Source organism: Telopea speciosissima, chromosome 11 (genome assembly GCF_018873765.1).
Source record: "Telopea speciosissima isolate NSW1024214 ecotype Mountain lineage chromosome 11, Tspe_v1, whole genome shotgun sequence".
NCBI lineage: Eukaryota > Viridiplantae > Streptophyta > Magnoliopsida > Proteales > Proteaceae > Telopea > Telopea speciosissima.
In genome coordinates, this window is record NC_057926.1 from 15,134,400 (window position 1) to 15,278,578 (window position 144,179).

Consider the following 144,179-nt stretch of genomic DNA (forward strand, 5'->3'; position numbering starts at 1 on the left):
TCTTGTTTTAATTATTGATTATTCATGGGATGCAAAAGAAACCCGAATCGATTTATTTTCGCTGCACATTCGGGTATGGGATGGATCCCTCTTTCCATGTGATGGATTAGAGATGAATTTTCTCTGTCTGCTTTGGGTTCCATAATTGCATGGGTCACAAAACAAAAGGGTAGGGCATTGGTTTGTCAGACCAAACCCTAATTGGGCTGCACTAGGATTCTCATAGGCGACCATGGGAAGTCCTAAAATTTAAATAGGGCACCCATGGGTGACCATGTGCTAACCCAGGGCGTGCAATACCCTAATTGGTTTATAATTTGTTTCCCTAGTGAATCATGACTTGATCCCATGGATCGTAGTTTGACCTACAATTTTAATATGGGATCTCCCGCTTGCATGTTCTTAGTTTCAAAAGGATCGAGACTCTCTACTTTGTGCGTGAACAAGTACTTGCCCTGCTTGAAGAAGGTAAGGTTGGTGCCAACCTGTAGCTATTGAAGTGTAAAAGACCTATCTTGGGTAGGGTCAAGAGTACTTCGTGTGCAGCAAAGAAGAGAGAGAGAGAGAGAGACAGAGAAAGAAGAAGAAGAGGAGGAGGAGGAAGAGGTCAGCAACTTACCTCCATTGTTGGACCTGCAAATCCAGTGCATCCTTCATCCTCCATTAGAGCACCATTAAAGCTTAAGGAAAAATCTTATTTTTCGAGCAAACTTGTGAGTGAAATTACGCAACTCCATATTGTTAATTTATTATAAAACTTTCTTTATTATCCTCTAGAACTTTTGTTTTAGATCATGTATAAAAACCTTTGGGATTGGTTTTTACAAAACTAAGCACAAATTGCATTTAAATCTTGAAAATTGTTGTCTAGGCTTGTTTTGCTGTATTTTTTTTATTTGGGTTTTTGCCCAAAGCTTCAATTGATGATTTATTCTTGTGAATTATATATGTGCATTCATGTTTCCCTTCAGTTCGATGACTTGTATAACGGTGCAGACATCTATTAATTTTGTGACTTGTTTAGAAGGTGCAGGCACCATTGTATTTTCGATGACCTATACAGAAAGTGCAGATATCATTTTTTTTTGTGTGATCTATATAGAAGGTGCAAGCACATTATTTTACTTTTAGTGACCTGTATAACGGTGCAGGCACGTTGCATGCCATTTTTTTTTTCTTTTGCAAGCTTAATGGAGGAAGTTACATTAAATGTTGATATTATTGGACAAATTTATGTTTTTCTTTTGTACATAAAACTTGAGTAGAATTTATATGTTTTTGCTCATTATTATTTAATCATATGAGATATTATATGTATGTCTTTATGTTAAGATTGTTGCATGATTTTCAACTGCTTGTATGAAGTTATTTCGTTTCCTCATTAAGCCTTCCTTAGATTACCCCTCGTTATATTTTAAGATGAATCACCTCTTGAGTACGAGTAGGTTTATGATGAGAATAATGAAGGCGTGATGTTTGACTACTGTGAAGATGTTTATTTCACTTGATTTGTTTTTAAATTCTATTGAGACAAATTCTGATTTATACACTTGATGTTTGATTTACTTTTGGTTTAAGGTTTAAAGGATGTAATTTTGATTTAATTTTGTTTAAGAGACAAAACAGTAGTTAGATAAGGTTTTAGATTAAAGGATATATGGTTTAAGTAAAAGACTTCTGCTATATTTATGTGAATGGTTATGTTTAGTTCCATTGTCGTTATATGTTGAGGATATGATGATTTATAATTTGGTTTACACTCTGATTCCTTTTTGCTAGGACTATTGAATCTTATGGACCGTTAACGACCTAAACTCCATTAACCTAAACTCTTGGGTGGATTTGGGGGCTGTTGCCACCGGAGTCCTGCTCGATGACGTGAAGATCTGCAAAAGGTAGAAGGGCACTGAAGAGACCCGGAGCGGACTCCAAGGGGGGACTCTCCAATGCCAAAGCCAGTCCGACAGAACAGTAAGTAAAGGAAGTACGAAAGAGTCAAAGTCAATAATGATGAGATGCCTTACCTGGGCCCCTTCGCCTACTATTTATAATGAGTGAGTCCTCCAAGGCGGTGTACATCCGTCGTTCACTGTCACTGGGAGTCTTTCGAGGTTGCGTCGGAGTGGGATTGTTTTTCCCCCTTTATAAGCAATCTCCAACAGATAGTGGTTATCCGTCGGTTGCGGAGCTTGGCTAGATAGGGGTCAGGGTCCTCCTATCTTGTATGGCAAGATAGTGATGTCATCGTCGTTATCTACTCCATTGCCGATAGTGCCGGTGTCCACGTGTCCTTGCATCATTGGTCGGGGTCCGGTTGCCCCTATCAAATGCCCCCTACTCCCTTGGTCGCAGAAGGCGAGTAAGAGAATATGGTTCAAGCAGGAATCTGGCGTTTTCCCCCCTTTTTTTTTTCTCTTCTTTTTTTTTCCTTTTTTTTTTTTGCTAGTTGATCCCCTGGCAAGGCAGACCTACTCGGCTTCCCCCTCATTAACTTTTCTCTTGGCCTGGCTAGATGCACTGGTTGGCCTCCCCTTTTTTTTTTTGGTAATGAGCAGCAGCAGGCTGGTTTTGCTCACTGGTCCGCCCGATTGGCACCTTGCCGGCCGCCGAGCCGGTTTGCCGTTAGGCTGCCATTGGCTGGGCTGACCTGTGGCGTGCATGGGCTAGCTTACGTACGTGCGGTACGGGCTGGGCTAGCCTGGTGTGTGCCCTAGGCTAGCCTTCCGTGTGCATTGGGTTGGCCTGGCGTGCTGCTAGGCTGGCCTACCCAATGCTGGGCTAGCTTGCTCGGCTAGCCCTACCCGGTTGCTTCTGGTCGTCCCTTGGGCTTACCCGTTACAGTTGCTCTACACGACTTTCTCTTTCTAACATTGAAGTTTGCTTTGAACATGGTCGGGCAGACCTGCTCGATCCACCCTGTTCGGCTGGGTTGACGAATGCCTGGCTGACTTGCTCGGCTTGCCCTGCCCAGTTGGCCTTGGCCTCGATCGTGGTTGGTCGGGTAGGCATTTGGGGAGCTCTATCTTGTCATTAAGCTTGACCCCGTCATTTAAGCCTAATCCTTCATTTTCCCTAATGATGGGGGTGACACATCATCCCTCCTTGGGAGACCCCCATGAATTAGCTTCCTCTTCCAGCTACCCCTCTTGTCTTGTCAAATCACCTTTTATTGAGAAGTGTGTCAGAGGTGACCTCTAGCTTCCATTACAAGCTTCCCTTTCCTTCCTCCCACTCACTCCTTATTTATAGAGGTGGGGAGTTCACCTTCATTTATCACTTTGGAGAAGTTCTGGGTGCTCTGCTCCTCTTTGCTCATCTCATTTATTTTCTTCCCATCCCATTTCTTTTCTGGTTGGCCAAGCTCTGCTCGACTTGCGTCTGCTTCGCCTCGTTTGGCCTGATAACAAGTAAATGACCTTTCTCTACTTATATTATGGCTTCTAGTAGCTAGTTCCCTCCGGCTTCTTATGACCCTGAGGAAGGTTTGACCGCCAGTTCTGACTCTGATGACTTGTAATTGGATTCATCCGATTATTCGGATTCGTTGTATACGCCATCCCCTGCTCCTCCTGTCACTGAGGAGTATGAGGGGGAAAACTATAATGAGTCATGTGCTACGGCCGCGGCTTTTGCGGACCCTCTACTTGATGTTACAGCTAGAGATATCCCCCCTTGCCTTGACGATACGGATCTGGTTGGGCTTAGGGACTAGTATGGCATTCCGGACTCTTTTATCATCAAGGCGGCAAGCAAAGGGGAGAGGGCCAGCTTCAGGAACCATCATGAGTTATGCCTCTATAGGGACCATTTGGAAGCTGGTCTTCGTTTGCCCTTCCATGGCTTTTCCTCCATGTTTTTTCATTTCTATGAATTAGGGCTCCCAATGTATGGCGCTTCGTGCTTGCTTTCCTCATATTCTTTACTCGACACGAGGGGGGCGAGCATGAACCTGTTCGTCCATTGTTTTACCTTGTATAGCCTTCCCAGGGGTGAAGGTTGGTACTATTTCCGTCAGTGGGAGGGAATAAAAATCCTCCACAAGCTTAAGTCATCCATCCATGGATGGAAAAGAAGGTTCTTCTTCGTGAGATCCGAGAATGGGTTTCCTTTCAGCACCCTGTGGGGCGCTACAACCTGTGCTGAGGTGAACGAGAGGAGGTACCTTGATCCTGAGGACGAATTTTCACTTGCCTTGGCCAAGGCTGGCGGCGCGCGGTGCATTCTTTCATCTCAGATTGAGGATGAGTCCGTTCTAGTCCGATATGGATTGAGCAGCGGTGAGCTCCTAGGTTACATAACTTTGCATGTCATGTCATTATGATGCTACCCTGATCCACTTTTTTTTTTTTTTTTTTTTTAAACTTTCGCAGTGGTGTTTGATAACGATTAGTATCTAGCTGCGTTGAAGGGTAAGAAAGGAAGGAAGCGGGCTCGTACTGCTGAGCTGACCACCGTGGAAGACCCCCTTCCTTCAGCTCATTGCACTCCTCGAGAGGTTGTCCTTTCCCTCTTCGCTCCTAGTTTGACCTCGGAGGGTGGTTCATCACTGCCTGGTGGTTCATCGCTGCCTCCGCAGGCAGAGGCTCCACATGCCATGCGTAGCGAGGTTCTTTTCAGCCCTGGTTGGGTGGTGAAGGATGACGACACCGCCTTGGGTGACCCTCGGGTTGCCAAAGAGATCATTTTGGGGAGCCGTCTCCCTTGGGACATTGAGACCTTGAAGAGCAACACCAAAGGGACTGCTGCCGCAAAGGCATACTCAACGATGGTTGGGTGCGTTATCTCCCTTCTTTTGCTCTTTTTTTTATTTTTTTTTTTCTTTTTCTGACCCTAATTTTTACCTTATTTTGTTTTGTCGTAGGCCATGCTGTACACTGCGGATATCACCACTCAGCTCGAGGAGATGACCATCCTTTATGACCGTGCGGCTGAGGAGAACCTAGCCCTTGCTCAAGAGCGGGACGAACAAAGAAGGAGGATTGGGTCCCTTGAGAAGGATTTGAGAAGGCGGTGTAAGGACTTTGAGCGGCATCTCAGGTAGCTATCCGCGAAAGTGTCGAGGATCAGGAGGTTGCGGTACATGAGGCTTGAGTTGCCGCCATTACAGAGTATAAGGGGTCCGAGGATTTTATCCAGGCGGTCGCCGATGAAGGGGCAGACGCCTTCCTGCAGGGAGGTACGTTGGTGCGAGATTGAACTCTCGCATCCCATCCGAACATCGACTATAGTGGTTGCCCGCTTTTTAGCGTGGTGGATCCTGAGCCAGGTGAAGACTAGCAAGCTGAGGATCACGCCATAGTTGACAACCCCGAGGATCGTGAGCTCCCTCTCACTCCTGGGCGTAGGATGTGACTTGCCTTGTTGTGTGGTAGCCTCGTTTTCTTCTTTTTGTAGGGCCTGTTGCCCAAAGCTTTCTTAGGTTGTTTTACTTTTGTAGGACTTGATGCTCAAAGAATCCTTTAAGGTATGACTTCATTGTTGTAGGGCCGAGTGCCCAGTATTGCTAACTATAAATGATAACTTGCTTTATTTTCCATTACGGATCTTCGCCTTTGAGCTATGGTATGCCTATTTCATTGCAACCGGGGTGACCTGTTCGGCCTACTCTGCCTATTCGAGGGCATGGCTGAGGTAGCCTGTTCGGCTTGTTCTGCCCGTTCAAGGGCATGGCCGAGGTAGCCTATTTGGCTTGTTTTGCCCGTTCGATGGCATGGCCATAGTAGCCTATTCGGCTTGTTCTGCCCATTTGAGGGCATGTCCGAGGTAGCCTACTCGACTTGTTCTGCTCATTCGAGGACATGGCCGAGGTAGCCTGTTTGGCTTATTCTGCCCGTTTGAGGGCATGGCACACATCTTTGTTGAGAAATTGACTTTACTTCTGACGAAACAAAGACAGGCATACAAGTGTATGGGCTACCCCACAGACTAAGTACTTGAAAGAAAAAACGAAACATACGAAATGAGCAAATGAAGGACGGATGCAAAACGAAACATACGAAACGAGCAAATGAAGGACGGATACAAAACGAAACATACGAAACAAGCAAATGAAGGACGGATGCCGCTATTGGTAGTATTTTCTGAGATTCTCTGAGTTCCAAGAGTGTGGTATCTCCTTGCCCCCCTAGAGTTTCCAAGTGGTAAGTGTCGGGCTTGACAACTTTGGTAACTCTATAGGGTCCTTCCCAGTTGGGCGCGAGTTCCCTGGATGCCTTGGGTCAGAGACCTCCGCCTTTCTGAGTACAAGGTCGCCAGGCTGAAAGACCCTCTCTTTGACGCGGGAGTTGTAATACTTGGCAACCCTCTGTTGGTAAGCTGCCGTCCTGAGTCAGGAGCTTTCTCGCACTTCTTCAATCACATCTAGGTTTGCCCGCAGGTCTTCGCTGTTTGTTTCCTCACTACTTCTGTGCCATATGTGAGCCTGAATGGCATTTCTCCTATGGCAGTTCGGCTGGTCATCCTGTAAGCCCATAGGATGCTAAGTAACTCTTATGCCCAAAGCCCCTTGGCATCATCCTACTTCTTGATCCCGTCGAGGATCATCCTATTTGTCACTTCCATTTGACCATTCGATTGCGGGTGTTCGATTGATGTATTTCGGTGCTCAATTCCATAGGTTTTGCAGAAGTTGTTAAATTTATCATTATCGAATTGCTTACCGTCGTCGGTCACCAAGGCCTGGGGTATGCCGAACCTGTATATCATCGACTCTCGAAAAAATTTCTCCATGTTCTCCCTGGTGATTATAGCCAGCGGTTTGGCCTCTACCCATTTTGTGAAATAGTCGATCGTGACCACTACGAACTTTCGCTACCGAGATGCTACGGGAAACGGACCGAGAATGTCCATTCCCTAGATAGCAAAGGACAGCGGGCTGCCGATCGACCTCAGTTGGGTTGCGGGCTGGTGTGACACTAGTGCATATATTTGGCACTTTGTGCACTTCTTCACGAACTCCATTGCGTGTTGCAGTAGGTGTGGCCAGTGGTAACCATGCCTTATGATTTTCTACGCTAAGGCTCTGCCCCTCAGATGTTGTCTGCAGATCCCTTCGTGTACCTCTCGCAAGGCGTATTCAGCTTTGGATGGCCTTAAGCATTTGAGGTAGGGCATTGTGTGGCCCCTCTTGTATAAGGTTCCGTCTCGCAATGTGTAATTAGTTGGTCGGACCCGTATCTTCTTCGCTTCTTCCCTATCTTCTGGTAAGGTACCCGCCTATAGATAGCTGATGATTGGATCCATCCAACATGGTTCTTCCGCGATCGGTAGGACTTTAGGGGCTTCGTCAATGCTCGATTGTGGCAGGACCTCGACATAAACCATCCGCCCCAGTTGTGCAAAGTCGGATGTTGCCAGTTGGGACAAGGAATCGATGCTTGTGTTCTCTCCTCGGCAAATTTGGCGGATTTGGATATCTTCAATATCAACGACTTTTTCTTTGACTATCCTTAAGTAGCTCTCCATTCGAGGTTCTTTGGTTTCATACTCCCCGCTGACCTGTCTCACCCCCAGTTGTGAGTCGCTAAACACCATTAACTTCTTGGCCACTAGTGACCTGGCCAATCTCATCCCCGCAAGCAATGCCTCGTATTCCGCTTCATTGTTAGCCGCCGGGAAGGCGAACCGTGGGGCGTACTCTACTTTAAACCCTTCTGGGCTAGTTGGTATCAGTTCTGCTCCGCCTCCAGAAGAATTAGAGGCCCCGTCGACGAAGAGGGTCCAAACTGCTATTTGGCTATTTGCTCCACCTCCTCTTTATCCTTCTCCGGCAAAGTGCTTTCGACCACGAAGTCTACCAATGCTTGGGCTTTGATGGCGGTCCTTGGCCTGTAGTGGATGTCAAATTCGCTCAGCTCGACCGTCTAGTTCACCAGCCTTTCGGAGAATTCTGGTTTTTGTTGAATTTTCTTGAGTGGTTGATCAGTTTGAACCAGGATGGTGTGCGCTTGGAAGTATGGGCAGAGTTTTCGGGTGGCCGCAATAAGTGCATACGTAACCTTCTCCACCTTTTGGTATCTCGTTTCTGCATCCAGCAATACTCAGCTGACATAGTACAACGGCCTCTGGGCTTTCTTCACTTCTCGGATGAGAATTGCACTCACTGCTACTGGGGAAAGTGCCAGGTACAATTGTAGCTCTTCTCCTGCTTCTGGCTTTGCTAGCATTGGCAGTGACGACAGGTATCTCTTAAGTTGTTGGAAGGCCTCTTCATATTCATCTGTCCACTCGAACCGCTTGGCATGCTTCAGGGTTTTGAAGAAGGGGAGGCACTTATCAGCCGACTTGGACATAAATCGGCCTAGTGCGGCTACGTGCCCTATTAACTCTTGCACTTCCTTGATTGTCCGGGGGAAGGTCATTCCCAGGATCGCCTCGATTTTGGCAGGGTTTGCTTCAATCCCCCGCTTGGACACCATGAACCCCAAGAACTTACTCGAGGTCACCCCAAAGGCGCATTTCGTGGGGTTTAGTTTCATGCAGTACTTCCGCAGGACCTGAAAGGCTTCCTCGAGGTCGAGTATGTGTTTCCCTCGTTCCATCCTCTTTACTAGCATGTCATCTACGTACACCTCCATGTTTCGCCCGATTTGATCCTTGAAGATCTTGTTCACCAGCCATTGATACGTCGTGCCCGCATTTTTTAATCCGAACGACATCACCCTGTAGCAGTACTGGTTGTCACCGGTGCGGAACGCTATTTTTGGGATATCTGCCTCGTGCATCTTGATATGATTGTATCCCGAATAGGCGTCCATAAATGACAGCAGTTCATGGCCCGCAATGGCATCTATCAGCAGGTCTATTCTTGGCAACGAGTAGGTGTCTTTTGGGCAAGCTTTATTGAGATTGGTGTGGTTAATACAAATCCTCCACTTCCTGTTTCCCTTGGGTACCATGACCATGTTGGCCAATCACTCGGGATAAGTGATTTCCTTGATCAACCCGACCTCCAGTAGCTTGTCGACCTCCTTGATTTTGAGTTGCCGCTCAAGGGCGAAGTTCCTTCCCTTCTACCAGGCTTTCTAGCCAGATCAACGCTCAATCGGTGCTCGATCACACTCCGGGGGATCCCGGGCATATCTGCTGAGGACCAAGCGAAGATGTCTGAATTTGCTTGGAGTAAATCTATCATCTCTTCTCGTTGGGTGCCTCGAAGGTGTGCCCCGATCCTGACCTGTCTGGAGTCATCTCCTTCTATAATATCAACGAGATCGAGGTCCTCGGCTACCTGGCTCTGCGTGCTCCCGTCCCTTAGGTCTTCGATGGGGAGTGCTTCTCCAGCCTTCCCTCTTCCTCGTAGCGCAGTTGCATAGCAGTTCCGAGACACCTACTAGTCTCCCTTGCATTCACCGACACCTTGGCTGGTGGGGAGCTTCATATTTAGGTGGGGGCGTTGACACCACTATTTTCAACGCGTTGAGCCCCACTCGCCCAAGAATAGCATTGTAAACAAAGGGCACGTCGACCACTAGGAAAGTGACCATTACTGTAGTTTGGTGGTCTCCAGTTCCCACTATGAGCGGCAGTTCAGTTGATCCCTCTACGTTCATGGTCGCTCCCGTGAAGTCCTGTAAGGGGTAATCCACCTTCTTCAGCCTATCCCTACTCAGCTTCATTCGGTCATAGGCCTCTGTGAATAGAATGTCGGCCAAGCTCCCATTGTCAATAAGAATCCTCTTCGCATCAAAGTTTGCTACCCGCATTGTCACCACCAGGGCATCATCATGCGGGGACTAGATTTCGACTAGGTCATCGTCAGAGAATGAGACGACTTGGGCCAGTTTTCGCCTTCTTGCTCGGTACTTCAGTCGTGTTGACCCTTCGAGCGTAGGCCTTTGCCTTCCTAGTCGACTTCGAACTTTCTTCCGCCCCCGGGCCTCCGCATATGGTAGATTTAACCCGTGCTGGGGCGTTTCGATTCCCCTGGTCGTTCTGCCTAGGGAGCTCAGCCAATGCAAGGCGCCCAGCCGATGCAGGGCGCCTTCGTTCTTCTCCGCGCCTCCTGCCCTGTTCTCTTTTTGCTCGGCGACCGCGCTGGTCGTTCCCGTGGTCCCTTCTGCGGTCGTCGGGCCGTTCATGGTTTCGACGATCATGAATGTAATGCCCTTTGTAGCCTCTATGGATTAGGCTCTCAATCTCCCATTTGAAGTATTTGCAGTCATCAATGTCGTGCCCGGTTCCGTTATGGAAGCGGCAGAACTTGCCACCGTTTTTCTTGTTTAGGTTGTTGCCTATCTTCGCCGGCCACTTGATGAACTTCTCGTTCTGGATCTGCATCAGGATTTCCAAACGGGATTGATTGAGCAAAGTATACCGTTCAAAGTGCTTTGGAGGGGTTCTGCTTCGGCGCCGCCTCCTCTTCCCGTCGTCTTTGCGGTTTCGCTTTTCATCTCGCTCAATTCTCTTTTTCTCGGTTCTACCATCTTGGGCATCCATCTTTGCGTCTAGGGCTTCCATTGCCATCATGTACTCTTCGCATCTGGCCTGGAGCTCCATCAGGTTGCTGGGAGAGTTGTTGCAGAGGTCCTTGTCGCGGATCCCGGCCAGTAGAGCCGGGAATTCTACCTTGGGATCAAGGTCCTCCACTTCTAGCTTGACTTGGTTGAACCGAGTTAAGTAGGATCTCAGAGTTTCGCCACTTTTCTGCTTCACCGTGGTGAGGCTGACTGGTGTCTTCTTATAGCTCCGACTGCTCATGAAGGCGGAGGCGAAGGCTGTGCTGAGCTGCCGAAACTTATGAATGGAGTTTGGTTCTAGGTGGGTGAACCATGTTCTGGCGGCTTTCCTCAATGTTGGGGGGAAGGCGCGGCACATGATCGCGTCGGAAGCCCCACAAAAGGTCATAATTGAGTTGAAGCCTTCCAGATGTTGAACTAGGTCGGTGTTGCCATCATAATATTCGAATGCCGGCATCTTGAACTCCTTGGGAAAAGGGACAACCATGATTTCATCCGAAAGTGTTGTCTTCTCAGAGAAGATAGGTTTCTCGAGCAATGGCTACCTCTCGGCCATCTTCTGGATCTGCTCTCGGAGGTCCTTCGATTGTTGTTCAGATTGTTCTCCGCGGTCCTCCTAGGGCTGATGCTTTGACTGGGCCTCATTCCGATCGACAGCTTTCTTCTTCTGTTTGTCGACTTGCTTATCGCGGTTGCCTTAATCTGCGCGGGTCGAGCCCGAGCTGCTATCTTTGTCACCCCTGCCCAGGCTATGAGTCCGCGATGGGATGACAATATTCCCATGAGTGGCGAGGGCCTTCGAGTTTTGCTCAAGGGCTTGAGCTAGCCTTACGAGCTACTATTGCAGGGCCAGGAACTGGCCTTGCATCACCGACGCCTGTGGATATGACGAGGGTACCTGCCTGCTCATCTGTCCCCACTGTTGGTTAGTCCTTCGAGTTCCGCCTCTGGGGGCTCTTCCACTACGATTGGCGATAGTCAACGCCTAGCGTTGGTGTTCTTGTTCGATGTTAGCTTGACTCGGATATTGTTCACGGCATCATTGTTTGATGCTGATTGATGAGTATTCCTGGTGTACACCATTGTAGACTTTGCTCTTTGTATTCCCACAGACGGCGCCAATCTGTTGCCGCTGAAATCCTGCTCGATGACATGGAGATCTGCAAACGGTAGAAGGGCACTGAAGAGACCTAGAGCGGACTCCAAATGGGGACTCTCCGATGCCAAAGTCAGTCTGACTGAATAGTCAGTCGAGGAAATACGAAAGCGTCAGAGTCAATAATGGTGAGATGCCTTACCTGGGTCCCTTCGCCTACTATTTTTAGTGGGGGAGTCCTCCAAGGTGATTGTACATCCGTTGTTCACTGTCACTAGGAGTCTTCTGAGGTTGCGTCAGAGTGGGATTGTTTTTCCCCCTTTGTGAGCAATCTCCAACAGATAGTGGTTATCCGTCGATTGCCTAGCTTGGCTGGATAGGGGTCAGGGTCCCCCTATCTTGTACGGCAAGATAGTGACATCATCGTCGTTATCTACTCCGTTGTTGATAGTGTTGATGTCCACGTGTCCTTGCGTCATTGGTCGGGGTTTGTCTACCCCTATCAGGGGCGTTACAATAATTATGATTTGATTAAACATCACTACCCTCATTTAACTTATCCTATCATAATTTGTGCAAGACAAACCAATAGATCATTAACCTCTTCAGAATGGGCTGCTGGCCTGCATTTTGAGAATTTTTTTGATTTCATAGAACTGGACAACATTTTGTCTAACATTTGTTTTAGGCCGAAACTAGACGTCCTTCAGAAGGTTTAACAGTAGCTACTAATTTCGACTAAACTAACTTTCAAATTTGGAGTGTCTAACAGAAATTATAGGACATGTTACAGGAGCAACTCAAACACCCGTGGCCTTCAACTTGATTTTATGTTCTCTCATATCTCTAATCTTATCTCAAATGTAACTTTTTTCAAATTCCTACTTTAATGAAGTTTTTATTTCATAAAAATAAAAAAAAATAAAAAAAAGGATAGAAATATCTTGGCGGCCTAGTTATGAGTTGATTCATATACCTATACCAGGGTTGTCAATTGATGTGGAAATAAAACCTGGTTGGCTTGTCTGGACTGATTCAAACCCATCCAGGCCGTCCGAGTCAAAAATGGGAATTCCAGTGGGCTAGAGGTGGCTTCAACCATTCTTTGATTCTAATGTGAATGACTGTCCAAAATTTTCAACCGCCTAAGACAGTATGAGCCTTTTTTAACATAGTTCCAGTAACTAAGTGGCAAGCTACATTCCATAAGAATTACATACAAATCTACAAAGGCAATATTAAAAGAAGCAAAACATACACATCTATGCTTGATCAATATCCTGAGTCTGAGAACTGTTTTCTTTCATGTTTCCACACAGAGACCTCTTTACCCTAGCTTCAATGTCAATCTTTCTGTGCCTTCCTCCCCAATGACCCTTCAAAAGGTAACAGATAAGCCAATTAGCAGCTGCAATGCACACAATGTGTTTCATCATGACCACAAATTAGCTCGGGACCGTACTCTAGAGGCAAGGGCCAAACCCATCATCACAGCCCACTGCATACCCTATTAGTCCAAAACAAATATAATGCCCAGATCTATGAACCAACTACAAGTTCTACTGAATATGAATTTTTACTAATATATATTGAATGTCTATTTAACTATATATTATTTTTCATTTATTACTACTATTGTTTTATGCATGACTGCATATATTTTGTGAATTTTTTAAGTTACCCATTTATATTTGTGCATCTAATTATTTTCTTGGTAAAAATATACCTTACATTTTTCCGTATGCTCCTTACATAGCAATCCATGATGTCTCCTAAAATATACATATCGACAAGGAATTCAATACTGATACTTTAATCCTTGTATGTTAAGGACTGCTTCTACTTTTCTAAAAATTTCAGCTTTGATATTAAAGCACAACTCAAAAGCTTATACACATGATGCTATCCCTAAAATCAATTGAAAATTGGGTTTTCCTGAATGTTCATAAGCTAAGAATTTACCACTGTTAGGGCCACATTACTACAGGGACTACCACTTTGTTTTCCAGTTTTGGATGCATCAAAAAAAATGTCGTCCTAAATGCTACAGTAAACTAAGTTATACTTGAATACTAGTTCAATGAATTACGCAGAAAGAGAGCTCATCGTCAAGTATAAAAAACATGACCTGACAAAAGTATTTGAACTTTTCTATTATTCATATTTTCACTTATACTAAAAGAATTCAGATACAACTTTCCAGCTCCGTAATATCCAAGCCATAAAACAAAACCATGAAGGGAAATGTAGGATGGTAATAAGAGAATTTTTCACAGCCAGAAATTAAATTTAAATGGACACAGTTGGGAGAGAATATTGCAAACAAAATTAATTAGATATCTCTACACACTAGTACTATGCAAAGGAATAAGACTTGAATCCCCTTATATCAACATATTTACAGGTCAAGGAAATAACCTATAGTCTTAGCTTGGAGCAGAATCTGCAAAAGAAAGAGGAAACTCTTCTTAAAGGCTTTCCCTGTATAAAGAAGAAAATAAAAATGTTAAGAGATAATGCCAATGAAGCAATCTCTGACTCCTTCCAAAACAGAAAGTAGCCCCAGAATTAATGAGAAAATTCTGAACCATAAACACCAACATTTTGAGAGTCTGAGACCCAAGCATTTGAACCACTTGAGTCATCACCGCCCTCTAGAATGGTCAGATCAACCCTTGAGCTCAATTTTGTATCAAACCCGTTGAAAAGTCAAAAGAATCGTTCAACACGGCTGATCAAACCAAGATCCACCTACCACCAGTTATTGCCTTTCATCAGACCATTTTTTTGCACCACAGCTAATTTTGTGTGATGTAATCACTTTGTCTAGTATATATCAAATCATTAGCATACTACAGATTTAAAGCTTAGAGTCATCTAAGCTTAAAGATGACCATGGCCCGACAGCCAACCCAGTGATCAGGCCAAGTTCCAGAATATTTATCCACCCCTGCATCTCATCATAACTTTTATTGAAGTTAGAGAAGAACCAGCTGGTCCATTTCTATAGTCAGTCATTGGTAAATAAAGCCAAAAGAGAGACAAAAGTTCTTGATCTTAATTTAATAAAAATAGGGACTAAAATATGTTGTTCCATTGTGAGTGGGCCTTCATGCAACGGTAAAGGTTGCTGCATTGTGACCAAGTGTCATGGGTTCAAGTCTGGAAACAGACTCTCTGCGAAAGCAGGGTTAAGGCGGCGTACATTATGAACCTCCCCAGATCCCGCAGTGGCAGAAGCCTCGTGCACTGGGTACACCCTTCAGGGACTGAAAAATGCGAAAACTGATGACATTTTCAAATCTCAAGAGAAAAAACATGTTTGCTAGATGGTTTTTCTATTCATGGAACCATACTTTGTCCTATATCACACAACACGAAGATAAGGTGTAATCACTACAAATCCACATGGACAGTTTCATTCTATTGAAATTTCAAACTGTATTACAAAAGTAAATACAGAGAATGAGATTTACATGGAAAAACCTTTTGGAAGAAAACTAGGTGTGTTGGAAAGATGAGCATTCTCATCAAGTTTTAACTCTTGCCAAGTCTCTTAGAAATGAATACTCCTAGAAGCAATTGACGCCCTGTCATTACAGTCAAAGGAAAAGAAAGCCAACTTGGCACATTAACTTGCAGAGAAAGATCATTGATTTGAGGCGTACAAAAAAATAGGTAGGAAAATAAAAAATTTTACCAAGCTTGACGACATCGAACGGCTTCTTCGCGAACTATCCTCTTCGGATCATCAAGAGCCTTTAAAATCGCTCGTAACACCTGAGAAAGACAAAATAATATATAACATGGTCTTTGTGAAGTGAAACAGACAAATAAAGAACAGTGATGTCATAGCCCGTGGTAAGTGCCGCCTGTTGTAAAAGAGAAAAGCAACCCTATATACCTTGATTTCAATAATCACATGTTTTAGAGCGGCAAAACCATTGTTATTATGTAATTACTTTTCTAAAATACAGTAATAGCTGTCTAAACTCGGTATAATGAAAAAAGAAAAAAAAAAAAAAAAAAAAAGAACAGTAAAAACTAACCTTTGTTCTCATAGGATAAATCCTCACATAGGGGAGCCCTGATAAAGCAACAAGACATTGAATTGCTGTCTCTCGAACAAGCTGAATCATGCCAAGAATGGTTTACTAAATTTAGGCTGAAATAGTCTGAAACCACAGTTTACCCTACAAACTTCCTCAAGAGTTCAGAGTAAGGATTATAAAAGTTCTATAGAGAACATCTGTGAAAGGAAAACAAGTACATCAAGAAGATAACATATCAAAATGGCAAAATAAGAAAGAAATCGTTGTTAATTTTCCATGTTACACAAGCACGGAAAAAAAAAATTCATTGGTTTGCTCTTAATGCTTCCTACCCCCATACTCGGGGTTTAATTGTTTTTTAAAATTAGCAGATTTAGGATACTTTAGTCCCATAGGTTAGTGAAAGAGATTTTGTTCTTGCAATAAATCAGACGACTACTCTTCTTCTTGTACTTAATCTAAGGGAAAAGGCTGAGCACACCACCCCCTGTGTCTATCTTTCTCTCCCCCTCCCCTTCCTTTGAAATGACCCCTCTGCCCTTCCTATATGATGCCCCATCCATGCCCCCATTGGTGCCGCACGCGGGCAGTGTGCCTATCCCTCTCATGTAATCTAAATAGTACCTTTACTGAAGGAAACTTAACCCTTCAATGTAGGAAACCAATCACGAACTAACAAACTTTTCATTCCACAACAAGCCAAGACTCGGCTAATTTCCCTCTCCAATCCCCCTATCCTACAAGTCTCACTCTCCCTCTCGTCACCTCCCCACTCAGCACTCGAGAATGCAGCTTGAGAAAAACCTCGAATTCCCCCTCCCCCAGAAAGAAAATAAGAGGAACCAATCCTATCCTCTAGTCTTCTTAATTCTCCTCCCACTTCCCATTTCCTTTTATCCTCTCTCCTCTTCTACATGAAAGTTGGTGAGAAGGGAAAAAGGGGGGGGGGGGGGGGGAGGCACCTTATTATTATTATTAGTCATCATCACGATGACCCTGCCAGAAAAGTCAATATTTTCTATATGTGAATTTTTACTTTTAACAACTCTAATTCTTTGTTCCTTCCTCTGCCATTTCATTCATTAATTTAATTCTGAGGTTGAAATAATTCCCTAACATAAATTTGTTAAGTATTTCTCTGAAAGTTGGTATTGTATTTAGCTTCCGTTTTTATTTCATTAATCTATTTGAAAATGAACAATATATTTGTTATTCATTTCTTCCATATTCTGTATTACATTTAATCCTCACAATTTTTGCATTACTATTTGTTTTTGAATCTAAATTCTTACTACTAAGATATAATTTTTTAGTACTATGAAGTTTAACTTCCATTTTTCCTAGGAAATTTCATTCTTAAATTAGCTTGGCAATTTTTTTTCATTGCCTCTGCAAAACAAAAGTTTATTTCACTGGTTCCAATTTCTTTTTTCACTTGAATTTATATCTTAATATAGCCTTTTATTTTTCTATTTCTAAATGTTCTACTCTCACTTTCCCCTTCGCTTTTCCAAAACTTCTCACCGAGTATTGCATGCATTTTTTTCTTATAAAACAAGAGTGATGAGTTCTTCCAAACCGTCGAGAGGGAGGGGAAGGAGTTCAGTAAAATAAGGATATTAATACCAAGATTCTTGGTGGATGTCAAAAATATGACAACAAGATTGAAACCATGAGAAGGTCAACAACAGATCAGGTCAGTTTACTGTTGCAAGTAAAGATGCTTTTCTCCATGGAAACTTCAGAATAGTTCCAGGCCGAAATATCAGTTCAGATAGAAACATCAAAATTAGGGCTGCAACAGGGTCGGGTTGGGCCGGGCTTTATAGAACCCTAGCCCAACCCTAAGTCCCCTTAGTTGGGCCCAGGCCCGACCCGACCCTGACTCAGGGTCAGAAAAATCCAACCCTGACCCGCCCTCGTGGTCGGGCCGGGCTGACCCCGATTGGCCCCGATCATGGGGAAGAGGAAAGAAATGCATGGGCTAGAATGGACCGGGAGAACATTATCAAATTTACATAAAATAACACTATAATAAAAAGTATTATATCACTTATTGTCGTCATATATAATATATTATATAAAAAATGTAGGTGACATTTAAAGTTTATAATGTATATATTATATCAATATATATTTTATAGTATAACTTAAATCAGGGTCGGGTCGGGCCAGGCCAAGCTTAGCCTAAAGCCTCAACCCTAACCCGACCCGGCCCTGACTCAGGGTCAGAAATTTCCAACCCTAACCCGCCCTCAGGGCCAAATATCTCAAACCTGTCGCTCGGCGGGTTTCAGGGCCAAACTTGCACCTAATCAAAATATTAAAACAAGGAAAGCAGAAACTAATAAAAACTTTTATTGAAAGCCAGTTACAAGGTAGTGTAAAAGAAGAAAGTGGAAGATGATGTACATATGAGAGAGAACATGGTACAAAATATCGGTAGAAATGACCTAAATTTCGTGAAAAACTTTTGGTTTCGAGAAAACTCGAAAAGAAACAGGGGTAAACTCTGTAGACATAACAGATTACATGCGAAATTTCGGCATTTCAGCAAAAGCTCGGTCTAGTTTCGAAATTCCAGAATCGTTTCGCGAAACAATACAAAGCAATGATAAAAATTCAAGATTTCGATCAAATGGGTCAAAATTTCAACCCATTTCGTGAGTTTCGACAATTTCAACAAGAGGGAAAAAATCATATATTTTTTTTTATCAAATCAGCTACATTTCTTGGTGAACTAAGGTGTTGGGGACTACTCCGACGAATATACGTCAATGATTTGCCAAAATTTTAACAAGATTTGTGTAAGATTCCAAATTGGAGATATACACTTTTACCTCGAAATTAATTTTTTATCCATTAGAATAATTTAGGGTTGGACCAATAAAATGAAATTTTCAAGCTCCGTTCAGAAAATACCCAATTGGCAATATATGTACGATTACCATAAATGATTCCTATTTATAGATCCCAAACTGCCAATTAATCAAGTAATATAATGACTGCACCGAATATTTGGAGGAAGACATGAAATGAATTGAAAAAGAAAAATGGAAATCGCAGCAAAAAGAAGTGGTATTGGGATCATTTGTCCTATTTGTAGTTACTGGACATGCCAGTTTGATGTATCCCATTAGATATCTTCGTACCCGAGAATCTACAAACTTGACTTCTGCCAGGTAGTCGAGGAAGAGCGTTTTGAGATCTCACCGTAGGTCAATTTCTTTGGTACTCTTCATGGCAAACACTACCGATCATAAAGGAATCGAACCTTTCTTTCCAAATACCTTCGATCGAAAAAGCACCAGGTGATCCAATCCAAATCACGATGTAAGTTTCTTGTTCCTGAATGGGCCTCTTAAAGTCTTTTAGGTTTACGCTCTACTCCGGGTAGGTCTACCCGAGTATTTGAAACGTCTTCCTAGTTATATCGCGAATCTTTTAGATGAACCTCTTAAAGAATTAGATGATAAATGTGTTGTTCCATGCTTAACTTTAGTTTCTTATTAGGGAAAATATCATCTCCCTCCCCTCTAAGTTCCAATAATATCAATCCAATCCCCAAGTTTTGAAAAATGATAATGCCCTCCCTTAATTTTTAATGATTCTATCATCCATACCCTAACCGTTAAAAAACACCATTAAGTGATGATGTGGCATGTACAAATTTTTAAAAACCCCAAAATACCCTTTCCTCTGTGCGTTCGCCAGCACCACCATCATGGCCACCACTTGCGGAAAAAAATTGGTGGAGCAGCTGATTCCAATTTATGAGCGAGCCAAGACATTCCCTACGACGACTTGGTAGGATCATACTCATCTCTCTCTCTCTCTTTCACAGGATTTGAAACCGTGATCTTCAAGTATGTAGAACTCGATGAAGCAGACCTCAACAAATTGCCTGACATAACCGAGTCCTGCAAGGGGCTCTCGTGGCCGTTTAAATCGCCGTTCTCGTCACCGAATGGACTGAAGATCACATCTGTGTAAGATGGAGGTTCTAAATATGAATTGTCTGAGACGTTAGGGTTTCGATGGTCTCTGGATCACGGCGAAGGCAATAACAATGGATCATCGCCGGGTGCGACTAAGACGGTGGGCGGCGATAAGGGGTGGTAAGTCTGACTTGCACATATCTGAATCATTACTTCTCTTTCTTCAACTTGACTCACCGAAACACTTGGTAATGATCTTCGAACAATCCCATTACTTTGATTAGTGTCGATGCGGGTTCGATCTCCTTGCTTGTGAATAGTTGATAGGATTTCTTGCTTCCTCTGTACCAGCTTCTCAACTTGATTTTGCAACTCAGGTATGTATTTTAGAACACGAGAAATCGTCGCCGGAATGCTTAGTTTCCTCTGTAATTTTACCCAATTGAAAAATATACCATTAGAACTTTGGGAACTAAAGCATAACCAAAGGGAATTAGATTAAGAAAAGTATTTTTTTTTTTAAAGTACCGTTTGATCAGCCCCTGGAAGTGTTGATCTAAGAGAAGCATAAAGAGTGTAATTTCTTCCGGCGATCACGTTCGCTGGCATTATGATTCAGTTTCTTGATTAAGGATGGATCATTGGTAAAGGCACTTGAAGGAAAAGACTCCATATAGGGTTGGGGTTGCAATGAAGGGAATAGTAAAGATGGTGGTGAATCTAAAGCTTCAGTTTCTCAAGAATTGCAATCCGTCCATGAATTCTGCTGGGCTTGGCTCATCTTTTTTTCTTCCGAAGGCCAGTAGCCATAGGTAGTTGGATACAAAGAAGAAGAAGAAGAAGAAGAGAGGGCCAACATTATTGTTTAATATGTTGCAAGGATAATTGATAGGATTGAAACTTTGGTTTCAGGTAATTAAAGAAGTTAGAAGATGCTCTGGAACTCCTCTGGAAGTAAGATGAGCCCATATGGAATCAGCTGCTCCACAAATTGGAATCAATTGGTAAGTCTCAACTTGGCTCGCTCACAAATTGGAAGCAGCTGCTCCACCGATATTTTTCCGGCAGTGGTGGCGATGATGGTGGTGCTGGCGGAGGAAGAAAAAGAAGAAGAAGAAGAAGAAACATATAGAGGAAAGGGTATTTTGGGGTTTTAAAAATTTTGTACATGCCACATCATCACTTAATGGTGCTTTTTAACGGTTAGGGTACGGTTGATAGAATCTTTTAAAAGTAGGGGAGGGCATTATCATTTTTCAAAACTTGGGGATTGGATTGATATTATGGAAACTTAGAGGGGAGGGGGATGATATTTTCCCTTATTATTATTATTATCATTAATAGTTAGAAGGCGGGGCCTTAAAAGGTTGCTCCATTGTGACCAAGTGGTCACGGGTTTGAGTCTAGAAACAGCCTCTCTGTGAAAGCAAGGGTAAGGTTGCGTACATTATGACCCTCCCAGACCCCGCAGTGGCGGGAACCTTGTATACTGGGTACGCCCTTATATATATATATATGAAAAAAATTCGAGTTAGGGAAAATTAGGAAATAGCTTTATCGTTGTTTTAGGAGTCTTACTGATATAAAAACGTTAATAATGTGTGCATTTTTTGTCGCAACAATGTAAGCAGGTTGCATAAAGGCTGTGCTCAGGGAGGAGATCCGAGGGGAGACATAACATGGAGGCATGGTATGCCCATTGGAAATGACAAAACAAAATAACAGTGCAATTACTGTGGAATGAAAATTGTTGAGATGCAGAAGGCCATGACTGCCTTCATGAAGGGAGGAATACAGAGGAGATTGCAAAATAATTAGGCCAAGGAAGAGTTTGAGGAGGCAGTGAAGGAGAGTCAGCCAACAATAGGGGATGACTCTGACAGTGATGAGGAATTGAGGATATGACTGATGATGTGGAGATAGAAACAAAGGCGAGACAGATGTGGCTTGCTAAGATAAAGAGTCGAGTTACACATTTGCAGAAGTAGGATAGAGCCAAATCGTTCAAGGGAGGAGTAGGTCCCTCTAGACCAGTTGATCAAAGGCTAGTGGTAGTGGTTCTACACAGGGTAGAGATGTGGGAAGGAAGAAGCAGAAGCAGACAAAAAATCCCTACCGCCGGCCACGGTGTCGGAGAACCCTCAATGGACGATGATGTCATTGACATCTTTGAGCAGGATCTTGCGATTTTCATGACTCAAGACACAAACAGAGAAAGTTCAAGCACGTGTCTAATACATAATATGTACCATGTCAGTATGTAACCTGCACCATGAAATAGAGAGCAACCCAGTGCCCAAGGCTCCCGCTACTGCAGGGTCTGGGAGGGGCAAATATACACAGCCTTACCCCCTGCTTTGCAGGAGAAGCTGTTTCCAAGTTTCGAACCCACAACGAACAGGTTGCAATAGTGCAACTTAACTGTTGCACCAAGGCTCGCCCACTAACATGCACCATGAAATGTTATTGAAAATTATGAAACATATCCAATATTATGTTTTTCATTTCGAATGCATATTTTAATTGTTTTAATTCACTTTGTGTGTTCTAGTACTTGTGTAGAATAGGTGATATTAGAGAGAGTATACAGCAGGATTGGTATACACTAGCAACCTAAGTTCAAAAGCCAAACTACCATTTTGGGTCTAACAGTCCAAATATGTTTAGAGATTCGTAATTAGGGTTTCCCTGAAGTTCCAGGCCGAAATATGGCCATTCAATCACTGAAATTTGAAATAGGGTCGAAACCGAAATTTTGAACCGACTGAGAGAGAGTAAAACAACAAAAGGAACACAGAGTAAGCCACAACAAATTAAATGATATCACTAAAAAAAATATAATACCATCATGTGGGAGTAGGAGGCCAGTCCAATGAGGCAATCTACGATTATATGAGCATTCTCTGAAACAGTATCTCGTTCTGCATGCATGAAAGTATTAGATAGTAATCACTGTATCTGAGAACTAAAATGCAGTTACTTGGCCAATTTAAAAATATTTATAAACATAAGTCATAAAAGAGAAAAATAATTCATGACTGCTAATGAAAATTATTTACTATACCATATGGTAGTCCTACTTAATGTAAGACCTGATTTAATTTAGAAAAAATTACAATCATAAAAAATTCTTTTGCTATTTTAGCTCCAACTTTTAATTAAAGAAAACATAATAACAAATAAAACACCTACAGCATTTTCGTCATACTATTATCGACTCCTATCAGATTACCAACATCACAGGCTTGACAGAAAGGAAACAAAATAAATTTTCCAATGCTACCATGATCAAGCCAACTAGGAACTTTTGATACTTAGACAATGATTAAAGGAAAATGACAGAAAACAAATAAAACTTTCACTTCCCTGAATCCAACAAGTCCGGTGACGAATCCTAACGAACTCAAAACTTTTCTATAATTAGAATAAAAAGCAAACTACATAAATAACCAACATATAAGTACCAATACAAGAAATTCACCATTATGCAGTGTGATGCAGAATTCCAGCACGAAGAGTGTACTGTTTTGGGTTCGGTGAATTATAGGTTAAACTGAACCTGCAGTTCAAGATTGGTTCAAGTTACACTTAATGATGATAGGGGGGGGGGGGTCGGGATGAAGAGATGGCAATGATCTATCCCCCCAAGAAAGAGAGAGGTTTTCCATCAGTGCTAGCCTTTTATTTTTAGGTTTCTATTGTAATGGCCCAATTCTATAACCCAAATGTGAGAGATTGAAGGCCTATACGAAATTAGGAGTTTATTTCTATTTTCTTAAGAGTTTCTAGAAAGTGGAATTCGTACCTATGAGATCCTACTTTGTTTCTGTTTCTAGATTTTCTATTTCATTAGTTACTATTTTAAAGAGTCCAAGTTGTAACAGGACCTCTCCCTTAGCTGCGTTTGGAGAAGTTCCCTTTTCTTTTTCCTGTTGTTAAGCCACCGCCTTAACAAAGTTATAAATACGACAAGGGGGTCTAAGCCTTCCACACGCTTTGACATACATTCCAGCTTATTCTTGCATAGTTCTGTGAGGTGCAGAACTGTTTGGTACTGTGGGATGCAGTGGTGGGCCTGGAAAGATTCCGGGTTTGGAACTAGGGGAGAATCCTGCTCTACGGTTCAAGTGGAAGTCTTGAACATATCCTTTCCTTCTTTCTTTCTCTACCATCAACTGTGGTTAGTTTTCTCTTCACCATTGCTGCAACTGGTGAGTTTTCCCTTTTCAAGTTCTGTTTATTCATTAAATCATAATTCTGTGGGTACATTCCTCACTGGTATTCCCTTCTATCAATTCAGATCATAGTTGTCAAGGTGCTGCCTAGGCGAACAGGCGGAGTTTTTGGGCTCTAGGCGGTTGTCGCCGTACTGGTATCGAACGCCTTGGCCCTTATTTATGCGAAATACCCCCCTATTTGAATCCAATAAAATAGTTAAAAATCAAATTCCAAAAGGATAAAAAGTCAACCCCCCAGTTCAAGAACAAAAACTGGATTTTTTACGGTAGGTGAAATTTTCAACTTTCTAAAGCTGGGGTATTTCAAAAATCAAAAAATTCAATAAATCTTACTATGGTAACACATTGCTTAAAAACAAAAGAGCAGTAAAATATTCATTTGTTTTGATATAAAAAAAAATACTTTCATTCAGAGCGATTTTGACAGCATTCGCGCACACCAGATTAGGTTTGACGAGAACATAACTCCTCCAATATAAATCAGATTTAAGCAATCTTGGATTTGTTAGAAAGCTGGTTTTGTGCTCTACCTAATACACAAAGTCTCGTGTAAAATAAAATCATTTGACCAGTCAAACTTCTTAGAGAACAAGAACATTTCTCTAAATTGAGAGCAGTTCAATTACTTACAGATAAGATCATATTTTGAGGGCGGGCCTTGGTGCTACAATAACGGTTGCTCCATTGTGACCAAGTGGTCATGGGTTCGAGTCTGGAACAAGCCACTTTGTGAAAGCATGAGTAAGGCTACGTACATTATGACCCTCCCCAAACCCCGCAGTAGCAGGAGCCTCGTGCACTGGGTATTCCCTTTTTTTAAGGATAAGATCATATTTTTTAAGAAAGTATAAACCAAATGTGAGACTAGGTATACCATGACAATGACCAATTCCAAGAACAGTACAAACTAACTCTATGTTTTGATTGTTTAAAACTTCCAATAGCTTGCTTCTTTAGTTCTGCTGTCTATTAGCTCTATGTTAATTTTTTATGACTTGATGTGGCTTAATATTGATTTTTGATAACTAGATGTGACCTAATGTTGATTTTTGATAACTAGATGTGACCTAATGTTGATTTTTTATGACTTGATGTGGCTTAATGTTGATTTTTTATGATATAAGGTATATATTGTAACATACTAAATAATGTTAGAAAAGAGGGCAAATAAAAAATCACACCTGGGTGCCTTGGTCGCCTAGGTGGGCACCTAGTTACCTAAGCGCGCACCCCTCCACCGCCTTGACAACTATGATTCAGATTACGAATCTAACTGGTTTTTTCCGTACATTGATCCAGGTTAAAGATTCAATTTGTTCCTTAACTTCAATTCTCTGAATCCTTTTTATCCTGCGATTACTGGTTAGCTACTGATTGTTTCTTTGTTCATCTCAGTTTCCATTTTATCAGTTTGCTATTTCTGTCCATGCAAGGAGCATATCAGGCTAAAGATAAGCTTCATTAAATCTTGCTAAATCTGTGTACAACTGGGCCCACAAGTACTGTCCTAATATAAGAAAGTATCTCCATATATTATAATTCCCTAAAACAGCTCCCATGATTACGACAGATTCTGAAAGATAGGATCTGTGTAACTTCCATATCATAAGTCATGTTGTTGTAATATGGGTACAAGGGTAGAAATGTCTATAGGGGTATTTTGGTTTTGTACTCATTCTGGAATATTCTATTCATGTTATTGTTAGAGATATAGGCCAGAATACCGTAGGGGTATTCTGGTCCTTTCCTCCTTTTTTGTTTTATTCTTATGTTAGTTATTCTCTTTCCTTTGTTTATACTTATGTCGGCTATATAGGGGCATAAGTGTCTATGTAATTCTGTTTTATTAGTATAAATGAAGGGCTTAGGGAATCATATTGATTCACTTGAGCATTAAACCATTCTATTTCTTAACATGGCATCAGAGCAACGATACCTCTGATTTTTCAAAAACCCCACCCTACCATCGTGTTCTCTTCTCTTTCCCTTCTCTCTCAAATTTTTTCTCTCCCCCTTCTCCTTGCTTCTTCTCCTTCTCTAAGGGCAGCACTGCAAAGGTGATCACATGATCTAGTTGCTGCCCCTTCCCACCTCTTTTATTTTTTTTTTCCATGACCTAAAACTTTTCTCTCGATGGCTGCTGGTTGACTATTGCGATAATTGGAGTTTCCTGTTTTTGAAGTTCAGTCCTTGATTTATTGGGACTGCTTCTCCTTCTATTGGAGACCCTCCTGCGACATTGGCCTGCTACTATCGAGACTACTACAGGTACTGAAGACCCCATCTCCCAATCGAGCCATTCTTTCAGGTTTTTTTTCTTCAAAAAAACACCCTGAATCTTCTCGGTATTTGGGATCGGGCTGCTGATTTTTTTGGATATTTTTATTCTTCATCAAGGACATTCTCTGCAGTATATTGGACAGAGTGGATCAGCCTTCTTCAACAATTTTTTTTGGATTTCCCTGGCCCATCGATCTCTGTTTTTTGGGTTTTCTTCCATGACCCTAACACACTAGATCTTGGGGAGGGCTCCTCTATTGCTGCTGGTTTTTTGGGAGGTGTATTTCCCCTCACCACGGGCCATTCGGATATCCTTTCAGCACTTGGTTTGGTCTCTCCGTTGGGTTTCTCTGCTGGACAGCTCTTCTCTGCACTATGGGTGACTCCACTGATATTTCCACAGCTACATCTGATCAGGTTAGCCATGACAAATCTGATTTTCGTGATCTCCACCCTAACCCTATCAAGTTAGACGGCAGCAACTATCTGCTATGGTCTCGATCAGCCCCTTTTGCTATTGCTGGACGTGGCCTCACTGGTTGTATTGATGGGACTATACCTATGCCGACTGCCCCTGGTACTGCCAAGACTCGATGGCTAGCCAACAATGGTCTTCTTATGTCATATTTTGTTGGTTCTATGAATTCAGATCTTGCATAGGGATTTCTTCTACTTGATACAGCTTCTCAGATTTGGGCAGCATGTAAAGAGACATATGGGCAGCATGGTAATGATGCTCAGGTTTATGAGCTTCGTAAGAAGGTCCTTCATACTACTCAAGGGGAGTTAACTGTGTCTAAATATTATGCCACTCTCCGCAGCCTCTGGCAGCAATTGGATCATTTTTCAGATTATCACCTTGATACAGCTGCCAACATAGCTGCCTATAAGAAGCATGTTGACAAGATTAGGGTTTATGACTTCTTGGCCGGGTTGAATGTTGAATACGACCAGATTTGTGTTCAGGTGTTGGGCCATTCTCCTTTTCCCACACTTGAACAATCCTATGCCCTGGTCTCTTCAGAAGAAAACCGCAGGGCTGCTATGTTAAATCCTCCTGTTTCGGACAGATCGGCTCTCCAGACTGCTGCCCCTATTGGTACTTTATCAATTGGTGGTTCTACTTCAGGTCCTATTACCTGTGACCACTATCACAAGCCTTATCACACCAAGGACAGGTGCTGGAAGCTTCATGGGAAACCGGCTGACTTTGAAGCCAAGCGGGCTGCCAAGAAAAAACCTAAAAGCAAGGCACATCAATCTGAATCTGTTGATACAGCCCCAGCTACAGACATTGGTCTATCCCAGGACGGTTTACAGGCTTTCCTGCGTATACTCAAGTCTTCCGCTGCTGTTGCCTCTAATACTTCCACTGCCACTGCCAATTCCTCAGCTCCTTCAGGTTCATATTTTGCCCGGTCAGGTATCCCATTTGGTGGTCATTGTGCTTCTGTAGCTTCACATCCCTAGATCATTGATTCTGGGGCTACAGATCACATGACTGGTACTTCTAGCTTATTTTATAGATATTCTCCCACTTCTGGGAAAGACATGGTCAAGGTGGCTGATGGTTCCCTTTCTTCCATCTCTGGAAAAGGAATCATCAATTGCACTTCCAGCCTTCCTTTGTCTTCTATTTTACATATACCTAATTTTACTACTAACCTCCTTTCCATTAGTAGTATTACTCGCAATCTTAACTGCAAGGTAACATTTTTTCCTTCCCATTGTGTTTTTCAGGATCTGGCGTCTGGGAAGACAATTGGATTGGGTAAAGTTCATGGTGGGCTATATCTGCTTGATGATGGTCATCTTTCTCCACCGCTACCTTCTCCACTACATCAGAACTCCTTGGTCTCTTCTGAACTTTACCAATGGCACTCTAGATTAGGTCACCCTCCATTAGGAATTTTAGCACATTTATTTCCATCTTTGGTCACCAAATGTAATAAGGATAACTTTTTTTGTGAGGCTTGTGTTTTGGCCAAACAGACACGAGCAACTTTTTCTTTATCTAATAAAAGGAGTTCTTCTTGTTTTCATTTGGTGCATTCGGATGTTTGGGGACCTAGTCGTAAGACCTCTATTTCTGGCCATCGTTGGTTTGTCTCATTTATTAATTGTCATTCTCGAAATACTTGGATTTATTTTCTTCAGTCTAAAAACCAAGTTTTTTCTTGTTTTCAACATTTTCATAAAATGATCCAGACCCAATTCTAGGCCACTCTTAAGGTTTTACGGAGTGATAATGGCACTGAATATAAGTAATCCCAATTTCAAAAGTACCTTGCTGATCATGGGATTATACATCAGACTAGTTGTGGTGATACCCCGACCAAAAGCGGTATGGCTGAAAGAAAGAATCGCCACTTATTGGAAGTGGCAAGAGCATTAATGTTTGCTCGACATGTTCCATCCCAATATTGGGGTGATGCGGTTCTCACTGCAGCTTACCTTATTAATAGGTTACCTTCACGGGTTATGGATTCCCGTAGCCCATCTGACATTTTACTTGGTGATTCCTCCTTTGTGGTACCTCCCAAGGTCTTTGGATGTGTCTGTTATGCTAGGGATACTCATTCCCCTAGCAAACTTGAACCCCGTGGGTTAAGGTGTATTTTTTTGGGTTATTCTCCAACCCAGAAAGGTTACAAGTGTTACCACCCTCCTACCCGCCATACTATGGTCAGTATAGATGTGGTTTTCCATGAAACCCTTTCCTATTATTATTCCCCACCTCTTCAGGGGGAGCGTTCTAGTGACGATGTGGTTCATACTCTTGGGTTTCCCCTCCCCCCATCACCAATAGCCACCAACCAACACTCCCCGGCTACTGTCCTGCCTCCCGAGGTTGTTGTCCCTTCACCTGAGAGGAATCCAATACAGGGGGAGATCATGGAAACAGATGGTGGTAATGTTCCTATTCAGGGGGAGCTGACTCCAGTACAGAGGACCATTCGTAACTTTCAGAAGACCATTGACAATTCCACCACTCTCACTTATAACCGGAGATGTTCTAACAAAGGGCAGAATCAGTCCACTGCAGCACCGATGCCCATCCAGTTGCCGCCTCAGGATCCCGATCCTCCTTCTCCTGGTGAGCCCTCCTCTTCTGATCTACCCATTGCACATCGCAAATGTACCAGGACCTGCACTTTACATCCTATTTCCCGTTTTGTGTCTTATAGTTCTCTTTCTCCCTCTTTTCGTACCTTTGTTTCCTCCCTTTCTTCTGTTTCCATTCCTAAAAATTGGCAGGAAGCATCTATAGATGGGAAGTGGAAGGTAGCAATGTTGGAAGAAATGAGAGCATTGAACAAAAACAATACGTGGGATCTTGTAGCTCTTCCTCCAGGAAAAAAACCAATGGGTTGTAAATGGGTGTTTGTGGTCAAGCAGAAGGCAGATGGTACAGTGGATCGGTACAAGGCACGTCTGGTTGCTAAAGATTTCACTCAGACATATGGCATTGACTACCGGGAGACTTTTGCACCGATAGCAAAACTCAATACTGTACGGGTATTGCTATCCTGTGCAGTAAATCTTGCATGGGATCTTCAGCAGTTGGATGTGAAGAATGCCTTCCTCTATGGTGAACTAAAGGAAGAAGTATATATGGACATTCCTCCAGGTTTTTCAAGTCCTGCTACCAAGGGTAAGGTGTGTCAACTGAAGCGTGCACTCTATGGCTTGAAACAGTCACCTAGAGCTTGGTTCGGTAGATTTCACAAGGCTATGTTGTCCATGGGCTACCAGCAAAGCAATGCTGATCATACCTTGTTCATCAAACGTGTGGGTGCTAAGGTTACTCTCCTCATAGTCTACGTTGATGATATTGTAGTGACCGGTAATGATGGTGATGAGATCAACAGGTTGAAGCTGTTCCTTGGCCGAGAGTTTGAAATTAAGGATCTGGGGACTCTGAAATATTTTCTCGGGATAGAGGTTGCTCGTTCTTCAAAGGGTATATTTCTGTCTCAAAGAAAGTATGACCTGGATCTACCATCTGAAACGGGGCAGCTAGGTTGCATCCTTCGGCCACTCCCATAGAAGCTACGACAAGACTCAAGGAGAAAAAAGGCACACCAATTGACAAAGGTCGTTATCAGTGATTGGTGGGCAAACTTATCTACCTATCTCACACTCGGCCAGACATTTCCATTGCAGTGAGTATGGTCAGCCAATTTATGCATGACCCTTATTCTTCTCATCTGGAGGTAGTCCTTCGCATCTTACGATACTTGAAGTCTGCTCCTGGACAAGGGATACTTTTATCTCCCAATGGTCATTTGAAGGTTGAAGCATACACTGATGCGGATTGGGCTGGTTCAAGTGATAGGAAGTCCATCTCTGGATATTGCTCTTTTGTTGGTGGAAACCTTGTCACTTGGCGTAGTAAAAAACAGAATGTGGTGGCCAGGTCCAGTGCTGAGGCTGAATTCCATGCGATGGCTTATGGTATCTGTGAATTGTTGTGGCTTAAGGGGTTGTTGCAAGATATTGGAGTTACTGTCCAACTTCCAATGATGTTATATTGTGACAATAAGGCTGCCATAAGCATCGCTCATAATCCTGTCCAACATGACTGTACTAAACATGTGGAGGTGGACAGACATTTCATCAAGGAGAAACTTGAAGCTGGACTAATCTGTGTTCCCTATGTGAAGTCTACTGATCAGCTGGCTGATGTGTTCACAAAGGGGCTGACTGGCAAAGTGTTTCATCCTTTTCTAGCCAAGTTGGGCATGTGTGACATTTTTGCACCAAATTGAGGGGGAGTGTTAGAGATATAGGCCAGAATACCATAGGGGTATTCTGGTCCTTTCCTCCTTTTTTGTTTTATTCTTATGTTAGTTATTCTCTTTCCTTTGTTTATACTTATGTCGGCTATATAGGGGCATAAGTGTCTATGTAATTCTGTTTTATTAGGATAAATAAAGGGCTTAGGGAATCATATTGATTCACTTAATCATTAAATCATTCTATTTCTTAACAGTTATAAATAAAGCTGACCTGTGTTTCATTGACACAAATCATTTTCCCAATTCCCAAGATTGATTTCATCATGGTATCCAGAGCCTAGAGAAATCGACCTAGGGTTTCGTGCTATGCTTGAGAGCCAAATCGCAGCCACCGCCATCCCTCACCAAATTGCAATACCACCACCGTAGCACCACCACTTCCGCTCTCTCACCTCTCGGCTTTCTCTCTCTCTCTTCCTGCGAGACTACCACCCCCCCACCCTCCCAAACCTTTGCTCCGCCTTTTTCCCCACTCCACCTTTTTCCGCCGTCCCCTCCTTTCTGCCACCACCACCATCGCCACAGGGGAAGAAGAGGAAGTTCCTGAGGATGGGGTTACTAGTCAGGAACAAGATCAAAGCCAAAGTGAGATTCCTATTCAAGGGGAAACTCATGTGCCTGTTGAAGCCACGGTTCAGCCAGGAAAGGAAAATATGGTTCAGGGAGATAAGCCACTTCAAGTGTTTGCCAGGAAGAGAAAGCAAGAGCAGAACAAGCGTTCTACCATCTCTCCTACTGAATTGTCTAAAACGGTTCCCGGTCCTATTGACTCTGTTCCCTCTGGCAAGCTCCCATCTATTCCTCCTAATGACCCTACTTTAGATCTTCCTATTGCTGTTAGGAAAGGTAAACGTAGTTGTACTCATCAGTCATCACCCTATTCATAGTACTAAAACTCGTTTCGTCTCAGTCAAAATTTCAAGAATTTCGGTCGAGTCAAAATGAAATGCAACATCGAATTGAAAAAATGCAATATTTCGAATATTTCAGAAATTTTGGTCATCTCGTTTCAGAAATTTCGGTAATTTCGGTCATCTTGTTTCTAAAATTTCGGAAATCTTGGTCATTTTTGGCATTTTACACCCACAAAAAAAATACCATATTTCCGAAATTTCGGTATCTCGAAAATTTCGGTCAGACCGAAACACCGAAATGAAACAAGATTTAGTACTATGACCCTATTTCTAATGTGGTCTCTTATGACTCTTTGTCTCCTAGTTTCCAAACCTTTCTTGGTTCTTTGTCCTCTGTTTGCTCCCTAACTCTTGGCAGGAGGCAGTGGCACATTCGGACTGGAAAGAAGCTATGGAGAAAGAGATGGGAGCCCTAGGTAAAAATAACACGTGGGATTTGGTCCAGCTTCCACCTGGAAAGAGAGTTGTAGGGTGTAAATGGGTTTTTGCAGTAAAAGTGTAAAACACAAAGCTGATGGAAGCATTGAGCGATATAAAGCCAGGCTGATTGCTAGAAGCTTTACCCAGACATATGGGATCGATTACTAGTTGACATTTGCTCCAGTGGCCAAAATAAATACTGTGGGAGTGCTCCTATCTTATGCAGTGAATCAGGGATGGGAGTTATTTCAGTTTGATGTAAAACACAAAGACAAAGCTGATGGAAGCATTGAGCGATATAAAGCCAGGCTGGTTGCTAAAATGCATTATTGCATGGTGAATTGGCTGAAGAAGTCTACATGGACATTCCCCCGGGTTTTGATTCACAGAAGACTCAGGGAAAGGTGTGTAAACTCAATCGAGGTCTCTACGGGTTGAAGCAATTTCCTCGTGCATGGTTTGGTAGGTTCCATAAAGCAATGGTTCCCATTGAATTCAAGCAAAGCAATACAGATCACACATTGTTTATTAAGAAGACTACCACACATGTAACTATATTGATTGTATATGTGAATGTTTTTTTTAATACAGGGAGTAGCCAGGAAGAGATTGAGCTGTTGAAGAAATTTTTTGGGCACTGAGTTTGAAATCAAAGATCTGGGTAAACTTAGATATTTCCTGGTATTGAGGTTGCTATTCTAACAAAGGAATCTCTCTATCCCAGAGAAAGTACACCATGGATTTATTATCTGAGATAGGTATGCTGGGATGTAAGCCAACCGAAACCCCTGTTGAACCTAACTGTCACCTCCGGTCAAAAAAAGGGGAATAGTGAATAGGGAGCAATACCAGAGATTGGTGGGAAGACTTATTTATATGTCTCATACTCGCCCTAATATTACCTTCGTAGTGAGTGTGGTAAGCCAGTACATGCATGACCTATATTCTACCCATTTGGATACTGTTTACAGAATTTTGAGGTACTTGAAGGCTGCACCTGGGAATGGTATTTCGGTTTCACCTCATGGTCACATGAAGATTGAAACATATATTGATGCCGATTGGGCTGGGTAACTTGATGACAGGCGTTCTACTTCTGGCTACTATACTTATGTAGGAGGAAATTTTGTTACCTGGAGGAGCAAGAAACAAACAGTTGTGGCTCGTTCTAGTGCAGAGGCTGAATTTCAGGCTATGGCCCAGGGTATCTGTGAGGCTCTTTTGCTCCAAGGATTGTTGCAAGACCTTGGAATTGATGTTGAGATTCCAATGCGATTGTACACAAAACAGTAAGTCTGCAATCAGCATTGCTCACAATCCTATTCATCATGATCGAACAAAGCACATGGAGATAGACTGTCATTTCATCAAGGAGAAGCTTGACAAAGGTCAAATGTGCATAACTTTTGTTCCTTCAGATGATCAGCTTGCTGATGTTCTTACAAAAGGGTTAAGTGCTAAGTTATTTGGTTCTATTATTAGCAAGTTGGGCATGATTAATATCTATGCACCAACTTGAGGGAGAGCGTTGCAATATGGGTACAAGGGTAGAAATGTCTATAGGGGTATTTTGGTCTTGTACTCATTCTGGAATACTTTATTAAGCTGGCCTGCGTCTTATTGACACAATTCATTCTCCCTATTCCCAAGATTGATTTCATCACATATCTTCTCCATATTGAGCCCACAGGGACTGATTTTAAGGAGCTCTAATTCCTCCATATGCAGGATACAAAAGTTGGCAGTTTTAGTTTCCCAAAACTTAGGAAACTAGTAGCTGGAGATAATATTCTTGAAGAAGAAGCCGTAAGATACTAACTGGGTTCCATAAATCCTGACTTTCAGGAATTCCAAAATTCCCACACATGGGTTCTGTTTGAGTCTAAGAACTGGTTCAATAATGAACCAAACCCACCCAAATAAAACCAAGTCATACGAAATCTGCATCACACGGCCTTGTGAAGGCACACACACGTCCAGAAATTCCTCATCTGGAGCTATTAAGCTGGTTTCTGGTGGCCTGTCATTTGGACAGCTCCAGCCCAATTCTCGACCAGAGAGTCTGGTAGGAATGCCTCGTCTCCTGTGTCATAGGCCCGATAAGATGAAAAGCTTGCTAACAAGATGGTTGGGACTTCCAGCACCAATTTGTGAGTTATCTTTTCAGCAGGAGCCATGACCAAATAACAGATGGCCATGAGCTTGTGACTTTGTATCATCTATATGACATCATGACTCCTCATACCTAATATAGTTCCAAGGAAATATATCTATTTACAAGAAAGATAACACTATAGTGAAAAGCATTATGCCCAAACTCAGAATGCACTGCCGGAAATTTGAGAACTAAAAAGAGAGAAGGAAAGATTAAGTTGAACTAAATGATATTAATGAGCTCAACAACATGCATTTCTGTTAGTGATCCCCAAATATAATAATCCTCACCATTTTCATCTGTTAAGATTGCAGATAGGGTCAGTAAGAGGCTATAGACCAGATCTTTATCCAGAACATCCATACTCAACATGGACAAGGCATCCAATATGACAGCAATAAGCTGCAAAGAAAATAATGCTTCACTGACAATGTAACAAGATGAAACTGATTCTTTAACATTAATATCCTTTTCAGAAATACTTACAAAAATGATAGTTGGATAAGGAGCTATAGGTTTAATTGCTCACCTTCTTCGCTTCAGCTACAACAGCAACGACTGGAGTACCAGAAATGAAATGCGCAAAAGCTCGATAGAGCATACGTCTGAATAACATTCCAGTGTCAATAAAGGAACCACATATTCCCATTGGAATGGGTAACAATACATAATTTACCACTTCATCAAATAGTATGTCCATAATGGATCACATTAATTCAGCAATGCCACATTTTTTACTACCATGCAAAATTTAGAAGAAATCAGACCACAACCAAAGCGAGTTTACTACGCAGAATTCAGTGTTGAGGTGAACTTGAAGATTTTCTATAGATCATAGAAAAAAGACAGAAGTGACACCAATTATCTGAAATTTTGATTTTTCAAGGGTGCATAGTTTAACATCAATGGTGGTATATACAAAGGTCTATTGTTTCTAATGTTAAGACTTGCTGGTTACAAATATATCTAAATGGACTATCAGGTCCATAAGATATACTAGGAATTTGCCTGGTAAATGCATTTTAATATCAACTGTATACTAGCTCCTTGACAATACATGTTTATTATATTAATCAGTAATCACCAAAAAAAAGAACCAAGAATGGTACAACTATAAAACAATATATGTAAGCTCACAGAAGTGTTAGAATAAGTACAAGTAAAAGAAGACATAACAATATCTAAAAGCTAATTTTCACTTGCCCTAATATGTTGCTGAGATGATCTAATGTAGTTCAATATTGGTAGGAGGCCAACTAGAAGCCAATAACCAGGATCTGCTATGAACTAGGTAATTCGGCTAGGTCAAAATAGGTGAAAATTGTGAAAATAGGGTTAGGGTTTAATGAGACCTAAGGTTTGATGGTAGTGTTAGGTAAAGTTGATGTAGGGGAGTCTATCAGTGAAGGTTACGTTAAGTTTTGAGGAATGGAAGTAGGTTAGAATGAATCGGCCGCAAGGTCAGAGTTGGGATTCCGGATTTTTGAAAAAGAGGAGAAAAGGGATTTCTAGGGTTTAGGATGGTCAGATGAAGGAGTAGCTTGGATCGTGTTTCCTATTGAGGGAGGGGAGTACTCGATCCAAATATGGGATTTTTTTATGGTTAGTTAGGTCTGGACAGAATTTAGACCTTGGGAAAATTGAACACAAAAGGGGGAAATTAAGGGTTTGGGTGTATGGAAGGTTAGAAGAAGAATGGTAAGGGTTGGGGATGAGTCAAACTTACTATGGTTGCAGAATTTCCTTGGCAGCAGCTTGCTTGATTGTAAAACTTGAATAAAAAACAAAATTTGAACTAAAACTTGAATGAAAACTTCAAAAGAACCATCCGGGCTTCCCACCGCAAGGTGTCAATCGGATCAAACACCGATTCCTTCAAACGATCCACCTGGGCTTCACACCGCAAGCCGCAAGATGTCGATTGGATCAAACACCAATCCCACCAGCCTTGATCAAGCACAAGACAAAAATCTTTAACGGAGAAGAAGAGCAGAAAAAGCTTTTCAATAATATCAAAATTCGTGTACAAAACTTGCCCCCTTACAACCTTATATAAAATAATCAAAAATAGACTCCCACACTAAAAAGGAAAGGCCTAACCCACTCCATAACCTATTAGGTAACAAACTGAATAGGAAACTGAAATAAAATCAAAACAAAGTCTTAATTCAGCCCCACTAAACACTTAAAAGAAAACTCCTAAATCACTTAAATTGAACCATTGGTTGAACCGGTTCAATTTATGTACAAAAACATCAAAATAAAACTAAGGAACTAAAACAAGTACTCCCGTATGCAACCCTATTACCCATACATTAGGTCCATAAAAGTGACCTATTACATAGAAAACCCATGGGATCAAAGGCCCAACATCTATATAACTCAACCCTAAACCTATTCCTAAGCAAAGAAGCCCAGTTTGGTGATAAATCTGCATCATGATCTCTTAATGTCAAGGAAGTCTATTTGATAGCTGAAGGTTCTTCACCATAGCTCTAAGTAGCCACCGCTGGATAACTTTGGTGGAAATAAATACGTGAAATTTTGAGGCCAATCTTCGGCATGACTGGTCATAGTTGTAGGAATAGATTTCCAATGATGCGGAGATGCTGAGTGTGCTCTTCGCGAGTCTTGGAAAAGACAAGAATGTCGTCAATGCAAGCCACACAAAAGGGGAGATTGCCAAAAATGGAATCAATCCATCGTTGGAAAATCTGTGGTGCAGTACAGAGGCCGAAAGGCATAACCTTCCATTGGTAATGGCGGTTAAAGGGTGTGGAAAAAGCTGTCAGAGGTTTAGATTCCTCAGTTAGCTTGATCTGCCAAAATCCTGATATTGGGGCATGAAGGCTTTAAATCAAACAATTAAAATGTATTCATCAACATGACACTAGAGGGATCCATGATGATTTTGGGAATTGTGACTTGTGTCTATGAGACACCAGCCCACCTTTATTTGTAATAATGAGATATGAGGTACAAAGACCAAGGTTTTAAGTATTAGTCTGTATCGTATCGTATCAGCCGATACGTATCTTTATCGGTAGGTATCAATACCATACTGACCGATACGTATCTTTTTTTTTTTTAAATGAAAGTGTATTGAGTGTATCGTATTGTATCGACCGATACATGTTGATACAATACGATATGCTCGATACATATCGATATAGACGATACATACTTCATTTGTGGTTTTTTTTTAATTTAAAACATATCGATACGTATTGCTACGTATCGGCGGATACATTAAACTTCACATTTTTGCCAAAAACACAACCCAGAACCTCCAGAGGCGGAAAAAAGGTATTCCAGCCACTTGGAAAACCTTGAAAATTGGATTTGAACTCAATTTTTTACACAAATCAACTTGGGGCTTCCATTCAACAGTGGAAAACGACTCAATCTGTGGAAAAACACCATCATTTACACCATCCAAAAAGCCAAAATCAATGATTGAAGGGGATTTTCTAAGTAAAGGCATGTTTTTTCAAAAAACTTGATTTCTTTTCTTCAAATCTTGCTTTTTAGTTCTATTTTTTTGCTATAAATCCATGCATTTAGGTTCCACTAAGCTATTATATGCATGCATGATGAACATTTGCAAGGATTTGAACTCAAATCCATGGTTTTTCACCTATAAACGAAAATGTATTCCATAAAGTTTTTTTTTTATTTCTTCCAAAAATCAAGTAGAAATCTCATCTTTTATGACAATTTCAATTCAACGCACTTGTCGGATTATACATTATTCTCCAAAAGTGTATTTTGACAATTTTCATGCATTTCTGCACCATTCGATACGTATCTTTGATACGATACGATACGTCTCTTAAAATCGCCCAACCGATACGATACCCAATACCGATACTTTAAACCTTGACAAAGACAATAGGGCCCCTAGGGCAACACCAAATAAACCCAAAGCTCACTCTTGTGGTGCATCATATAAAGTCAAGTAACACGAGTATGACAATACAAACCATTTATAACTAGAAACAAAAGTACAACGGGCAGGACCCCACACATCCGAATGGATTAACATAAACAGAGAAACATTTCTAATATTTAAATTGGGATAAGAGGAACAAGTTGCTTGGCTAAAATGCAAGCATTACAAAAAGGTCCTTGGAATTATATCTGGAAAATATATTGGGAAAAGCTCTAACTAAAGTACCTTGAAGGGTGACCTAAAGCCTATGCCAAAGAAGCAAGTCGGGAGAAGCAATGGGCTGAACCGGGCTTGATCGAGGTGAGCATGGACGGTCGGATGGAGCAAGCTACGTCGAGCAAATAGAGACCACCATGAGCTCTACAGAGCCAATCGTTTCCCCGTTACGGATCCTAAAAAGACAATGTGACGGAAAAAAGTCACTTTACGTTAAGGTCGAAGTGAGACGACTAATAGAAATAAGATTGGTAGCAAAATTAGGAACATGTAAAACTGAATTTAATGTTAAAGTAGGAGAACATGGGAAGAGATTGACCCCTTGTTGGGGTCGAGTCCAAAAAAAAAATGCAGACTGCCAGATCTCGGCTCGACTCGGTTTCGCTGGCAGAACCGAGACCGAGTTTTCGAACCTTGCCAATAGCATGCGAACCTTGTCTTTACCAAAACAAAGATAATATTTAAAAAAAGGATGGCACTACCGGTAATGTAATCAGAGGCACTGAAGTTAATAATCCCTGGATGGGAGATGGTGGATGCACAATGACCAAAAAAATAAATACTTTGAGATGCAAAATCTTAAGGTACCAAAGTGGAGGAGGTAGAAGCAAGATTGCCAGAGGCAAATGAGTCCAATTTGGTTACCAAATGCCAAAGAAGCTTAGTAAGCTCATCCTGAGAAGTATCAGGGGCAACACCAGATGAAGAATCAACTGCAACAGTCTCAATATGGTTGGAAGATGGTTTCCCACGACCACGACCTTTGTTAGAAGAGATAGTGAGACGACCATGAAGCTTTCAACAAATTCCTTGGTATGCCTCTCCTTCCCACAATAATCACACCTAATGGGTTCTCTGTCAGCAACAAAACAATCATTGGGACGAGAAAACCTATCTTTGGGTTGTAGGGGAGGACAAGAAAGGAGCCGATCAGTCCTGGGAAGGGGAGGGCAACATAGTAGCTCGACGGCTGTCCTCGAGTTGAATCAGAGAGTAAGTCTGCTCCAGAGTAGGTAAGGGATCCCGGCTAAGCACCTGAGCACGGATCTGATCATACTCCACATTAAGTCCAGCAAGAAAATCATACACCTTGGATTTATCTTCACATTTCTGAAATTTAAAAACGTCGGCAGGGGTAGAGGCCTGGAACGTATCATAGAAGTCCAATTCCTACCACAAACTACGTTGCTCAGAATAATACTGGGATAGGCTAAGTTCCTTCTGATTGATCTCATGAAGTTTCTTGCGTGGTTCATAGACCTAGGCATTGTTGGGAAATGCCCTTCTCCATATAATAGTTTTGATGATAACAAACACATGAAAAGTACTAATATCATGTTTTCAAGTGAATAATTATTGAACTAGTCAAGTCCAAGTCTTGGAAGCCACTAAACCACAAGAAGATCTTAAAGAGTCGTGATCATCAAAGTACACATGAAGATTGAAGAACATCATTTAGAGAAAACATGATCAAGTGAAGAAGAAGAAGAACTTGAAGGCATGTATGAAGAACAATGATGCAAAGAAGATTGAAGAATCCAAGAACCAAGTCGACTGAAGAAGACCAATGCACCTAGTCTAGGATAGTACACATTATGCATATTGTAATATTGCATTTCATTCATATGCATATCATTAACCTAAAATGACCTTAAGTGATGCCAAAATAACCCACTAGTATGTCCTAAGAACAGTGTACATGGACTAGTGAACAAGTGACCAGAGTTAGTCAAGAGAAAACAGAGCAAATGATCTGTCGATTGTTGTTACCAGTCGACCGGGAAAACATGTGACATACAACCGTCACCCACAGAAAGTTTTTCGGTCGATAACGATAGAAAGTTGTGTGTGCTACTTTCATGTTAAGGGAGGAAGCCAATAACTGGTGGAAGACCACCAAATAGATTTTAGTAGCTGAGAACCCGATGATTACAAATGAAATGGTGCAGTTTCATAGCACTGGCTCTTTACGATCCAAAATCCAAATAGGTGTTTTATTAAAAATCTTAATCACCCTCTTTAACAAAGGTCGTGGTCGTGGGAAACCATTCAAGTAATCACCGGGTTCTCAGCCACTAAAATCTGTTTGGTGGTCTCCCACCAGTTATTGGCTTCCTCCCTCAACATTAAAGTAGCACACAAAACTTTCTGGGGGTCGCACTTTCGGTCGACTGATGATCAATCAATAGAATCCAACAGATCTCTTAGACTCCAACGGTCATATTGATTAGTCAACCGACAGACCAACTGGTCAAGCGATAAACAGAAAAATATAGCCATTAGACTATTCACTTCACCAGCTTTTTGGCCAAAAGGATGATGTTATAAAAGCTATCTCTCTTATCAATAATGTTAACCAACTACCATCAAAACTAAAGCTTTTATTGTGAGAGATCAAATCATTCTAAAGTGAAAAATTGTCCTTGAGTTCAAGAGAATATTCTTCAAGTCATCTTCAACAAGGACTCAAGCATTCAAGTCTCCACACTCTTCAACTACTACTTCAAAGGAGTATTTAAGGAGCTTTTAAAAGTGCATTCATTCTTTGTATCATCATCTTGCACTCACCATAAGGAATTAGGTGATATTCCTAGTTAAGTAACAATTTGACTTTCAAATTATAATTGTTTATGCTCTTGAGTTTGGTAGAACTCTAGATTGAGCATTATTGCATTGCCTTAGCCTAGACTGTACTTAGACTATTGCAAGGACCCTCTCATCCTCAAGAGTTTGCATTGTATTAGTCTAGACTGTACTTGGACTATTACAAGGATTCTCTTATCCTTAAAAGATTGATTCCTCAAAAGATTGGATTCTCTTCTCCTTAAAAATTTGGATTCTCTTATCCTTGAAAAGATTGTAAAGGGTCTACCTACCCCTGAAAAAGATTTGTAAATGTCATATTTTCCCACCTATTGTATTGAAAGGGAAATACTAGTAGAATTCTCTCAGTGTTGAGAGGAGCGGATGTAGACTTGCTAAGTCGAATCACTATAAATCTTTTTCTCTTCTAATTGTGTAATTGTTTAGTTACTCTTGTAAATTGTTTCAACAATATTCCGCATCATACATTGTAAATCACAAGTAAACGGAAAACAGATAAAATCCATTAGTAATAACCTATTCACTCCCCTCCTCTAGGCTATTTCACAGGCATTGTTCCCAACCTGTGAATAGATTTCCTGAGTAGCTTTCCAAATTTTTGCAGCAGTGTCTATCAAGTGATAACCCCGAGCAAGTTGGGGTTGCATACAACTGAAAAGGTAAGACATAACCAGGGAGTTAGTAGAACTCCACTTCTTCTGTTCAATGCCTTCAGTGGTAGATTTTGCCTTCATACCAATGAGGTAACCCGAAACCCAAATACCCGTGAGAGTCAATGGCAAGGTAACAGAATCGAGACTACATCAAATAATTGCTCTCATCTAAACGAATGGAGCATACGGGGAATGTAGGGAAGCTGTCCTGAGAACCACGAACTTGCCCTTCAGTTTCAGATGTAGCAATAGAAAGATCCGAATTGGTTGTCATTTTTACCCAAAAGAAAACCATATGGGTTAGAGGAGAACTAAATCATCAACCAAACACCAAAAAATCCACAAAAAAGTGGAAATAGTACTTCAAAACATGAGAGAGGACTGGGAGGACAAAAAGAGGAGGGAAAGAAGCCCCTGGTGGCTCAGGAAAACACCATCGAGGGTAGCGGAGGCAGTGCCACTGCCTATCGGTGGTGCTAGAGAGAGAGAGAGAGAGACGCCGAGAAAGACCGAGAGGGAGGTAGAAGGTGGTGGTGGTTGGTAGTGGCAGCACTAGGTGATGGCGAGGTGGTAATGGCGGCGCTGGGAAGAAACTGAGAAAGAGAGAGCCGATTAGGGTTTAGAATCCCTATGTCAATTATGCTCGGATACCATGATGATTTTGGGAATTGTAACTTGTGTCTATGAGACACCAGCCCAACTTTGTTTATAATAATGAGATATGAGGAACAAAGACAATAGAGCCCTTAGAGCAACACCAAATAAACCCCAAGGACAATTCTGCCCTTATACCTCATATTACAAGTTTACAACAATCCAAGACCCAAGGCTACGTGTATCCAACATTTAAACATAATATCATGGAAGAAAGTTAGTCTCCATGGCTGAACATTTGGAACTTGGTCCCACTGGTGTAATTGGGAAAATCCCAGTCCCTCCAAGAATAGGTGGTATATCTTAGGCAAAGCAAGGGGCAAGCCACATGCTTCTGTCAGGTATTAAAGCCACAGTAGAACTCATGGACTACCGCATACCATAGAGATAAGAAACCTGTCCAACAAATACATCATTCCCTTGTATGGAAAATTCCCTCTCTCTTTTTTAGGGGGTGTAAAAGTGAGGGCATACTAACCACAAGCCAAGTTCAGCTAAGGATTTACCAGACATACTAATGAAGGAGATTTAGATGAAGAATATTGAAATTCAAAGAACCCAAATCCTTCCATTTGCTCAATGCCCTGAACTTTCACCTCTTAACATTTTCCTCAATTGGATTAGGTATGATGTTAGCAAAGGAGAGGGGGTAACAATTTGGGAGGATCTTTGGTGCAGAACTGTTGATGCAGGACATTTTTTAACTCACTGCCAAAGAAAGAAGAAAGCAAACAAGCCTTAGTTATAACCTTGGCCTATTTTAAGTATCCAGCCCAACATGGACCTTTAAAGCCCATTAGTGGGACTGTTTGGTTGTTCAAGTCGTGGGCTAGCTTATAGCTAGTTAGTAGTTAGTCAATAAAGGACGCCAACTCAGCCAATTAGTTTTATTTTTTGTTCACTTTTATTTACTGCCTTATAAATATATTGTAATTTGTAAAGCTCACAGGCCCCCAAGATTTTAAATAATGGAAAATAGTTTGTTTTGAGAATTGAGGTTGTTGCCTTTATTCCTCCCCCACCCCCCTCCCCCCACGACTTGGAATTTCCTCTCCTCCCTCTCTCTTCTCTCCTCTCTTTTCTTATGAGATTATTGTTCATGTCACTGTTCACGGGTACTGTTCACAGCCCCGGAACAGCCCCCTATTAATGTAGGACAAATTTGAAAGCTTCAATCAATCCCAGAACAGGATCTTAACCAGGGAATGAAACACACTTATATGATACTCAGGCTGTAGTAAAGCTGATGAGAAAGGGTGTGAAACAGAATAGGAGAAAGTCAGGTTGTCGGCAGCAGTTCAGGGACTGGAATAGGACAAGGATGTAGAGGTTTAGGTCTGAAACAAAGTAGGGATTAATGCCAAAGGTCTCAATGCAATCAGCAGGCTCAGGTCTTCCCACCGATTTCATAAACTGGTCTGAAAACTGCAGAATACTTGACACAGATTAATTATGAGAGAAAATGAATAAGTGCAGATCAGGTGGTCAGTTTGGTCTGAAATTCTGATCGAATCCCCCTCCTGGATAGACTAAAACTCGATCAAAATATTGGCCAGCTCTGATGAGTGGATTGGAGTGGAAGTGGTAGACTTGGAGAATAAGAAATTAGAAGGTGAAGGGGACAGAATTAGAAACTAACAGAGTTGAATGGATGAACTTACTCAACAGTGACTAATTGTTGAAGAAAACCTTCTAATGGCTTCAGAGAGTGTAGGGATGAAGCACAATAGATTCAGCCTCTCGGGCTTCCCACTGCAAGGAGTCCAATCCAATCCACCCACCAGCCCCTTCCACCTTGGATCAAACACCAAGGAAACTCCATGGGGAGCAAGCAAGCATGCAAACAGCAGCAAGATGTTGAAGCAGGAATTGTGGGCTCCTTGTGCCCTCTTGGGTTGCTTTATGTAATAATAGAAGGGAACAATAGAGGTCCAATTTGGTCCCCCTTTGCATGGAGTACAAGGCACAATCAGTTTCTAAACTGATGTGAACTAATTGTAATGTATTTCTAGATTGGAAGGAATCCAACTAGAAGCCAGTAAACCAGGATCTGCAATGAACACCAACTCAGTTAGGCTAAAATAGGTGCTTTTTGGAGAAATTAGGGTTGGGTTTTGATTAGGGTTAGGGTTTGATGTGTGGGTTATCCCAAGTTGAGATAGGGGAGTATCAGTGAAGGTCCTGTTAAGTTCTAATGGGTTTAGAATAGCTAACCAGAAGCGGTAGCAAGTTTAGGGTTAGGTTTCTGGGTTTTTGGGAAGAGGATATTGATGAGGAATCTAGGGTTTAGGATGGGAATTTCAGGTAGAAGTTTGGATCAAGTATTCCTAGGGCTGAGAGAGAAATTCAATCCAAGTTTGAGAGACTTCTGATGGCTGGTTTGGTCTATGGAGATTTTACGGTTTGGGAATGATGTTCAGAGATGGAGGGATGCCAGGGTTTAGGTGGTTTAGTAGATTAGAATTAGCAGGGGTATGCTTCAATTCAAAGTTGTTGCAGAAAATCCTTGGCAGCAGCTTGAATACTTGAAGAACTTGAATAAGAATCAGATCTTGAACTTGAACTTGAAGGAGATCTTCAAAAGAACCACCCGAGTTTCACACCGCAAGAAGTTGATTGGATCAAACACCAATCCCACCAACGAACCACCCGGACTTCCCACCAAGGTGTTAATCAGATCAAACACCGATCCCACCAGCCTTGATCAAACACAAGACAAAAATCTTCAATGAAGAAGAAGAGCAGCAAAAGCTTTTCATTAATATCAAAATCGTGTACAATGTTTGCCCCCCTTACAACCTTATAAAAAAAAACTCAAAAATAGACTCTTACACTAGAAAAAAAATGCCGCCTAACCCAACCCTTAACCTATTAGGTAACCTAAACTGACTAGGAAACTGAAATAGACTCAAAACAATCCTAATCAAGCCCAACTTACAAAACAATTAAATAGTCACATGACCACTTAAGTTGTCACATGACCACTTAAGTTGTCATATGACCACTCAACCAAGACACATGATCACTCAAGTGATCACATGACCACTAAAAAAACAATTTATTAACTAATCCCGGACGTAACCTTTTTACCCATAGTTTAGGGCCATAAAAGTGGCCTATTACATAGGAAACCCATGGGATCAAAGGCCCAACATGTATAGAACCCAACCCTAGACTTAATCAGTTATTCCTAACAAAACAAGCCTATTTTGGGGATGAATCTGCATGAACTTGTTGACAATTTCTAACAATGAAAATAGAAAGTAATTACTAACAATGAAATTAGAAAGTAAAATGTTGGAATATGGGTATATCGTGTGACATGGGTCGATCCATAATATAAGATCGACCCATGGGGTGTTACTTCTATTTTAGTTATTTCTATTTTAGTTATTTCCCATTCCTAGTTCCATTCTAACTCTATCTAATTAGTTGGAGTTAGAGTTATAGAGTTAAGAGTCATATTTGTAATAGGAGTCCTATTTGTAATAGGTTCCAGCTTTACTATTATAAATACATATCGTGGAGGGCTATCATAGTAAGCCATTCACTTATTTCTACATGGTATCAGAGCCTAAATTCGATATCTGAGAAATAATTCTGACCTCCTCCATCGTCTCCCTCCACAATTGATCTCTCCTAGATCAACTAATCCATAGTCCTAAAACCCTAAACCAACCGAGAACCTTCTTCTCTCTTCTCTTCTCTAGTTTCCATTGTTTCACAGGGGCGGTACTTGGAGGTGATCAAACTATGATCTAGTGCCTGCCCTAGAGCCTACCTCCTTTCTTTTATCTCTTTTTTATGATCTCCATGCACAACGAGATCCCTGTCTGAAGTTTAGAAGACCTGCAGATCTGTTTTTCGAAGCACTGCAGAATTCCTCTCGAGAACTGCAACTTCTTCTTGTTCAGAGATCTGCAGACTCCTTTTTTGTTTGAAGACCTGCAGTTTTTTTTTTTGTTGAAGAGATTTCTTATTGAAGACCTGCAGTTTTTGTGAAGACCTGCAGAATTTTTTCCGCAGAAGTGCAGTTGTTTTATACTTGAAGACCTGCAGATTTATTTCTGTAACTCTGCAGTTTATCCTAGTTCGAAACAAATCTGCAGTTGTTTATTTACACAACCTGCAGATTTTTCTGCAACTCTCTGAATCTCTCGGTTATTGAAGATCTCACAGTATGCCCGACTCAGATGCATCTACCACCACCACTGGCCAATCCTCTACACAGGGAACCATCATGACTATCCCTCTTTTCTTGTCAGCCCGATAAAGGTCGATGGCACTAATTACTTACTTTGGTCTACACAAATGTTTCTTTCCATTGATTTAAGGGGCTATAAGGGATATATATATATATGGTACCACTGTCAAACCCAGTGAAGCCGGCCCATTACAAGACAGGTGGAGTTCCAGCAACTCTCTTGTTATGGCTTTTCTTCTTAGTGCAATGACTCCATCCATGGCCCGTGGTTATACAATACTTGATTCAGCCGCAAAAATTTGGAAAGCTGCGAAAGGTACCTATTCCCAGGTAGGGAATGATGCACAAGTTTATGATATTCAACGAAAGATCAATGCAACCAAATAGGGTGAACTTACTTTATCTGAATACTACTGTGAACTCCGTAGCCTGTGGCAAGAGCTTGACTATTATGATAACTTTCAGCTTGATTGTCCTTCTGATATTACCAAATTTCAGCTTAGGGAGGATAAATTTAGAGTATACACTTTTTTGACTGGCCTTAATGTGGAATATGATCAGCTTCGGTCTCAAGTTCTAAGTCGTTCACCTTTTCCCACTTTGGAGCAAGCCTACTCTATGATACAATTGGAAGATGCTTGTCGTTCCACCATGTTACCACCTACACAGCCAGAGAGATCTGCTTTACTGTCTTCTAAGGGTAACTCTTCTAGTACACGTTCCTCGTCTGAGAAGGAACCTCTTAAATGTACTCATTGTGGAAAGGAACGACATCTCGTGGATTTTTCTTTGGAAGTTGCATGGTCGGCCATCGACTCTTCTAATGGTGGTGGTCGTGGTCGCGGTAGAGGCCGTGGTCATGGTCGTGGTGGTTGTGGTGGCACACAGGCCCATCTTTCTGAAGCTACTGAAACAGCCCCTACTACCACACTTTCTGCAAAGGAACTTGCGGTCTTTCGTCGTATGATGACTAACTTCACCATTTTATCTGCACCTGCCTCTACCTCGACTGTGGTTCCTTCTTCTGATTCGAACCTTGTTCTCTCCAAACCAGGTGTTTCTTTTGCTGGTCATTGTGCTTCGGCATTATCTCATCCTTTGATAATCGATTCTGGACCCACTGACCACATGACTGGTTAGTCCAATTTATTTTTACGTTATTCTCCTTGTTCCAGCAAAGATAAAATTAAAATAGCCGATGGTTCTCTTTCCTCTGTCTCCGGGAAGGGAGCCATCCATTGTTCTCCTTCTTTATCTTTGTCCTCTGTTTTACATGTTCCTAAGTTAACTTCTAATTTGCTTTCTATCAGTAGTTTGACATCTGATCTTAATTGCAAAGCTATTTTTTATCCTTCACATTGTGTCTTTCAGGACTTGGGGACAGGGAGAACAATTGGAACTGGTAAAATGCGTGGTGGTCTTTACTTGCTTGACGATGATCTTATCTATAATACTGTCAATAAATCTGGATAGGCTCTTACTGCTACTTCCGTTGAACATCATTTATCTGAATTGCACCGATGGCATCGTCGACTGGGACATCCACCTTTAGGGACCTTAGCTAAAATTTTTCCTGCTTTATTTCAGCATTGTAACCCTCACTCTTTATTATGTGAGGCTTGTGTTTTTGCAAAACGAACTCGTTCTATTTATTCTAGTTCAAATAAAAGATATTCTAAGCCTTTTTCTATGATTCATTCTGATGTCTGGGGTCCCTCACGTACCTCTTCTATTTCTGGTTTTAAGCGATTTGTCACCTTTATTGATTGTCACACACGCACCACTTGGGTTTATTTGATGCGACACAAGAGTGAAGTTTTTTCATGTTTTAAAGTCTTTTATAACATGGTTCAAACTCAATTTCAAGCTACCATTCAAACTCTCAGGAGTGACAATGGTCGTGAATATTTAAATGGAGCCTTTCAATTATTTCTAGCTACTCAGGGTATTATTCATCAAACCAGTTGCATTGATACTCCACCCCAAAATGGAGTGGTTGAACGCAAAAATAGACATCTTCTTGATGTGGCTCGCTCTATTATGTTTGAAATGCATGTTCCTTCTCATTTTTAGGGAGAGGCTGTTTTGATAGTTGCCTATCTTATCAATAGGATGCCCTCTCGGGTACTTGACTATAAGTCTCCTCTTGATCTTTTGAAGGGGTCTTCCACCTATATTATTCCTCCAAAAATTTTCGGATGTGTTTGTTTTGTTCGCAATCACTATGCCCATGGTAAACTTGATCCCCGCGGGCTCCGCTGTATTTTCATTGGCTATTCTCCCACCCAGAAAGGGTATAAATGTTACCATCCTACATCTCGTCGTGTTTTTGTTTCCATGGATGTGGTTTTTCATGAGGCGGTGGCTTTCTTTCCATCTTTGGCACCTCTTCAGGGGGAGTCCATTCCTACTTTAGAAGAAGTGCCAATTCCTATTCCTCCTCTACATGAACCTATTGATGACTATCATGTACCTTTAGATGATGATGTTCAGGGGGAGCAGCAGGTACAGCCAGCAAAAGACTTTAGACAACAGTATTATCGAAAGAACAAAGAAGGGCAACAACAGCCCACCACTGTAGCATTACCACACCAAGAGTTATCCTCTGAACCAGGACCGAATGACACCTCCTCTGGTAATAATTCTAATCCCTTAGATGCTGCTCTTTCTCCAATTCCTTCTGATCCATCACTTGATCTACCCATTGCTCTTAGAAAGGGAAAAAGGTCTTGTACGCAACATCCAATTTCACAGGCTGTTTCATATGAATCTTTATCCCCATCATTTCATGCTTTGTTTCCTCTCTATCTTCTGTTTCCATACCACAGACTTGGCAGGAGGCATTTGCAGATACTAGGTGGAAGGAGGCCATGTTCGAAGAAATGCAAGCTCTAAAGAAGAGTGGTACATGGGACCTTGTCACACTTCCACCATAAAAGAAGACTATTGGCTGCAAATGGGTCTTTGTAATTAAGCAAAAAGCTGATGGAACTGTTGATCGTTTTAAAGCAAGGCTGGTTGCTCGCGGATTTACTCAGACATATGAGATAAGAGTATTTGGAGACTTTTGCACCTGTTGCCAAAATGAATACTATCAGGGTAATACTCTCTTGTGTTGTGAACTTAGGATGGAGTCTACAACAACTTGATGTTAAAAATGCTTTCCTCCATGGTGAATTAGAGGAAGAGGTATATATGGATATTCCTCCTGGTTTTTCATCTGCTGCAACTCAAGGCAAGGTTTGTAAACTTAAGCGTGCTTTGTATGGTCTGAAACAATCACCACGTGCATGGTTTGGTCGCTTTCAGACGGCAATGTTGACATTTGGTTATAAACAGAGCAACGCAGATCATACCTTATTTATCAAGACATCGGGCAGCATTATTACCATCCTCATAGTATATGTTGATGATATCATTGTAACTGGAAATAACTCTGCTGAAATTTCCAAGTTGAAGAATTATTTGGCCAAGGAATTTGAGATTAAGGATCTAGGCATACTTCGCTATTTTCTAGGGATTGAAGTGGCCCATTCTTCTCAAGGGCTGTTCTTATCTCAACGCAAGTATACTCTAGATCTTCTTTCTGAAACTGGCATGTTAGACTGTTCCCCTGTGGATACTCCAATTGAGGCAAATGTTCGTTTCCAAGACACTGATGGTGAACCAGTGGACAAAGGGAGATATCAGAGGCTAGTTGGGCAACTAATTTATTTATCTCACACTAGGCCTGACATTGCCTATGCTGTGAGTCTTATCAGTCAATTCATGCATGATCCTCGGTCTAATCATCTGGAAGCGGTATTCAGGATTTTGAGATACTTGAAGTCAGCTCCTGGAAAAGGAGTGTTATTCTCTCATCATGAGCATTTACAGATTGAGGCCTACACTGACTCAGATTGGGCTGGTTCCCATGATCGAAAATCCACCTCAAGTTACTGTACATTTGTGGGTGGAAATTGTGTTACATGGCGCAGCAAGAAGCAAACAGTGGTGGCCCGTTCCAGTGCAGAGGCTGAATTTAGAGCTATGGCTCTTGGTATTTGTGAACTATTGTGGCTCAAAACCTTGTTACAAGATTTGAGCATTCCTATTACTCTGCCTATGCGACTCTACTGCGACAGTAAATCAGCAATAAGCATTGCCCATAATCCAGTGCAGCATGATAGGACGAAACATATTGAAATTGATCGTCATTTTATCAAGGAGAATCTGGATAATGGGACGGTTTGTGTTCCTTATGTTCAATCTGGAGAACAGCTGGCTGATGTGTTCACCAAAGGTTTAAGTGGAAAAGTTTTTCAACCTCTAGTGTGCAAGTTGGGCATGACTGATATCTACGCACCAACTTGAGGGGGAGTGTTGGAATATGGGTATATCGTGTGACATGGGTCGATCCATAATATAAGATCGATCCATGGGGTGTTACTTCTATTTTAGTTATTTCTATTTTAGTTATTCCTATTCCTAGTTCCATTCTAACTCTATCTAATTAGTTGGAGTTAGAGTTATAGAGTTAAGAGTCATATTTGTAATAGGAGTCCTATTTGTAATAGGTTCCAACTTTACTATTATAAATACATATCGTGGAGGGCTATCATAGTAAGCCATTCACTTATTTCTACATAAAATAACTTAAGCTAGACCACTAGACTGGACCATAACTTAAATTGAACTAACCGGTTCATACAAAGACATAAATAACACAAACAACTTAAAAATAAACTAAGTAAAGAAAAGAAATAAACTAGCTAATCCCGTATGCAACCTTATTGGGCATACTTTAGGCCCATAAAAGTGTCATAATACATTGAAAGCCCATGGGATCAAAGGCCCAACATGTGTACAACCCATTCCTAAGCAAACAAGCCCAGTTTGGTGATGAATCTGCATCACCTTTCTTCCCTTTCTTCCTCTCTTATTCTCTCATTCTCTCATTCTCTATTATGCCCACCATAGCATATCCTTCTTTTGATCTGTATCAGTCTCAAATCGGCCCAGGTGGTGTTCTCATGTAGGGAGGTCATCCTATAACCTTCTACAGTCAGAAACCCTAATTTCACCAAAAATCTAATTTTGACCAAGCCAATTCACCTGCTCGTAACAGATTCCGGTTGATTGGCTCCTAGTTTGACTTTTCAAACCTAGGACTACACTAGTTTCCTTCCAGTATTATCATGTCTTTGCCTAGGTTGTGTTATCCTACTTTGATCTGTGCAAGAACTTCTAACTCAGTCCTAGACAGAGTGGGGTGGACTTATTGCATTCTGTTAGAAGGACACATTGTTTTGGTTGCTGCAGGTTTTTTGGACACGGTTATTTTTTGGAGCCTGAGGTTCTTAGCTTAACATAGGGTCTTGTTCATGCGACAAGGTTAAATTTGGAAATTGGTGAAATCTGGTGCACAAACAAAAAGATGCTCAACTTCCTTCCAGTTCCTACAGCTGCCTGGACGTTGCATTTAGTCCCACAATTTTTTAAGCTCTCGAGCATGATATCTGGAATCCCAATTTCTTTCAATCAGGATCCAAACTTGATGACTCTCTCTAACTTTCTGACTCATTTTGCCTTAACTAATAGGCAACATTTTGTTCTTCAAGGAGACACTGTAAATTCCTTTCATTATTAATCTATTTTCTTTTATTATCAAAAAATAAAAGTAACACTTCTGATAGAAGATATGTAGAAACGAAAAACTTGTACACAATGCAAAGAACACAACAAAACAGAAAGAAGAAACAATCACAACTACGACGCAAGGATATACATGGTTTGGCAAGGTGCCTACGTCCACACAGAGATGAGAGCAGTTTCACTAGCAAAAGAGAGAGGTTTACAACCTCTCTTCCTTATGCTTCTCTGTGTTTACAAAGAATTCCCAGTTGCCCTAATAACCCTCATTGCTACCAATTTATTGGGAAAACAAAGATTCAATTTCCCGAATTGCCCAAAAAACAAAATTTCTCAAGGCTCCCGCCCCCGAACCCCCGCATGACCCCCAGCTCAGCATGGCCAAAGAAACAAAAATAGACAGCAAGGTGGGCCGACTCCTTCAAGCCACAAGCCCTATGGGCTTTTAGCGGCCCTTGAAAGGCAGCCCACAACCCAAAACTACAGAATACAAGACATCAACCTTCAACAAGATAACCCACCGTAATAAATCAAAGGGAAGAAGAACGCTTCCCGGGTGAGTGGCCCCTGCACCAGCATTGGGCCATCGACCAGGGGGATTCTCATTTTGTAGGGGGTCGCGGGGCTGTCATTTCAAGGGGGGGTGTCTAGGCACAGGGGCCACGCGACCAGGAAGTGTTCTTTTCCCCTAAATTAAAATATGTTAGTTGGGGGGGATCTATATCTGATATGTTTAGTGAGACCTATGATATCAAGAAATTATATAGGCAGAACAGATCATGATTTTAGTTCAACAATATAGTACATGAGATTAGTGACAACCATGGTTCAAGAAGTATCCGTGAAACATAAGATTCTAGATAAAATTAATTTAATCATGCTTAATAGTGTGCGAATTCTCTTGAGAGACAAATTTACAAATATAACTTTTTTCTTTTTCAGTATGTGCCAGAAATATTATGAAGATACGCACCTGGAAGTTGAAGAATCAGATTCAGCTATTGAAAAGAGAAGAATGGGCATCATGATAGAAAAAAAATGTTGCCTATAAAGAGGTCGTATGCTTGCATGACACCTTTTATTTAGACAAACTTCAGAATCACCTAGAAGGACATGGAATGCATCAGCTGCTGATCTCATCACGACAGGATCTATATCCTGGCCATTAAAATCTCCCAAAGAATCTTGCTGCAAAGGCAAGATCCCAATTTCACCACTTGACAGCAAGCATCCTAAGAAAAGCATTGTGATCTCTTTCACTTTTTCATGGCCTCGCATAAGTAAACCTTTCCCTATCCATGCCAATCCAACAATAGCTTGGGTTTGAACATTCACATTCTCATGACTGTTGAGAAATAAAGTAGCAATGGCCACCTTATTTCTATCCATAGTACTGCATTTTCTTAAAGGGACATTACCAGACAAACTCCATAAATTTGCCTCGAAGATTATATCCATTGCCTCTTCCAAAGTGCAGGTACTCGAGCCTTCTGTTGAGTTTAATTTTACAGGCAATTTGTTAATCATAGAACCCAATGCCTGAGCTGCTGGAACTTGTCCTCTCAAAAGAGCAAACATGAACAGCTTCAATATAAATCTTACATTTGGAATTTCTGTTTGAGGGCGAACTGCCATAATTACTGATGCAAATAATGAAATAAGCCACTCATCTGTACTTGAAAAACTACAGAAATCTTGGGAACATTGTAACCCTTCTAGTTTTACAGGAGCTGAGAGAGGGACTGACTCATTCAGTGGAAGAAAAGTCGCTAATGAAAGTACATCATATGCCTTTTGAACTATCATGGACTGATTTTCCTCCGAACAAATTCCAACAGCCAGATTCATTGCCATCACTGTTGCATCAAGCAACTCCTGAAATTATTGAAAAAAAAAAAGGAATTATTGCCCATAACAATACAGTTCACTGTTAAATTTGCATTACCAGAATTAACACAGGACATCAGTATGCAAGTTAATTACAGATGCTTTCTGCAGCAATCCAATCATCATCTCGAAATTAAAAGCAAGTGAATACAATAAAGGTAGACTCTACTTACTTTTTCTCGAAAGCAAATGTTGAAAGTCATAATACTTTCTATCTGAATCCAAATATTGATTGCAAAGTTCAACACAACTTTCTCAAACTCCCCAGTTTTATGGAACCTGGAACCAAGCAAACAAAGAATAAGATTACCAGTATATGAAGGTACACAAAATGCATAGATTTTACACTATTCAACTGGCAATGAAAAAATCAAATATTACATAAACAATTAGTAAATTCAGAAATTTTAGGCTACCTAAAACTATTCTGCTTTTTTCAAGCCACCTGAAAGTGAGTAATGGGCAAGCGAAACTGTCTGTTTTGAATTCCACAAGAGTATGGTGTCAGAAAAGCAACCTGCCTGTTATTAGGTGGGCCAATATAAAAACTAAACACTCCATTATCCCATTACAATGGGAACCAGAACTCTGTCTCTACACTGGATGAGGAAGTCCGGATAAATAACAAACAGATTTGCTGCATTTGCACACCTAAGATGTCCCACATAACCACCTGATCCAACAACTTCTACAGATGCTAAAGCAAAGCATGAAATGCTCTAGGCCAAACTCCACACCAAAATGATCTTAAAATAATGCAATCAGATTGAAAAACAACATGTATCAACAAGGAAAAAAGCATTTGAAGATGATCCAGTAGAGGATGATCCATGCTGTCCCTCTTATAGTTATATCCTTTATCCATGTATAGCCACACGTGTGCTGCCACATGTGAGTCAATTTTCAACATGCCCACCTAAGCCTCATTTGGTTACAGTCAAGAAATGTTATTGGGAATATCTCCACAGAACAATTTTGTCACATTGCAGCACATTTGGCACTCAAATTTTGGCATCCTTAATGTCTATCAATCCATATTAATGTGTAAAATTTCACTCCAAATGAATTCATACACATGCCAGGAATCATGGAAATTGTAGTGTGGAGATGTTCTTGGGAATGTTTCAGGAACGCAACCAAGCAAGACCCTAGGAATTCAATGTAAATGATCAATGTAATTGCCTTGTCTCAACATCTGATTAATGGTATTTTGACAGAGTTTAATTGTTAAATTATATAAGTACACTAAAAACCACACATAATATATGAATCTATAAATGTAACTGATACAGCTCAGGCCAGCTCACTGTGCATAAAGAACTAAGCTCAGTCCTGTTTCAAAAAGACAAAAACAAGTGAGTCTTAATTCAGGCCCTGACCAATCGTACAAACCTACAATTCCAGTATAAACCCATTGTTGGTCCAGCCAAAAGCTCGTTGAGCTAGCCCCAGCCCATTGACAGCCCTATTGTTCGAAATATGGCCCAAAAAGAATGAAAATGGAAAGGTTTTAAGGCACTCCTTGGTTGGATTTCTATTTCAATTTCTTAGGCTGCTTGGTATGATTTTTGCACCCAATTTCAGAAAAATATAAATCAAGTAATCAACTTGAATAGAAACCTTAAAATAGCTGGGGAGTTATTTCTGTTGAACAATGGCTGACACTGAGAGGGGGGTGAATCCGTGTTTGAAAACTTTTCCCCTTTTTAGCTTGGCTGACTAGGTGATTCTGCCTAGCACTCACTCAACCACAAACCATGCTGCATTAATCACACATACATACAGTCATGTGACACACCTTGACTCTCAACCACAGGTACACACATCCCTATGGCAAGGTCTAGCCGGTATACACACCCATCCTGCAAAAAAGACTCCATATAACCACACAAGCAATCAGGCCCTTTTCTCCCTAAAACCATAGCTCCGATGTCAGCCTGAACATCCCTAAAATGTCTGACCACCCTGGTGTGGTGCCCCCACCACCCAGGGTCCCCTCTCCCCCCCCCCCAACTCCCTTCCTGCCTCCCCCACCCCTGAGAAAATGCCCTGGACCTCCCTTTTCTCCAACTCTACCCCCTCTCTCCGCAAAGGTTTCCCCCCTCCATTTTGTCCCTCCCACCATCATCAGTGGCTCCAAAGCGGCTGCCCATTATGAAGCTGATCTTCTGGTTCATAAAGCAGCTGAATCAGCTTGACCTCAGTTCCCTTCCCCTTTCGGTTTCCCTTCCTGGTCTACCTTTGCAATTCTGGTGTGAGGAAGGGTTAAGTGTGGTTGTTTCGGTCCTTGGCCAGCCGCTTTACTCTAATGGAAGAACAACGCTCTAGGATCGTCTCGCCTTCGCCAGAATCTGTGTGGAAGTTCCGGCGGACTCTCAGTTACCAACTTCCATCCTAGTGGTCTCATAATACTAAATCTCGCGAAATCTCGATCGAGATTTCGAGAATTTCGATCCCCTCGAAACGAAATGGCCCCTCGAATCAAAAAAATACAAAATTTCGATCGAAATTGCTTTATATAAAATACCATGTTTCGTCAGTCTTCGTCAGTCTTGGTTGAAATTTCGACCGAGACTGAGAAACAAAGAGCATTTTTCCTCCTTTGGTACTTTTGCTTGGTTTTTGAAGGTTTTTGCTCATTTCTTCTTCAATCTTCCACTTCCCACTTGAATCCTTGCCGCATCTACGCCGGAATCACTTGGAGAACAAACTACTTAGCACATCTGTGAAGTCTTTCCACTATTCCAGGTAAAACCATATTCTCAAAATTGATTTCTTTTAAGGAAATGCATGATCAACATGTTTGTTTGTGATGAAATAAATATATGTTAGACACCGAAAGCCGATCTACGACTTCACGGTGTCAAAATTTTTTTTTGGTATATATATTATTTATTTATTTTTCTGCTTCAAAAATTGGATTTATTTACAACAAAAGTCAAAAAATAATAGGGGTTATGTATATTGTATGGTGATGAATTAAATATATGTTAGACACCATTTGCCGATCTATGGCCTCATGGTGTCAAAAATAATTTTCTGCCAATAATTAATTATTTTAATTTTCGAAAATTATAAAAAATATTTAAAAAATTCAAAAAAATAGCAAAAAATAAGAAAAAATATGAGGTTTTTGTTTTAAAATTACTGAAAAATATAAAAATAAATTGTACATACTTCTTATTTGCTGCCCATTTACATATCTTTTCGATTTTGTTGTGCTAGGCCAATATTTATTTGAAAAATATTTTTAAAATTTGTTTTTAAATATGAGAAAAATATGAGGGTTAGAGTAAAAATACTAAATAGTTATATACTTATATACTTGTGTTAGTGCTCTTAAATTTTAATTCTTAAACATTTAAACTAAAAGAATTGATGTGCTTCAGTGATTAATGAATTGTCTTTTATTCATGCAACAGTAAACTAGTCCGATTATGGCGAACCGTGGTAAACGACAGAGCCAGAGGCGAGAGGGGCAGAGGCAGCCGGCCCAGACCCAGGGGGAGGGGAGCACACCCAAGCCCACTAGGGGTGACATTGCATGGTTGCATGGCACTCCAATTGATGGGGATAAAAGAAAATCCCAATGCAACTATTGTCACATGTAGTTTTTGGGAGGTGGTGCCACTAGACTCAAACAACATCTAGCTGGGAATTCTCCTGAAGTCGTCGCATGTCATATGGTCCCTGTGGAGGTATCTAGGGCTGTCATTGATTACATGAAGCGAGGAAGTAAGAGGAAGGCTCAAAGGGAGAAGGCAAAAGTAGATCTTGAGGAAGCAGTGAGGTGTACAGCGGGAGGCCAATCAGGCCATCATGATGATGATGATGATGACAGTGATGATGTCTATGTCCCTAATGATATAGAGACTGAGCGAGAGGGTAGGGATTGGAGACGAGCACAGATGATGAGCAAAGCCAATTATCATGAGGATCAGGAGAGACAAAGAGCAGGTGGTAGTGGAGGAGCTGGTGCTAGTGGTAGTGGAGGAGCAGGTACAAGTGGAGGAGGTGGGTTGCCTAATCCCTTTAGGAGATCACAGAGTACGAGGGCAGCTCCCCCTCCGCCTCCACCACCACAAGATGACCCAGCACTTCACCAAGCACCTAGTGTTTATAAAAAGAAAGGCAACAAACAACCAAAAATCAAGGGAGCATGGAAAAATCTGAAGGGGATGGTGAAGGAATCTATAGCTAAGTGGATGTTATACCATACCATCCCAGCAAACACAGCACAAGGCCCCTTTTATCAGACTATGATAGATTCCATTGCTGAGGCTGGCCCAGGGTATAAGGGGCCCACCCCATATGAGATTATGAATGTGTATTTGCCCCAGCAGAAGAGAGAGCTTGAAGACTACATCAATGAAATGAGGGGGCTGTGGGAGAACTATGGGGTAACCATAATGTGTGATGGTTGGACTGGTCCTACAAGAAAGTCCATCATCAACTTTATGGTGTATTGTGATGGGAGGACAGTCTTTTTGAAGTCTGTTGATGCAACCAAGGAGAAAAAGGATGCAAAGTATATCTACAAATTGCTGAAGGAAGTGGTAGAAGATGTAGGAGTGGGGAACGTTGTCCAAATTGTAACGGACAACGGAAGCAACTACAAGAGTGTCGGTGAGAGGTTGATGCAAAACAGTAAGTACCGGTTGTTTTGGACTCCATGTGTTGCCCATTGTATAGACCTCATGTTAAAGGGCATGGGAAAGATCAAATTGGTACAACATGTTGTGGAAAAGGCAAGGCAAATGACCAACTTTGTCTACAACCATGGGTTTGCACTAAACCTCTTGAGGGAGAAGTGTGGGGGTGACTTAGTGAGGCCAGATTCGCTACCAACTACATTGCACTCAAGAGTACAGAAACCAAGAAGTCTGGACTGAGATCAATGTTTGCTTCTGAAGACTGGTTCAACTGGAATGTGTCCAATACCCATGGTGGTAGGGAAACACAAGCTACAATTTCATCAGATGACTTTTGGTCTAAGTTGCATAAAGTGGCACAACTTCTGGACCCAGTGGTCAAGGTTTTGCATATAGTTGATTCTGCTCTCAAGGGACCAACCATGCCACATCTATATGTTGTCATAGACTTGCTGAATGAAGGTGTTTACAATGCAAATCCACAAGGTAGCAAACATTTTCTCAAAATTATCAAGGAGCGCTGGGAAAATCAACTTATGCACCACTGCATAAGGCTGGTGAGTGTACACTCTTTGTTTTTTATGCAATTACATCTTTTAAAGTTAATTTGATGGATATATTACTAACTAGTCAATATGTAATGCCAATTTTAGCATATTATTTGAACCCCAAGTACCAATACAGTCATAGGCTTGGGTTGAATAATAGTCTTATTGACGCAGTAAAAGAAGTAGTTGCCAAGTTGGAGCCGAATAGTAAATTACAGGCGATATTCAACAATGAGGTGAGTCTTATAAGTTATAATTCATTTAGAATTACTCAATTCAATACTAACTAGTAATGAGTCATTACTAATTTTAAATATTTTCCAAATGATTATAGTTGAAGACTTTTAGGGATGCATTGGGAAGTTTTGGAACCGATCTTTGCAGAGCAAGGCCGGACACGCGGTGATGCCGGTACTCATTATTCATTACTTCATTAGTCATTACTCAATTCAATATCTTATTCTTTTGAAATGAAGGTGACATGTTTCTTTTGTTGTAATGCAGCTGAATGGTGGGTGTTGTATGGGGCTTCGGCAAACAATTTAAGAAAAATAGCAATCAAGGTTCTCTCCCAGACATGTTCAGCATCTGGCTGTGAACGGAATTGGAGTACATTTTCTCTCATCCACTCCAAGAGGAGAAATAGATTGGGTTCTGAACGTCTCTCTGACTTAGTGTATGTGCATTATAATTTGAGGTTGAAGATGCAACACATACGCATGGGACAAGAGGGTATCAAGGAAAATATCGATCTCGCCGACATTTTCCAGGTGGAGTCAAATGATGAAGATCCTATTGTTGATTGGGTGAGGGATAGAGGTGAGCCAGTGTTAGATCAGCCTGGAGGTAGACCTGACCCCATGATAGCTGAACACATAGAAGCTGATGTGGATGACTTCATGGTTGCAGAGGGTGAGGTACATGCACGGGACGCGTCACCCATACCATTCCAGCCTACTGGTGGTGTTGATGAGGAGGATGAAGATTGGTCTATGTCATCTGGTGGAGATGGTGGTGGTGGAGATGGCGGTGGTGGTCCTGGTGGAGATGATGATGATAGAGGTGATGATGAAGGTAATGATGGACGTGATGATGATGGTGATGGTGGTCAAGCACATGAGGGAACTCGAGTCCCGTTTGTGGTACAAGAGCAGCAAGAGGCAATCCGTGCCCCCACACCAGCCACACGGCCCACATCGTCCACCTCGACCTACTCGAGAAAGCAGCATGGCCAGTCCCGTCCTGGTGGTCGTGGTAGTGGTACTAGTAGGCAAGCTGAGCTTATGGACATTGATGCCTTATCTAGCTCTGTTGGTGGACTGAGTATTGGCGATAGAGACAGTAGATCGAGTAGGCATTTCTGTGCCCCATCTTTTCATGTAGACAGCAGTCCATCTCCAGCACAATCAGAGCATGGTTCATCTCATTCACATCCATATGGCAAAGGGCATTCTGGGCAGTACCCTTTGGGGCAACAGCCTATATCTTCTCCATCCATTCCCAATTTTGAGTATAACTCCCACTCACAGGGATATAGTGGATCGTCTTTTGTGGATGACTTCTTTTCCTACCCTGGCTACCTAACCCACCAGCCGCAGCCGTACAACCCATACATGCTCCCAGAGTCGTCATATGACTCATATCATAGTGGATCAGTGGGTAGTACTTCTTCATAGTTTGGTGACCTATATCCTAGGATAGGTTACCTTCAGCATGTTGATGATGCAGTTTACATGGCCACTGTGGATGACTACAACGCTTCTTCTCCCAAACTATGACGTGGCATGCATTTGTCCTACAGTCGGAGAGCAATACACGTCGGCTCCAGCGGACCATGAGTGGGGTTGATCCTAGACGGCGGAGTAGTTATCATTAGCAAATTTGTAAACATTTGAGATGAATGATGAGTTGATGACTAGTTGACTACTTGACTTGTAGCCTTGTAGGGGACAATTGGGGATATTGACATACTGTGATTTGGAATGTTTGATATCATCTTCTTAAATCTTAACTCTTAAGTTGTTATTTGTTAACTTGTTATTGACTTGATGTCTTATGTACTTAATATCATGATTTATGACTTAACTTATGAGTCATTATGTTTCCAACTTAGTTCCAAGTCAATTTACTTGTTTAATGTACAATGTGTATGTGTAAATAAGTAATTAACGAAGTTATACATTCGGGTTCGACCGTACATTGCCAATCAATGGTGCACATCCAAAACACCATTTTGGGTGGCTATTTTTGCAATTTGAACATTTAAATGTGTTTATATAGCCTAAAATAGGGTTTCCATGAAGTTTCAGGCCTTAACTTGGCCTAAAACCCACCGAAATGACCTATCGAAACATACCAGAAAAAATACAATATTTCGACCGAAATATCCGAAATTTCGAATATTTCGGATATTTCGGTCAGCCCGAAATACCGAAACGAAACGAGTTCTCGAACTATGAGTGGTCTATGATGAAGGATTCTCCTTTAAGCAGGCAGTCCACTACGACTGGATCCCCCCTCAGTGCATGTCATGTAAAGTCTTTGGCCACCAAATAGAAAAATGCCCTTCCCACCACCAAACTAAACCCTCGAACCATCCTCTACTTTGTGCCCTCTTGCAACCAACCCTATTGCTGAAAACCCAAGCTCTACTGACATCCCTGTTGATGCCCCCCACTGCTCATGCCTCCAACCTCCCTTACCAATCGCGAGGCCGCCATCAAAGTCGCCTTCGCAAAAAGCTCCGCCGTCGTGCCTCTGCCTCCACCTCTCCCCGCGACCATGTGAAACCCTCCTCCAATGTCACAATGCCCACCATTAAAAATAAGGGAGTAGTCTGGATTGGTCATATGTCAAACTTCAGACTCAGGACTCAATCATGTAGCCTGCTATTTAAAGGTGTGTATACTATTAGTAGTCCTAGATTTTTCAGTGCTTTATTTTGCCACTAACTCCGTTTGGGCTGAAAAATTGGTATATGAGTCGCCTTGGGGTTTAACTCTCCACGAATCTCCTAGCCCATAGTAAATTTAGATCAGTCTCATTGTCTGTTTCACAGATCCTATATTCTGAAGTAGTCCAAGAGTACAGAATTACTAGAACTTCGATATATTTAAAACACATCATTGTTGATTTTATGATAAAGAGGAAACATACAAGTAGATAACAAGTCATATCATAATGAAAAGACAACTAGTGATAGATATATTCAAGGTATACTGCATACCAAGGAAGCACCTTAGTGGAGTAACACTCCAGCACAGGTACTAAAATCTCAACTGACTTCAAATTTCCTTTGACCTGTACAAGCAACACAAATGAGATCCTGAACTATAAGATGAATTGAGAAATTAAGCTGCAAAAGACACAACCACATGCTGCTAAACTAAACATAAAGGACGAACACTATAGTTTCTTAAGGGCAAAGGTTAACAAAGTATCTTATACTATCCATTGCTGTTGTGAATCAAACTTGAGAGACATCCTCAATAAGATATCTCAATAAATAAAAGGAAAGAGTTTTTCTCAAAAGGCATGTCCACAAAAATTAGGCAGACAGGCACAACTAAATACCTAATTGTGCCATGTGGAAAGGTGATTCACCCATTATGACCGTAGGATATGTAGGGAATGGTCAGGATTGGCCCACGTGGAAAATTCAATCAACAATTTAATCATTTGCCCTCCCATGTATGTCCATACATCCCTCGGTCATCCAAGCATTTCTGTACCCCCTTTTGTTGTCCTTAATTTTTCAATAATTTAGTTTGCCACATGTCTAACTCCTTTCGAGCTGAAACCTGACACATGAGCAGGGGACCTGGGGGTCTACCTGTTCACAAAATTTCAGCCTCCTATAACCTGCCATGACGCATAAAATAGATGAACGTCCACCCATTTATGTAGACGCTGCCGTTGAGAGAAAACAAATCCTAAATAAATTACCTATAAGGAAAACTTTACAGATTGGTCTACACCATCATTGGATGGCATGCCTAAAAAGGATTTTTTGGCTTCCAAAAGAAAGGAAAAGGAGAAAAAAAACTTCTGATGTCATTAAATGTATGAGTCATAAGAGACATACACAAGCCTCATAGAAACTGGTAGATATAGCTTCTTCCATCCCCTGAGCTATTCTGAGCATAACATCCTTCCCCGTACTACCAATGTCAGTAGCTGCCTCCAGCTTCAGTTGAAGAGACATAACAGAATCATCATTGTGAATCAACTTAATAAACTTTTCAACGACAATGTTCATGTAGCTCAATGCCTTCTCGGAATCATGATATTTCTCAATAAAGATACCAATCTGCACTAATGCCTTCAAACTCAGCTTCCATAACAATGTAATTTCACAACCAGAAGTTATAATTGACATAAAGATTGCCAAGATATTCTCATATACTGGTTTTAATATTGGCAAGAATCCAGGAAATGTTGCCAGAGACTGCAAACCCTTCACTGCAAATTAGTAGAATGGAAGGAGATTTAATATTCATGAAAAATATAGAGAAATTTTTATGGGTAAAATGCTGATAATTTTGCAAATCCAGAGTGATGATAAACATTATTGCCCGAATAGTTGCATCCAAAGCCGGGAAGTGATGGGGGAGGTCATGATAACCAAAAAAAAAGATGATGTTAAAATGTAACAACTAATAAAAAGAGCACAAACCACAATCACAATATCAAGAAAAATAACTCAATTAAATCACATATTAAGCCCTAAAAAAAAATGCATTAGTGAAAGACACATGAAAATTCAGTAAATTTGACATGGATGTGCTAGATACTCAAAATCAAAACACCCTTAGTCAAAGTGAAGAAATCCCATCAAAATGAATTTCTTGAAGAATGTGCCAATGTGCAGCATTAACAATATATGAAGAAATGTTGAGAACCGTTGGATTAGGATAACTTCTCTTTACACTAGGGTTTTTCTTATTTTATTGTTTTATCCCTAATTGACTAGTTTGCCCTTGGGGTTGCAATTCTCATTATAAATAAAGTGGGCCTCTGTCATTATTGAAAGCCAATTATTCTCCTTACTCTGATTTTGAATTTGATATCAAAGCGCAAAACTCTAAAAATTCTTTTGGTTTTCTCTTCCGCTTCCGTTCCACCGCCGCCACCGCCTCTACCTTGGAGGCTCCGTCTCCTCGTCTAGCATGGTAGACGCATAGTTCACGATCTCGTATTGTCTCACCATTTCGGGCCGGGCAGGTCAAGATTTCCAAAATATCTGAAATTTTGCCAAAATATGGTATTTTTTCTGCCATATTTCGGCAGTCCAACTCGGTGGGTTTTTGGCCATATTAAGGCCTGATACTTCATGTACACCCTTATTTAAGCTAAATAAACACATTTAAACCTTCATATTGCAAAAAAATGAACTCAAAGTGGTGTTTTGGGTTTGCACCCTTGATTGAAAGTATACAGTCGGACCCTGATTTATAAATAGTTAAATACGTATTGTTTCTGTAACATACCGAAATTTCACGAAATTCACGACATATTCCGAATTTTCACAAAATATACCAAAATTTCACGAAACATACCAAAATTTCACGAAATATACCGAAATTTGGACTTTTTTCATTTCATATGGTCATCTCGTCTCAGCAGTGTCGAGATATCCGAAATATACTGAAATATCGGCAATATATCGCGAGATTTTGAACCATGGGTAGACGATCCCCGTACCATGCACACTTAGATATCTCTCTTTTATATGCCTCGATCACCGTGCCCTTCCGCTGTTGCCCTGACCGCCACACCTCCACCACCAACCCTCTTCTTGGTTAGTGCCACCGCCACAACCCTCGTCGTCGTGCCGTCCTCCGCCGCGACCCAAGTCGCCGCACCTCTACCGTTGGTCCCTTCTTGGTTGGTACTGCCGCCGTTGCGCCCTGCTCCGCCGCAACCTCCAGTCGTCACGCCTCGACTGCCGGTCCCTTCTTGGCAGATGCTGCCGCCACTGCACCCTGCTCCGCCGCGAGCACACGTCGCCAAGCCTCTACCGTCGACTCGTTCCTGCCGGTGTTGCCGCAACGACATCAAGTCGCCGCACCATTCTCCGCTGGCTCCCTCCTTGTTCTGACATTGTGTCTTGGTCACGATCCTTGATCGCTACTCCCCCTTGTGTTGGCTTCCCTTCCAACTGTTGCTCCCTTGATTTGGTCTCCCTGCCTTCCTGTTGTTTTTACGATGGGAGATAACGAAACTAGCGTCACATGTACAGGCAACAACTCCACGCCATCTCTTGGGCGCAATGGTTCCTCGACTGGGCACTCCAATTCTCTTCAGTCGATGGCTCGAACTACCTTACTTGGTCATGAGCCTGCCCGCTCACTCTTTGTGGACACAACTATGATGGCCTTGTTATAGCCTTACAGGAACCACTCCAAAGCCTATTGACCCTACTGCTGCTATTACATGGTCCTCCAACTATGCTTTGGTAATGTCGTTCCTGATCAACTCCATGGATTCTTCAGTTAGCCCGAGTTTTGTTTTACTTAATTCGGCCAAAGACCTATGGGATGTTGTTCACCAAACTTTCTCCTAGGTAGGAAACTATGCCCAAATTTATGAGATTCGTCGCCAAGTGCGAAATACTGTTCAGAAGGAACTCACTCTCAATGCTTATTACACTACCTTGACAACTCTATGGCAGCAATTAGATTTTTATCATCATGATCCCATGGTGCACCCTGAGGATGCTGGTACGTTTCAAAAGGAGAGAGAAATGGAGAGGGTTTATGATTTTTTGACAGGTCTCAATCCAGAATATGATCCTGTCCATATGCAGATTTTAGGGTGTGAGCCGTTCCCTACTTTACTCCAGGCCTATAACCATGTTCAGTCAGAGGAACATCGCCGCACTGTTATGATGCCCTCTACTGTCCCTGTTCGGTCTGCCCTGCTCACAACGCCTCCTACACCTCTCCCTGTGGATCCCTCTAAAGCTCTTGCTCGTGCACCTGTTCAGTGTAACTACTATGGTAGACCCCGTCATACACAAGTTATATGTTAGAAACTTTATGAGTGCCCCAAAAATGGGCGCAACCCTAAACCAGCTAGCACTCGCTCCCAGGCAAACCTCACTGATACATCTGACACAAGCTCTGCATCTCCTATCGTGGCCCCTTTCTCTACGGATCAAATGGCAACTCTCCAAAAACTGGTGACTCAAATGACTACTAGTTCCTCCACTCCTATTTCTAATCTTGCACAATCAGGTAATTTTTATGTCTCTTCCACTGGTCCTTTTTGGCTACTTGACTCAAGTGCCATTAACCATATGACAAGTGACCCCACAGTCTTCCGTACCTATTCTCCTTGTTCTGGGTGGGATAAGGTGTGTGTTGATGATGGGTCCATGTCTTCCATCTCTGGTAAAGGTTCTATGTCCTGTGATTCTAGTATTTCTCTTTCTAATGTTTTACATGTTCCCAAGTTATGTGCCAATCTTTTATCTATTTACCGTTTTACTTGTGATCTGAACTGTTCTGTTCATTTTTTCTCAACTCATTGTTTATTTCAGGATCTGGTGATGGGCGCCACGATTGGGTATGGTCGGGTCCGTGAGGGTCTCTATTTCTTGGATTCTCCACCAACGGTTCCGGTGCCTTCTTTTGCTCATACTCTCCGCTCTGCTAGCATTCGGACAAAGCTCGTTTATTGGCATCGCCGATTGGGCCACCCTTCTTTTCATATTTTGTGCTCTATGTTTCTTGATTTAGTTCGGATTTGTGGTTTAGAACAATTAAATTGTGATGTGTGTGAATTTGCTAAACACACAAGGAACTCTTACCCTAATAGTGATAGTAACAGTGATGTCCCTTTTTCTATTATACATTCTGATGTTTAGGATCCCTCTAGGACCGTTGATCATAATGATGTCGATGGTTTATTACTTTCATTGATAACTGTACTCAACTTACTTGGGTTTATCTTCTTCATAAAAAATCTGATGTTTTTACATGCTTTAAAATTTTTCATACTATGATTTGCACTCAATTCAACGCTATTGTCCGGGTACTCCGTAGTGATAATGGTACCGAATATGTGGATAGTGTCTTTCAAGACCGTCTCTCATCCCATGGTATTCTTTCCCAAACCTCATGTATTGGGGAGATGCGGTTCACACTGCTGCCTATCTCATCAATCGAGTGCCCTCCAGTGTTCTAAACTTCAAGACCCCTCTTTCCATTCTTCCTGATCACACCATTGCTTCTTCTCTTCCTCCCACAATATTTGGGTGTGTTTACTTTGCTCACAACTCTTCTCCATCCCGTTCCAAATTGGATCCTCGTGCTCTTCCATGCATCTTTCTTGGTTATTCGGCCTCTCAGAAAGATTACAAATGTTATCACCCTCCTCCTACCCGCCGCCTTTATATCACCATGGATGTTACCTTTCATAAATCTGAACCATATTTCACGGCACCTCTTCAGGAGGAGAGTCTTAAGGAAGAAGAGGTTCCTTTTCCTACTGACCCCATGGTTAATAATAATTTTCCCATTGTTTCTAGGGAAATCTCGGGTCAGGGGGAGTCTATTACTGAAACAGGTACAATTATTCCTGCTGCCCCTCAAGATCTCTAGATCTACACTCGGAAGACATCCAAGAAGCAAGGGACCTTAAACGACCCTCCAGCACCTAATGTGGAGCCTCCACCAAATCCGATTCCTCCATCAGGTAATGATTCTTCCCCTACTAATAATTTACCTGAATCTTCTGTACCTGATTCTCCTTCACATGATGACCGCCCTATTGCTCTTTGAAAAGGTGTTAGATCATGTACTTAACATCCTATTTCTCACTTTGTTTCTTATGAGTCCTTATCTCCCTCCTATAGGGCTTTTGTTTCCTCCTTGTCTTCTATGTCTATTCCACAGGATTGGAGAGATGCCATTATTGATCCAAAGTGGAAAGCAACTATGGAAGAAGAGATAAGGGCATTAGACAAAAATGGTACTTGGGAGCTTGTTCCTCATCCAACAAGGAAGAAATTGGTTGGCTGTAAATGGATGTTCACAATCAAGCAAAAATCGGATGGGACGATTGACAGATACAAGGCTCGTCTGATTGCTAAGGGTTTCACCCAAACTTATGGAATCGATTATCAAGAAACCTTTGCCCCTGTAGCAAACATAAATTCAGTCCGTGCCCTTCTCTCATGTGCAGCTAATTTAGGATGGGATCTTCAACAGTTAGATGTCAAGAATGCCTTCTTGAATGGAGACCTACAAGAAGTCTACATGGATCCACCTCCTGGTTTTTCTTTCCCATCTATTGCCGATTGTGTTTGTAAGTTGAGAAAATCCCTGTATGGTCTCAAGCAATCGCCTAGGGCGTGATTTGGCAGGTTCCTAAAGGCTATGCAAAAATTTGGGTACAAACAAAGTCAAGCTGATCATACTTTGTTTGTCAAAAGAAGTGATTCTCAGATCACTGCCCTCATCATCTATGTTGACGATATTGTTATAATAGGGAATAGTTAAGCTGAAAATTCCCATTTGAAGACCCTACTTGCTAAGGAGTTTGACACTAAGGACCTAGGTCCACTTCGATGTTTTCGAGGCATCGAAGTTGCAAGATCCGATAAGGGAATTTTCATCTCTGAGCGAGCGGAAATATGTTTTGGACCTTCTACAGGAAACTGGTATGTTGGGATGCAAACCTGTTGACTCTCCCATTGAGGTCAATCATTAGCTAAGTGCAGGTATGGGCGACTCAGTTGATAGGGAACAATACCAGAGACTGGTGGGAAAGCTGATTTATTTATCCCATACCAGGCCGGATATAGCCTATGTTGTGGGCATTGTTAGTAGATATCTTCATGATCCCAGGACATCTCATCTTGATGCAGTTCATCGGATTTTAAGGTATTTGAAGTCTGCCCCAGGAGAGGGAATTCTTTTGTCCCTTGATGGTCACTTGAAGTTGGAAATCTTCACTGATGTTGATTGGGCTGGATCCATCGATGATATGAGATCCACCTCTGGTTACTGCTCCTTCCTTGGTGGAAATCTTGTTACATGGCGTAGCAAAAACCAGGCTGTTGTCTCCCGCTCCAGTGCAGAAGCCAAATTTCGTGCCATGACTCAAGGGATCTGCGAACTTATGTATGTGGCTTAAAAGTCTGTTGGGTGATTTGGGAATTTCTAGTAATGACCCTATGCGACTATATTGTGACAACAAGGCCTCCATTAGCATTGCACAGAATCCGGTCCAACATAACAGGACTAAACATGTGGAGATCAATAGACATTTTATCAAAAAAAAAGCTGGAGCAAGGAATCATCTGCATCCCTTATGTCAGTACTAGTGATCAACTGGCTAATGTTTTTACCAAGGGCTTATATTGAAAAATCTTCCATCCGATGGTTTCCAAGTTGGGCATGTTTGATATCTTCGCACCAACTTGAGAGGGAGTGTTGAGAGCCGTTAGATTAGGATAATTTCTCTTTACAATAGGGTTTTTCTTATTTTATTGGTTTATTCCTACAGGACTAGTTTGCCCTTGGGGTTGTAATTCTCATTATAAATAAAGTGGGCCTCTGTCATTATTGACAAGCCAATAATTCTCCTAACTCTGATTCTAAACTAGAAACAACAGCTTATTTCCAAAAAAACAATTAAAAAAACGAATCAATACAAAGACGAAAGAGTAAGTTAAAGAAACGAACCAAAGATGCCAATTTTAGCAAATGTGTAGCAAATATGTATTAAGTCCTAATTTAAATCAGTAACTAAAAATGTCTTCAGGTATTTTAAGAACTAATTTAAATCAAATATGTACTAAGTACTAGTTTAAATCAGTAACTAAAAAAATTTTCAGGCCTATTAGATAATTAAAAGGATTTTTCGGTAGAATAAGTATACCTGGAAGGATAATACAAACATATTTCTATGATATACAATCACAGCAGTAATTAAAATTATTTTTCCAGTATTTTATGGGTTCACGTTATAGTAATTTGCTTTACTTGCCTCGTAGTGTAAAAGCGTAGGTTTTGGCTCTCTATTGTGAAGGACAAAACCATAGATCTAATGGTGGACATAGGAGAAGTGGGCCAATACGAAGAGACAGGTTAAAGCCTAAAGTGGGCCAATTTGCACAAAATTGCCAGGGTTAAGGCCATGTCTAGTCCACCCCTTCCGGCATCCTATGAATGCGGGACATGTACTGGTTTACAGCCTTAGACAGTGTTCAATCTATCAGGGGGTAAATGAGTGAGTTTTTCAATCAGAAGTTATATTTGGGATCGACGACCAATTGATAAGGACCATCATATGGAGATCCAAGAAGGCCTAGGATACACATGGCCAGTGAAATTTATTGTCCATGGCGCAGCAGCAATGACACTTTGCATACAAATTAAACAGACAAAACATAGAAAGAACAAGTAAAAGAGACAGCGTGCATTACCAACAATATGGGGTGTTATTAGGCCAATCTGATAATCACATTGTGACACATTTATCATCGTGTCTACATCCAACAGGGGTTTCAGCTAATGGAGAAGGCAGAGATGGGTCCCAACTGGAAAGCAAGCAACACAAATGACTGAAGAACTAGCACCAAAAGAATGTAATGAAGGTGACAACTTCATTATAAATGACTAGCTAGAGGTAAAGCTTTAATTCATTTGCAAAGGCAAAGTGTGAGGAAAGGGAGAGAGTCTCTCATTAGCTGCAGTGCTTGTGGTAGAATACGATTTGCTTTTTTCTCAGTACATGATCTTTTGCAATGGCTTATATGTGTTCCATTAATTTGTTGGTACATACATATCAGCTTTATACTTCATATCTATGGCCGCTTTTCTCCATGATACAAATAGTTTAAGTGGTGGTATTTGTAGTTTATAGTTGAGATCATACATAAACAATGTTGAAAGTTTTATTTGTGTATGACATATACTTTATAATAATTCATGCACCTATAATTCCTTTCTGGCCTATCCAGGAGCACTCCCAAAGAATCACTGATACTACAAAAAAGTAACAGAAGGACAAGAAACAATGCAACCCTATAAAATAAAGGGAAACATAAAATTTTACCTCCGGTATAAATATCTTCAGAGAAACCTTGTTCCATACTTGATACCAAAATAGAACTGAAAGCATCAGTCAGTGGAGCAGAAAATTTTTGAAGCAAGTTGCACCAAGTGTCTTCCAATGAAAAAGATTCTGGAGCAGGTTCTCCAGAGTCTAAAACCAAATCCTTGCATGCAGCAAGAAGTTCAATGCAAAGGTAAAGAGCCCCAGAATTCAGTTTTTCAGAAAGAAAACCACTTCCATCTGAGGAAACTCCAAGGATGTCCATCAAACGGATAAAGAAACTTTGGAAAATCCTACTACAGGAAGAACTGGAGACTTTTGCTGAAACAGATATAATGCGTCCAAGTGCTTGCAGCTTCTTCCTGTTTTCTACAGTTATACCATTATAACTTCTACAACTTGTGACAGACCTGAAAATCATCTCAACATCTTCATCTTCAACAATCAAATTTGTAAATAACCTTTCATTTTGCAAAATAACATGATATAAACAAACTAGACCCTCTTTTACAACTTCATTCTCCTGGAACCCCATAGCATCAGGCGACTCTGATGCCAATGATAATACATCTTCACTTGACGAAGAAAAAATTGTGTCCTTTAAAGACATCCAAATAGCTCTGCTATGTTTTTCCATTCTATCCACACCATATTTTGATGCAGAAGAACTGAGATACTTCAAAGAATCAACCTGCAATCAAAGAAATCATCTCTGTATTTGATTGCAAAAGCTTTTCAACCCAAAATAAAAGGGCAAAGGTTCAGTAAGTTTATCTGAACGGTTCAAAAATCTGCATGAGGAACCCCAAGGTCCATCTGCCTACATATCTAGTTTTAGCCCAAAGAGAGATTGCCAAGCGGAAAAATAAAGCTTTGAAAATCTAGGGACTACAAGGGGGTGCATGGGCATAGATGGACTGCTGAAAAATACAGGTCTACATGCCAATACACGGGAGGGTAGTTGATTGAATTAAGTTCTGAAATTCATACAAGGCTAGTCCAAACCTAGACCTGACTATCAAAAGGTCAGAATTAATACATCATCCTACCACTTGGCTCAAAACAGTGGACCCGTGTAAATGAAATTTCTCCTATAGGGAAACTATATTTAATGTCACTGACCTTTGCAGATGGCAGAGAAGAAGATAACTTTTCAAGAAGTAACGGGATAGCAAAAGGCTCATAAAAAGGAGTTGAAGAGAATGCAAGCTGTAAACAAAGTTACCAAACCAATTAGATCTTTTGAGGGTAATGTAATGTAAATAATGAAGTATAGACTAGAACAGGAAAAGAAACATGTCTTCCGGAAGCATTCCACAATTTTTGAGAGTTTAATCACAAGTTTTATAACTTATACACATAGAATGTAAGCAATAAACTTAACACGGAAAAATCTAGCCTTTTCAATAGGCATGGATTAGCATCACAATTTAAATGCTGAAAGCATGTTATTTGCTTCTAAAGGTTTAAATTTACATTTTGGTTTTGGATAAATTTAAATTACTCTCTTGCCACCAAGAAAAATACAATCTAAATAGTTGGAATGTACAGATTATTTCTACTAAGTTGGAATAAAACCCTCAAAACAGTCATATAAAGAAATTTAAAAAAAAAATAGACATATAATAATATATCAGTACCCCCAACCAGGGTTTTAAGTATTAGTGTGTATCGTACCATCTTGGATGATACATTTCTGTGGGTATCAATGTAATACGTACTGATACGCTACTTATTTTAAGCAAAAAAAAAATTGTATCTTCCCTGTATCAACCAATATGGTCAGATACAGGAAAGATACGCCTCCTTTAAACCTGCAAAATAGAAACCATGTGCAAGATATGAAACCAAGAGCAACTGAAGGCCTTGGAAACTCTTTTTTTTTTTTTTTCCAATCTGAGTTGAGGGAAATCATCTATCATAAAAAAACAACTTTAATCTTCACCCTTCCAACAAGTTTTGAGGATTTACAATGCTCAAATCATTTAGATCAAAACAGATTTGGGCGAAAAAGAGGTAAAGTTGTAGATCCCCCCCCCCCCCACATCACTTGATTGGATAAAAACGACTCAAATCCTTGCACCAAACTGATATATGCTTACATAGTACATAATAAGGCTTCAAAACTGCAATTTACATGTATCCTATGCACATACATGCGTTTCTTGATCATTTTCATGCGTATCTTTAGCACATCCTGCATCTCCCCGATACAATATGATATCTTTTTGTTAGCAGAACCGTAGGTTAGAAAGAGAGAATTAGAGAATAGAATGTGTTGTATTCATTGATAGGTAAGCCCCTCTATTTATAGTAGAGGGGGAAATTACAAAGGGACTGAAATAGACATAATTACCCCTCACTAGCTGACTCAATAAGAGCAGCAATCTAATCCTAATAACTTAACAACTAAGTACGCCCAAAAAGGACCAGAATAACCCCACGGTATTCTAGATTACATATTCCAACACTCCCCATCAAGCTGGATTATACAAATAAGTAAAGAAAGAAGATCCATCTTGAACTAATAAGAAAAAAACTCCAATATTCTAACACTCCCCCTCAAGCTGGCGCATATAAGGCACTAATGCCCAACTTGAACAAAATGGAAAGAAACTAAGTTGTAGCAAAGTCCAGCTTGACAGATGAATGAAGCTCCCAAATAAACCTTCAAGAACTTGAAATAATTGATCTTCAAAAAACTGGGCAAACTTGATCAGAAAAGCTTTCACCAGTCTTCAATAGTGGTCCAGTGATGAATCTCAGATTGTCATAGTGACATAAAATCTTGAAGTGAAAGACTACGGCAGCAAGCAGCAGAATAAACTGAATCAGGCAACGGAAACAACTGAATCAACCCAACTATAAATCCTCAAATAGGCATCCAAATAAGATCCCAAAATATCTTCAATACTTCAATCTCCCCCTCACGAAAAATTCAACCCAATAACTAAAGATACCCAATGGCAATGGTGGAAAAAACTGATCTTCAATGTTTTGCATAAATGTTCTGCAATGGCTGCAAGGTTCTGCAAGTTTCTGCAATGTCTGCAATGTTTGCAAGTTTCTACAAGTTCTGCAATGTAATTGTACACAATCTCCCCCTCACGTGTAGTAGTACACTTGGACCAATAATGGAGATGATGTAAGGTTTAATGGCAAAAACGTACTTTTCCAGAATTTTCCAAAGGTGCTTTATGGGTAATTAAAAAAGGAAGGAATGGCAAATTATACTTTACCAGAAATTTCCAAAGGTGTTATGGGTAAATACCAATGGCATGAGGGAACAGAGTTGGAAAAAGGATGGCATGGCTGTAATTTGGTTGAAATTCTTTTTTTAAATACAATCCAAGCAAAAGGGCAAACTGGTAATAAAGCAGAATTTTCAAGGGTCAATTAGGTAGTCAAATAGGGGAATGGCAGCATTGCAATTAAATTGAAATCTAATTATAAACCCAACTAGGAAAAAGGGTAAACTGGGAAAGGAATGTAAAAAATGGATAAAAGAGAATAAGAGATAAAGAGAAGGGTATTATTGGAACTCAAATAATAAGGTTTTAAGAAACCAACTTACGAAGGTTGTCTTCAACCTTACAACAGAGAAACCAGGGGTAGTTTCCACGCAATCAACAGAATAGTCTTCTTCACAATAACGTCTTCAACCCTTCGACAGACTACGGTTATAGCAGTAGAACAGCAGCAGCGAAAGAGAATTGGGAAAACTCCTCAACGAGAAAGCGATTCCAACATAACAAATCTCAAACCAGGGCAGGGAGTATCGATAGAAACCACAGGCGGAAACATGGGTCAGTTCCATGGACTCCATCAAAAAAACACGGCTACTGCAACCGAGAACCAGGGAGAGAAGGAGGCAGTAATCTGGAAACCTTTGGATTACACTTTGGAAGGGGAACAGCTTCAATCGAACCCGCTGCAACAAAATACCAGCAAAGAATCGATCCAAATAAATTTTCCCACAGTAAGAATCAACCCTGGAAACCAGAGATCGAAGAACACCTTCTTCTCAGTTCACTTGCTTCTCAAGAGGAGAGGACCTTGTCAAACCAAGAAACCTTTGTCTTCGAACCAATGGTACGGTAAAGTAGGTAAGAGTTGGGGGAAGTAAAACCTAGGCAACTCAAACCTCCAGTCTGAACCAGCCGGAAACCAAATTCCAAAAAAAAGTGAAGGAGAGAACCAGAGGTGGAAATCTCGTCTTCAACCTCATCAAGCAGAAAAATATGAAACTTCAGAAAGGAAAGCATGATTGATTGTAAATCGATCAGCGAAATTTCTTCGATCAAACCACATATCCTAAGTTCTTCAAGCAGCAGGGCAACAACAAATCTTTTCTTGTAAACGAGAAACAAGAAAGAAACCACAACTAACTTGAAGTCTTCTTCCTTTCAGAAACCAGAACCCACAGAGGAAATCAGGGAAGGAAACCCTTAACTGCAGATTCAACATCACTTCGATTCTCAGCAAGCACGCCCAGTAGAACGTAAACCAGAAAATCAGTAAATCAATCCTCCTTGTTCAATATCTCTGTTCAATTCAACACTGTTCGTGTAGCCGCCGATCAAAACGAGACCCTAGTTCAAATATGATCTTCAGCAGTAACAGATAGAAGACCATATAAATCTTCGATCATTTAATCAGCAAAACAATGTTTACATAATCACAAGTATGAAAAAGAGCTAGGTTGGAGGAGGGGCAGCAACTAAATCATTGGTTTAGGTTTTTACCTCATTAGTGCTGCCCTCTTACAAGGATGAGAAGAAGGAAAACCAGTGGACGGTGAAACCGAGAAAGAGAGAAAGGAGGGAGAAGTCGATTGAAGAGAAGAAGAAAAGGAGGGTTTTTTTTTCCTAACACTTTTAAAATCACCAAATCAACAATCTAATGGTGATTGGAATGTGGTGCAGAGAAAAATAATGATTGTAGAATTTTAGTAAAATCTTAGTACACAGAAAAGAAGAAGGATAACAATGGCTTCTCACCAGGCACCAACTGGATCAGAATCCCACTGTCCAAGACTTCACACCAACAAGGTACAGAATCTCACTGCCCTCCAAGGATCTCCCACCCTCTAGTGAATCGCATAGCACTCCATTGCAGAGAAACAAACTTTTATTCATCCAAATCGTCTGTGGAGCCAATGGCTCTTACAAGCTTTATATAGCTAACTTAATTAGAATCATAATCTAACTACGAAGAGCAAATCCTATATCTAAGCAACAAAAATAAGAAGAAAACTAATACAATGAATCCTTCTCATGCAAGGTGAGGGAATTCAAAGCATATTAAACATCTAAAAAAAACTAAGCCTAATCCCGTATGCCTACCTTCTACCCATATTTTAAGCCCATTAAAGTGCACATTACAATAAAAATACATGGGGTCAAAGGCCCAACACATACATAACCCAGCCCAAAGCTTATTTCCAATAAAATAAGCCATTTAGATGACTTATCTGGCATCAACCCCCCCCCCCACCAAATAGTTTTCACACTAGTCACTACATCATTATACATATCTTTAACCATGTCCACATAATTGCTTGAAACAACATTTGCAAAATTAACTCTCTAGGGAGTCTATCATAAGTTTTTCTAAGTCAACGAAGACCAATGGAGATCCTTCTTACATTTTCTAATCTTTCCAAGAATCTCCTAAGAAAATAAATAGCTTCAGTGGCTGATCTTCCTGACATAAAAGCAAATTGGTTATCCGAAATATTAGTTTCCTGTCTCAGACAGGTTTCAATTATTCTCTCCTATTATTTCATAGTATGGCTCATAAGTTATATTCCTCTAGTTATTACAGCTATTTTCATCTTCTTTAAAGCTTTCTTTACTTCATAGTTATAGTTGTCACGGCGTCTAGGCGACCCAAGAAGGGGATCAAAAAACTAAGCGACACCAACAAGGCGACACCTTGACAATTATGCTTCATACACCATATTTTTTTGTATATATTTAAATTTCTGGTTTCTTGCTGGTTATTACAACCTTCTAAAACACTATTACTTGTATTGTTTTCATTTTATAAGTTAGACAATAGTTTTTCCATCTCTCTAATCTCCTCATCACTTCATACACCATATTTTTTCGTATATATTTAAATTTTTGGTTTTTGCGGGTTATTACAACCTTCTAAAACACTATTACTTGTATTGTTTTCATTTTATAAGTTAGACAAATAGTTTTTCATTCTCTCTAATCTCCTCATCACTTATTAATACTTATCTTCGCTTTCAATGCATCTAATATGTAAGACATGTTCTAGAATCAGAAAAGAAACAGAAACGTGTTTGAAATGCACTTTAATAGAAGCATTATGAGACTGTAAACCAACAAACCCCAAATCGGCTCCCCACTGTACCCCCTCCCATGATTACGATAAATATAACTAACTAAAACTACAAATGAGCTTCTTCAAACAAAAATTAAACAAATCCTACCTAAAATATCTTCTTCTTTTTTAAGCATCCTGAACAAAAACTTTAAAAAGTTAACTCAAACTCCAAAAAGAAAAATAATGAAAAACACTACTCATGATGGAAGCGACATTAGAGATCTGGCAGCAGAATAGACTGAGCCTTCAAGACCATTGGCATGGGATTGGAGACGGTTATCTCTTTGGTCTCTAAATCCAGTCGCTATCCCTAGGAGGTGGAAACCCCACAAAGAACAGAAAATATCGGAGAAGAAAAAGGCAATGGAATTTTATCTGTAAAACTGAAACCGAAATGATGAGAAGGTTGGGATCATTGCAACTTGTTCGCAGAGAGAGAAGGAAGAAAGTTTGAACTTTAAAGTGAAGAAGAAGAAATAGGAAAAAGGGAAGAGGAATGGAACTTTGGAGGATTCCAAACCTACTTCCTTGCTACAAAATTATAATTTTGGGACCTAATGATGTATCCATTTCTGTTACGTTAAAAGCTTTCATTTTTTACAAATTTAAGTACTGATATGAGTATGTCTTACGAGAGACAGAAAGGCAGAGAGGGATGAGATGGAGACTTAAAAAGAGAGAAGATAGAGTATCTGTGATGGATCGGGATGGATCCCCCAATAGGTTGATATTTGTTTCATGTGTTTTGTTCCCGGAATAAAGAAGCATTTTTTTCTCTTTTTGGCTTCTCTGTTTCTGTACTTTTGCTTTCCAGATGTCCAGTTCACTTTGGGATAATATAAAAACAAACCGAACTTACCAAACTTGTTTCTGTTCTTTTTGTGTTCCTGCAGAACAAAAGAACACCGGAAATACTTCTGCAGACTGTTACCAAACGTGACCAAGGTGACAAGGTGGTTTTCCATGAAATTGTCTAAGCACCTAGTGTCCCAAAATCTGTCGGAAAAAGGGAAAAGGGGGCAGGAGAGAAAAGAAAGGGAAAATGGAGGAAAAAGAGGGGGAAAATGAAGAAAAAGGAGACGCAATTGCCGCAGCAGCTACAACTAACAGTGATGCAGATTCATCACCAAAATAGGCTTGTTTTATTAAGAACAAGTCTAGGGTTAGGTTATATACATGTTGGGCCTTTGATCCCATGGATTTACACCATAGTTGTCACGGCGTCACGGCGATCCAAGTCGGTGGAGGGGTGTCACGTCGATATATCGACATGTCACCCTCCATGGCGTTGCCATGGCGAGCATGTCGACCATGTTTTATTTTTTATTTTCTCTATTTTTAATGTCATTTAGTATGCTATAATATATGTCCTATAACATCCAAAAATAAAAGTGAAAGTGTACTACTAATATACTATGGTTTAATTCATGCAAGTGTAATAACTATTAAATCAGTGAATAGTGAATAGTGATGGACTACTGGCTGTAATAACTATTAAATCCCTCCCCCCCTTGTCTCTCGACTCTCTCCCTGTCTGTGTGTGTGTAAGTGTAACTGTGTATGTGTGGGCCTGTGGCTGTGTGCCTGTGTGCAAAGTAAGAAGAAGAAAAAATAAAAAACAAACACCTTCTCTGTGACTGTGCAACCCTGCAACTGCAAGGCAAGAAAAAGGAAAAAAAAAAACAAAAAACAGAGATAGTTCGGCTGTAATAAATCCCTCCCCCCTTCTGTCTCTCGACTCTCTCCCTGTCTCTGTGTGTGACACTGTGTGTATGTGTGCACTGTGCAGAGCAAGAAGAAGAAAAAAAAAATGCAAGGCAAGAAGTCCCAAGGTCTGCGACAGTAAGCAAGCTAGTTGCAAGGCAAGAAGAAGAAAAAAGAAAAAAAAAAAAAAACCGAGAGGACTATGGTTACAGCACTGACTGGAATAAATCCCTCCCCCCTCTGTCTCTCGACTATGTCCCTGTCTCTGACTGTACAAGCAAAGAAGAAAAAAGAAAAAAGAAAAAAAAAACCAAGAGTCGAGGACTACTAACTGAAATAAATCCCCCCCCACCTCTGTCTCTCGACTCTCTCCCTGTCTCTGTGTGTGTAAATGCGGCTGTGCAAGGCAAGAGAAAAAATTGAAAAAAAAACGATACTACTGGCTGTAATCACTACCGGAGGCTGGGAGGAGCAGAACTGAAGAAGAAGAAGTTAAGAAGAAGAAGAAGAGGTCTGCCTGGGAGGAGGAAGCAAGGCAAGAGAAAAAATAAAAAAAAAACGATACTACTGGCTGTAATCACTACCGGAGGCTGGGAGGAGAAGAACTGAAGAAGAAGAAGTTAAGAAGAAGAAGACGAGGTCTGCCTAGGAGGAGGAAGAAGATCCAAATTAAAAAAAAAATAAAAATTTACTTACTTGGAGAGTTGGAGTCCTGGAGATTGCCGGAGAACTGGAGAAGTTCAAACTTCGAACTTGTTCGAAGGCTGCCGAGACTTGAGAGTTGCAGGAAGCGAGGAAGTTACCGTTGCAGGAGTCACGATCCCTCTCCTCTCGATTTTCCCTTTTGCGATTTCTATTTCCCCCCATTAGGGTATAAGTTATTATGTTTAATATTTTTAAGTTTTATGATAATGTGTATTGTAGGTGTAACTTTTCAAGTTACACCTCCAATACACATTAACGAAAAAGCATCTAAGTTATTAATCGTTTTTAAAAAATATATATATATAAACCTGACTTTTATACATTAAATGTTCAAATATCGGTCGACATACCCATAGATTGTGGTATGGCGTCCACGGCAACGCCATGGCGACGCCATGGAAGCCATATCGCTCGATATTTATACATATACCATGGCAGACCTCGATATGCCCTTTCCCCCAGCGCCAGGACGCCATGGCGACGCCATGACAACTATGATTTATACTGTAATAGGTCACTTTTACGGACCTAAAGTATGGGTAATAGGGTGATATACGGGATTAGTTGTTTTAGTTCCATACTTAGTTTTATTTTGGTGTTTTTGTTCATAAATTGAACCAGTTCAATCAATGGTTCAATGTAAGTGATTTTAGTAGTTTTCTTTCAAGTGTTTAGTAGGGCTGGATTAGGACTCTGTTTTGAATCTATTTCAGTTCATGGAACTAAATCTCGTGAGATCTCGGTTTTTCCCAAAGTCGAGATGAGATCCCATACGAAACAAAAAAGTGCAATATCTCGTCGAGATCTCGGGTCGACCCAGATCTCGAGTTATCTCGACCTGTTTTGAGCTATCTCGACCGAGAGGCTGTTCTATGAGTTGTTGCCAGCCTGCCACTGGTTTTTCACTAGTTTTTGAGCTGGATTTCGTCGAAGAAGCTGTTGCCGGCATCATTCAGCAGTTGAGTTTGATAATCAAAGCATTGGGTCAGGTTTTGGGCCCATATTCCCAGTCCCAAACCAACCACACCCATACATGCCTCAATATGACAGTAGCAGTGGATCCCACGCCTCATGGCAACCGCCTCTTCTATACCGTAGGATAGGGGACTTGGCATATGCTGATGACAACTCTTATATGAGTGATGTGGCAAACTATGTGCAACATTACAGCAGCACTATGACATGGGAAGACTATGTGGCACAAGTTGGGACTGAATGCGTGATTCAATCACGTTTTATGGGATGATAGATGTAACATTGTTATTTGTTAAACAGATTGATGTATTGTACACTTTAACATTTCTAATGCTTATTTAAGTTGTTTTAAATTAATTGAACGTTTTGATTGTTTTCTATTACTAAATTATGTATAGAGTAGGGTATTTTAGTACGTCGTCACCTACCAATCTAGGGTCCGAAGTGAAACTCCTATTTGGACTTTGTTTTTGCAAAATCTAATAGTATCATTGTGTTTAAATGGCCTAAAATAGGCTGAGTACCAAGTTTCAGACCCAAACTAGGTCTAAAACCCACCGAAACCAGCCTTCGAGTTGAAAAAAGAAAAATACACCAACTCGACCGAGATCTTGCGAGATCTCGAGTCAACTCGGTTTTTCCCAAGGTCGAAACCTTGTCGAGTTCCGAGTTCCTTGTTTCAGTTTCCTAGTCAGTTTTAGTTACCTAATAGGTTAAGGATTGGGTTAGGCCTTTCTTTTTTAGTGTAGGAGTCTATTTTTGAGTCTTTTATATGAGGTTGTAAGGGGAGCAAGTATTGGACACGAATTTTGATAGTAATTAAAAGCTTTTGCTGCTCTTCTTCTCCATTGAAATTTTTGTCCTGTGTTTGATCAATGCTGGTAGGATCGGTGTGGGATCCGATTGACACCTTGCAGAAGGAAGCCCAGGTGGCTTGTTGGTGGGATTAATGTTTGATCCAATCAACACCTTGCAGTGTGAAGCCTGGGTGGTTCTTTGAAGCTTTGTTTCAATTCTTTGAAGATCTCCTTCAAGTTCAAGATCAAGATTCAAGATTTATTCAAGATCCTCTAACCAACTGAGCTGCCCTTGTAACAACAATAAGTTTGAATCATTCCATCAATACCCATTCTTCTCCTAACCCTCCAAACCACCCCAAAACCCTAATTTTCCCACCCATCTCTTGAAACCATCCCATCTCCCAAAATTCTTAACAAACAATTCAGCTAACACCACCTTCACATAATTGGATCGAGTATTCTCCTGTCCAATTGGAATACTCGAACCAAGCTGTTTTCCCATTTCCCCATTCAAACCACAACATCTCACCTATTTCTAGAGATCGTCTCATTACCCAAATTCTTCACAAACCAATCCAACCATCAGAAACATACCATACCTGAATCGAATTTCATTCCCTACACTAGGAATAATCGATCCAAACACTAGCCCCAAATTGCCATTCTAAGCCCTAGATCCCCCCCCTCTTTTCCAAACCCCGAAACCCTAACCCTAAATTGCTGTTAATTCAAATCAGCATACTTCCCTCCATTAAAACATCTCAAGACCTTCACTGTTGGACTCCCCTACCTTAACTTGACATAACCCACACATCAAACCCTAACCCTAAAACACCTATTTAAGCCTAGCCGATTTACCTGTTCATAACAGATCCTGGTTTACTGGCTCCTAGTTGGTCTCCTACCAATCTAGGACAACATTAACCAGAGTTACAGAAGAAGAAGAACCTATCAGTCCCTCTGCAATCGGCACTGCTGATCCCATTGCAACAACCACCGCTGCAACCGCCACCATCACCGTCACCGACTTTGTAGGAAGAAGAAGAAGAAGAAAGAAAAAAGAAAGAGGAATGGTAGAGGACTCTGGTGTTGCTACTTACCTATCTGGTGCAATGACCACAGCTGCCTTCTCTCTTCCAGCGTCAAAGAGGAAGAAGAAACTGTACAGTTGTAAATATAATGAAAATGGGATAAAAAGACATTTTCTAATTTTTATAAGAGAAAAAAGATTTTAATTTTACATATAACCACCTAAAAATTACATCTTAAAAGATTAAAGTCCCATATTTTACATCTAACCCCTCTACGAATATCATAGTCTCATATTTTACATCCAACCCCCCTAAAAGTAAAATCTTTGTTGTAATATGGGTTCAAGGGTAAAATTGTCCTAAGGGTAATAATATCCTTGTACCTACTCCAGAATGTTTCTTATCATATTATAAATAAAGAATGGTTTGTAGTCACGCTGGCATCAGAGCCAAAAAACATCCGGGAATATGGGCAATAATTTTTTCCTCTCTCTCTCTCTCTCTCTCTCTCTCTCTCCCTTCTTCTCTCTCACGGGAGTACTCTTCTCCTTTGTCGCCTTCTTCATTCCACCCTTGGTGGTGAGTTGTCTCCCACCAAGGGTTGTTTATTAACCTCCCTATGCATTAAAAATTGTTAGAGGATTTTTTTCTGGTCTTAAGAAAAAAAAATTTTAAACACCAGCCACCATGCCTGACAACTCGGAGAACACTTCTGCTTCCTCTGGCCCCGATGGAATGTCGAAACGTGATTTTCTTCCATTTTCAGCCAGCCCCATTAAATTAAATGGCAGCAACTATCTATTGTGGTCTCGTTCTTGTTTGTTCACTATTGGTTCCCGTGGCCTGTCTGGCTACATCACTGTAACTGTTGACAAGCCTAGCAATGTTGGTATTGCACCAGATCGATGCATGAATTTTAATTTCTTGGTCATGTCCTGTCTCGTTAATTCCATGGACCAAGAGATTGTCGGGCGCTACCTTCTCCTTGATACGGCTGCCAAGATCTGGAAGACAGCCCAGGACACCTACTCTCAAGTGGGGAATGCTGCCCAATGTTATGAGCTCCGTCAGAAGATCTACTCGACAAAGCAGTTGGAGTTGTCCCTCTCTCAATATTATAATAAAATGTGCACTATGTGGCAGCAATTGGATTTTTTAGGAACCTTCACTACAACCTGTGATGTTGACGCTACGGCTTTCCGGAAGTGGGAAGATGGTTTGAGGGTCTTTGATTTTCTGGCTGGTCTCACTATTCAGTATGATCAGATCAGGGCCAATATTCTGAATCGTGATCCTCTACCTACTCTTAAGCAAGCCTATGCGATTCTTTCGACTAAGGACAGTAGGCGTACAGCCATGGTTACTCCCATTACTCAGGAACGACCAGCCCTCCTTTCTGCCTCTCAATCCTTTCTGCCTCTCAATCTACTTCTTGTGGGAATTCTTCCCACGCTATTGGTGGTGATCAGATGACTAGTGATCGCCCCCTATTAAATGTGATAACTGTGGGAAGGACTAGCACACCAAGGACCATTGTTGGAAGCTTCATGGTCGCCCTGCAGATACCTATGGGCGTGGGAAGGGTGGATCCAATCGTTCCAACAATGCTCGTGCTCATTAGGCATCAACTAAAGAGCAGCCTACTGACCAATCTCTTTCACAAGTTGTAGCTGAACTACAAAATCTCCGGGACATGATGACTTGCTTGGACACGTCTTCTTCATTGGCTGCTTCAGTTGTTTCTCTGCCTTCCAATCATTCTACCAATTCTTCCACAGGTATTCCATTTGGTGGGAACTGCACCTCGGTCATACCTGATTCTTGGGTCATTGACTCTGGGGTAACCGACCATATGATAGGTTCTTCCTCTCTTTTTTTCAAATATTCTCCTTTATCTGGTCATAATAAGGTTTGTGTTGCTGACGGGTCTCTTTCTCCTATCTCGGGGAAGGGATCAGTTCAGTGCACTTCTTCTCTTTGCCTTTACTCTGTGTTACATGTTCCTAAGTTTTCTACTAAGTTGTTGTCCATTAGTAGCTTAACAAGGGATTTAAACTGCAAAGTGACATTTTTTTCCAAACCATTGTTTGTTCCAGGACTTGGTAACGGGTTGTACGATTGCATGTGGTAAGGTGGTTGATGGTCTGTACGTGCTTGATAGTTCACCGGCAACTTTGACATCTCAGCCTTCGTCTTCTGATTCTGCTTCAGCGTTCCTTGAGTTAAATAATTGGCAACGCCGTTTTGGCCATCCACCATTGGGTGTTTTATCAGTTATTTTTCCTAGTTTATTGAAACAATGTGATCCGAATGATTTTTCTTGTGATTCTTGCACTTTGGCCAAACAAACTAGAAATGTTCCTGTTTTCTTGATAGTATAAGTATGTCTCCCTTTAGTTTGATAAATTTTGATGTGTGGGGATCTGCCCGATGTGTTTCTACTTCTGGGTTTCGGTGGTTTGTCACCTTTATTGACTATTACAGTCGCACTACTTGGGTTTACTTGATGCATAGTAAGAGTGATGTATTTATCGATTTCACATTATTTCATAAGATGTTCCAAACCCAATTCGATGCCAAGGTGAAGATTTTATGGTCTGACGACGACAAGGAAAATATGGATGGTACCTTTCACTCCTATTTGGATTCCCATGGCATTATTCATCAGACATCTTGTGTGGACACTCCTGCTCAAAATGGGGTTGTTGAATGAAAGAACCGGCATTTGTTGGAGGTGGCTCACTCTCTCATATTTGCTATGGCTGTTCCTCCTCGTTTCTGTGGAGATGCAGTACTTACAACCACGTATCTTATAAATCGGTTTCCTTCCAAAGTCTTAGGAGACCGCTGCCCTTTGGAAATTTTGTTGGGATCCGCAACGTTTGTTGTGCCTCCCAAAGTATTTGGTTGTGTGGTATTTGCCTGAAATCACTATGTTCACGGGAACGACCCCAAAGGACTTCGATGTGTTTTTCTCGGCTACTCGGCTACCCAGAAGGGGTATAAATGTTATCATCCTCCTACAAGGAAATCGTTTGTAACCATGGATATGGTCTTTCGGGAATTTGAAGCCTACTTTACACCGTCGGTAACTCTCCAAGGGGAGATTCTAGGTGATGAAAGAAGTCCCGCTGATTGCTCCTCTGGATGTTAATGTGCCTACTATAGAGGATGTTTCTGTTGAATTGGAGGATGGGATTACAAGTCAGGAACAAGAACTAGGACAAAATGAGCAGCAAACAGTCTAGGGGGAGTCTGGAGAATTGAAAGAATTGAAGACTTACTCTCGTGGAACGAATTTTCCTCCTCATGGAACTTGGCACAAAGAGACCACCACCACTGCTCCTACACAATAAGTACCTACTCCAAGTCCTACTCCTAGTCATCTCCCTGTAAGTTTCCTCCTGATCCTAGTCTTGATTTAACCATTACTATTCGGAAACCAAAGGGGAGTTGTACACAACATCCAATTTCCAATTTGTGTCATACAATTCTCTAACTCCTTCATTTCATGCCTTTGTGTCTTCATTATCCTCTGTTACTATCCCTAACAATTGGCAGGAAGGAATAGCCGAACAAAGTGGAAAGACGCAATGAATGAAGAAATGCATGCCCTTGAGAAAAATCAAACCTGGGATTTGGTGATTCCTCCACCAGGAAAGAAACCCGCTGGCTGCAAATGGGCCTTTGTTGTAAAGCACAAATCAGATGGTTCAGTAGAGAGATATAAAGCAAGATTAGTTGCAAAAAGGTTCACCCAAACCCAAGGAATCGACTATCAAGAGACCTTTGCTCCTGTGGCAAAGATGAATACGGTGAGAGTCATCAGTTCTTGTGCAGTGAATCAAGGTTGGGATCTCAAACAACTTGATGTGAAGAATGCCTTTTTGCATGGAGAATTGGAAGAGGATGTTTACATGGAAAAACCTCCTGGTTTTGCTACTCCAGAGACTCAAGGAAAGGTATGTGTTGTAATATGGGTCTTAGTTTAGTCCCACATTGCTTAGTTGTATTCTTATCATATGATTTCAATATTATAAATAAAGGCTGGGCAGTGATCACTTTGATCAAGCCAGTATTCATGGAATTCCACATGGCATCAGAGCCAAAAATATTCCGGGGATATGGGAATTAAAATTTTTTTCCTTTTTTATTTTTTCTCTCTTCTCCTTCGTGTTTCTGCCCTAAGGCCAGCCACCATGGCCTGCCTCCTCCACCTCTGCCAGCCCTCCGCCACCTCCACCACCTCCGCAGGCCCTTTTTTTCTCCCGCTAGGCCCTCCCACTCCTTTCGCCACTACCGCCAGCCCTCCCAGGGCCACCCCCCTTCTTCCGCCTCCACTGCCAACCCCCCCACCTCTCGCCTTCCTTTCTTTCTCGCGAGAGGGTCTCCCTCACCTTGCCGTTGTTTTTTTTCCCACCCTTGGTGGTGAGTTGACTCTCGCTAAGGGTCCTTTTTTTCCTCCGTATGATTTAATTATTTATGGAGGCCTTGTTTTTTTAGTTCTACAATTTTTTCCAGCCACCATGCCTGACGCTTCGGAGATCACCTCTGCTTCTTCTGGATCTGATGGTTTGTCGCAATGTGATTTTATTCCGTTTCTTGTGAACACCATCAAGTTGAATGGAAGCAATTATCTTATGTGGTATCATTCCTGTTTATTTGTGATTGGGTCCCGTGGCTTGTCTGGCTACATTACGGGCGCCACGGTCAAGCCTACAGAGTGGTTTTGCACAGGATTGCTAGATGAACTTTAATTTCTTGGTCATGTCATATCTGGTTAATTCCATGGACCAAGACATTGCTGGGCGGCACCTTCTTCTCGACTCGGCTGCGAAAATATGGAAGACAGTCAAAGATACTTATTCTCAAGTTGGGAATGCTGCCTAATGCTATGAACTCCGTCAAAAAATTCATTCTACCAAACAGATGGAGTTAACACTTTCTCAGTATTACAATACCATGTGTACGATGTGGCAACAGTTGGATTTTCTGGGCACCTTCACTGCCACCACCGATGTTGATGCCACAGCCAACCGCAAGTGGGAAGATGGTTTACGCGTCTTTGATTTCTTGGCAGGGCTGAATATTGAGTTTGATCATAATCCGGTCAAATATTTTGAATCAGGAACCTCTCCCTACTCTTGAACAGGCCTATGCGATCCTTTCGGCTGAGGACAGTCGACGAACAGCCATGGTTCACCCAATTACTCAGGAGAGATCAGCTCTTATTTCTGGGTCACAGTATGCCCATGGGGCCTCTTCCCGTTCTACTAGCACTGATCGGTCATCTGGTGATCGCCCTCCCATTAAATGCGATTACTGTGGGAAGGAATGGCATATGAAGGACTGCTGTTGGAAACTTCATGGTTGCCCTGCAGACACTCACGGCCGTGGTAGGGGTGATTCCAATCAGTCCAATAATACCCGTGCTCATCAGGCACCTGCTGAGGATCAGCCTGATCATTCTCTGTCACAGGTTATGGAGGATTTGCAAAATTTGTGGGATATGGTGACTCGTTTGGACTCGTCTTCTTCGACATCTGTATCTCCTTCTATGGCTGCCTCAGCTCTATCTCTGCCTACTAATCCCAATACACCTTCTTCCACAGGTAATTCATTTGGTGGGAATTGCACCTCGGTCATGCCCGATTCTTGGGTAATTGACTCAAGAGCAACCGACCATATGACCGGTTCTTCCCCTTTTTATTCCACTTATTTTCCTTTATCTGGTCATAGTAAGGTTCGAGTTGCTGATGGGTCTCTTTCTCCTATCTCAAGAAAGGGATCCGTGCAGTGTTCTTCATCTCTTACCCTTTCATCTGTGTTACATGTTCCGAAGTTTACTACTAATTTGTTTTCCGTTAGTAGCATAACTAAGGATTTAAACTACAAAATAACATTTTTTCCAACCCATTGTTTATTTCAGGACATGGAAACGGGCAGTACGATTGCATGTGGTAAGGTGGTTGGTGGTCTGTACGTGCTTGACGGTTCCCGGGCAGCTTTGACATCTCAGCCTGCATCTTCTGATTTTGATTCTGCACTCTTTGAATTAAATAATTGGCATCGTCGTTTGGGCCATCCACCGTTTAGTGTTTTGTCCGCTTTATTTCCTAGTTTGGTGAAGAGATGTAATAAACATAATTTTTCTTGTGATGCTTGCACTTTGGCAAAGCAAACTCAAAGCATTTTTCCAATTTCTGACAATAGAAGCTAGCATCCTTTTGGTTTGATACATTCTAATGTATGGGGCCCTGCCCGTTGTGTGTCTAGCTCTGGATTTCGATGGTTTGTCACTTTCATTGATTGTTTCAGTCGGAGGATTTAGGTATATTTGATGCATGGTAAGAGTGACGTCTTTACCTATTTCACTTTATTTCATAAGATGGTCGAGACACAGTTCGATGCCAAGGTCAAGATTCTCAGGTCCGATAATGGAAAGGAGTATATGGACGATGCCTTTTGGTCTTATTTGGACAGCCATGGGATTATTCACCAAACCTCTTGTGTTGACACTCCCGCTCAAATTGGGGTGGCTGAACGCAAGAACCACCATCTTCTGCAGGTTGCTCATTCTCTTATGTTCACTATGGCTGTTCCTCCTCGCTTTTGGGGCGATGCCGTTCTTACAGCTACATATCTTATCAATCGACTTTCCTCCCGTGTTTTGGATGGTCGCTGCCCCTTGGATGTGCTCTGTGGGAAATCAACCTTTGTTGTGTCTCCCAAAGTCTTTGGTCGTGTCGTGTTTGCCAGGAATCATCATGTACACGGAAAATTTGATCCCAAGGGACTGCGATGCATATTTCTTGGTTATTCTGCTACCCAGAAATGATATAAATGCTATCATCCTCCTACCCGGAAAGTGTTTGTCACTATGGATGTAGTGTTCCGGGAGTCTGAGGCTTACTTTAAACAGCCGGAACCTCTGCAAGGGGAGATTATAAGTGGTGAAGAGGTCCCGCTGATTGCTCCTCTAGACATTGAAATACCTACTATAGAGGATACCTCTGTTGAATTCAAAGAAGGGATTACTAGTCAAGAACAGGAAGTGGGACAGCTACAACAAGAAAAAATTGTGTAGACTCGGGGAACTGATTTTCCTCTGGACGGCCCTCTATGCAAAGAGACCACCACCACTGATCCTACTCAATCGGCATCTGCTCCTGCTCCAAGTCTTGCTCCTAGTCAGATTTCTGGTAAGCCCCCTATTGATCCCAGTCTTGATTTACCCATTGCTGTTCGGAAATCAAAGAGAAGTTGTACATTGCACCCTATTTCCAACTTTGTGTCATATAACTCACTAACTCCTGCTTTCCATGCCTTCATAGCTTCTTTATCCTCTGTTTCCGTCCCTAACAATTGGCAGGAGGCTATAGCCGAACAGAAATGGAAGGATGCAATGAATGAAGAGAAGCATGCCCTTGAAAAAAATCAGACCTAGGATTTAGTGAGTCCTCCACCTAAAAAAAGACCTGTTGGTTGCAAATGGGTCTTTGTAGCAAAGCACAAGGCTGATGGCTCTGTGGAGAGATACAAGGCGAGGCTTGTTGCCAAAGGGTTTACTCAAACCCAAGGTATTGACTACCAAGAGACCTTTGCTCCTGTAGCAAAGATGAATATTGTACGGGTTATTATCTCTTGTGTTGTGAATCGAGGATGGGAACTCCAGCAACTTGATGTGAAGAATGCCTTCTTGCATGGAGATCTGGAAGAAGATGTGTACATGGAGATACCTCCTGGTTTTACCTCTTCAAAAACTCAGGGAAAGGTATGTAAACTGAAGAAGGCCCTGTATGGTCTGAAACAGTCACCTAGGGCTTGGTTTGGCCAGTTCCATAAGGCTATGATTGCTTATGGGTACAAGCAAAGCAATGCTGATCATACGTTGTTTGTGAAGAAGGTAGGACAGCAAGTGACAATGCTGATTGTCTATGTTGATGATATAGTGATCACAGGCAGTGATGCACAAGAAATACAGAAGTTGAAGGCTTATTTGGGCACCGAGTTTGAAATCAATAAATTGGGTCGATTAAGGTATTTCTTAGGGATTGAGGTTGCCTATTCAGCTAAGGGCATATCTCTCTCTCAAAGGAAATATACCTTAGATTTGTTACAAGAGACAGGGATGCTTGGGTAAACCAGCAGATACCCCCCTTAGCCCAACACACATTTGAAGAGTAAGGACGGTGACCCGGTGGACAAGGGCAGTTATTAGAGGTTAGTTGGCCGATTGATCTACTTCTCACATACTCGGCCAGATATCACATTTGTTGTAAGCCTTGTCAGTCAATACATGCATGATCCTCACTCTTCTCACTTGGAAGCAGTGTATAGAATTCTCCGTTACCTTAAATCATCTCCTGGAAAAGGAATCTTGTTCTCTCCTCATAGCCACCTCTGGATAGAAGCATCCATTGATGCAGATTGGGCTGGCAGTCTTGATGATAGGAAATCCACATCCGGGTATTGCACATTTGTTGGAGGAAACCTAACTACTTAGAGAAGCAAAAAGCTAGCTATTGTAGCTCGATCTAGTGCTGAAGCTGAGTTCAGAGCTATGGCCCAGGGTATTTGTGAACTCCTTTGGCTCAAGGGGCTTCTTCAAGATTTGGGGATGGTTACTGATCTTCTTATGCGACTCTACTATGATAGCAAGTCCGCAATCAGCATTGCACACAATCCGGTTCAACATGATCGTACCAAACATGTTGAGATTGACAGGCATTTTATCAAAGAAAAGTTGGAACAAGGGCTAATCTGTATCCCATTTATTCAGTCTAGTGATCAACTAGCTGATATCCTCACCAAAGGAATCAGTCCTAAGTTATTTTTTCCTATAACTAGCAAGTTGGGCATGTTTGTTATGTATGCGCCAACTTGAGGGGGAGTGTTGTAATATGGGTCTTAGTTTAGTCCCACATTGCTTAGTTGTATTCTTATCATACGATTTCAATATTATAAATAAAGGCTGGGCTGTGATCACTTTGATCAAGCCAGTATTCACGGAATTCCATAATATGCTAGTTGAAGAAAGCCTTATATGGCCTAACGCAGTCACCAAGGGCTTGGTTTGGTCACTTCCATAAAGCCATGGTTGCAAATGGCTATAAACAAAGCAATGTTGATCAAACGTTGTTTGTTAAAAGGGGGGGACAGCATGTCACAATTTTGATCGTTTATGTAGATGACATAGTGATCACGGGTAGTGATGCACAAGAAATTCAAAAGTTGAAGACTTATCTGGGCACCAAATTTGAAGTCAAAGATTTGGGAAGGTTACGGTATTTCTTGGGGATTGAAGTTGCCTATTCAGCCAAGGGCAGATCTCTTTCTTCGAGAAAATATACTCTTGACCTATTGAGTGATATAGGGATGCTTGGTTGTAAACCAGCAGATTCTCCTCTTGAGCCCAATACACACTTGAAGGGCAAGGAAGGTGACTCTGTGGATAAGGGTAGTTATCAGAGATAGTTGGTCGCTTGATATATCTCTCCCATACCCGACCAAATATAGCATTTGCTGTGAGTGTCATGAGACAATTCATGCATGACCTTTACTCCTCTCACTTGGAGGCAGCATATTGAATACTGTGGTACCTAAAGTCATCCCTTGGAAAAGGAGTCTCGTATTCTCTACATAGTCATCTCCGAATAGAGGTCTACACTGATGCAGATTGGGCAAGTAGCCCTAATGATAGAAAGTCAACATCCGGATATTGCACATTTGTTGGAGGAAATTTAAGTACGTGGAGAAGCAAGAAACAAGCAGTGGCGACTCCAACCAGTGCTGAAGCTGAGTTTAGAGCTAGGCACAAGGTATATGTGAACTTCTCTGGCTCAAGGGTCTTCTTCAAGATTTGGGTCTAGGTCCTGATCTTCCTATGCAACTCTACTGTGAGAGTATGTCAGCAATCAGTATTGCCCATAACCCGGTCCAACATGACCGTACCAAACATGTTGAGATTGATCGGCATTTTATCAAGGAAAAATTGGAACAAGGAGTAATTTGTATTCCATTTATCAAGTCTTATGAGCAGCTGGCCGATATTCTCACCAAAGGAATTAGTAGTGAGCTGTTTTGTTCTGTAATTAGCAAGTTGGGCATGTTTGACATGTATGCACCAACTTGAAGGGGAGTGTTGTAATATGGGATCAAGGGTAAAATTGTCCTAGGGGTAATAATGTCCTTGTACCTATTCCAGAATGTTCCCTATCATATTATAAATAAAGAATGGCTGTAGTCACACTGACTAAGCCAGTATTCACAGAATTCAACAATCTTAAAAGATAAAAGTTCCATATTTTACATGTAACCCCCCCCCTTTGTATACACACGGCTAGGTTGCCCAGGCGCCTGGCCACCACCTTAGGTACCCTTCCCATCGTGATAACTGATAACTATGCCTGACAACAAAAGTATTGAAACACCCAACCCTAATCATTAAGGTATGGGTCCAAGGTTTTTAACCTGATCAGAAAATTAATAAGTATAAACAAAATACAGATGTAAGAATCAGCTCCACACTTTCAAATCCATCTAGGATATTACTTGTTAGTCCTATATGGACCTACTATCAAATAAATGACAGAAGCAAGGGTGTATAAGTTTCGGAAATTATTTAAGGATATTGTCAGAGCCTCCCAAGAAGCAAAAGGAAGCCAATTTTGGGTAGCAAACTAGCAATAGGTATATCACAAAGCTCATTCCAACACTTTAAATGTTCCAAATCAAATAGCTAACAGGGCATGAAAACATGTAACCCATATTACGTGGCCTTTATGCAAGCCCACTACCATAAAATCAACAAATGTCAAATGTAAATTCCATCATTAATATCTTTTCCAGCAGTTCTCGTATTAAAATATGACAAGTTGTTCATAACAATTAAGACAAGAAGCATTCAATAGTAAAGACAAAAGGAGAAGCCTAGGATATATACACAGGTAAATAGCAAACACATGCACATGTGCACATGCCACACACACACATATATGCATTATATAGTATATACACACAAACATGTAGCATTTATTTGTCAGACAAGGACATTGAAACCTTGCATTAAATAACTAAATAGGTCATATCGTTCGTCATACATACCATTAACGCCCTTGAAAGGTCATCCCTTTTAACATAGAGATCATCACTTTTCGGCTGCATTAAGTAAACAACAAAATCATACACCAAACAAATGCAGCAGCACAGGAAAGGGACAAGAAAATAGATACATTGAGACCATCAAATGAATATAAAATGTAAGTACCATTACATATTGTCAACATTAAGATATAAAACAAACAAACAAAAAAATTGAAATGTCCATCCTGGTTTTCCATGGTGCTTAATGCTAGAAAAGAAGGCCAAAAAACAACCAACTAGAAATGTCAAAATATATGAAAACTCAAGCAGCCAAATCCATATCAGGCATTAGAAACAACCCCACATTCACATCAATAATGATCCCAAAACTAAATAAGCTTTTTTTGTTGGGTACCAACTATTAAAAATTGTTTTCCCCTACTAGCTTCATCAAAAACTAAATCACAAGCTTCTGAAACCTAGCAATTCCACTGACCCATAAAAGGGTCCAGGTGTTGGACCCCCCACTCGCCAGTTCAACCATGGTTTGCCATCAGAGTCAAACAGTTTCGACTACAAGATTTAATGATGAGATTTTAACTTAAAATCTCTTTGACTTAAATCTCTTTGGATGTTGATAAATTATAAAATAATAATTTCTTTCTGAAAATAAAGTCCAAAACCTTATTTCTTTTACTTTTGAGAATGAGAGAGGCAATATGCATTGACCAATTATAAAGAGAGAAGGGAGGAGGTAACAGTCACTTCGAGCATTCTTATTGCTATGATAGCTTTGGTTGTAAACCATTGCAACAGTCAGCTTTTTGAATTGCTTCTCTTAAGGCAAATGCATGAGTATTTGCTTTAGCAAGTCGGATAGTCAAGATTTTTGGTAAAATATAATCTCCAGGATTGTCAGTCTTATATAGGGGCTATCTACTCACTTGGCATATACACATTCCCATTCTCATTCTCATTCTCATCTTTGCAGTCATATAGATTACAGATTTTTATTATTAATTTCCTATTTCTCTAATGCCTTCATTACTTAAAGAAGTTAAAGTCATGTTACTCTAATGACTTCATTACTTAAAGAAGTTACAGTCATGTTAGCACTAGTCAAGACCTAGTCTAGTCACTAAGATGGGAAATCAATTCTGATTTAAATTTCTATCAGAGGTAGGATTCACTTTCTGTAGATATAACTGCTGCTAGGCATTGTAAATCACATCCTGGCCTATTGTGATAGAAAATTGGTTTCAGAAAGTTGTGGGACGCAGGGGACTTTGTGTGGAAAATCCAAGTGTCACAGCATGCGAAGTGGTACCCTTCTCGTCTTCGTTTTTTTGCTTTTTGATAGATGGTTAATTGGTATCATGTTGCGGCTATTCTGTTACTGCACTTGCTTTCTAGTGTCGCCATGTCACCAATAATGTTCTTCAACTTTATCTGATTGCAGTAGATCTCTTTAGTTGTTCTATGTAGCAGTCAGCAAATCCCATTTAGCTGAGATTCACCCAACTTGCTGGGCTGTGCCTCTTTCCTCTTACTTTCATCTTACATCTTTTATTTTCTTTTTATTTTCCATTTTTCATTTGTCGTTTCCCATTTTTCATTTCTCAGCTCATTTCCTATCCCTCTTTTTTTTTTTTTTTTTGGGGTGAATAAGAATATATTACCAAAACAGGGGAAGAGAAAGGGGAGGGGGAGAATACGCAGGGAAAGGGAGAGGGGGAGAAACTATACAAAGACTCCAGCCCTACAAGCCCTGAAGGGGCGCGCTAGGAGGCTGAAAAGAAACATCAAGGCTCCAAAAAGTAGCAATGTGCCTGTTCCTAGGGGACTCCACAAGAGAACCATGGCAAAGCAAGTGAAGCTTGGAGCTGACATCAAAGAATATGGCTTTTCAAATTTTGTCGAAAGAACGAGAATTGGAGGTCCATCTTCTAAGATTTCTCTCCATCCAAATATGAGAGATAACCGCCCTGAACAGAAGTTTACCTGCTGAATCACAGATGGAATTGCCTGAAAATGTCATATCCAACCAAAGCCACTCTCAGACGAAGGATAAAGGTCTTCTACTACGGGGCCAGATGGAAAGAAGGGCTTTTTCCCAGATGGTGGAGGTAAAAGGGCAACCAAAAAAAAGAGATGGTTGACATCCTCAATACCATTCCAGTAAAGGATACAGGCAAGGGAGACAAGATTAGGTCCGTGAAGGAGGAAGGCCTAGGCGGGGCAGGCAATTGTTCAGGGTTCTCCAAACATTGAGGTTGTGGCGGGGTATGTGACCTTTGAACCAAACAAGTTTATGCCATAGGATGGGGGGGCTAACAAAATCCCAAGCGGAACTGCAGCTAAAGAGTCCAAATGATCTTGTCTGATAAGGAGGAGGAGGGGGGAGAGAGGCACAAGGGAAAGGGGGAAGGGGGAGACCACTAGCCGTTTGAAATAAGAGAAGACAGAGTTTGTTTTGTTTGGATCCATGTAGTCGACCCCATTAAGTTGGGATAAGGCTGAGTTTGTTGTGGTTGTTGTTGTTGTTGTAAAATTTTCCATTAAACCATATCTCTTAGTGTCTTTACATCAAAATCTGCAACTGAACCTATAAATAAATCCAGTTGAGTTGAGTGAACTGTTTTTAGACTCAAATGTCAGTTGTGCAATAACCAGTGACCATAGTACTAAAACTCGCGAAATTTCGGTCAAGATATCGAATATTTTGAGTATCTCGACCTGTCCGAAACAAAACGCAAGTCCGATATGAAAAAATGCAATATTTTGAATATTGCGGAAATTTCGGTCATCTCGTTTCGGAAATTTCGGAAATCTTGGTAATTTCGGTCATCTCGTTTCGAAAATTTCGGAAATCTCGGACATTTTTGGCATTTTACACCCACAGAAAAATACCATATTTCAACCGAGATTTCGACGAAATTTCGGTATCTCAGAAATTTCGGTCAGACCGAAACACTGAAACGAAACGAGATTTAGTACCATGCCAGTGATCACTTGGTCACAAGGGAGCAGCCTTACCATTGCACCAAGGTCCACCCTCCCCAAACACTGCAGTAGAGAGAGCCTCGTGCATTGGGTATGCCCTTTTAATTACACTAGCCTGAATTTGACCAGAATAAATTTCTAATCATTTGCAACACCTAACTGCAGAGAGAAATCTCTCTGTCACTACAAAGTTGGACTGGTCCTCATAGCTATCCGACTTAACATCCCAGGAAAGTCTCGATGATGTGGGTCTTGGAAAGATGGAATGGTCTCTGTAATGGTCAGGTTGCCACCTGATGGTACCAATGTCCTGGAAGCATCCAAACCGTTTCAGGGGGTGGTTGGCAACGGAAAGGATAAAATGTTAATAATTCAAATAAGAGAGATTTTGGTCTCAACGGAGCAACCTTACCATTGCACCAAGGTCCACCCTCCCCAAACCCCGCAGTGGCGGGAGCCTCGTGCATTGGGTGCACCCTTTTAATTACACTAGCCTGAATTTGACCAGAATTAATTTCTAATCAGTTGCAACACCTAACTGCGGAGAGACATCTCTCTGTCACTACAAAGTTGGACAGGTCCTCATATATCTCCGACTAAACTCTCATGCCCTTTGAATCTGATTTGGTCGAGTCACCAAAATCTCTCTTGTTTGAATTATTAACATTTTATCCTTTCCGTTGCTCAACCACCCCCTAAAACGGTTCGGATGCTTCCAGGACATTGGTACTATCAGGTGGCAACCTGACCATTACAGAGACCATTCCATCTTTCCAAGACCCACATCTCCGAGACTTTCCTGGTTCCAATTCTTGATTCTTTCTTTTAGAGATTCCAGTTTTGGTGCCATCTGTTCCCAGGTAAAAACCATGCCAAACAAAGACAGCTAAATCAGTGTTTAAAAAATAAATTTATATAACTTACCTGAAAACTTTCCTCTTGTGTGGCTGTCACTTGGAAACAAACAGGATTTTAGAGAAATCTCTGGTGTGATTGATACTAGTCCACTTGGATTAACTTCCTAAGCTACATCAAAAACTACAAGAATCCTGCTCTACTGTTCCACTCCATTGTCTATATGGACATTTCTTCTATCAAAACATGTGTTCTATTCATTTTTATTCTAGCATTTCAATACATGTCCATTTAGCTTCCCTTTGCTTTTTTAATCTTCAATGTGCACTAAAAACTCTTTGCTTATGCCACCACCAGCAAGGATCAAGGTTCAAAGATTAGACTCAAGGATCAGATAAGTTCAAGGATTTAAGGGAGAAGGAACCGCACGATGCCAGGGTGCAGATTCCTGCGCACACCCTCTCACATCCCACCCGTGGACCCCCACACCCTCTCCCATCATAAATGACCACTGCTATTGGATGATTCGTAACCCCCCCCCCCAAATTGGTGCAAAACTGCACCCTGAGCAAACCCTCCCCAAGGATTTAATTATCTTACTGTATTGTCCGATACTCACCAATACATAACATATTGGTACACAATACTTATAATTAAAAAAAAATTTGCATTTGTACCGTATCGGTCAATACTTACCGATACGGCTTGGTATTTGCCGATACAGTACTTATTATTATAAAAAATGTATTATATTGTATCGGTCAATACTTACCGATACGGCTCGATACTAACCAACACGGTTAGATACTAATCAATATATCGATACTTACCATAAAACCTCCAGAAAAACCTATTTTCGGGATACATTGAATCAAATGGGTCCAATGTTGCTTGCGAATTACATGTAATGCATGAAATATATCATTTTTCTGATTTTATTTTTTTCTATTTTTTTTAGAAAATAAAATTATGAAAAAAATTATGAATATTTTAAAACTTGGTAGCAATACAATCAGTATTTAAATTGAAGGCAGTATTGCACATATGTTTGGTCTGTGCACAACATCATCTTTGTTGCACCTTTACCTGAGATCACTTCCAACTCTGAGTTTGAACCAGCCCACGGCTCTTATGGTATTAGTACATGTATGAAACCCCATCCTTTATACATAATCAATTGAATACAATTATCGCGTCATATTTTGCTCTCTTTTTTTATACATTTTATATTTTAAATATTATAGCTGAGTTGTTGTTGTTGTTGTTGGCATGTGTTTCTTGCGTCTCTCCGATATGATACCATTCTTCGAGAACTCGTTTCGTTTCGATATTTCTGGCTGACCGAAATATCCGAAATATTCGAAATTTCGGATATTTCGGTCGAAATATTGTATTTTTTCTGGTATGTTTCGGTAGGTCATTTCGGTGGGTTTTAGGCCAAGTTAAGGCCTGAAACTTCATGGAAACCCTATTTTAGGTTATATAAACACATTTAAATGTTCAAATTGCAAAAATAATCACCCAAAATGGTGTTTTGGATGTGCACCATTGATTGGCAACGTACGGTTGAACCCTTATGTATAACTTAGTTAATTACACATTTACACATACACATTGTATATTAAATAAGTAAATTGACTTGGAACTAAATTGGAAACATAATGACTCATAAGTTAAGTCATAAATCATAATATTAAGTACATAACACATCAAGTCAATAACAAGTTAACAAATAACAACTTAAGAGTTAAGATTTAAGAAGATGATATCAAAAATTCAAAATCACAATATCCCCAATTGTCCCCTACAAGTCAAGTAGTCATCATTCATCTCAAATGTTTAAAAATTTGCTAATAATAACTACTCCGCCATCCAGGATCAACCCCACTCATGGTCCGCTGGAGTCGACGTGTATTGCTCGCCAACTGTAGGACAAATGCATGCCACATCATAGTCTGGGAGAAGAAGCGAGTGTAGTCATCCACACTGGCCATGTAAACTGCATCATCAACATGCTGAAGGTAACCTATCCTAGGATATAGGTCACCAAACTGTGAAGAAGTACTACCCACTGATCCACTATGATATGAGTCATATGACGGCTCTGGGAGCATGTATGGGTACGGGTTGTTCGGCTGCGGCTGGTGGGTTGGGTAGGAAAAGAAGTCATCCACAAAAACCAAGCAAAAACCAAAAAACCAGAGCTGTTTCTCAGTCTCGGTCGAAATTTTAACCAATACTGACGAAATGTGCTCTTTTATATAAAGGAGTTTGACGAAAATTTGGAAATCTCGCGAGATTTTGAAAATATCTCGAGATATCTCGAAATTTCAAGAAATTTCAAGAATTTCGCTCGAGTTTTTGTATTTTTTCGATTCAAAGTAGCATTTCGTTTCGAGCAACTCGAAATATTCAAGATTTTCGCGAGATTTTGAACAATGTATGATACAATAGATCTGTTAAAATCACCCTTTCGATACGATACCGATACTTAAAATCTTGGATAAGTCCCAACTGATCCCAATCAGAGTGGTCCAGATCTGCCAATCTAAACAGTGTCTTGGTGGATCAGCCTTCCCCTCGCTGGTCTTTACCTCAACTTAGCTTGGATTACCCACTCCTATCGCCAATTCCAGACCAGGCAAGTCTTTCTTGTACACAATCAAAAGGTCAATGATATTAAATGAGAATAAAATGTCCCACGGGTACACAGGATAGTATTAAATGACAAATTATGCTGAATTAGGAAGCAAACATGAAATATTTCAAACCATTCCACCTCAATCCCATGGACCTATTGTTGATGCTCAATTAATTAAAATGGCATACAAGACCCAATCAAGTCCAATAAGGAAACCCAAGTACCACATAAACCCAGTCAAATTTCACATGTCATAACATGTATAGCATACCAGATCCCAAAAGTCTATAAAAAGATTTAAATATGGTTTTCTTTCAGATTAATAAGGAATAAAGTTTTAGGATTTATATCAACAAGTTTCCAAATTTTATAGGATGCTGAAAATCAGCTAATTGAAGCAGATGTTAAAATTTAGGGGAACCAAGAGACTGTCATGACAAAACCATGGTATTATTTGCATAATATACTTACATGTGTGAAGTGGATGGGAAAGTAAGAACTCAAAATCTCGAAAATATCGGAGGCATAACTTGCTAGCGGACCAGAAGGATCTGGAAATAATTGTGCAAGAATTTCCACAAGATGAAAAGTGAGCATTAAACATTTAGGATCCCTTTCTCCATCAATTGCTTCACATATACCATAAACAAGGTCATCACCCTGCGCCATAGTGAACATTGGGGTGGGTGGTGATAAGAGATTAAAATTATGCGACGTGATAGCAAATCATGCAAATGCACATCAGTAACTCACTTGAAATCTTTGAGATATTCTCAACAGGTAATAAAGAAAAATTACACGAAAAGAAGAGATAATGAAAAAAGAGAAAGGTGTGCATAGGAAGTGGTCAAGAAGAGAAAGAAAAACATGCCAGAAATTAATATAAACCATTCTTCTAAAAGTACTAAAGTAGTAGTGAATGGGGATTGACTCTAAATTCAAGTTACTAATTGAAATAGCGAAGATCATCTACTGTAGGTCTCAACTTTCAGTATTTCCTTCTAACTATAAACTTTAAAAAGAAGCAATTTTTATATCAAAATCAAGTTTCCATAATTTCGTGAATAAATAAGTATCACCAACATAAAACCTATGCACACATTACTAGCATCAAAAGTACCAGGATTAACCAGGAGAGATAAAATCTAAGTAAAACAGACAAAATTTGAATCTCTTGATCACAGATGAAAGATGATACCTATAGTTCTTTTTCTTTTGTCTTCTTCATAGATGAAAGATAAATCAGGGAAAAAAGGTGAACAAAACAATAATGATAAGTTTATGTAGTGTGTAAAGGAGTCCCTCATTTTTGGGGTTCTCTTCAAAAACATCAGTGGAATCAACTTAAGACCAACACCCTACCCAGTGTTTGCATAAAACAGTTAAACGACCTCCTCACACGAGGGGTGCCTCACTGAATTCCAACCTTTCCAACAGGAAAAAAGAAGATTCTTTGCCAAAAAGCATGGGAAAGAACAAAGAATGAAAATGTTACCAAGGTTGCAACATCATTAGGATAGCCACTTAAAAGACACTCAAGAAGCTCAAAGCACATCTGCAAGAATGTAAGATGGAAAATGTCAAATTGATGGGTAGCTAATAGTAGGAGTGCAGTTTTATTTATGACAGAAGGTGAACAAAAGTCCCACCTGACGGTCATGCTGTCCTAATGACTGCACTTGTAGATTCTGCAAGTAAGATTCAGCAACTGCTTTTGCATCACTGCCAGTAACCATTCCAGCATTACTTTTCCTTTTCAAGAGTGCCAAGCAACCAAGAAGGGCACCATGTAAAGCTTGCCAATCTGCCTGATAGAAATAAAATCATCACAAAGCTAATGATGAAAACCATGAGAAAAATATGAGCATATATGACAAAAAATTAGCCATCACGAATATTGTTCATACATATTTCTAATACTAGTAAACAAATTAATTTATGAGTATATGACAAAAAAATAATAAGTACAAGGGAAAATTCCATCCCCCTCCCTTGTACTTTTCCCCAATTACAACTTCTTCCCCTCTATTTTCAATTATTACAGCCCCTCCTCGACAGTTTATAATCTTTTACAAGCAGACCAAGGCCATTAGTATCCGTCTGTTAAGTCGTGATGTGGGTGAGGAGTAACACCTTTAATCCCCAAAATACCCCTTGGTGCATGTAACATTACCTGTTTACCCTTGGGATAAAAAACAATGATGCTCACTTACCTTTCTCTTCCTCCTGCAACTCCGCCCCCATCCCTGCTGCTGGTTGATGCAATTGCCTTAGCCTGCCTGGACCGACATGACCCACTTTGGAAGCCCAAACCAAGGACTGGTCCTAAACCGGTTTTCTGGTCTGGCAAGGGCTGGTAGTTCACTTAGGATGCAATATTTAGTTTATTTTATTTTATTTCATGGGTAGATTACGTAGGAGCTTCTTAGGTAGTTTCCTTTCTTTAGCTATGGTCTATTTTGGTAGTTTCCTTTTTGGGTTGTTTCCATTTTAGTTAGGTTTCTATTCCTATGCAAGACTATTTTCTGGGTATTCATTGTAATTGTAGGAGAACACAGATTTGAAGATTTGATTAATGAGATTTATTTATGAACCTCTGCGTGAGTGTATGTGAGTGTGAGTTCCCTCTTCCCTTTCCCCTCCGTTCTTCTCATTCTTCTATTGTTCTCTCTGTGAAGCCCACCATAGCAGATCTTCATCTTGGTCTACATTACTGGTCCTGCCTCCCACCTCCATCCTCTGCAACTCCCCACCCCCGCCACTTGTCCCTGTCCCTCCCTCACCCTGACCCCTGTTGCTGTTCATTTAATGCCACTGCCGTCGCCGTTGAAGCTGTCACCCCAGCAGCAACAGGAACAGCACGGCTACTCAAGCTACCATTGTCTGTTTTCTCACCTGGAATCTCTACTTCACCCACCCGGCTTCACTGGTGCCATGTTGCTCATCCTCCCATGCCTTTTTTTTGCACAAAATGAACAAAAGCAGAAGAATCAACAAAAACAAAGAAAGTGGAAGAACTGTTCACCATTGTATTGTAATCTAAGCTACAGAACTCACAGAGACAAGGAGGATAGCACGAAGAGGGCTGCCTCGGCGAGTCCATAGGAGAAGATCTCGGCTTGTATTTGTGAAACCTTCACGAAGCAGAGGAGCATTGTGAGAGACAGAAGCTTTGGTCCTTTTAAGAAAAGAAGAGGAGCTGTTTCGATCAGCAAAAAAGATCTCCGCTAAGGAAGGAGAATGCCATAAGTCTCTCCTCTCGCAGATTCTCCATCTCAATACTCTCAATCTCTAGAAGCCATCGACTTCCCGAGTTCTTCTCCGCCTTCAAAGGATGCGCCACCTCTCCATTTGACAATTCCTCTCTGTTAGCTTCTGTTATTTCTTCTTCTGATTCTTACTCAATCCTCATGGGCATCTTCAATTTTCCAGGGTTGGTTGTTCAAAGTCATCATCAAATTCATAGTCGTCATCAAAGTGAACGCCTCCCTCTGCAACTAACTCTATCTCTTACTTGGTCATATCAATCGTTGAAGATGTAAATCATTTAAACTGCTACAGGCGGTTACCCCAACGCTCTCTCCGCCGTGACCCCGCAGCACCCCCTGCCTCTCTCCCAGAACCACACCACTATGCATAGTCCACCGCCCGTTGCTAACCTGCTGCAATTCACATCATCGCTGCAAGCACCAGCACCAGCCCCAGCCCCTGGCCACCACTGCAAATACCAAGGTTCTAAAACTCGGATCTCGGTACCAACTCAGTTCTGAGAAAAACCGAGTCGAGATCTCGCCGGGTTGGTGCATTTTTTTTTTCCAACTCGAAGCCTCATCTTGGTGGGTTTTAGACCTAGTTTGGGTCTGAAACTTGGTATTCAGCCTATTTTAGGCCATTTAAACACGATGACACTATCAGATTTTGCAAAAACAAAGTCCAAATATGAGTTCCACTTCGGACCATAGGTTGGTAGGCATCGAGGGCAATTGGGCATAAAATATCCTACTCTACACATAGTTTAAAATGGTAGATGGGCAATTGGGCATTAAAATGGTAGATGGGCCATTAAAAGGGTAGATGGACATTAAAAGAGTAACTTAGGTGGGCATTAAAATGGTAGATGGGCCATTAAAAGGGTAGATGGGCATTAAAAATGGATCAAACCGAGATATCGACCCGAGATCCGAGATCTCGACGAGATATGGACAAGATGGCTAATAAAAATGGTTCAAAACGAGATACCAAACCGAGATCCGAGATCTCGGCGAGATCTCACACTTTTGAAAATCGCCTTAAATCTCGTCTCGTTTTATCAAAAAACCGAGAAACTCGGCGAGATCTCGCAAGTTCTCGAACTATGGCAAATACCGACCATGCCGCGCTGCTACAACCCAGTATATCTGGTCTTTCTCCCAATTGTCCTACCACTTACAAGGTGCAAGGATCCGAGAGTATTGCTGAGTGGACCACATTCTTCTCCAAGACCACGTATTGGTAAACCAAAAACTAGAATCTTCCTCTCTAGGACCACGTTTTGGCAAACTACCTCGGGAAGGAATGCTTTGCAGAGTGGGCGTAGGATAATATGGGGCTCCCTTTATTGGAGGTTGCATTAAGTTATGCAGGGATGGTTGGAGGTTGCAGTGGAGCGCACAGTGAAGGGTGTGATGGGGTGCAACAGTGGTTGAAGAAGAAGTGGTAGGTCCCACCTTTTATATCAAACCAAATTATAACTAACACTAGACAAGGGTAAATAGTCTTGTCCAAACTATAACTAACATCAGGATAACACTGTCAGTCAGAGGGAGTCCAGGTGTAATAATTGAAAATAGAGGGGAGGAAATTGTAATTGGGGCAAAGTATAGGGGTGGGGATGTAAATTTCCCTAATTACAAATATCGTACATACATAATTCTAATTCTAGTAAACAACTAACTAATTGTTAATATATAGGCTCATAGAATCTCAGCAAGTAAAATGGGCATGTACAATATCAAACCCCAAAGCGAGGTGCAATCTAGAAGAAAGTGACTCAAGTGTCTACTAATAATAATTACTGTGCCGTCCAAGATTGATCTCACTCATAGTCCGATGGAGCCGACGTGCATTGTCCTCTGACCGTAGGACATATGAATGCCATGTCATAGTCTGCGAGAATAAAAGAGAATAGTCCTCCACAATTACAATGTTAAGTGCATCATCGACATGCTGATGGTAGCCTATCCTAGGATATGGATCACCAAAGTGTGAAGAACTACCCACTGATACACTATGATATGACGGCTCTGGGAGCATGTACGGGTACGGCTAGTAGGTTGGGTAGGAGAAGATGTGCCAGGAAGCTTCAATGATGTGTTTCCCAAGTGATTCCGACATTGACGCAGCAAAACTTCAAAGAAGAAATCAAAAACAGCAAAAACAAGTGAAAAAAGTCGAAATGGGAGCAAAAACCAGAGTCTAGAAAGCTCTCGGTCGAGATTTCAACTGAGATTGACGAGACTTTGCCTTTTTATAGATGGGTTTTGTAACATATGGCCGAAATTTCAGCGATATGATACAAATAGTCGAAATTTCGACATCTCACCGAAATTTCGACCGAAACTTTGCATTTTTTCAATTCGATGTTGCATTTCGTTTCGAATCGACCGAAACGAAACGAGATTTTGAACTATGAATGGAACCGAGCCACCCCATGTTTTTGGTCTAATAAGGCCTGGTAGTATATTTATTTATTTATTTGGATTTATATTGTAATCTTTTATTTCTTTTACTTTGTCTACCCAAAATATATAGTCAGTCTTTGTTTTGAGTAGGAGGCTTAGTTTTACAACTTTAAATATGGGTATTGCTTGTAACGATAGACAGATTTGAATGAAACAATTTAAGTTTGAGGTTAACTCACAGGTGTGAGTAGCGTCAACCAGGTTGGTCGATCTTCCCCTTTTCGTTCCTTCATCTTCCTCAATTCCAATCTCTTCCCACAACTCAAGTACTTCCCTTTCCCTTCCCCGTCGCTCCTGTCCCCTAGTTCTCTTCTCTACTCTATTTCTTTCTTATTTTCTTGCTTCTGTTGTGATCAGTTACTGTTATTCTCCCTTAAAGTGATTTTGAATCAGTTACAAAAGGTATCGAGCCCTCATCAACCAATCTCCAAGTCTTGGGATAAGAATCGCTCCTAGGGCGAATCTAACCACAGGGTCCGAGCCCTAGTTCTTTCTCCCTGCTATGAGATTGAGTGAGTTCATCCCAAGGGCTCCGCCACTAACATAATAAGGTTTCGATTCTCTTCGTGGGGTGGAATCTAGTGAATGCATACCTGGGTTTCTTAACAAGAATCAAGTCTGCATCTGCCGGCATATTGGAATCCTTGAGTCGAGGATCCTCCCAGTGGAGCCACTACCCCCTCATTGCCGCTGGTATTTCTGCCATCACAAGGTTGAAGATGGTTGTTCCCCACCCACCCCCCCCACCCCCATGATTCTTTTTAATTCTGCTAAGGAGCAATCTAGCCCCCTCTTCTCTTTATCCTCTTTGTCCTTTATTATCTCTCCCATCCAGATTTACCCCTTCCTTTAAATCTAATTATCATACATCCTTTAGTTTCCATAATACCTAGTATGCCCTTGACCTTTATTTCCTTATCCCCATTGTGTCCCTCCCTGATCTTATTGCTAAGATATCCTTTAAGATTCCTTTTATTTACAGCCCCACCATTCCATTATAAATTTTGATTAAGGCCTTTGATTTGAGTGTTCGCTTGCTCGTGTGGGCCCATAGAGATTCTAAACAGGGTTTCCGAATCCTGGGATCACCATGGGACCAACATTAACAACTAATTCTATTCGGACCCGAAACAGCACTTTATATCAGATCATGCAATGATTATGTTCAGCTCCCATAAATATACCCCAATAGATCTCAAAGGATGTTCATATCCTTAAAAATTAAAAAAATAATTTAAAATTAAAAAAAAAAAATAAACAGATGATTCCTCCTCCTCCTTGGGGCACATGCAACATCTTCTAGCAAGTTGAAAAACCTGATATTGACTACATTCATTATACAAACAAATGATAAAGTTAAGAGTTGTCGATTAGAGTTTACAGGGTTTCTGGGGGTGTTTTAGTCTTATTTGTATTTCTAGTATATTCCATTGTCTTAAGGGTATTTTGGGCAGTTTACTTGTAATTCATTAATGCTGAGATTATAACTAAGATTGCCCCCTCACAATTTACTTTACACAGAAATCGTGAGGGAGTTTAACCCTCTCAATTGATCTCTCTCTTCTTCCCTTCTCTTCTCCTTCTCCTTCTTCTTCTTCTTCTTCTTCTTCTTCTTCTTCTTCTTTGTTCTTCACTGCTGGTCAGACTTAGGGTTCTGTTCTGTTACATGGTATCAGAGCACTAATTCTGATCAACAGTTCTTTCTTTTGTTGCTGTTTTGAAGGCTTCTCCTTCCTCTTGCTCCCTTATCGTGGTCTGCAGCAACCAGATGCTGTATATTCTTGTCTGAACCCTAGTCATACCCTAATGAAGGACTAGGGTTCCCTGCTTTGCTGAAGAATGATCGTGTTTTTTGTGCCTGGTGCTGTTCGAGATTTCTGCTGCATGAAGTGATCGATTTCTCAAAACCCTATGAGAATCGAGTTTCTTTTTCTCCTGGGATTTCTTCTCCATATTGGCTGCTGGTTTGGGGACTTTTATTCCTCATTATTTAGTGATTGCCTACACCAACAATTGATTGTATTTTGGGCTGTTCAGCCTCCTTTCTGAAGTTGTCGATTTTTACCCTAATCTGGGTTTGGGCTAAATCGATTTTTGGTTTGTCTTCATTATTGTTGGCTGTCCCTGCTCTCTATCTATCCCAGGTATTTCTGACAATATTATTTGACCTCATGGCTGATTCTAAGCCTCCCACGGACAACTTTAATATTCAGATTACTACAATCAAGCTAAATGGTGCCTCCAACTACCTTCTTTGGTCTCAAGCCTTTGAAGTTTATGTTACTGCTCACCGGAAGATGTCTTATCTCACTATGACACCGCCAGCTTCTACTGATGACAAATATGACGATTGGAAGGCTGAAAATGCAACCCTTCTTTGCTGGTTTTGGAATAGCATGGAATCATCCATAGCCTCTAATGTTATGTTTCATAAAACTGCCAAGGGTATTTGGGAAGAACTCAAGGAAAACTATTCTCAAGATACCAATCTGTCTCGAATTTATGATTTGTATGAGAAATTTTTCTCTTTCAAGCAAAAAGGAAAGTCTCTTGGCAAATACTACAGTTCATTGAAGGGAATGTGGGAAGAACTCAATGTGTACCAGCCTATCTCCACTGATGCCTCTATGAATAAATCCCAACGATCTAAGTTTTTGGTTGCTAAGTTTCTCTCTGGATTGGATCCTGATCTTCAATCCGTCAAAGGCCAATTATTGGCTGGGGAGAAGATTCCATCTATGAATGAAGCATATTGTCGAATCTTGAGAGTTGTTTCTCCTTCGGTGGTGAAGTCTGATCCAGCTCCTGTCTCCAAGGATAATTCTGCCCCCTTTATCTCTACTGGAGGGCATGGTCATGGTGGTGGTACCTCTTCTCGAGGTCGTGGTTCTGGATTTGGTCGAGGTCGTGGGGCTGGTCATGGTAATTGTGGGGCTGTTTCCAATTCTGCTGGTTCCTCTTCTGGTGATGGTGGCTCTCGATGGTGTTCTCATTGTGGTCGTCCTAACCACACAGTAGAAAAATGTTGGCTGAAACATGGCAAACCACAATGGGCACGTGAGCAATTTGCTAATGCTGCAGTCTCTGATGGAGCGGCTGATCCTGTGCATCCTCCTGACACTACTTATGGGTCTTCCACTGATGGTGGTAGTTCCTCTAATGACCTGATTTCTCAACTATTACAACAAGTACAGCAACTTGAGGCATCCTCCTCCACATCTACAGTTGTTCTTGCCCACTCAGGTACATCTACTGCATGTTTCGCCTCCTCATCTTCTTCATGGGTAATCGACTCCGGTGCCTCTTCTCACATGACTAGTAAGCCCAATTCATTTTCATCTTTTACACAGTCCGCTGTCCCATCTCGGATTTCTATTGTCGATGGGTCTTTTATACCTATTACTGGTCATGGGGCCATCCCCTTATCTTCTGACCTTTCCTTGTCTAATGTCCTTCATGTACCTAAGCTTCCTGTTAATCTTCTCTCTGTTAGTCAATTAACTAAAACTTTGAATTGTTCTATAACCTTTCATCCTTCTCATTGTGTCTTTCAAGATCTTGCAACAAACACGATGATTGGTGGCGGACATGAGAAGGGCAGCCTCTATTACTTTGATTTGGCATCTACTTCTACGGTAGCGGTTGCTACTTCTTCTGGCATTTCTCCTTTACATTAGCACTATCGGCTAGGACATCCTTCTTTATCCAAGCTGCGCCATCTTGTTCCTAGTTGCAAATCTATCTCCCACATTGAGTGTGAAGCTTGTGAGCTTGGCAAGCATCATCGTACTGTTTTTCCTTTGAGTCCAGAGTCTAGGAGTACTTCTTTGTTTCAGTTAGTCCATTCTAATATTTGGGGTCCTTGTAGGGTCAAGAGTCGGTTAGGTTTTTATTATTTTGTTAGTTTTATTGATGATCATTCTCGTATGACATGGTTGTACCTCTTAAAGGATAGATCTGAATTTGTTTCTATTTTCAAACAATTTTATAATGAAATTCGTGTTCAATTTGGTGTTCATTTAAAAATTTTGCGTACTGACAATGCCCTAGAGATAATTCAACGTGAGGTTTCCTCTTTTTGTTCTGACAATGGCATCATTCATCAAACTAGTTGCTCTTACACACCTCAACAAAATGGTGTGGCAGAGCACAAAAACCGCCATTTGTTAGACATTACTAGGTCCTTGATGTTTCATATGAATGTCCCTAAACTCTATTGGGCTGATGCACTATTAACCACTTGTTTCTTGATTAATCGTATGCCTTCCTCTGTCCTTAATAATCAAATTCCATTTAATATTGTTTTTCCTGATCGAGCTGTTTTCTCTCTCCCCCCCTCGTGTCTTTGGTTGGCAATGTTTTGTTCATGTGCTTCGCCCTGGTCTTGATAAACTATCTCCTAGGGCTAGCAAGTGTTTATTTCTTGGTTATTCTCGTACCCAGAAGGGTTATAGGTGTTTTGATCCCATCTCTCGCCAACAGTTTGTTTCCGCTGATGTTACCTTCTTCGAAAACTCTTCTTATTTTGTTGATTCTTCCATTGGTGTGGATCTTGTTATTGATACTGGTGGTGTTAATCGTGTTGTGGCTGAACCTGTTCCTCCTCCTATCCCATTGGTTGCAAATCCTGGTCCCACGTAGGTGCAGGTCTACACGCGCCGTACCCAACAGCAGCAGCTGCCACTACCACCACAACCTATTGAGGCTGCCTCTGCCTCTCCACCGCCACCAACTGACTCCATGCCTGTGGATCCAATTTTAGACATTGATGATCTCCCTATCGCAAAGAGGAAAGGTACTCGTACTTGCACTCAGACCCCCCTTTACCCATTGGCCAATTATGTTTCTGTTTCTCATCTCCCACTTCATCATCGTGTTTTTGTTGCTGCTTTACATTCTACGTTTATTCCCAACTCTTATACAATTGCCTTATCCCACCCTGGGTGGAAAAATGCTATGCATGTGGAGATGGATGCCTTGGTCTCTCGTAAGACTTGGTCATTGGTTGACCTACCGCCTGGTAAGGATCTTGTTAAGTGTCGTTGGGTGTACACCGTTAAGTACAATCTATATGGCACTGTGGAGCGGCTCAAGGCCCGTTTAGTTGCCAAGGGGCTTACACAGACCTATGGGATCGACTACTTCGAGACCTTCTCTCCTGTTGCGAGATTGAACTCTGTGCACATTTTGCTTTCCTTGGCTGTCAATCTTGATTGACCTCTCTTTCAGATGGATGTGAAGAATGCCTTCTTGTATGGTGATCTACAGGAGGAGGTGTACATGGAGCAACCTCCTGGTTATGTTGCTCAGGAGGAGGATAGTGTCCGGGTTTGTCGCCTTCATAAGGCCATTTATGGACTGAAACAGTCTCCCCGTGCGTGGTTTGATAAATTCAGCAGTGTTGTGGCTGGTTGTGGGTTTTCTCAGTGTTATTCTGATCACTCTATCTTTGTTAGACGTCAAGGGTCTAACGTGGTCATCTTAGCAGTTTATATCGATGACATTATTGTTACTGGTAAGGATGCTTCTGGGATTGCACAGGTAAAGACGTATTTACATAATAACTTCCAGATCAAGGATTTAGGTAGCCTCAGGTACTTTCTTGGTATTGAGGTTTTCGCAGTTCTCGAGGTCTAGCCTGTCCCAGAGGAAGTATGTTCTTGATTTACTTGATAAGACAGGAATGTTGGGTTGCAAACCTATTGATACTCCTATGGATCCACATGTCAAGTTTGGTACTTCTGATGACAAGGAATTTAGTGACCCACATCAGTATCGACGCCTAGTCGGTAAACTTATCTACGTTACAGTTACTCGTCCCGATATTTCCTTTGTTGTGGGTGTTATTAGTCAATTCATGCAGACACCTAAGCAAGTACATTGGGATGTTGCTCGTCGTATTTTACGCTACCTCAAGGGTGCTCCAGGTAAGGGGTTGGTTTACTATCGCCATGGTCACACCAGCATTATTGGGTTCTCTGATGTTGATTGGGCTGGTTCTGATGGCAATAGAAGATCAACTACAGGTTATTGTACTTTCCTTGGAGGTAATTTGGTTACTTGGAAGAGCAAAAAACAGACCATTGTTGCTCGTTCCAGTGCTGAGGCTGAGTACAGAGCTATGGCTCATACAGCTGCAGAGTTGATGTGGGTTCGTTCTTTTGCTCGTGAGCTTGGTTATTCTAGTGATCAGCCCATGGAGATGTACTGTGATAACCAAGCTGCCATTTATATTGCCAACAACCCCGTTTTTCATGAACGAACCAAGCACATTGAAGTTGACTGTCATTTTGTTCAAGATGTTGTTCAAAAGAAGCTAATTACTACTCCCTTTGTTCGTTCCCAATTTCAGCTTAGAGATAAGTTTACGATCTCCAAAGGCTTTGTTTCGACCTCAGTTCTTGAGTGGTTGTTCCAAGCTGGATCTTGGTGATGTCTACGCTCCAGCTTGATGGGGAGTGTTAAGAGTTGTCGATTAGAGTTTACAGGGTTTCTGGGGGTGTTTTAGTCTTATTTGTATTTCTAGTATATTCCATTGTCTTAAGGGTATTTTGGGCAGTTTACTTGTAATTCATTAATGCTGAGATTAAAAATAAGATTGCCCCCTCACGATTTACTTTACACAGAAATCGTGAGGGAATTTAACCCTCTCAATCGATCTCTCTTCTTCTCTTCTTCTCTTCTTCTCTTCTCCTTCTTCTTCTTCTTCTTCTTCTTCTTCTTCTTCTTCTTTGTTCTTCACTGCTGGTGGTCAGACTTAGGGTTCTGTTCTGTTACAATAAACTAGGAGACCAAATATTGACTATGCCAAACACACAAAAGCCTTCTCCTTGCCTCCTAACTAGGTAGCATTAACATTCAAAATTTTCTCCATTAGTCTATTTAACTGTGTAGCATTAGGACACAAGTCACACAATAAACTAGCTGCAAGATCATTCTTTGACTGGGTCACTGGGGCAAACTGATGTCCCAGGAAATATAGTGTTTGAGAAAATTGGGTTCCTTGGAATGGCTTTAATTGCCTGGTTGCACTTGCACTGACTGCATTGTTTTAAATTTACTAATTAAAGGGGCCCAAATGCTCCCACTCTTTAAAATCTTTCTTCCATAATCCCCCTATTTGTTCATGTTACAGAAAATAAAGCGGTTGCAACTTGCAAATAATTTTGAAACCTTGAAGCAGCAGAGCACAACCTTCATAACAATGCGTCGAAGGTAATTCGCCCAAAAAATAAATTCAATGGCTAATTTAGCTTAAGAATTTTCATTTCTGAGACATTAAAAAGTTAGGAGTCAAATTATGTGGGTTCTTTAATAATCAAACAACAAGTATTAATAGATCACATCATTGAACTCAGTAGATCAAAAAGAAAAGAATATAGGTGAAACAGGCAAGGAGAAATGACAGTGACAAAAAGATTAAATGAATAAAAAATAAAGAATTATTCAAGGAAGAAATACTACTACTATGCACAACATGACAGCCAACTCACCAGCCTTTCCGTGAAGAACCTTATCAAGCTATGTACAGTAGCATTGTTTAGTGGATTTGCTGTAAGACGTGTAAGCACTTCTCCTAGAAGGAGGATACCTGAAATTGCACCCAAAGGCCAAAGATGTTTGTATAGCACAGCTTTTGGATAAAATTGGTGAGATAAGAAACAAACAAAATGAATGGGAAATAAGAACAATAAGTTAACAACAGAAAAAAACTATAGGAAATAAAAGAATGTGTGGATATGATCCCGTAGTTCATAAAAGAAAAAGACACCAGCCCATGGCTTGTTGTCCATTATTATGAACCTTATAATACTTTTCGAATTTTGAATCTAAAAAATACTTCAATTTGAACTTCATTTTATCTTTTAGTTGCTATAGATGTAAAACCATATTAGTAATTCAATGCATACAGGCATAAAATTTAACAGATATCATTTCATTTAGGTCGGCTAGCTGGATACTAGTAATTGCACAGTCAACAGCTTACCTTAGTAGACCAAAACACTTGGTCACTTTGCATAGCCACTCAACACAACGGTTGATACAGGGATAACTTAAATCCGATGGTTAAGCCCCAAAACAAGTTGGAGATTGTGAAGGTTGTCTGCCAGAAAGCAATGAGATCAGCTAGAGAGAGATTCTACTAGGACACCATCACAAACCAGGTAAACCAACTTTGGATTCATGGTTATTTCTCAGAGTCTAAATATCAAGGAATTAGGGTTTCTTCAAGGATCTTTATAAATACGGAATACCTCTTCAAATAATCAGGAAGGAGAGATGAATTGGTGAGGCTTTCCAGCATTTTTTAGAGATCAACAAGAATTGTAACTAAACTGACAAGTAGAGAAATAGGGGTTGTATTTGGAGGGATTATTATCTCCTCTCATCCCTAGATATTAGCAGGTCTGCTAAAACTCTTAAATTCCTGGGTTCTTCTGGCTCTTCTCCGTGACTTATTTGGTTATATTTCTTAATTTGATTCTGTGATAAGTACATTTTCAAGCACAAGGAAGAAAAAAACAGAGATTACCCAAGTCATCATCTAATCGGAAACCCTGAGCAAAACAGCAACAACAATTCTTATCAACTGTATCAAAAACAAAACCTCAAATCATTGTTGTTTAGCCATCGCCTAGGCATCCAGGCGACTTGGTCGCCTAAGCAGTCTCCTAGGCGCCTTGTTGGTACCGCCTTGTGTCCAGGCCCCCTCCAACACCTTGGGTTGCCTAGACATCGTGACAACTACGCCTCAATATACAATAAATAGCGCCCATATAGAAAATTCATTTTATACTTGTTTCAACAATGGCATTAATTTGCCTGGAATGACATAACAAGATATACTGAAAAGCGCTAAGTGTGTAGACATTGAACTTAATTCATCACCCCAACGCGTATGCAAATCCGAATGCATAAATGAAAATAGTACCTCTAGCACGAATGACATTGTCTGTAGTTGTCAAATACATTTCCATTTCCCTGACCTGTATTAAGAATTTGAATAAGTGGCCATGCATAACAAATATAAAAACCTAAATTACACATATAGAAAATCTCACAAAAACTCACTAGTGTTTCTATAGTTACGAGACCATTCTTCAAAAGTGAAGCGACAGCATCTACACTTACAATCTGCAAGAAGCATCCATAGTAAACACAAAGTCCAAGAAATCAAAGGAAAATAAAAAATAAAAAAAAGATGTACCCAGTGCACGAGGCTCCCGCCACTGCATAGTCTGGGGAGGGTCATAATGTATGCAGCCTTACCCCTGCTTCACGGAGAGGCTGTTTCCATAGACTCGAACCCGTGACCACTTGGTCACAATGGAGCAATCTTACCGTTGCACCAAGGTCCACCCTCTAAATTTCATGATCTCTAATTCAACAAAATACCCTACCATGTAATGGTGTGCATTCCATGTATGTCCAATCATGCCAATGGCACCCAAAACTCCAATGGGGCTACACCTAGACCTGCCAACATAATTTAGGCACCATTCGATCTACCATGTGGCAGTTGTTGGCTTTTAAAATGGACATGTAAGAAGGTTTCTACATGAGCTCTACCACTGTAGGAACCAGGCTCTCTAAACAAACAAAACTAAAAATTTAGGCTGAATCCAGGGCCACAGGACCCTGTTTGTTTCATCTCTGTGCACAGTCACACACATGTACTTAGACACTAACCTTTTATCAGGCAACCATCAGTAAAAAAAAATTATGAGAACAAAACACAGAAGAAGGCAAGGACTTGAGAATCATATGGAAGAAGGCAAGGAGAAACCCACAATAAGCCCTAGAATATGGGGGAAAAGAGATTGCTGGGAAGAAACCAGTTGAAATATTATTAAGATTAGATTATGTTCTTGGTTATGAAACCCAATTGGCAAGGTCATCCCTGAAACAGACCAATGAATATTTGGAGAATTAAGTTGCCAGACATATGCATTATGCAGTATTAGAATGAGATGATCCGACCTTAGCTTCATACTAGGAATCATCAAAGAATTAGCAGTAATCTTAAGAAATGCTCTTTTTGAAGCCTACATTAAATAGACGAACAAGCCAATAAAACACCACAGCTAATGAAATATCCAGTATCCAAAAAACAAAATAAACGGCTGAAGGCCTCAGTTCAATCAAAATTTAAGAACATTCTCCTACTTCTAAGAACTACAAATAAGGTGAGATCACTTATCCGATGAGTTAGGTCCTCCCTTCTTCCCTAATCCAACAACGGTGGTGACGAAGCAAAATAAGACCACCAACACCACCACCCCCAAAAAAGAAAACTCATGTATCACCAAAAAAATTGCATATTGAAAGACAACACAGTTCATACGAGTTAATTAGCTTCCTCAGAGACAACCACACCACAATCTTAAGCAAAGTTCATAAAGAATTGGAATTAAACCTGTTGATTCGGAGGACGAGAGACATCAACAAAGGCTTCGACATGCTGAATCCAAGAGCTCGGTTTCGCCATCAATAGTGTAGATTAGAATTTGCAGGGTTTTGAGGGTTTTGGAGGCTTAACTGAAGTACGAGGGTTTTGGATTTCAACCCAAGTTTTACGAAGGATGCCGCGAAAAGCAGCTATTTAAAAGTGTTGATTCTCTAAGCTGTATTGGCACCATATTTATACTGTACTCTTGGTTTATCCATTAAACTATGTTGCTCAACGGGATTGGAAAACTTGTAAAAAAAAATAAAAAAGGGGATTGGAAAACAAATACTGGTTACGAAAACCAGTAAACGCCCAACAATAAAATTTCACGGATATCCCCTGTAACTATTCGAAATAGCAAGTAAATCCTAAATTTTATCGAAATGACAATCTTCCCCCTAACGTTAAGCAAGATTACCTTAAAGATAAAATGACAATTTTACCCTCTTAATAATTTAAATAAAAATTACTTAAGATTCCATCATCTTCCCAAATCGAACTTCCTCATCACCACCATTCTCTCTCCGACCGCCACTGATTTCACACAAAAGCCCATAAACAGAAGAGTACGCCACGGTGAGCAGTAGCACCACCGGCGACGCTCTCTGCGATCGGAGAGAATAAATTCCGATCACAATAAACTCTCATTTCATTTCTTTCCCTCTTCTCAACCGCCATAGCAAATCAACGAGCTTACGCACATTGAACTGCTCCTGAAGCATTCTCGACCGCTCATCACACATGCTCGCAATGGCCTCTTTCCTCCTCTCAGTCACCAGAGAGCTCATGTACCAGAGTAAAGAAGTGAAGTAGAATCTATCCATTCTCTCTCTGTATCTCTGTTATTCTGTCTCTGTTCTGATTTCAATTTCCCTCCTTCAGCTTCAGATTTTCATTTCCAGAGCTTCATGTGATTCTGATCTTTGTTCTGAATTCTAAGGACATGGTTATTCGAATTTGAGACAGATTTTGAGCCCTTTTTGAAATTGTAAAAGATGGGTTTTTCTTTGGAAAGTCTGTGAGTTGAGTGACAGAAAGGACGAAAGAAATGTCTTTCAAGAACAAGTTAGCAGAGCCGCCTTCTAAGAGCGTAGTGTCTAGGAGATGGACCTTATTGTTTTGTGTCGGCAGCTTTTTTGTTGGAATGCTCTTCACTAGCAGGTATTTCGCCATTTGAGGTTTCTTCTTCTTGAGTTCCCACCTGTTTTATATCTTTAATGGGGGGTTTCCTGGGGTTTGCTTGTGGTTTTGATTGATTGGCTCAATTATGCATCTTTTAAACTAAGTTCCGAATACCAAACTTATTGTTCCTCTGAACTACTTAGTCCGGCGAGGAAAAATTCTGGGTCTTTTGTTTAAAATCTCTCTGGTACTGTTTCATATGGGTTTTGATTTTTCATGAGTAATTATAAAGTAATTGTCTACTATATAAATTTTGATTTTCAATAATCTTGATGTGGTGATGCAGTTTTGAGTACTTTGGATTGGGTTATTGTTTCATATTCCTTCTGGGTTTCCTATTTCTCTTATTTCCTTCTTTCTTCTTCCTGTTCTATTGCAATTCTGTCCAGTCGGCCGTAAATGCAGGGATAGATCTGAATTGGGATTCCAAGTCTGACCCAACCCCATAAAGCTCTTCTTCTACAATGATTAGGGAATCTACATGTGGCTATCAGCATGTGCTTCAATTTGAATATTGTAGATACAGATCAAGGTTAATCCAATTGTTCTACATCCCTTTTCTGCATTTCCATCTGTTCGTTACCGCATTTTTTTTTTTTTTTTAAGGGGCCCCTGGTTATCCACCTTATCTGCCGCCGCTGCAAGGAGCGTATCTACAGCCAACGGGATATCCTCAGCCGGTGGAGGGTATGGGTATCCACCCCAAGGGGTGTACCCATACCCTCCACCTCCACCAGGTTATCGGCCATGGTTTTGGACTTGGGACGACGACGCTGCTCTTGTTTCTTACGCCACCCGGTGAAAACGATGAACAGAGAGAATGAGATTTAGGGTTTTACCCTTAAGGGTATAATAGGAAATTCACCCTATGGTAAGGGTAATTTCACCATTATAAAAGAGTTAACTGCACAGACCTAACAGAGTGGACTAAGTTGAAATAAAAATATAAAATAAGGATAGTCTGTGCCATTTTGACAAAATTTAGGGTGTACTTGCCTTTTCGAATAGTTATAGGGGGTGTCCGTGAAATTTGCCCTTATTTTTATTATTTTTATTTTAAATTAGAGAAATCTGGTGCTGCAATGAGGATTTCATCTCTTTTTTACCTTCTCCAAGCTATAAAATCATAGTTAACCGAATTTTTTTCGTGTACGGTTCCCTGACCGGTGCAGTTCCCTAGTTCCTATCACAAGAGGAGGGTGGATCCCACCTAGGCAAACTGTTCGGTCAGGTGCTGCAGGTGGCTCCCACCCCCCCTCTTGTGAGAGGAACTAGGGAACCGCACCGATCAGGGAACCGTAGACGATAACGACTCACAGTTAACCAAGATCCTTTGATTACCATTTTTTCAAACTTTCTAACCCACTTTGCCTCTTAAAACAGACATAATTTTGTGTATAAAAACTCTATGTTGTGTTAAGCCTTCTCTTTAATATATTTTTTTCTATTATAAAAAAATACAGTATAGTTATAAGAAAAACAATAGGTAACGGTCGGAACGATGTTCTTTGCCATTCTTCCGTTCTTTGAGAACAAAAAAAAGGAAATCATGTTTGGTTTGCCGGTTCGTTTTATTGGTCTTTCAGAATGAACCGGAAGAAAATTCCATCAAAAGAACATTCTTTACAGACCGTCTCAGACACGGTCTATAAAGAACGAGAACAAATTGAAGGAGACAAATCGAGGACAACCCGTGATTTTTCGAAGAGAACCCGTGAAGAAGTCTGTGGTTTTGAGTTTGTGAAGAAGTCTCTTGCCTGTGGAGCTGTGGAGACGAAGGAGATCTGCAACGCTCTACAACCCTTGAAGGTGAGATTGCCTTAGTAGACATCTCTCTCATCTCTCTCTCTCTCTCTCGCTATCTCTTTCTCTCTGTCCTCTCTCTCGCTCTGTCCCTCTCTATCTCTCGCAGTCTCTGCATCGTTCTATCTTTGTCTCTGCAACTCTCTCTCGCTCTCTCCATCTTTCTGTCTCTCTCTATCTCTCTCTCTCCCTCTCACTTTCTCTATGTCGCTCTCTTTGTCTCGCTCTCGATCGTCCCTGTTGGATAAAAATTTGACGAGTTTTGCATTTTTTTTTCTCCCATTGTGTCTCAAGAATTGAATCAGCATCCCTCTAATTGGAAGTTTTCAATCAAAAAGGCATAGGGCTTCAGAGATTTTTTGAGAAAATTTGATTTTAGTTATGGATTGTAGGGATTTTAGGGATTTTATTATGTCACTATTTTGGGAACCACTTATATGTTGAATTTAATTGGGATTGTTATTTATTAGATTAATAGCATTGTCAATGCAAATAGTTAGAGAAAATCAATGATTTCCCTGCGATCGATTTTTCATTTGTTAAATGAGTATTATTGACTTAAATGATTTATTGTTTTGCTCTTAAGTGAAAAACATGTAAGAAATCTCACATGATCCCCAAGTAAGGAATGCCTATGTTTTACATGATGTAATAATAATGAAAAAATATTAAAATAAAGAGGTTGATATGATCATGAGAGGAAAAGTATATATAATTAGTTGCTGAAATCAGATGTTAGGCATGTGGGGATAAGAGGGGGAAATGGTGTTTATGCTATTGAAATGAGAGAGTTGTTTAGTATGAAGTATATGGAAGCTCAACATATTACACATGTCTATTTAGAATCTTACCTTATCATTTGAGTTTGAATGTGTTAACTAGAATTGCTGTTTTGATGACTTGCTATGTGCTGAAAATGAGATTAGAAGGCCTTGATGTGGTTTGTGTTATTCATCCTTTTGCTTTTTTTTATCCATCTCATTGATCTAGTTTAAGGCTGCGTTGTTATGCATTTTTGGAATGCATTTTAGTCAATAATGAACTCAATCTTTAAGTCAACCCTTAAACTTGAAGTTCTTATGTCATTTGTTAACACAATTGTATGCCAGGGTTGTACTCAGAGTAAATTTTATTATTTGTTAATTGCAAACAACCAGGTTTAGAGAAAGCATTGTGTGCTTTTCTTGTGGATTTGGTTAACTTGCTTTGAGAAAGAAAGTAATTAGTTACCTGAATGGATCCATCCCTCCCCTGGCACATGCACCAAAAAAGGAAAAATAACTTTTATTTTTTATGAGAAAGAAGTTATAAATTAAAATAAGAGAAAAGTCTATACATCATATAAAAAGGGAGGGGATGGAGTGTTGGTCCTAACAATATGTTGGGTTAGAAAAGGAAAAATAACTTGATCTCATTTTCATCCATTCATAATGTGACAGCAAATTGTATGTATGACTGGGGATTTAATGAGTTATGGTTGTGTTAGTTCTGTCTTTGTGCGTTGGTGTGGATAATAAAAATTTTTGTATGACTAAAAGTTGAACAATGGCTAGTGTTACCTTTGGCATTGGATTTGTAGGATGTATATGGGTGCAATCATATGATGCTTGTGATTTATATAAGAGGGAGTTAGTGCATATTTATTATCTATTTATCTTTTGGTGTAACATATTGTACTCATCAATCATCATTCTACCCAATGCCTTCTGCAACCTACTATATTTTTCTTTGTGGGAGTGAGGTTTGAAATGACTGTCCTGATATTCTATCTAAGTGATCTTTTTTTCCTATCAGTTACTAAAAAGAAGCTTAAGTAGATATTCATTTACCCATTTCTTTAATAATACTTGGTCTTCTATCTACTTCTTTTTCTTACTACACAAAAACCAAAGCAAAAGAGTACATCATGATGTGGCTTTATAGACACTCAATCCTTAGATCTGGGTTATCTTCATTGTTTTCTTCTCTTTCCTATGCTTATGCTCTTCTGAATTTATTAATCTATCATTTAAACTGTTTGTCTGCCACAATTCACCTTTAATGCCATTACTTTTTTATTTCATATTATTTGTATATTTGTTACATATAATGTATATGTTATTCAGATACTATGGTTACTTCATCAAAATCAAAAGGAAAATAAAAAATTGGTCTTGCCTCTTGGTCCAGCAATGAGGTTGCTTTACTAATTAGGTTCATAGTAGATAATATAAGGGCTGACAATAAGAATAGGGCAACCTTCAACAAAAATGGGTGGGATGACATTCATACCCGATTAGAAGCCAAACTTGGTAAGATGTTCAATAGAGAACAGATAAGGAACAAGTTCAACAAGATGAGGATAGAGTATGGAAGTTTTAAATCATTGCTTCAAACTACGGGATCTGGATGGAACTCAATCACCAACACAGTTACTGTTGACGATGACAGTGTTTGAGATAAAGCTATAGGGGTAATTACTATACTAATATCTTCCTTAGTTTGATATATACTATTATATTTGGTCTTATGTTGGTAATTATATAGTAAATGTCTAAAAATTTATTTTATATTGTATACAGGCAAATTTAGGATAGAAAAAGTTTAGGCATCAAGGCTTGTCACGTTGGCCTGATCCCCAAATTATATTTGAAAATTCTTATGCCCGTGGAGATGGTGGAGTAGATAGCATGCAAGACTGGATGACAACTGGGATTGAAGATCTAGAGGTTGATGATGAAATAGCTACACTAACTCACACCAGTCTAACAGGTTTAGATAACATACAAGTCAATGAGGTTGAGGAAGAGATACATATTACAATCCATAAACAAGATAGAACTCCAACAGCGAAACAGAAGCGGAGTATGTCCAATAGTGTCACAACGGCTTTGGGATATGTTGGGAAGTTGTGTCAGATAAAGTAGAGAGAGCAACTGCAAGTACTGAGGCTACTTCTGAAGTTTCAGGCTTTGATACATCATTGACTCATACAGCTTCTATCGACATTAGTGTTTTGGCATGTACACGTGTCCTTGACGAAATACCTGATATAAGTAATGACATGTATCTGAAGACCTTAAAACAAATTAGGGAGTAAGCTGTGTGGATTGAGTCATTCATGGATTGTAGGCCTGACAGGAGGATGTGGCTGTTGGAGGATTAGAATAGTGTGTTGTTATCGTATGAACTTGACTTTAGTTATGTTGTGTGTTTCATTTGGGTAGTATGATGATACAAATTTTTATTTTATTTTATTCTGTTTGATTGTTTGGAACAATTTATTGCTTATGTGGATCTATCTTGAACAATATGTATTTGTGTTTTAAGTTCATTCTGGATTATATTTAAAGTTTATGTATTGTTGTGCATATGTAATAGTCATGGCAACAATACACCAGTTCAGTAATGAATCTTCAAATGATGAGGATGACATGATTATGATTGCTGCAACTTTACTTGCCGCACAATCTCTATACACATGAGAACCTTATAGGAATGGTAGACGTCCAGGATCAATAATGCTCCATGAGGTTTTGAGTGGTCATGCAAACCGTTGCTTTCAGATGTTCTACATGAAAAAACATATCTTCCAAAACCTATGTACACTGATGAAATCTAAAAAGTGGTTGAAAGACACCTGATATTTAAATGTGGATGAGTAATTAGCCTTGTTTATGTTGATGGTGGGAAAGGGTTTCTCTAATCGAGATATTCAAGAGGACTTTCAACATTTTAGGGAGACCATTAACCGTACATTCAAGATGGTGTTAATGGCTATGAAAAAATTGACAAAAGAAAGAATCAGACCACCAAATATCGAGCAAATTAAATTAGACATGCAAGCAAAATCAAAATTCTATCCTTTCTTTAAGGTAATATACAATCAATACAAATATGTAAATTCAATTATTTTAATTTTTCTTTTTTTAGTATGATAAGTTTATTTTATAAAATTTATTTTTAGGATTGTATTGGAGCAATTGATGGTAGTCATATTAGTGCCATAGTGCCTAAGGAAGATGCTACTCGTTACAGAAATCGAAAGAGCATTACCACACAAAACGTGATGTGTATATGTTCTTTTGATATGCGATTCACGTATGTTTATGCGGGTTGGGAGGGCAACGCTAATGATTGTCGTATATTTGAACACGCAAGGAGAGATCCTGCATTACAGTTCCCACACCCACCTGAAGGTAAAACTCATTTAATCCTACTGATATATTAAATCAGTTGGTATGAAGTACTTAATTTGTTAACTTGGGTTTTTCCTTACAATGGTATATATGTGTAGAAAAATATTATATTGTAAACTCTGGGTATGCAAGTCAAGTTGGGTACTTGACCCCATTTCGAGGTTAGAGGTACCATATTCTAGACTACCAGGGAGCTGGGAGAAACCCAAGGACTGGTAAGAGCTGTTCAACTACAGACATTCCTCACTTAGGAATGTAATTGAGCGTACATTTGGGGTTTTAAAAAATAGATTTAAAATATTAAGACATATGTCGAGTTATGATATCAGACTCCAGCCATACAATGTGATTGCCTATTGTGGATTGCATAATTATATTCGTGACGTACAAACGGCTGACAAAGAATTTGCTGAATTAAGTGATGATGATAAAGTAGTCATAGATGAACTAAATCCTATACACGAGCCATACGAAACATCTGTCTACTCTCAATTAGAGAGATAGTGCAAGAATGATGAATGACTTGCGAAAAAAACATTGCAAATGATTTGGCCAAAAGTAGTAGGATGGCAGAAATCTGACTTATATGAGTTTCTTTGTATATGCTTGACCAAACTATTGATAGTTTATGTAACTTATGTTGGATTTATTATGACAAACAACGTTTTAGGTTGATGGATGGTTATTTTAATCCCTTTTTTTCAATAATTTGTTATGCCTGTTAAATCTAACTATCATATAAACTAGGTATATTCATCAAAACATTGCAATTTAAGAACATTCATATTCAATGTGCAGATGTCTACAAATATGAATTTACATTCTATTGCAAAATACGAAAAATGTGGAAGAGAATGCATGATATGGACATCTAGGTCCGAGAAGTCTAGAGGCAGGGATTATTTCAGATGTCCTAGATGATGTTCTTTTTTTCTTTGGGTTAATCAACTGAAGTGATGTGCATGTGCACAAGGACAATGTAGGATAGCGAAAACATAAATAAATTGTGGTCGCTCATTTTGGTGTTGTCCCAAATCAACTGGGGTACGATCAGCCATACAATCATTTTATTTAATTTATTTTACATATTTTCACTATGATTTATATATTATTGTTGATATCCGTAACTTACATGAATTTACAGAGTGACAATCAGGGCAGTGGATTTTTCCAATGGATAGAAGAAGACACGACCTCATCTTCTAGCCAACAGACTAATGTATCAACGGTTTGTCCCTCAGGCTCAACAGTTGTATCCGCTCCGCCTTCATCAGAATTTCTGAAAGGTTATTGCAAGAGTGCAATTATATCCTTAGAGAATCATGCCAAGATGCTCAAAGACATCCTTGAAGGTCTTACCAAGTTAGACTTGAAGAAAGAAGAAGATTAAATCTAGTTTTAGGTTGTTAAAGTTGTAATTTCATGACTTAATTAGTTATAAGCTGACATATTTTAATTTATGTTAAGTTTGATAATTTATTAGATATTTTAATTTATATTAAATATGAAAATTTATGAGATATTTTTAATTTATGTTTGTTATGTAAGAGAGACATGTATTTTTTTTTGTAAGGATAGCATTATTGTAATTAATATCAAATAGGGAAGAACAGATTATACCAAACACTATTTCCGTTCTGAACGGCGTTCTTGAGACCGTTACCAAACGGTCATTTTCGGTCTCAGAACGCCATTCCAGACCAGAAATGCCAAAGAACGTTTCTAGTCAAGAACAGGCGTTCTTTGTTCAAACCATTACCAAACGCAACCTAAGTATGCAAGGAAAAACATTTTACAAGGAGGTACCAGCAAGGTGTTGTTTTGTTATTTGGTTTCTTTGGTGTGTAAAAAATGATATGAGATTTGAAAAGAGGAGTTGGATGGCGAAAGTGTTAGATATTTTCCAACGGCGATGTGTGGGCTTGATTAATTATCGGGTCGATCATTAATGGGAATCAAGAAACACATGGGCTAACATGGCTTGCTACTTATTTTATTAAGATGGACCGAACCAACCTAACCTATTGTGGAAGTGTGTTAGGGTTTGGGGAGTGGTGCGAGAGTTTATATCTCTCATTATTAGTGTTTAACACTAATACCTAGATGAGTGAGGTGAGGAGGGTAGTTTAGGAAGTCTCTTCTATTTTATTAATATGTTAGTTACCTGTTTTACCCTTAAGTAATTATTTAATGAAGGTTAGAGGGAGATCACGATTGAGATGTGACTCCCAAATTCTGCACATCGTCTCTCTTCCTTTCTCTCTCGATTTCTATGTTTTTCTTCTTCCGTTTCTTCCATTAATTAACATGGTATCCTGGTTGGAAGGTTGCTATGAATGAGGAGTTGTTGGCATTGGAAGAAAATCAGACTTGGGATCTTGTTCCCTTACTCTTAGGTAAATCTGCTATTGGATGTCGGTGGGTATATGTGGTTAAAGTGAACCTTGATGGGTCCTTGGCTCGTTTGAAGACCCGTCTTGTGGCAAAGGGCTATACCCAAGTATATGGTGTAGACTACCTGGATACTTTTTCTCCTGTGGTGAAGTTTACTTCTGTTCGTATTTTAATTTTCCTTGCTACTACTTATCATTGGCCTTTGTATCAGCTAGATGTTAAGAATGCATTTTTGCATGGGGATTTGCATGAAGAGGTTTATATGGAGCAATCTCCAGGGTTTGTTGCTCAGGGGGAGTCTGGTCTGGTTTACAAGCACAAGAAGTCATTGTATGTGCTGAAACAGTCCCCCCGGGCTTGATTTGGCTGGTTCACTAAAGTTGTGTTAGAGTTTAGACTGACATAGTGTGATAGTGATCATTCTGTATTTTTCGTCGATCTGGTACGGGAAAAATATTTCTTATTATTTATGTTGACGACAGTTATTACAGGAGATGATATTGCTGGTATTGAGAACTTGAAGGTATAATTGCAGCAGAAATTTCAGACCAAAGATCTAGGAAGGTTGAAGTATTTCTTGGGTGTGGAGGTGGCTCAGTCGAAGAAAGGGATTTCGCTTTCGCAGTGAAAGTATGTTCTTAATCTTCTTTCAGAGATAGGGATGTTGGGTGCTAAACCTTTAGATACTCCCATGGATCCCAATTTAAAACTTATGGCTGATGATGGTGATGTTTTGGGTGATCCTGAGAAGTATCGAAGGTTAGATGGAAAACTGAATTATCTAACAGTGACTCGACCTGACATTGCCTTTCCTGTTAGTGTGGTGAATCAATTCTTATCTGCTCCTCGAACGTCTCACTAGGAGACAGTTGTGCGTATCTTGTGGTATCTAAAAAAGGCTCCTGAACGTGGTCTACTCTATAGTGCTCATAGCCATAGATGGATAGAAGGTTTTTCGGATGTTAATTGGGCTGGGTATCCAATTGACAGGAGGTTGACTACAGGTTATTGTACATTTGTTGAAGGGAATCTAGTGTCCTAGAAGAGCAAGAAACAGACAGTAGTTGCTCGTTCCAGTGTAGAGTCAGAGTATAGGGCTATGGCACATTCTATTTGTGAGCTAATGTGGATGAAACAATTGTTGGCTGAGCTTGGGTTCGTTGATGATTCTCTGATGCAATAGTGGTGTGATAATCAAGCTGCTGTCCATATTGCTTCAAATCTGGTGTTTCATGAAAGAACGAAACACATTGAGGTGGACTGTCATTTTGTTCGAGAAAAGCTACAACAAGGACTAATTTCTCCTCGTTATGTTTGTACAGGAGAGTAACTTGTTGATATATTTATGAAGTCTTTGGGGAGTGTAAGAGTGGATTATATGTATAACAAGCAGACCATGATTAACATCTATGCTCCAGCTTGAGGGGGAGTATTGCGAGAGTTTATGGCTCTCGATATTAGTGTCTCGAACACTAATACCGAGATGAGTGAGGTGAGGAGGGTAGTTTAGGAAGTCTCTTTTATTTTATTAATATGTTAGTTACCTATTTTACCCGTAAGTAATTATTTAATGAAGGTTAGAGGGAGATCACGATTGAGATGAGACTCCCAAATTCTATACATCATCTCTCTTCCTTTTTCTCGATTTCTCTAGTTTTCTTCTTCCTTTTCTTCCATTAATTAATAGGGAGTATATAAAAACTAATGATGAGGGGTCCCTGCAGTTACTATTCTCTTTTTTCCACAAGAAAAAGAGGTGTACGGGAGATTAGGAGATTGGAGAAGATCCCCCTCGTGGTTATTTAAGATTATTCGAGGATTCGCAATTATTTTTCATTGGATTATTATTATTCTTCGGGTTACCCTTATTTGTTCTTCATCAACATACGCGATGAAAGGTACACATTTCCCTTTATGTTTCTTTATTTGCTTCACTGTGTTCTAGTTATTCATACAGAGATCTGGGATTGGGGTTTTGATGAAACCCATGTTTTTTCTAGCAATTAGTATCAGAGCCAGACTATATGGATCTAGAATCAATGTTAATGGAACATAAAACATGATTAAAATTGATTTGAATTGTCATTTTTTGTTTTTGATTAAAAATTTGTAAAGACGGGTAAGGTTTCGTTTGTTCTTGGGTTTCTATTCAAAATTTTGACAGGAAAAATTAAGAGTTTTTTATAGGGATGCGTAGAGCTCGTCGAGACGATCGTGGTGATATATGGATCGTCGTCGCTAGACGCATCGTCACTCGTCGGCGGCAGCGGAGAGTGGATCTTACTCACTGACTATTTGTTTAAAAAAAAGATTTAAAAGGGAAGAGATTCCTTTTTTATTTGGTTACCCAAAAAAAAAAAAAGGGAAGGTTTCCTTTTTTATTTGGATATATTGGAAAATGGTTTCCTTTTTTATTTGAAAGTATTGGAACGTACAGTATCTTACCTTTAAAAAAAATGGGAAGTGTTTGTAGGGTTTGACCAACTCGTTGACCTGACCCCGGTTGAAACTTGAAACCGAACTATTGACACGACCCGCTGATTTGGAAAGTGACTCGATAACCAAAAAAGTAAATTGAATCAAACCGGGTTGGGCAAAACCGAATCGGACCGGGTTGTGAAACGAACCAAATCGAGTTGGCCGTGGGTTGAGCCAAAATGACCTGTTTGCTAATGTGACAGACCTGACCTGGTGTCTACTGATGTGGCAGGCTCGGCCCTACTTGATCGACCTCGGTCCGACCCGATAACTTGGATTTTTTTACTCGATGGGTTGGCCGGAGACCCGTCGGTGGCGGGTTTCTGGCATAGGCCGGCGTTGACCGAGATTCAAAAAAAAAAAAAAAAAGGGAATCTTGGAAACACAATCAACTATTTCTGTTTTGGAACTGTTTTGGGATTGTGTTTTGGTTCCCAAAACTATTCTGGAACACTTTTCTTGTTCCAGAAACTGTTCTAGAGTGTTTTCCTTGTTGTAAAATGCTGGTTTTTGTTCGGATTCTGTTTTAGAATGACTTTTTGATCTGATTCTGTCCTAGGATGTCCCATTTTGCTTGTATTTTCAAAATCTACGTTTTGGGGTACCCTATTTGAATAATTTTGATGACCTTATAGGACCTGTTAATGATGATTATGCCACCTTCGAATGGCGCGTGGGGCGCATGGAGCATCAGATTGGGCTCTAATTGGTCGTGTTTTTTTTCGTATTTTCAAGATCTATCTGCTGGTACCTGGTTTTAGCATGTTTGATACTTTCAAGGACCTGTTTTGGACGATTATATCATTTTGAGCTATATTTGACTATTTTGAGTTACCCACTGCCATTTTTTAATGATAAGAGTGCATGTCACAACACATTATGGTCATTTAATGTGTTCCCTTCCACATATATTGCTGCAAATCAGGTTAAGGAATTATGAGAGGATAGAATAGAACCCACCAAAGTAGCACATTCGATCCTTTTATGATTCTACCATAGCAACGGAATAGGTAACATATACCCAAAAGTAATGTTGCCAAAGTTGACATGCACACAGACTCAAAGGATAGTAGTCTAAGAGTTCCATTAACCCAAAGGTGATGGGATTTCCAAAAACTATTGATTCTTTATGGAAAGGTAGTATGTTCACCTAAAGATAGTATAATCAAAGTATTTGGGATGCGTGGTCTAGGGGTTTTCTTATCACCCAAAGGTGAAAGAAATTTTTTAAAAATCATCGATATCTCGTGGTATTTACAGTGCGATAAAATTATTATTTGAGGTGCATAATTTAAGGGTTTTCTTATCACCCAAAGGTAGAGGAAAATTTTCGAAAGTTGTTGCCTCGCGGTATTTGCAGTATGAAAAATATTTTGGGATGCATAGCCTAGGGTTTTCTTATCACCCAAAGGTGGAGGAAAATTTTTAAAAGTTGTCATCTTGCGGTATTTACAGTGCGATAAAGACGTGTGCAATTGACCCGAAAGGGCAAGAATGTAATATTGTAAAGAAGCATTGTTGATTGATGTTTATCATCTGGAATGCATACATAAATGTATTTGATATGTTGGTGATGATAAAAAATATAGAATCATTGATTTTATGGTCATGTGTTGGTACATGCTTGAAGGATAAATGGATACGCGATGGTGAAAGAACATGTTGATTATGTTGTACGATATAGAGACCTTTAATATTATGATGTTGTGTTTCTATATGATGATGGATAATTATGTTATTGACATATGATAACTTATTATGGTACATGAAATAATAAGTGAATGAATATGATAATTGACGGTTAACTAACATAGATAGTGCCATAACAAACAAATGATTATGATAATTGACGGATTGACTTACATAGATAATGTACCATGAACGGAATGATTCATCAATAAGGACTGAAATTATGAAAGATTATGTTAAAAACCAATACATAAACTTGTGGGGTATAACAGATCTTGGGCCATTTGATGGAAGCCGCTTCGGTGGTATGGACTGAAAGTATATCGATTAAGGAACAATAAAGAGGAATGAATGAGCAAATGAACTCACAAAGATTGTATTAAAGAAAAATCGATACACTTAACAAACTATGAATATACCTTCAAAGGAGTTGATATCTATTTATTCACAAGAAGGAAAAGAAGAACTTTGAGAGTAATGACTTGACTGAGAACAAAGAAGTAACCAGTTCGAGTAGTTTGATGGTTTTGGATTACTTTATGCATAATTTATGGTTTAAATCTTTACTTTCAAACTTGATTAATTTGGTTTGTTTGTTTCTTTTGATCAGTGAGAGTTCTTCTATACTTTGATTGATATGTTTGTTGAGTGGGAGTTCTTCTTTACTTGATTGATATGCTTACTGAGTAGGAGAACTTAGTACCCGTTTGATAATGCTTCTATTCTAGAACAGATGTTTTTTTATCTTTATCATTTTGTCTGTTTCTGGGCTCTAAAATTGTGTTTGGTATACTTGTTTCAGAAACATTTTTAGAACAGAAAAACAACAGATATCTGTTTGGTAAAATCTGTTCTAAAACACCTTTTACCAAATTAATGAATTATTATAGAAATGCCATTATTTGACTAAACTTACTTACAATTAAAATGAAAACATCCACCATGATCATGTATGGGCAATCTAATTGACAATATCCGAAAAACTATTACACACAAAAATTTAAAGCCTAAGGACAGAAAAAAAATCATTTTTAAAACTGTAACCAAATGCTCAAACAAGTATTTTCAATTTATTACAAAATCACATGAATTGCATCAATCTTCTTTCACGTTTAACTTCAACTTCTTTATTGCACTGAAAACGTCTTTCAAGCTCTTCATATGATCCTCTGTCCCTTTAATTTGGCCTTCAAAATATCCTTTCATATAATATGATGCAGGGGAAAGAAGCGTAGATGTTGATGTTTTTGAACATGGTGACGTAGGAGGAGTATGCTGTATGGAAGAGCTAGGCGTTGCCTTATCTAACCATGCGAACATACTACACCCACGGTTGTGGGCTTGTTGGAAAATTAAACATGATTAATATTGTTGAATATCTATGTAAGTAGAATAATAAAGTTTACTTATTAAGAAGGGTAATAAACATTACTCCATTGGATTTAGGGCAACACCAAAACCATCATCCATTATTTGAAATTGTTTTCGCAGTTCAAGCCTTACATTGACCTGCTCCACATTTACAAAATCTTAGTTGGTCAACCCATATGAAAAAATCACAGCACCTTGGACATTTGAAAAAGTTCTTTTCCATATTCTTCCCTTGTTTTGTTTTATAAACAACATTATCATTACAGCATATTTTGTTTTTTGCTAATGCGTGTGATGACACTTTGGAAGTCATCCGTATATATTGTATCATGTTAAAATAAACTACATAGTATTAAAGATAAATACAGCATATTGAACTGATAAAATAATCCCCCCAAGTTAATATTGAAATAAAAAATAAACTCTCATAATTAAGATAAAAAAAAAATGATCATAACCATAGAAAGTATTGTTAAACTTCCTATTACATAAGACAATCATCTATTTACTAACTGTGATATTCCAACTTCCCTTGCCAGTACATTAGCAATTCGAATCCTAGTTTCATTAATCTCTCTAGCCGGTTACACTGACATGTTTGTGATATTGAAGGGACATAGTCTTCATGATCGGGGTTAAGTTCATCAGGATCTACTTCTGCTAGGTCATCGCTTAGTCTCATAAATTCTTCATCTACAGTATACTCATCTCTGATGAAGTTATGAAGTCCACAATATGCTAGCATAATGTGAGCTTGGTCTTGCAATGAGTAACCATTCATTTGTCTTAACAACTTGAATTTGTTCTTCAGTACTCCAATTGTACGTTTAATAACATTCCTAAGAGATGAATGCCTATAATTGAGTAATTCCGTTGCTGTTGTTGGCTTTCTCCTGTTCCCTTTATAGTTTGGTAGATGGTACTTCTCACTTCTAAATGGTGTTAGATATCCGATTTGACTTGCATACCTGGAATCGACAACATAATACTTTCCTACAAGTAGAAGTATTTACATTACTACATAATGTACACAAATGTATTGTGTATGACTGAAATGGTTTCTAAAAAATACCTGGAGGTGGATGAGAAAATCTCAAATTTGGATTGGTCCTTGCTGCTTCAAAGACTCTGTAATCATTTGCATTTCCTTCTCATCCCGTATACACAAATATGAATCGCATGTCAAAAGAACATACACACATCACATTTTGTATAGTGATCCCCTTTCGATTTCTATATTAGATTTGATCTTCCTGTGGGACTATCGCATGAATGTGAGTACCATCTATGGCACCAATGCAATCCTAAGATAGAAGCAAAATGAAAAAGTGAAAAAAAAAATAACATATCAATATAATAGGCAATATCTGGGATTTGAGCATATATATAATATCAAAGTTTACCTTAAAGTACGGATAGTATTTGGAATTATGGGCAATCTCTTTGGGCACTTTCTTGAAATTTGACGATTTGATATTCTCCTTAGCTAACTTCCGCATTGTAACCAATACTTTTTGGAAAATGTGGCTAATTGTTTCTCTAAAGTGTTGGAACCTATTCTGTACATCCCTATTGCTTGCACCTTTACCAACTATGAAAAGGAACATTGTAATTTATTCATCAACATATATATAACGCGTGTCCACCAACGAATCCCTATGAGTCACCAGTGAACATAAGTTTTGAAAAACATGTTTCTCCATCCTAAATTCTTTATAACACATGGTTGGGTGCACATTCAACATCTCATTGATCAACACAGAACCTTGATATATACTAGTTCTACAAGGTTCCCTAATACGAAACAACATACTTAACAGTGGAATTACAAGGAAAAGTACGATATCTGTATCACTGGATGAATCATTTAAATTATCTGAAGAGATTGACATAACTGCAACAAAAAAAATGACTATAAAATTAAGAGATATGAGCAACACAGTCTAACACATAGTAAATATCATATCATAAACAAGGTAAATGTAACACTCAAACATAGAATACATTAAAAACATAATAGTCAGTGTCATATCACAAACAAGATAAATACAGCAAAACTTAACTAATCCAACATTCAAACATAAATCCAAGTACGAAATAAAAAAATTAAAAAGACAAACACACTTATTTAAATAGTATCAAATAAAACATCCTCTGCAAATCTACAGGCACTACTTTAAATCATCAAGTATCTAAATCCTTTTTTCAGGTTTAGCTGTAATAAAGATCTCCCTCCATATTGGATCAACACACATACGATCAGTAGCCTTCAAGTAGTGGTCCTTAGGAAAATCATCAATGCTGTCCAATATAGCTTGACAAGCACTTGCACTATATTCTGATGTAGCACGATCACCTCGAATTGGAGATGTTACAGAAGTACTCGTCGCCTTCTTCATTTTCCAATTCATATATCTACCAAGTTGGTTCAATGAAGTTACTGCATCTCTAGTCAGACTCTTTTTCCTATGGACTGGCGATGTACTATCACGGGCTCTTTTGTTTGAGTTATGGTTTTTCTCAACATCATCTATAGCATCATAGATTCTCTTAATAGGGGTAGAATAAGGGGGTGTACACACTCTATCTATATCATCTTCATTACCCTCTGTCATGTCAATAATAGGATCGGTGTTGCATGAACCTATATTCCCTCTTGCATAAGAGTCTCCAAAGATGATACACAACTCTGGCCTGTAGGATAATCTATTTTTCTTAAATTTAGACCATGTTGGATTTGCCTGAAAAATATGATAACAACATATAAGATTAGTTATATTACAAATTATAATTAATTAATAATGTACATGATTAATTATATCTAAAATTCTTCTAAATAATGTCTATATATGTTTACCTGTATTGCTCTATCCCAGACTGACTCATCATCAACTGTGGCTATCCTTGTTATAGAATTTCAACCAAAACCCGTTGTATCCAGTAGCTTCTTGAAGTTACTGTATTCTGTCCGTAACTTGTAAATCTTGTTACGCAATTGTTCCTTCAAAATGGCACGTCCTAGATAATTCTCCATACGGGTTTTAATGTCATTCCAACCAGTTTTGTTGAATGTACTAGCAGTCTTATTCCCGCGTTTCACATTATCAATCATGAATTCAATAACAATTTTCAATTCAACTTGTGTCCACTTGACATTGTCAATGCTACTATTAGCCATATATCCTGTATATAACAAATGTTCACATTGTATTTGTTGCGTCAAGAAATCGTCGAGCGGTCCTGCGAGTGCTGTCACCTGCAAGTGGACTAAGGGGTCAACAGAGAGAACCGGTGTGGTTCCGGCCTAGGGCTCTCCGATGCCAAAGTTAGATCTCCTAAGCAAATAGATGAATAGTGATGATTCAATATGAGTTTTTCTGTCCCCTCATGGGGTTGTGTACCTTGCCTTTTATACGGGTATAACATCCCCCCCACCTTATAAGAAATTTCGTCCTCGAAATTTGACGTACCTTGTAGATTGGCAAGAAAAGGGTATTTCGCCCGCATCTCTACCTCTGCCTCCCAAGAAGCTTCCTCTTCCGGATGGTTGCACCATTTTATCTTCACATAATGGATGGGCCGACTGCGAAGATGAACAACCTTACTGTCCAAAATCTTTTCAGGCAGCTCTTTATAGGACATGTCGGCCGCAAGTTCTGGCGGTTCATGTGTCAATACATGGCTTGGATCATGGACATACTTCCTCAACATGGACACGTGGAAGACGTCATGCACACCTTCTAAAGATGGAGGGAGTGCTAACCGATATGCCACTGGTCCAATCCGTGCAAAGATCTCAAAAGGTCCTATAAATCTCGGGCTCAGCTTGCCCTTCTTGCTGAAACGCATCACCCCTTTGGAGGGTGATACCTTAAGGAACACTTTATCGCCGATAGTGAACTCAAGGTCTTTCCGCCTCAGGTCTGCATAACCCTTCTGCCTGGACTGAGCCGCCTTGATCCGCTCACGAATCAAATCCACCTTCTCGCATGTCGCCTGAATCAACTCGGGTCCAAGAATACACCGTTCACCTACTTCGTCCCAATATAAAGGTGTCCGACACTTCTTCCCATACTGAGCCTCAAACGGTGCCATGCCTATAGTAGCCTGGTAACTATTATTGTAAGCAAACTCAATAAGTGAGAGATGCTCGTCCCAGCTGCCCTGCATATCAATGGCACAAGTTCGGAGCATATCTTCCAATGTCTGAATAGTCCTCTTCGAGTGTCCGTCGGTCTGAGGGTGGAAGACCGTACTGAAACTCAATAGTGTACCCATTGCCTTCGAAAACCACCCCGAACTTAGATGTGAATCGGGATCCCGATCGGAGATGATGCTAACAGAACTCCATGCGACGAACTACATTATCAATGTACAAGCGAGCCAGCTTGTCCATCGAATAGGTGATCTTCATGGGGATGAAGTGAGCCGTCTTTGTCAATCTGTCAACGACAACCCATATGGTATCGACACCTCTAGGTGTGCGGGGCAACCCGGTGACGAAGTCCATAGTAACATGCTCCCACTTCCACTCTGGAACAGCAATGAATGTAAGAGGCCATGAGGTCATTGTCTGTCGCCTTCACCTGCGACAAGTAAGACATTTTGCCACATACTACCACATCCTCTTCATTCCACTCCACCAGTAATATTCCTTGAGATCTCTATACATCTTCGTACTACGGATGAATAGAATAAGGAGAGTAATGGGCTTCACTAACACTTCCTTCCTCAACCGAGGGTCACTAGGAACACATAGCCTGTCGAACGTGAGAACACCACTGCTGTTAAAGTAAAGTCCAGTTCATTGCGTGTCTCCCTTGATAGCCTCAATAATCTTTTGAAACTCCTCATCGAAGCCGGCCGTGGATTCGCCCTACCAGGTGTTGACTCATCGATAAAGTGACAAAGATAAGGTAACACCATCAACCAAGAATTCCAGTCCATTCTTCTAGCTTCCTCAATGAGTTTCTCATCGATCGCTAGTGATGCGGTGATAAGGGTGAGATTCGGCTCGCGCATCGGCTACTACATTTGCCTTGCGGGGTGGTAATGGATAGTACAATCATAATCTTTCAACAACTCCAACCACCGTCATGCCTCATATTGAGCTCCTTCGTGTAAAGAAGTATTTGAGGCTCTTGTGATCACTTGTATATTTCGCTCTTTTCACCATATAAATAATGTCTCCAGATTTTTAGAGCAAAAACCACAGCGGTAAGCTCCAAATCATAGGTCGGGTAATTCTTCTCCTAGTCCTTCAATTGTCGAGAAGCATAAGCCACTACCTTCCCATCTTGCATTAGAACACAACCCAAGCCCATTTTAGATGCATCACTGTAGACTACCATCCCTCCAGTACCATTAGGAATGGTAAGTACTGGAGCGGAAACCAGCCTCTGCTTGAGCTCCTGGAAGCTCTTTTCACAGCTATCAGACCACTCGAACTTCACTCCCTTTCGGGTCAGTCGTGTCATAGGAGCGGAGAGCCTTGAGAAGTTCTCAATAAATCTCCTATAATAGCCAACTACTCCCAGGAAACTACGAATGTCTGCTACACTCTTGGGTGTCGCCCAGTCAACTACTGACTTCACCTTGCCAGGGTCAACCTCTATACCCTTGCCAGAAACAAGGTGTCCCAAAAATGCCACCTGTTGTAGCCAAAACTCACACTTACTGAATTTGGCGTACAACTACTTCTCCCTCAAGCATTGCAATACTAGGCGAAGATGGTCTGCATGCTCCTCGCTCTTGGAATAGACCAAGATGTCATCAATGAAGACAATGACATACTTGTCTAGAACATCGTGGAACACCCGGTTCATCAACTCCATAAAGGCGGCCGGGGCATTGGTCAGCCCGAAGGACATGACCAAGAACTCATAATGACCATAGCGGGACCTAAATGCTGTCTTGCTGATATCACTATCTCTGATCTTCAACTGATGGTACCCTGACCGGAGATCAATCTTCGAGAACACCTTAGCACCCTGTAGTTGATCGATCCTAGGCAAAGGATACTGGTTCTTGATTGTCAATTTGTTTAACTCACGGTAGTCAATGCACAAACGCATACTACCGTCCTTCTTTTTCACAAACAACACAGCTGCTCCCCAAGGAGATACACTGGGTCTAATAAAACCCTTCTTCAACAGGTCATTCAATTGCTCTTGTAGCTCCTTCAACTCAATTGGGACCATCCTGTAAGGTGCCTTGGATACTGGGGCTGCACCAAGAATAAGATCTATCATGAACTCTGTCTCGCGATCTGGTGGCAACCGCGTTAGATCCTCAGGAAAGACATCTGGAAAGTCTTTCACCACACATAACTCTTCCAAAGGCCTGACTTTGGCTTCAGTATCTATCACAAATGTCAGGTAACACTGACATCCTTCTGCCAACAACTTCTGTACTTGGAGGGCAGAGATGATAACTTTCTTGGGTCTCTCCCGCCTAGTACCCATAAACACAATCTCTTCACCTTCAATTGGTTTGAACAGAACCTTCCTCTCTGAACAGATTAGACTGGCCTTGTGAGTTGATAGCCAATCCATACCCAAAATCACATCAAAGTCCTTCATATCCAGCAGTACTAAACTTGCTTCGAGTCCGTGACCACACACACATACCGGGCAAGGATCATAAACCGAGTTAAGTTCAACCTTGCTACCCGTTGGTGTACTGACTATCAATTTCTGGGCCATTAGCTTTGGTTCAATGGACATCTTCTTAGCAAAACTAGGGGACACAAAAGAATGTGATGCCCCCGAGTCAAACAAAGCATAAGCAGGCTGAGAGCAAACAAGAACCACACCTGACAAGCAACAGACAACCAATCATAGAAACAAAACTATAAATATGCACATCTTAAGAGTAGAGTGCATTACCTGTAATAACACTAGGATCGGCTTGGGCCTCTTCATTTGTCACAGAATACACCCGACCTTGAGATCTGTGGCCTGGAGTAGGAAGAAGAGAACGCACCACTGCCTTGGCTTGGGGTGCCTTTTGTGTAGCTGCACCTGTAGGACCTGTCATCCGAGGATGAGGACAGTCTCGAACCATATGTCCGGACTCCTTGCAATTGTAACATATAAGAGTCTGGGAACCATAGTGAGGAGTTGATGTAGGTTTGGGTGCTTGCACCGCATCTGACCTACGGGACTGGACCGGAAAAGCAGTAATGTAGGATCCTCTCTTTTGGAATTTTGTGGATCCCTTAGGTTCATGAGAGGTCATGGGTCTTTTACCAGCCTGAATGGCCCAGTAGTTCTCTCTCTGCTGGTCCTCAATCACCTTAGCGGCCAAGACCGTCTCAGCATAAGTAGGGTACTTGTGTAGCACCACAGAAGTACTAATGCTAGGTCTAAGCCCCTTCTCAAACTTCCTAGCCTTCACATCCTCGGCCTTTATGTGCACCGGGGTGAAGTAAAATAGCTCCTCAAAAGTTTGCTGGTACTTAAGGACCGATTTGGATCCTTGAAAGAAGTTCATAAACTCAGACTCCTTATCACGGAAGTTCTGAGGGAAGAAATTTTTGAAGAAGACTTCTTTGAATTGAGCCCAAATTGCCTCTGGGTGAGTTGCCCAAAAATGGTCTTTAGAGGAGAGCCACCAAGCATCAGAATCACCCCGAAGTTGGTACGTTGCACACTGGATCTTGTCTGTGTCATTGCACTGTAACACCTCAAAGATCCGCTCCAAGTCCCTTATAAATGTTGCCGGGAACATGGAATCATGAGCCAACCTGTAGAAGGTCAGAGGTCGATGTTTTTGAAACCTTTCCGACAGCTTGGAGGAATCTAACCAAGCCGGAGCCACTGGAGTGCGAGGTAGAGTAGGTGTTGGCACCTCTCGTGTCAAAGGAATTCCGGCAGTAGCTTGAGCCAGAGGAACACTAGGTACGGCAGAACCCACAGGGGCAGGTGGGGGAGGATTGACTTGCACAGGAGGAGGCACTGGCTGCCTTTCCCTAACAAAGTCTTGGAACATAGCAGTCATATCTTGCATAAATTGGCGCTGCTCTTGTTGCGCCTCCCTATGCTCTCGTTCCATGGATTGCAACCTATTGCTCAACAAAGCGGCGACATCTGCATTATTATTAACTGGCGGTGCTACCGGTAAAACCGTATTCGAAGCCTCACCGGCCTCTTCCCTAGCAGGGGAACGGTTGGCATTTGACCGTGTGTTAACCATGGTTCACACCTGGTTACAGTCAACACCCACAGTTATAGGCACAATAGCAATATTAAGCAAACCAACAAAAAAATTGATTTGCAAAGGTAAACACAGGCTACAAGAGGGGTAAGGGAAGCAATTATGAGGGTGACAAGAGTTAGAAACAAGTCGGTTAAGCAAATCAAGGTCAAAAACTCTTTCTGGCCTGGGCGGTTTTAGGTGTGGTTTCACTAAGCTGCAACCACAGGTAAATCCGAGCTTCACAGAACCAAAATTTGGTCTCAGGAAAACCGCAGATTCACAGTCGGTTTCATAATTTTGCAACCGAGTGTAAAACCGCATGGCTCAAAAATTAGAATCTCTAACTCGAAATTTTTTTTTTTTTTTTTAAACCCATTTCCTATTTCTAAAACACACCCTACGCTCTGGAGAAACCCAAAACCGCGATCATTCTTGCTCCATTTCCCTTCTTGGTGGATTTTTGGCACTCCAAATCACTCCTCAACAGATCCGATCGAGTTCAGGTATGGTTTCTTCCCCCTCTATCGCTCTATCTCTTTCTCCCTTCGACTTCTCTTATGGAGAAACCCCAAAAATCGATTTCAGGTTTACAAGGCTTGGGGTTTTTTTTTGTTTTCTCCTTGCTAAATAGATGGGTTATTGTCCATTCTATATTCGTTTCCCACATATGCAATCTAGGTGAGGTATTTCCCCCAATTTTGCACATTCATCATGGATTTGGGTTGGATTTTGGAGAAATCCCAAAACCCTAATCGAAAATTTTATTTTCTTTTTGCCCAAATCAAGTTCGGTTTTGCTAGGTAGGCTTTGTGTATATAAATTTGGGTTGTCTCAAGCCATAACTAATTTACTTCTTGCATTTGGAACTTCAAGAATCACATCTGAAATTTTCTTTTAGAGATTCAAGCATGCCTCATGATCAAATGCACCCCTTGCTTGTTTGTATTTAACATTTCATAAGAGGGTTTAATCCCTACATAACATGGCCATGAATAGTTGTCCCCTATGATTTAAACTCCAAGCACCATATCTGAAATTTCTTTTCTTTGAAGTTCTAAGCATGATTCACTACCAATTAGCTCCATACATTGCTTGAACTAGCTATTTGGTATAAAACCTCATGTTCTAGGTATAATATGGCCATGTATTTATATTGTTTACTATGCCATTCAACTTCCAAACCCAAATCTGAAAATTTCCTCTTTGGATTTCTTAGCATATTTTCTTATCAAATCAGTTCAATTCTTGTTTGAACTAATTGTTTGCATAATATAATGCTCTCCAAGCATAATGTGGCCATGTACATTTATTCTCTATGATTGCATCTACATGGTGGCCATGCATTCCCCTTTTTCCCAACTCCTTAGACCATTCACAACAAAATTTTCTAGTAAAATTCTCTGCTGTAATTTGGTTAATCTGTTGTAGGAATCAAAGTCTAGGTTCTAATTCCTTATCTCTTTTCATTGAATATCTTCTTAGGCCTTAATATCCAAGCATTGACTTAATATGTTTCTATATTCTTGGCCTTTCTTGGTTGCAGGTTAGGGTAATCAATGGCTCCTAGAACAAGGCGTGCACGGGTCGAACAAGCTGCCCCAGCTGTTTTGGATGCACTATGGTTTTAAGACCTAGAGAAACAAGAGATGTACCAAGACTACTTTCGCTTCAAGAGTATTTTGGAGGGAAGGGATGTAGTATTGGAAGACCTCAAAGCCTACAAAGTAGGGCCGAGATTTGAAGCACTGGGGTGGTCTAACCTCCTCAACCTTCCAGAACCATTTTATCCCAAGCTCATCCGTCACTTCTACTCCAACTTGCACACCGAGAACCTAGGCACACGAGACTACCGAATCATCTCATATGTCAGGGGAGTCACTATTTCATTCACAGGGGCACATATGTCAGGGGAGTCACTATTTCATTCACAGGGGCACAGTTGGCAGGCATCCTTAATGTAGCTATTTGGGGAGAGAAGACCTATTGCGCACCATGGAAGAATCCCTACTCTTTTCTCAGGAGAGAAGCATACAGGGAATTATACAGGGAGCTTACACATGGGGCATTTGAGAAGAAGGTGCCTGAGACTTCTTTTGCTAAGTCTCCAAGGATATTGAGCCGAATTGTGCAGCACAACATCGTGCCTATAGTAGGTCATTGCACCATGCCTTCCATCTTTGTAGGTTATGTGGCATATCACCTCTATAAAGGCATTCCAATATGCCTACCCTACATTATCATGCGGACCATGGATCATGCGGGGCGAAATCCCAGGAAGAACTTAGATTTACCCTATGGGAGGCTGCTCACCACTATATTCCAACATTTTGGAGTTGACTTGAGTGAGGACGATCAAGACTTAACTGAAGATCCACCTCTAGATCGTAATGCAGTGGTGAGGATGCGAATTGTGATGGATGCATATAGTGATGGGGAGCCAATGCCCCCAGCAGAGGGTTAGGGGCCTGAGCCTCAGGTACAGGAGCCTCCTCCTCAGTCGACTGTACATGCGGCCTCTTCATCTGGCACTGCTCCTAGTGGGTCTGACATCGACAGGATTCTTGCAGCTTTGGGCCAGATGAGCACCAGCATGGCTCAGGGCTTTGAAGGAGTGAACACTAGGCTTGATGCATCAGATAGACGCATCGAGAGCTTCGAGCAGCAGATGCAGGACTTGCACTCCTACCTCCATGATGAGGGCATAGAGGATGAGCCCAACAGTGATGATGAGATGGAGCAGTAGACCTCATGTCCATTCCCACCATGCTCTCTCTTGGACTCTCGGCTATTTGTCTTACCATTTAGTATTTTTAGCTCTTTCTTGGTTGTAAGAAATTGAAGTCCATAGTTCAGCTGAAATTTTGTAATTCTTCCCTTGGCTTATGGAAAAATGTACTAACAGCTGAAACTAAGGAATATATATATACATATATACATGTCTTTTCCTTCTTCTGTTGTGCCTATTATTTGCTATTGTCTTCGGCTTTCTCCCTAAACTAGTCTTCTCCCTAACATTCACACACATTTCAATTATGCATTGTTGAAAGGTTTTAACTTAACAATCTATTGTGTAGAGTAAATCACAAATCCGCTAGACTGTGGCTGGTGCAGAGCTTCTCACTCTGATACCACGCTGTCACGCCCCTATTCCAGACAAGGAATATAATATAATATAAAGGGTGACTAGGACGACGCGTGTCATCCTACTAAACCGCCCGGATCACTGACACAGTGTCCCAACACACAGTCATAATCAATATTAACACAATATAATATTAGAATGCGAAAAAAGAAATATTATATTCCAAAGATCAGTAGTATTGCGGAAGCGTATAAATCGAATAGTTACAAGATGTTCAAAGGCTAGACGATAAATACAGTAGTTAGTTATATTTCCAATGACCATCTAATAACTATCAAAAGGGTATAACAATAAATATTTCAACATAGGCCTAAGCCCCAAAAGTAAATCAAAAAGGGACCAAGTTCCAAATATCCTCACGGCCCGTACGCACAATCATCGCAAGGACACCCGTTGCCATGTTCCTCAAACACGGCTTCCAGCTCCTCCTCACCAATCTCATCGTATCCCAAGGGCTGAACTCTAAGTCCCGCGAGATATCCGTCACCTGCATCATAATCTAAAAAGTGTGCGCACGAGGGGGTTAGCTCCACTGAGCCAGTGAGGGGATGGGGATGCACAAACACGCAATTCACATAGCCCAATGATGCATGCATATGTTAAGTCCATTTTTCCACCTAACAAACAGCTAAGTCAATGGTATATGCTACTGTGACAACTCGGGAGACACTGTGGGTCACTTAACTTATCGCCACAATGAAACCTCAATTGTCACCTGGGACCTACGCCGATCGAAGCCTCCAAGACCACTCAGTAGCAGACCCCTGATAACCAATACTACCATGACTGGCCTCTCCCACCTCCACAGAATCCGGTGTATTTATTACCCAACACCTAAATCCCTGTTGGTAAGGGTCGTAGCATAAGGGTGTGAAATCCTAGCCGCAGATATACTACATGCAAGTCCTATCATCCCGAGAGGTAATCCGGGCGCATCAACTTTTCATCTGGTTTAGTGTCTGGTTACCAGTACGGCACGACGCATACAGTTCAAC

The 144,179-nt window shown here is 40.5% G+C and overlaps 1 protein-coding gene and 1 long non-coding RNA gene across 8 annotated transcripts; one reads left to right on the forward strand and one right to left on the reverse strand.

Moving 5' to 3' along the window:
• Positions 1-14,855: 14,855 nt before the first annotated feature.
• Positions 14,856-116,933, reverse strand: LOC122646264 (MMS19 nucleotide excision repair protein homolog). Of its 7 annotated transcripts, none has more exons than XR_006330582.1 (21): positions 116,716-116,933; positions 115,371-115,433; positions 115,231-115,285; positions 113,792-113,889; positions 102,228-102,386; positions 102,074-102,133; positions 101,050-101,238; positions 94,101-94,154; positions 72,545-72,631; positions 71,423-72,113; positions 63,438-63,814; positions 62,580-62,653; positions 54,327-54,432; positions 53,240-54,141; positions 34,882-34,957; positions 34,643-34,754; positions 22,388-22,464; positions 15,603-15,683; positions 15,416-15,457; positions 15,254-15,340; positions 14,856-15,125 (listed from the first exon to the last, which is right to left on the reverse strand). XR_006330582.1 is itself a non-coding variant. In XM_043839786.1 (20 exons), the coding sequence occupies exons 1-20, from the start codon at positions 116,785-116,787 to the stop codon at positions 15,110-15,112; spliced, it is 3,447 nt and encodes a 1,148-aa protein (XP_043695721.1). In that variant the 5' UTR covers positions 116,788-116,933; the 3' UTR covers positions 14,856-15,109. The 7 variants fall into 7 exon arrangements, 5 of the variants coding, with proteins under 5 accessions (XP_043695721.1, XP_043695722.1, XP_043695720.1 ...); XR_006330581.1 differs by having other exon boundaries at positions 14,856-15,143; XM_043839786.1 differs by lacking the exon at positions 15,416-15,457 and having other exon boundaries at positions 14,856-15,143; positions 15,254-15,333; positions 63,438-63,821; positions 71,430-72,113.
• On the forward strand, positions 77,447-99,123 carry LOC122646266. The gene is made up of 3 exons (XR_006330583.1): positions 77,447-77,458; positions 85,269-85,280; positions 98,972-99,123. It is a non-coding gene; the product is annotated as an uncharacterized LOC122646266 (long non-coding RNA).
• Positions 116,934-144,179: the final 27,246 nt, after the last annotated feature.

What these genes read in the sequence shown, in the direction of transcription:
- LOC122646264 (XM_043839786.1), bottom strand. Translation starts at nt 116,787, where the DNA reads ATGGCGAAACCGAGCTCTTGGATTCAGCATGTCGAAGCCTTTGTTGAT. An exon ending in TCGTAACTATAGAAACACTA is followed by an intron (nt 115,286 to 115,370) that starts GTGAGTTTTTGT and finishes TTCTTAATACAG; the next exon opens with GTCAGGGAAATGGAAATGTA. An exon ending in AATCTTAACAGATGAAAATG is followed by an intron (nt 22,465 to 34,642) that starts GTGAGGATTATT and finishes TCATGCATGCAG; the next exon opens with AACGAGATACTGTTTCAGAG.